Here is a 129,955-nt window from a genome sequence, read left to right as displayed (position 1 = left end):
CAACCGGACTCAGTATACCCAGTGGCCAAAGGCGGGAACAGCTACCTTCAGCCGGGCCGCTGTACACTGCTACCAAGGCGAAGCTGACCCGACATTGGGGTCTGCGACTAACCAAGGGGTGGAAGATATGGAGGAAGTGCTGCATGAAGTGGACCCCATGCAGGCAGCCCAGGCAGATAATCGACAACAACATCGACAGGTCCTGTGGGTTAATGGGAAACGTATGCAGGGACTAAGAGATTCAGGGGCAACTTTGACCCTTGTGAAGCCTCATCTCGTCCGGGACCAAGAGAAGATGGACCGGACAGTGGCAGTCCGTGTAGCAGGGGGAGCCTGTTAAATATTAATTATTTATTGAATTATTCTGAATCTCAATTCAGTACAGAGCACATTGCTTCTTGTTGATGTTACAAAAGCTATTTATGTATATAGGAGCTCAGAGCATAAGTCAATGCCTTATAAAGGGGAACACGTGGTCTGTAGAAACATATATAAACGTCTCTTAGGAGGGTGGTGTGTTGTGGATTCTGTTTGTGGGCTCCCTCTGGTGGTTACTGCTGGTACTGGGTGACTTTGGTGGGTTGCGGCCTTTGGTTTCCACCTGTCCATCAGAGGCTGGGTGTTTCCTATTTTACCTGGCCTTTCTGTCATTTCCCTTGCCGGCTATCAATGTGTTCAGATGTGCTCTGTTTGGTTCCTGCCTACCTGCTCCCAGATCTTTCAGGATAAGCTAAGTGCTGATTTTCAGTTGTTTGGTTTTTGGTCCAGCTTGCTTAGAATGTCTCTATGCTAGCTGGTTGCTCTAGTGGACTGAGGTTCTCCCCATGTGCCATGAGTTGGCACATGGGTTCTTGTAATCTCAGGATGGTTTTTTTTTATTAGGGTTTTTTGCTGACCGCTCAGTCCCCTTTTGTATCATTCTGCTTTCTAGTTTTCAGCGGGCCTCTATTTGCTAAAGCTATATACATCATCTCTATGTGTGTGCCTTCCTCTCATTTCACCGTCAATACATGTGGGGGGCAACTATACCTTTTGGGGTTAATTCCTCTGGAGGCAAGTGAGGTCTTTGTTTTCTCTGCAGTACTAGTTAGCTCTTAGGCTGGTGCGTGGCGTCTAGAACCAACGTAGGCACGCTCCCTGGCTATCTCTAGTTGCGTTTGTCAGGCGTAGGGCAGCGGTCAGCCCAGGTTCCATCACCCTAGAGCTCGTCCGATATTTGTTAGACTTTGCTTGTCCTGTGCTATCCCTAGCCATTGGGGATTCATGACAGTATAGCCGGCCCACAAAGTGTTAATTGTTTGGGCTGAAGCAGGAGGAAAAGAAGTGTTCAAGGAAAAATTTTTTTTTTTTTTTTTTTTGTCCTTCAGAGTTTTGCTGCCTAGCCCTTAATTGCTGTCTAGCTGCTTCTTACCTCCTCTTAACCCTTGAATGGCTCTGATCTTAGCTGTTTATCATGGATGTCCAGAGTTTGGCTTCCAGCCTGAGTAATCTCGCGGCAAAGGTTCAAAACATACAGGATTTCGTTGTTCACACTCCCATGTCTGAACCTAGAATTCCTATTCCAGAGTTTTTTTCTGGAGATAGATCTACCTTCCTGAATTTCAGGAACAATTGTAAATTGTTTCTCTCTTTGAAATCTCGCTCCTCTGGAGACCCTGCTCAACAGGTCAAGATTGTTATATCGTTCCTACGGGGCGACCCTCAGAATTGGGCATTTGCATTGGCACCAGGGGATCCTGCATTGCTCAGTGTGGATGCGTTTTTTCTGGCATTGGGATTGCTCTATGAGGAACCTAACCTAGAGATTCAGGCTGAAAAGGCTTTATTAGCCCTCTCTCAGGGGCATGATGAAGTGGAAATATATTGTCAGAAATTTCGGAAATGGTCGGTGCTTACTCAGTGGAATGAGTGCGCCCTGGCTGCAAACTTCAGAAATGGTCTTTCTGAGGCCATTAAGGATATTATGGTGGGGTTCCCTGCGCCTACAGGTCTGAATGAGTCTATGGCTATGGCCATTCAGATTGATCGGCGTTTACGGGAGCGCAAACCCGTGCACCAGTTGGCGGTGTCTTCTGAACAGGCACCTGAGACTATGCAATGTGATAGAATTCAGTCCAGAAGTGAACGGCAAAATTATAGGCGGAAAAATGGTTTGTGTTTTTATTGTGGTGATTCAGCTCATGTTATATCAGCATGCTCTAAACGCACAAAAAGGGTTGATAAATCTTTTGCCATTGATACTCTGCAGTCTAAGTTCATTTTGTCTGTGACTCTGATTTTTTCACTGTCTTCCATTTCCGTCGATGCCTATGTGGATTCAGGCGCTGCCCTGAGTCTTATGGATTGGTCATTTGCTAAACGCTGCGGTTTTAGTCTAGAGCCTCTGGAAGTTCCTATTCCTCTGAAGGGAATTGATTCTACACCATTGGCTATGAATAAACCGCAGTATTGGACACAAGTGACCATGCGCATGACTCCCGTTCATCAGGAGGTGATTCGCTTCCTTGTACTGTATAATTTACATGATGTACTTGTGCTTGGTCTGCCATGGTTACAAACTCATAATCCTGTCCTGGACTGGAAAACAATGTCTGTGCTAAGCTGGGGATGTCAGGGGGTTCATGATGATGCACCTCCGATTTCTATCGCTTCATCGACTCCTTCGGAGATCCCTGCGTTTTTGTCGGATTATAGGGATGTTTTTGAGGAGCCTAAGCTCAATTCGCTCCCTCCTCATAGAGAGTGTGACTGTGCTATAGAATTGATTTCTGGCAGTAAGTTCCCTAAGGGTCGTTTATTTAATCTGTCACTGCCAGAGCATACTGCTATGCGGAATTATATTAAGGAGTCCTTGGAAAAGGGACATATTCGTCCATCTTCGTCCCCTCTGGGAGCAGGTTTTTTTTTCGTGGCAAAAAAAGATGGTTCCCCGAGGCCTTGTATAGATTATCGCCTTCTGAATAAGATTACAGTCAAATACCAGTATCCATTGCCATTATTTACTGATTTGTTTGCTCGCATTAAGGGGGCTAGGTGGTTCACTAAAATAGATCTTCGTGGTGCGTATAATCTGGTGCGGATAAAACAGGGTGATGAGTGGAAAACCGCATTTAATACGCCTGAGGGCCATTTTGAGTATTTGGTAATGCCTTTTGGACTCTCCAATGCTCCGTCAGTCTTTCAGTCCTTTATGCACAATATTTTCCGTGAATATCTGGATAAGTTTATGATTGTGTATTTGGATGATATTTTGGTGTTTTCTGATGACTGGGAGTCTCATGTTCTACAGGTCAGGAAGGTGTTTCAGGTTTTGCGGGCCAATTCTCTGTTTGTGAAGGGCTCAAAGTGTCTCTTCGGAGTCCAGAAGATTTCTTTTTTGGGGTACATTTTTTCTCCTTCTACTATTGAGATGGATCCCGTTAAGGTTCAGGCTATTTGTGACTGGACACAACCTACATCTGTTAAGAGCCTTCCATAGAGCTCACCCTGATCGCCCTGGGGGTTCTCGTGAGGGTTCGGTGACCCCTCCTCAAGGGGGGGGTACTGTTGTGGATTCTGTTTGTGGGCTCCCTCTGGTGGTTACTGCTGGTACTGGGTGACTTTGGTGGGTTGCGGCCTTTGGTTTCCACCTGTCCATCAGAGGCTGGGTGTTTCCTATTTTACCTGGCCTTTCTGTCATTTCCCTTGCCGGCTATCAATGTGTTCAGATGTGCTCTGTTTGGTTCCTGCCTACCTGCTCCCAGATCTTTCAGGATAAGCTAAGTGCTGATTTTCAGTTGTTTGGTTTTTGGTCCAGCTTGCTTAGAATGTCTCTATGCTAGCTGGTTGCTCTAGTGGACTGAGGTTCTCCCCATGTGCCATGAGTTGGCACATGGGTTCTTGTAATCTCAGGATGGTTTTTTTTGATTAGGGTTTTTTGCTGACCGCTCAGTCCCCTTTTGTATCATTCTGCTTTCTAGTTTTCAGCGGGCCTCTATTTGCTAAAGCTATATACATCATCTCTATGTGTGTGCCTTCCTCTCATTTCACCGTCAATACATGTGGGGGGCAACTATACCTTTTGGGGTTAATTCCTCTGGAGGCAAGTGAGGTCTTTGTTTTCTCTGCAGTACTAGTTAGCTCTTAGGCTGGTGCGTGGCGTCTAGAACCAACGTAGGCACGCTCCCTGGCTATCTCTAGTTGCGTTTGTCAGGCGTAGGGCAGCGGTCAGCCCAGGTTCCATCACCCTAGAGCTCGTCCGATATTTGTTAGACTTTGCTTGTCCTGTGCTATCCCTAGCCATTGGGGATTCATGACAGTGGTGGTTGGTGTTTTTGTCACGTGGGACTGTCACCTCCTGCCTCTACCATCATGGACGACAGACGAAGAAGGAACAACTGGTAGCAGCCATGATGACCTTCAAACTTCAGACACACAGACAGCTGGCTTCCATTCAGAACTTGGGAAAGAGGGGTAACTAATGCTGATCTCTACACATGGACAATCCGTTCGTAACTATTTTCATCTGTTTTATGTTTTTGCTGCAAAGTGATTTTTCTATGGACAATCAACAAACCACTATACTTTTTATGTGAATATGACGACATTTTTCTTTTAAGAATAACGCACCTAATTAAGTCCTGATTTAAATAAATGTGCAAAATAAGCATATTTAACATTGGCCAAGCCAACCAGTTTTGATTTTTGTGCTATTTTTTCGTGAATTTCCTTCATTTTTGCACACGGGGGGAAGACAGAAGAGTTTGCAAGATTTTGTGCAACTATTCAGAAATTTCACTTCAAAACTTCAAGTCACAAAGATTTCAGAAGAACCTATGACTTTGTAAATGTAACAGAGACTAACAGGTGTTAGTTGAATTGACAAGTAGTAGGAGTACTACAAGTGCCGGACGTGTTGAAAATAGACGTGCTGAAAATAGCCGTGGTGAAGTCCGGAGCCCAGCAAAAGATCTGATGTGTAGAGGAGTTATACAATGTATTATTTATTAATATGTAATTATTTTATACAATATATTTCTGCAGTTATATATATTAATATAGAATACAGTAAGTACTGTAGCATATTTGTATAAGTAGAGATTATATTAACTGTATTTTTATATGTATAGAGAAATAATTAAAATTTATTCCAGTAATAATACTTAGAATTACATTAATTACATATATTAAATATATACATACTGTATGTATAACATATTTCATTTATTTTGTTTTTAAATAAATATGAGATTAACCTTTATCTTTTATTTTTCCTTAGAGCTTTCATTTCAAAACAGGAATTGAACAAAAAAAACTTCTTACATGAATTTATGTTTTATTCACACAGGAAGTTATAATAACTGCATGATTGTATTTATTTAACACTTAATAAAAAATAATATATAACTAACAATGTAAAATTTGTGTATTGTAACTTTTGTTCTCTAACATAATCTAAAATGCGTTTTTCCTTTGCATGGGGATAATAATGTAGTTTTTCCTTCACTGCATGGCGCGACAGGTCACACTCTTGTTTCAATTTAAAGCTGTAAGAAGAAGTTTTAGAAGTTCCAGGCCCTGTACCAGAAATAGCTGTGGAACAGATACCCTTGTTTTAGTGTAAGGAGAATTTAGAAGCTCCTCAGCCTTTACATTCAAACGGATTCAGTTGCAGGCCTGTACCAAATATAACTGTACAACAAATGCACAAGTTTTTATGGATGAACATTTTCCTATAGGATAGAACATAGTGCTACTGTAGATAATATTTGGGGAATATTCAAATAAATATTAGAATACTAAATTTATTAGTATACAATGCGCATTGATTAATAATTAGGACACAATATTTTGGGTTAATATACATGTTTTTGTATGTGAAGTATATATTGTGAACTTCTATGTGAATCACAGTTTGAGTGACAGATGACAGATGAGCAGCTGCTAAGAATGAAGTGTAATGTAAGGAGCGTGGAATGTGGAATGTGCAGTATGTAAGAGGCCTCATGACTTATGGTATGTTGAGAGAAAGAAAGAAAAAACCTTGTGTGTATGAGAAAACAGAAAATAAGATTTAGTTAAATTGCAATAGTAAGATATATATTTAAATATTATTTACTCAACATATATTTACATATATTTCTTTAATTATTATTTCTTGATTTAGTAAATAGTGAATAAGTGCAATTACACATCAATATGGTTAAATTATAATTTTTTGATATCTAGTGTATTTTTTATTGATTACATAAATGGATACACATTTTCAAACAAATATGTGGCACAAGCTGATATGACAGTTCTAAAATTAATTATTTTTAATTTTGGTTTTTACAAATTTATTTTTTTCATAAAATAATATTTTTTGACATTAAAGGGGGAAATGTGTTTTTGATCCAGATTACATCATCACATTTCATCAATACCTCTTTTTCACACATTTTAATAAAAAAGAAATATTTATAAGGTATTATTGAATACAATAAGTATTATAAAAGTCATTTTTTTCCTCTAATGAAGGATATTATATGCAAAGCTGCATAATTTCAATATTTTGGTAATCCAAGGTTATGACAACATCTAGATTATGGAAATATTAAAGGGAATGTGTTATTGAGACATAACCTCTGCATTTATCATCAACATATAAAGGCCTTATTTTTATTTTTATTTTATTCTCATTTTCATTTTTCACTTTTCATTTTTCCTTCAATTTTTATTCTTAAATTTCATTTTTATTTTTCATTTTACACTTTTTCTTCAATTTTTATTCTCAATTTTCATTTTTTATCTCAAAAAGAAAAATCAATATTTAATAAAGTAATGTCTAATACAAGTATATTGCTTTATCAAATATAATGATCATATGGTTTCATTATATAAGAAATGTTTCAATTCTGAGTTAAATACAACAATTCTTTCACTTATTTATTTATTCATATATATATATATTCTTATTTTGGTTCATGGCTACACATTCTTACATATTATTGGTTATAGTTTATTAATAAAGTTTTAGTAATATCAACACTTGTTACATAAAAGACACACTGACATCTATGGGTTCAAAAAGAAATTACACCCATGACATAAAAATGTCCTATCACATGAAGAATATGGTTAATAATATATTATCATTATTATTATTATTTTATTTTTCCAAATATAAATTCCATATTAATATTCTGATAATAATTATATGGATATTATTGATTGCTATGGTAAGCTATGATATTATAGGTTAGGAAAATTACCAGATTTGGTATAGAATAGGGAAAGAAGACTTCAATCAAGACACCAAAAGTTATGTTAATAAAGACTTTTCATATTTCTGAATTCAATTCATTCTTAAAAGTTTCAAGAAGAAAAAGACGTTATCCAGAAGTTCCACAAGGTAACAATGCTATGATTTCTGAATAATAATAGACTGTGTCAAATACAATTCATGTCACCACACACAACTACAGCATCCATTGCTGACAAGTATGAGTACAGTATCCTACCTGCCAACCACGGAGAGGATGATAATCCTATGACGCTAAGATGAACTGTGTTATTACGTTCCAGTGGTTTCCTATCACCTATAAGACTTCCATGAAAGCTGGTGAACAATCAGGTAATTGTCAGGACGCTACAACCCTGACATGTGTCCTGTGTACTAAAGACTGGCTATGGTGCTATGTTTAGCAGGGAAGAGACAATGTATCCCTTGCTGTGCCGACCACAGATGTCACACCTGTTCCAAGACCACTGCGGATGATACAGAAGGATTCCAGAAATATCCAAGGCGAGCCAATGTAAGTCCAGGTTTTTAAAGGTGACACTACACAGATATTAAAGCTACATCACATCTATGAACTTTGTTTTCTTATCAACATTTGAATTTATGGACTTTGATTGACACACGACACACAGTCTCTACAATATCTATATGCTATCATCTATTTAAAAAAGAATTATAATAAAGATTGTTTAAAAAGAACCAAGGAGAAGACATCAAGATGAAGACCAGATGACATCAGATGACATCAGACCTGAGATGCTTCAAGTAGATATAGGGAAGTATAATCACATATATTTTATATAAAAATTAGTCACGGCTTACCATAACATGAATTTACATATCATTATATTATTGAGTACGTATAACAATATTATTATTATTATTATTATTATTATTGATATTATAAACACTAAATTATTTTGCCAAAGAAGAAGAAAAAGAAGAAAGAAGATTTTATTAATAGATTTTATTTGTTTATTTATTTCAATCAATGTCTTTCACCCTCAAAAGGGGGAATTGTTAAATATTAATTATTTATTGAATTATTCTGAATCTCAATTCAGTACAGAGCACATTGCTTCTTGTTGACATTACAAAAGATATTTATGTATATAGGAGCTCAGAGCATAAGTCAACGCCTTATAAAGGGGAACACGTGGTCTGTAGAAACATATATAAACGTCTCTTAGGAGGGTGGTGGTTGGTCTTTTTGTCACGTGGGACTGTCACCTCCTGCCTCTACCATCATGGACGACAGATGAAGAAGGAACAACTGGTAGCAGCCATGATGACCTTCAAACTTCAGACACACAGACAGATGGCTTCCATTCAGAACTTGGGAAAGAGGGGTAACTAATGCTGATCTCTACACATGGACAATCCGTTCGTAACTATTTTCATCTGTTTTATGTTTATGGTGCAAAGTGATTTTTCTATGGACAATCAATAAACCACTATACTTTTTATGTGAATATGACGACATTTTTCTTTTAAGAATAACGCACCTGGTTAAGACCTGATTTAAATAAATGTGCAAAATAAGCATATTTAACAGAGCCATACATCGACTGCCCACTGCCAGGATTCACCTGAACTGGGGAGTCGGGGATGGCCTTGTTGAGGTCGGCTTGATGGAGGATTTGCCCGCAGACGTCTTGCTGGGAAATGACTTGGGGCCCATGTTGTCTGCCTTCTCGGTTGCCCCTCTGGCTGAGCCATATCCTGTGACCACCCGGAGACAAGCTCGAGCTGCGGAGGCGGAATCACACTCAGGGGAGGCTATTGTGAATTCCGTTCTCGGACTCCCTCCTGTGGTCATGAATGGTACTTTGGTTAGTTCTGCTCTTGGACTCCCTCTGGTGGCTTCGAGCGGAACTGCTGGTCACTGAGGTTGGCTTTATCAGCTGCTCTCGTTTATTGCTATGCTGGCTTCCCTATTTAACTCCACTCAGATCGTTACTTCATGCCAGCTGTCAATGTTTCAGTATTGGTTCAGATCTCTCTTGGACTTCTCTGAGGACCTGTCTACTCCAGCAGAAGCTAAGTCTTTGCTAGTTCATTTGTTGTTACTGCTTCCTGAATATATTTCTTAGTACTGCTAATTTCTAGTCCAGCTTGCTATCATGATATTCCCTTGCTAGCTGGTAGCTCTGGGGGTGCAGAGTGGCACCTCCACACCGTGAGTCGGTGTGGGGAGTCTTTTTGCTTACTCTGCGTGGTTTTTTGTAGTCTTTTGTGCTGACCGCATAGTTCCCTTTTCTATCCTCTGACTATTTAGTGAAATCTGGCCTCCTTTGCTAAAACCTGTTTCATTCCTGTGTTTGTGACTTTCCTCTTAACTCACAGTCAATATATGTGGGGGTCTGCCTTTACCTTTGGGGAATTTCTCTGAGGCAAGGTAAGGCTTCTATTTCTATCTTTAGGTGTAGTTAGCTCTTAGGCTGTGAAGAGGCGTCTAGGGAGAGTTAGGTACGCTCCACGGCTATTTCTAGTGTGTGTGATAGGAGTAGGGTTTGCGGTCAGCAGAGTTCCCACTTCCCCAGAGCTAGTCCCGATTTTGAGTTTACTCATCAGGTCATTCCGGGTGCTCCTAACCACTAGGTCCATAACAGGAGGCCTAGGTAAGACATCCCAGCCCTACACATATTCCCATAGCCAGACACATTTCTTGGGCCACCCCAGATGAATTTAAGAGGGAGTTACTTGAGGATCCTTCATTGGAGGGATATCGTGGGAAGGCACAAGAGGGGAGAGGGGTACTGGAAGGGGAACAGTTTATATGGAAGCAGGGACTCCTCTACCGGTTCACAGAGCAGCACCACACAGGGACAAGCCCCACTATAAAATGACAGCTGGGATTTCCCCGGGAGATTATCTTGGACCAGGGTACCCAGTTTACAGCACAGGTGACCAACCAACTGTGGAAGCTGTGCGGCGTAAAGTCCATTAGAAGCGCCCCACACCACCCCCAAACCAATGGGTTGTGTGAACGCTTTAACGGGACGTTAAAACAACTCATTGGGACTTTTACCAGGACCTACAGAGACTGGGAGAAATTCTTGCCTCACCTCCTGTTTGCCTATCGGGAGGTGCCCCAAGAATTCACGGGGTTCTCCCCGTTTGAACTGGTATACGGGAGACGGGTAAGGGGACCCCTAGACTTAGTGCTAGAACACTGGGAAGGGGAAGGCCTCATAGAAGGGGTACCTATTGTACCCTATGTGCTGGAATTCTGGGACCGCCTACAGGAGCTGACCCAGGCTGTACGTGGGAACATGCAGGTGGCCCAGCGGCGCCAGCGCGTATGGTACGATCGGAGGGCCAGAGAGCGCACCTTGGAAATAGGACAGAAGGTCCTTGTGTTAGAGCCCACCAGGCAGAACAAGTTCCAAGCTGCATGGCAGGGGCCCTACCAGGTAGTGGGGAAAATAGCCAGAACAACCATTAATGTCGCCAATTGTGACGACCCCAGGGTTATCCGCATGTTCCACGTGAATATGCTGAAGCCCTAGCGGGAGCGCCCTGAGGAGGTAGTGGCCATCTATGCACCTAAAGCAGAGGATTTAGCCGGACTTCCCTTGCCTGATGTTTTAGGGGAAAAGACTCAGTCTAAAACATGGGACCAGGTACACTGGGGTGAAGACCTAGGCCCCCGGGAGAGACAGCAGGTGGAGGAGTTGTTGAGGTAGCGACAGAGGATGTTTTCGGGGAAACCAGGGTACACTCGCCTGGCACAACACAAGGTTGAGACCCAGGATCAGACCCCCCTGCGACAACCCCCCTTCTGCATCCCTGAGTCTGTACGAGAAGGGATGCGACAAGAGATACAAGAGATGTTGCGTTTAGCGGTCATTGAAGAGTCAGATAGTCCCTGGGCATTCCCCGTAGTGTTAGTGCCCAAGAAGGATGGGACTACACGGTTTTGTGTAGACTATCGTAAGCTCAATGAGAAAACAGTGACGGATGCGTATCCAATGCCGCGTGTGGATGAGTTGTTAGACCGGCTGGCGGGGGCAAAGTATTTGACCACCATCGATCTATGCAAAGGCTATTGGCAGATTCCCCTTAGTCCTGACGCTATTCCCAAGTCGGCATTTGTCAACTCGTTTGGCTTATTTCAGTTTCGAGTTATGCCATTCGGGATGAAGACTGCCCCGACGACCTTCCAGAGGCTGGCTGACCGGCTTCTGGTTGGTCTCCAGGACTATGCTTGTGCCTACCTGGACGACATCGCCATTTACAGCGCGATATGGGAAGAGCATCTAAATCACCTAGAGACAGTATTGGACAGGATCCACAAGGCCGGAATCACCCTGAACCCAAACAAGTGTCACGTGGGCAAAGCAGGGGTTCAGTTTTTAGGGCATTGGGGAGAAGTGGGAAACAGAGACCAGAACCAGCCAAGATTGAGGCCAAAGCCAAATGGCCCACCCCATGCACTAAACCCCAGGTCATGGCGTTTCTAGGGACAGCGGGTTATTACAGGAAATTAGTTCCCAATTACAGCAGCGTAGCCAAGCCCCTCACTGATCTGACCCATTAGAACCAACCCAACCAGGTAACCTGGACCCCAGAGTGTGAGGAAGCCTTCCGCCAGCTAAGGGACGCCCTCACCAATACCCCTGTATTGGCCGCACCCGATCCAACTAAACATTTCCTTGTTTCTATGTTTGGATTGGGGGCAGTACTGAGCCAAGTCGGGCTGGACGGCCAAGAACACCCGGTAGCTTACCTGAGTCGGAAACTACTGCCCCGTGAAGTAAGCTATGCGGCCATCGAGAAGGAGTGCCTGGCGGTAGTATGGGCGCTCAAAAAGTTGCAACCATATTTGTATGGACGACAGTTTTCCCTCCTAACGGACCATAATCCCCTAGTCTGGCTTAATTGGGTCTCCGGAGACAACGCCAGATTACTGCGGTGGAGTTTAGCCCTACAACCTCTGGACTTCACCATCCACTACAGACCGGCAAACAAAACGGTAACGCCGATGGACTAAGTAGACAAACAGAACTTGTACCAACCCCATAAACTTCGGTCATCTCCAAACCGATCCGTTAAGGATCAGACTGTGTATGCCGATCGCGTCGCTGAATAGGGGAGACGTGTTACATGTTACGGAACCACTCAGCACCCAGAATATGTGTGCAGTTATATGTATGTATAATAGGTTCCATGTGAGATGCATCAGCCCACAGGCTGCGCCCCTGGGCAGAGGGGACAAGATACCCCCTTCTGTCTTCCCCCCACCTTTGTAATTCCCACAGTAAATATCGGCAGGCTCCGGCCCCCTGCGGCTATTGTAATGTATGTCTGGCCTGCTGCTTTTCTATTGGCCTGCTCTCTGTATCTGTGTGATATATTCTGTGTCCTGTGAATAAAGTGTTGTCAGACTGGAAATACGTGGAGAAGCAGTGAGATTTTATATGCACCCATGTAATCAAGGAATTCCAGCCAGCATCCTTCATTCAGACTCCAGCCAAAGCAGAGTGGACCTCCGGAAACACGGGGTGGTACTGAAAGAGGTACCCCAGCTTGGTAGACCCCGTTACAGGCGCGTTCACGTCAGCGTATTATAAAACACAGCTGGCCTCCAACGAAGGAGTAGAACCATTCGAGGATCACAAGGAAATGGACAGCATGTGACTTAAATATGAGTGTCTGAGCAGCGCACCGATACAATTACCTTCTGCGGCAGAGCAGGGAGAATCAATCTCCCAGCTCTGCTGCCCGCTATGGGGCCCTTGAGCAGGCCGGGGGGTTAGGTGCCAGTAATGGACCCCCCGCCCGTCACCGCACTGATGAGGGAAGGAGCGCTGCGCTGGGGGCGGCCTTATACTTCAGGATCTGCCTATAAAGGTGCTGCCTTGAACTTCAGGATCTGCCTATAGTGGGGCTGCCTTATACTTCAGAATCTGCCTATAGTGGGGCCGCCTTATACTTTAGGATCTGCAGGTGCAGTAAGAAGGACACATATGGCAGCAACGGCTCAGTATTGGGATATCGGGGCAGTAATAGGGACACATACGGCAGCAGCGGCTCAGTATTGGGGTATCAGGGGCAGTAATACGGACACATACAGCAGCAGCTCAGCAGCGGCTCAGTATTGGGGTATCAGCAGGATGAGGAGTTTGTGCAGGTTGGGAATAGATGGTGATGGGGATGGAATATGAGAAGTGAAATGTGTCTTTGTTGTATTCTCTGCACCCGAGTCTGGGCTGGAAGAAGTTGTCATGTCATGGTACCTACCAACACGCAACCTCCGATCCTCTCAAGACCTCCTTCTCTACTCCCCTCTCATCTCTTCTTCCCACGGCAGCAGCGGCTCAGTTTTGGGGTATCAGGGGCAGTAATAGGGACACATACAGCAGCAGCTCAGTATTGGGGTATCAGGTGCAGTAATAGGGACACATACGGCAGCAGCGGCTCAGTATTGGGGTATCAGGGGCAGTAATAGGGACACATACGGCAGCAGCGGCTCAGTATTGGGGTATCAGGGGCAGTAATACGGACACATACGGCAGCAGCGGCTCAGTTTTGGGGTATCAGGGGCAGTAATAGGGACACATACAGCAGCAGCTCAGTATTGGGGTATCAGGGGCAGTAATAGGGACACATACGGCAGCAGCGGCTCAGTATTGGGGTATCAGGGGCAGTAATAGGGACACATACGGCAGCAGCGGCTCAGTATTGGGGTATCAGGGGCAGTAATAGGGACACATACGGCAGCAGCGGCTCAGTTTTGGGGTATCAGGGGCAGTAATAGGGACACATACAGCAGCAGCTCAGTATTGGGGTATCAGGTGCAGTAATAGGGACACATACGGCAGCAGCGGCTCAGTATTGGGGTATCAGGGGCAGTAATAGGGACACATACGGCAGCAGCGGCTCAGTATTGGGGTATCAGGGGCAGTAATAGGGACACATACGGCAGCAGCGGCTCAGTATTGGGGTATCAGCAGGATGAGGAGTTTGTGCAGGTTGGGAATAGATGGTGATGGGGATGGAATATGAGAAGTGAAATGTGTCTTTGTTGTATTCTCTGCACCCGAGTCTGGGCTGGAAGAAGTTGTCATGTCATGGTACCTACCAACACGCAACCTCCGATCCTCTCAAGACCTCCTTCTCTACTCCCCTCTCATCTCTTCTTCCCACAACCGCATCCAAGACTTCTCCCGTGCTTCCCCCATACTCTGGAACTCTCTACCCCAGCACATCAGACTCTCGCCTACCATAGAAACTTTCAAAAAGAACCTGAAGACTCACCTCTTCCGACAAGCCTACAGCCTGCAGTGATCCTGAACCTACTGAACCGCCGCACAACCAGCTCTGCCCTCTCCTAGTGTATCATCACCCATGCCCTGCAGATTGTGAGCCCTCGCGGGCAGGGTCCTCCCTCCTTATGTACCCGTGTGCCTTGTTTTTTGCTCATGTTTAATGTATTTGTCTATATTTGACCCGTATTTCACATGTAAAGCGCCATGGAATAAATGGCGCTATAAAAATGAATAATAATAATAATAATGTCGGTCTGGGCCAGATGGAAAAGAAGGGAAAAGTGAACGATTCCATCAGAATGAACGTCAGCGGTAAGTCACCATCTGTAACTGTGCTGTGATCTGTTATATGTTCTGTAGGGCTGGTATCTACCACTGACCATATGGCGGTAATATCAATATTGGTTGTTATATAGAGATTATCTTCCGTAACAGCGCGGTCATCTGCTGAGGTTCTCCAGTATCAGGGCGCGTCACCCAGCTGTAATTAATGTTACTTGGTTAGGGACCCACTCAGAAGTTTCGCCCCGCAGCCCCCCGAACCAAAACCCTAGCTACGCCTCTGTGTAGACGTCCAGTAACTGGTGATAATTCCCTCATGTGTGAGGTCTATTTGTCTCCAGAGAAATCACACGTTACATTCCACACATAACACTGTGTAGAGAAGGCGGCGCGGGGTAATTGTGCCAGTAGGGAGGGGGAATAATGGCGGGAATGTCACTGACTGAGGAGAAGTCTCCATGTAGCGTCTGCACTACAGATATCATTCCCTGAGGCCCCTGATCATGTGACCCCTGACTCCTCCCCTCCTGTGACCTCATCACAGGTCCTGTGCACACAGAGCAGCCATATATCTGGTGTGTAGCTCTGCAGGTGAAGGTAGGTGCTGGAGATTCCCCATTACTGAGGGACATTAACCCCTTCAGCACTGAGATTCCTTTGGGGTTTCTGTGTGGTGTGAACAGTGACGTAACTGCAGGGCCGCACTGGGACCGGATATCTTCCCTGGTGCACAAACCAAAGCAGTTTCTGTACAGTTTCTGGGTGAGAACACTAAGGCTATGTGCACACGTTCAGGATTTCTTGCAGAAATTTCCTGAGCAAAATCGGACATTTTCTGCAAGAAATCCGCATGTGTTTTTTTGCGCTTTTTTTTAGTTTTTTTCCGGAGATTTCCCAATGCAGCAATATAGTGGGAAATCCGCAAAATTAATTAGCATGCTGCATTTTTTTTACCGCAATGCGTTTTTTTCGCGAAAAAAAACCGCATCATTTGCACAAAAATTGCGGAATGCATTCTGAATGATGGGATGCATAATGTATGCGTTTTTATAGTGAAAAACGTGGAAAAAAAATGCAACGTGTGTACACAGCCTATAAATGACAATAGACGTCCCTCTCCTTGGGTGTAAAATTTGTGAGATCCGCCCCTCTGTGACTGCGTCTGTGTCCCGTGACCCAGCTGACAATTTTTGGATTTGGAAGGGGAACCAGAATTGGCATAGCTCCCAACTGTGCCTCATTCTGTGGGACTGTCCCGTTTTTTACACTGTGCCCCGCAGTCCCGCACACACACAGCAGGAGAAGCAGATAACACGCCTCCTTGTATTAGGCCACGCCCTTTCCTTTATGTTCTTCTTTCAGTGCGGTACAGCTCAGAGAGGACATTGTTAGGTCGGTGTCACGTGTGTGTACAGGTGCTGGAATCTTTGTCCGCAGTGTAAGCAGAGCTGCTGGGACACATCTACAGCCGGGAGCCCGCTCCATACACACACACAAGGCTCCGCTCCATATACCTCATACACACATGGCTCTGCTCCGTACACCTCGTACACACATGGCTCCGCTCTGTACACCTCGTACACACATGGCTCCGCTCTGTACACCTCGTACACACACTGCTCTGCTCCGTACACCTCGTACACACACGGCTCTGCTCTGTGCACCTCGTACACACACGGCTCCGCTCCGTACACCTCGTACACACGGCTCCACTCCCTACACCTTAGGGCTGTCCCACACGTCCAGATAATTCCGGTACCGGAAAAAATCGGTACAGGAGTTATCCGTGTCCGTGTGCCCGTGAGCTCACGTAGGCCATACGTGCGGCACACGTGTGCCGCCCGTGTGCCGAGTGGGTACCACACGGAGCGTGTGGTACCCACGCGTGTAGTACACTGCATGGTGCTGAAGCCGCGATTCATATCTTCTGTGCAGCAGTGTTTGCTGCATAGAAGATATGAATAATAGTGTTTAAAAGAAAGATCTATCTGTCCACCACCCTCCCACCCCTTGTGCGCCCCCCCCCCCCCCGCTGTTCTGAAAATACTCACCCGCTTCCCTCGTTGGCAGTCGATGCTTCCTGGTCTGACCGCGCCTTCTACTGTATGCGGTCACGTGGGGCCACTCATTTACAGTCATGAATAGGCGGCTCTACCCCTATGGGAGGTGGAGCCACCTATTCATGACTCTAATCGGCGGCCCCACGTGACCGCATACAGTAGAAGGGGCGGCCAGGACAGAACACTGCGAGGGAGGCGGGTGAGTATTTTCAGAACAGCGGGGGGGCGCACAGGGGGTGGGAGGGCGGCGGACACATAGATCTTTCTTTTAAACACTATTATTCATATCTTCTATGCAGCAAACGCTGCTGCAGAGAAGATATGAATGGCGGCTTCAGCACCGGCCTTATACACACATGTGACTCTACTCATTACACACACACGGCTCCGCTCCGTACACCTCGTACACACACGGCTCCTCCTCGTACACACGTGGCTCCACTCCATACACCTCGTACACACACAGCTCCGCTCCGTACACCTCGTACACACACGGCCCTGCTCCGTACACCTCGTACACACACGCGGCTCCACTCCGTACACACACGGCTCTGCTCCGTACACCTCGTACACACGCTGGATCTGGGACGGTTGGGAGGCATGGTACAGGGTTTATGTAGCAGAGCCGTGTGTGTACGAAGTGTATGTAGCGCCAGAGCCTTGTGTGTGTATGAGGTGCATCGAGCGGAGCTGCGTGTGTACGAGTTACACCGGATCTCTGTTCTTTCTTTCTTTCTTTCTTTCTTTCTTTCTTTCTCTCTGTTCTTTCTTTCTTTCTCTCTGTTCTTTCTTTCCCCTCTTTCTTGCTCTCACTGTTCTTTCTTTCCCCTCTTTCTTTCTTTGTTCTTTCTTTCTCTCTCTGTTCTTCCTTTCCCCTCTTTCTCTCTATGTTCTCTTTCCCTTCTTTCTCTTTCTTTCTTTCTTTCTTTCTTTCTTTCTTTCTTTCTTTCTTTCTTTCTCTTCTTCCTTTCTCTCGCTCTCTTCTTTCTTTCTTTCTCTGTCTCTTCTTCCTTTCCCCTCTTTCTTTCTCTCTGTTCTTTCTTTCTCTCTCTGTGTTCTTTCTTTCTTTGTTCTTTCTGTCTTTCTTCCTCAGTACCTGTCAGTGTGTCCATAGTACCAGCCACTGTGCCCTCAGTACCAGTCAGTGTGATCAGCAGTGCTAAATGGGTGCGATTGGGGCGTGGATATGGGTGTGACTAGTTGTGAATTTAGTGTTGTCATGGGGCGTGGCCTAAAATTTGCCTCGGCACGCTAAGTGCACCACAGACTTTGTCCCTCTTTCTCTTCTTCAAAAGTTGGGAGTTATGGAATTAGGACTTCTGTGTGTCCTGAGCTGCAGGAGGAGCTAAGGTCAGTGCGTGTTATAAAAATAATCATTTATACACTCAGCCCATCCTCCCACATTGTTACAGTGCACATTGTTAGTCAGCAGGGTAACAGGGTGGCCCAAATGGAAAGTGGTCAAGAGGTCCGTAAAGAAGTCGGGCGGTGTTGCATCCCCATACTGGGGTACCACAAAAAAAAACGAATCTAAGATGAGCGGTAGAGACACTACTGGGGTGGAGTCCGAGGTCCCAAGTGGTGGCTGAGGGGTTGCCAAAGGTCTCTGGTAAAGACCTGGTATACTGGACATGCCATGGTCCTGAATACATAGCCACCTGTTGTCGTATGTCCTACTAGCAGATGGACTGCAACCTTGGTAGGTGCTGTCCATATTATGCCTATCCCACCTTAAGTTTGGACTATCAGCCCGATGAGGGGCCAAAGTCATGTCCCATCACAGTAAATGGAGTACTGGTGTGGGACTCTTGGACTCGGTGAGTTTGGTGACCCTGATAAGGGCCACAATCCCTCTCCAGTTGGTCCCTGGAAAAACTGCGGGCATCCATTGTATTCACAGGGATGCCAAATCTACCCTGTTGCCAGAATGACTATAAAAATGAACTGTGGGGCTGAGTCACATGAGGTCAGGGTAGATTAGGACCTGCTGCATCCAGTGATAATAGGGTTGGACTTTAGCCTGTTCTGGGTCTTATGGCAGAAGGCAGAGATAACCTAAGTGACTCAGACAGAATCCAGTTCTACTATGATGAATCCCCATCGCATTTGGAGATGGATGAGTCCCTCTGTGTACCGTTGCTGGTGGCGAGAAGATGATCACTGAGGCCGAGATTGTGGAGTTGGGAGTTTCTGGAGGAATCTTGGGGCTGCCCAAATACAGTATCTTACTTTAAACATGCATTGGACAATGTGACTGTGATAAATGGGGTTGCTCAAGAGCCGAGGACTGACACCAGGTTTTCATATTTCACTTTAAATGAAGTGCTGCTTTATCAGGTCACTAAACTGAGAGGGAAAGTGATAGAGCATTTGTTGGTACCTGGTCCCTATGGGCATAGGGTATTAGATCTGGCCCCTTCTCATGTCTTTGGTGGGCATCTGTGAGTAGACAAAACTCAAGAGCTGGTCCTTCAGAGGTTTTATTCGCCTGCGTGTCACCAAGACATTAATTTCTGCCTATCTCACCCTACCTGTCAGCTGACCACTCCCATATCTCACTTCCGCAGTACCCTAGTGCCTTGCCCATAGTAGAACTCCCATTTGACAGGATTGCCATGGACCTTGTTGGGCACCTAAGTTAAGTCCGCCAGGGGTCACCACTACATCCTGGTGATAATAGACTATGCAACACAATACCCAGAAGCAATACTACTGAGAAACTCCTCCGCCCGGAGTATAGCTCGAGAGCTAGTCCATATTTTCTCCTGGACAGGCCTGCCAAAGGAGATCCTGATGGACCAAGGGACTCTTTTTATAAATAAAGTGGTGAAGGAGTTGTGTAAGGCTCTCCATATTACCCAACTCTGGACGTCGGTGTACATAACGATGATGGACTTCTTGTTGGAGAGGTTCAACAAGACTTTGAAATCTATGCTCAGGAAGGTCGTCGAGAAGGATGGCCAAGACTGGGATTGCCTACTATCGTACCTACTGTTAGAGAAGTCCCATAGACCTCTACAAGGTTCTCACCATTTGAGCTGGTATATGGATGGCACCCTCGGGGACTTCTGGACACTGCAAAATGAGACCTAGGAAGTGGAATTAACACCCTACCAAAGCGTCAGCGTACATGTGGCCAAGATGCAGGACCGGATTGCTAGACTGAGGCCAATTGTGAGGGAATGCCTGGCCCCTTCAAGCACAAGATACCCAGTCAATGGACTACAACTGGTCGGCAAGACTGAGACAGTTTAGCCCTGTAGACTGGATGTTGGTGTAGATGAAAAATAAATTCCTGATCAAGTGGCAAGTGCCATACAAGGTGGTAGAAAGTTGGGTGATGTCAACTACAAGATCCACCAACCAGGGAGAAGAAAACCGTACCAGTTGTACCACATGATCCTGCTCAAACCATGGCGAGACGGAACCGATGGAAGCTACGTGCCTAGGGGCCAATCCTGAAGCCAGGGTCGAGGATGTCACAGTGGCTGAGATAGTGTCACTGGTTCAGAAGCAGCAGTATTGAGAGCTGCTTCAGCGAAATCGGGACCTGTTTTTGGAGTTACCAGTTTGTATGCAGGTTGGGGAGCATGAAATCCTGACGGAACTGCATGTGAGGGTGAACCAAAAGCAATATCGGATTACCAAAACCTACTGCAAGGTTATCTCCAAGAGGCTGATGAGAATGTTGAGCTTGGGCATCATCAAGGAGTCAATTAGTGACTGGTCCAGCCCTATTGTCCTTGTGCCGATGCCGGATGGATAATGGCATTTCTGTAATGACTACAGGAAGCTGAATGAGGTTTCCAAATTTGACGCATATCCGATGCCACAGGTAGATGAGCTCATTGAGTGGCTAGCGTCAGCCAGATATGTCACCACCCTGAACCTAACGAAATGGTACTAGCAAGTTCTCCCAAATGCCAAGAAGAAGACGGCTTTCTCTACACCCGATGGATGTTTTCAGTATACCAGAATATTTGGTCTGCAGGGATCCCCAGCTACCTTCCATTGAGGCATGGACTGTACCCTAGCCTCTCACAAAAAGTATACCTCAGCGTATCTGCACGACATTGTGATCTTCAGCACGGATTGGGGAAGTCAGCAGCAAAAGGTCCAGACAGTACTGGATGCAATGAGGAAGTCAGGGTTTACCATTAACCCAAAGAAATGCAGCATGGGGAAAGAACAGGCAAAATACTTGGTCTACATTGTTGGAAGTGGCGACATAAAGCAATAAGTAGATAAGGTGGAGGTAATCCAAAATTGGATGCAACTGGTCACCAAGAAGCAAGTTGAGGCGTTTCTGGGAATTGTACAATACTATTGGCGATTTATCCCAGATTTTGCCATGATAGCCACCCCGTGACTGATGTTCTTAAGAGAAAGATTTTGATGGCCAAATGGTCCTCTGAAGCAGAGATGGTATTCCAGGAGTTGAAGCTCGCCCTATGCAAACAGCAGGTCTTGGTCACACCTGACTTTACTAAGGAGTTTGTAGTCTAGATGGACACCTCCAAGGTCAGTATGGGAGCTGTATTCCAGTCCTATACCTGAGTAGGAAACTCTTCCTGTGAAATGAACTATGCCATCTTGGAGAAAGATTGCTTGGTCATCAAATGGGCAATTGACATACTCAGGTTTTACCTGTTAAGTTGGAAGTTCAGGTTAGTGTCAGACCCTGAGATGGATGAGGGGAAGGAAAGGGAAGAATGCCCTGGTGACTAGGTGGTTTCTGGCGTTTCAGGGCTTCAGCTTCCAAGTGGAGCATAGGCCAAGGAAGCTACATGGTAACACAGAGGCTCTGTGCAGACTTCCCTGCTTAGTGAGTAATGGTGCCAAACCCCCGGCTTAGGGAAAAAGGGTGGGATATGTGGCATTGTCACTGGCAAAATGCTGGAGGGGAGATATGTTTCATTGAGGCTATTAGCTTCAGTGATTTAAAACCCAGAAGTTAGCTCCAGCACAATATGTGTTGAGAGTGGTTTAACAACTGAGTCTTTGTGGACAACCATAGAGCAGGTTGGAGGTTTCCACCTTATCTCCACCCCAAGGTGTGGTCTGGGGTTTAAATAGTCGGTCTCCTGAGGCATTCAGTGTTTCTGGAGAGGCTACCTCTAGAGATGTGTTCGTACGTGTGCTAACCTGAGCCATGTGTTTTTACTAAACCCTGAGTAGGTGGATCTCGCTACCGCAAGGACTGTCCTTTGTGTTAGCACTTTGATGTTTTCCTGTTTTTTGTTCAAAAGGGCCTAGTTTATTTTTACTTCACTATGGTTTATGCTGCATATATAATAAACCAGGGAAGATGTTATAGAGACAGTGTTCCCAGTCTACCTCCATGTACAGCTGAGTGAGCAGATCTACCACAGAGCATAGGTGGATTCATCGCTTGCTGTCATGCAACCCTTTGGGTATCAATAAATCTCTGTCTTTTACATGATTTATTGATGAATAATAAAACATATAACTTATCTGTTTATTGATTTGATTTATTTGTTTTTTATGGTCGTTTCCCAAGCTTTTAGTTAAATGTTTCTATTCCTGCTCCGTGAGCTATTAGGATCCTAGTATGTATAATATGAACCTGTTTTTCATAAATACCATCTGGTATGCTTCTGTAGAGAACCCACTTCCTTGATGTTTAAAAAATTTTTTTCCCCTGAGGTAAAATTTCAACAATCCCCAGCTTGCTTTATCATTGATACACTGACATTGTGGCTTTATGAGGAGAAATACTCTTATGTAAGGCATTGGACCTTGAGCATATGCAAGAAAGCTTCGGATTGGCCTTGGATACTCCTATGAAGTGAGCAGTCTCTATTGGCTGGCAGCGACAAGCCTTCTCCGGCGGCTAAAGGTAGTGGGGACATACAACTATGGAGAGCATTATACTATTATATATGACCATGTGGGTGTATTATACTAGTATGTATAATTATGGGGGTACATTATACTTTATGATGATGGGAGTACATTATATTACTGTAGATGACTATGGTGTGCATTATACCATTATGGATGACTATGGGGTAGTATGGAGAGACATGGGGGCAATATGGAGAGACATGGCTGTAGTATGGAGAGGCAAAATGGGAGGACATGCGCATGTGGGGTCCAGAATGGGAGGACACGAGGGGTCCAGGTTAGGAGGATCCACCCGCCGCTATTAACTAGTTTAATACCGCTGACAGCGGCTTTTAACAAGCGCTTCCGGCCATCCGGCTGGAAATGTGCGCACCGCTGACCCCCGTCACTTGATCAGAGGTCAGCAGTGCATTGGCATAACAACCATAGGTCTCCTGAAGACCTCTATGGTTGTTCATGCCAGATTGCTGTGAGCACCACAATGTGGTCGGCGCTCATAGCAATGCAGCAATTCTACACTACATAGGAGCGATCTGAGCATTGCTCCTATGTAGCAGAGCCTAGTAGGCTATACCAGCTTCTAGCCTCCCATGCAGACTATTGAAGCATGGCAAAAGTAAAAAAAAAATGGTTTAAAAAATATGAAGAAAAAAAATATAAATGTTCAAATCACCCCCCTTTCGCCCCATTCAAAATAAAATAATGAAAAAATCAAACCTACACATATTTGGCATCGCTGCGTTCAGAATCGCCTGATCTATCAATAACAAGATAGAATTAACCTGATTGCTAAATGGCGTAGCGAGAAAAAAATTCATAACGCCAAAATTATGTTTTTTGTGACCAGTCACCGTGACATTGCATTAAAATGCAATAACGGGCTATCAAAAGAACGTATCTGCACCATTAAAAACTTCAGCTCGGCATGCAAAAAATAAGCCCTCACCCGACCTGAGATCCCGAAAAATGGAGATGCTACGGGTCTCAGAAAATTGCGCAATTTTTTTTTTTAAGCAAATTTTGGATTTTTTTTTTCACCACTTAGATAAAAAAGAACCTAGAAATGTTTGGTGTCTTTGAACTCGTAATGACCTGGAGAATTATAATGGCAGGTCAGTTTTAGCATTTAGTGAACCTAGCAAAAAGCCAAACAAAAGACAAGTGTGGAATTGCACTTTTTTTGCAATTTTACCGTACTTGGAATTTTTTTCCCGTTTTCTAGCACACGACATGGTATAACCAATGGTGTTGTTCAAAAGTGAAACTCGTCCCGCGAAAAACAATCCCTCATATGGCCATATTGACAGAAAAATTAAAAAGTTATGGCTCTGGAAAGGAGGGGAAAGAAAATGCAAAACTGAAAAAAGCTCCGGGGTTAAGGGGTTAAATTGGCTTCATTGGACAGTGCAGAACACCTGTTGAATTTACACATCAACTATGATTGGACATTTGTAGCGGTGAAATCGATTGGTGATCTAATTACTCTCTGGGGGAAAGAGGTTGGATGTTCTAGCCTTTACAAGGATGCTGGTTTGGTCGCCGAATGCGGCCAGCAATCTTGCCAATATTATGATGCATCACGGTCTATCATGATTATCGTAAAATACTGCTGGTCCCTTTTGAATCAAGGCAGTAGACTCATGTTTGATGAAGCACGTAGGGCCATCTCTGCAGTCGTAGGGCCATCTCTGCAGTCGTAGGGCCATCTCTGCAGTCAAATTGTGGCTACCTATTAAACAACCATAGTAACATAGTTAGCAAGGCCGAAAAAAGACACTCATCCATCCAGTTCAGCCTATATTCCGTCAGAATAAATCCCCAGATCTACGTCCTTCTAAAGAACCTAATAACTGTAAGATACAAAATTGTTATGCTTCAGGAAGACATCCAGGCCTCTCTTGAACCCCTCGACTGAGTTCGCCATCACCACCTCCTCAGGCAAGGAATTCTAGATTCTCACTGCCCTAACAGTAAAGAATCCTATTCTATGTTGGTGGAAAAACGCAGAAAATGCCCCCTTGTGACCCCACCATGTGGACATCTCTGCTACTTGTCTAGAGCAATACTTAATATTGCTAGTAAGGAATAAAGATAACAGTTTCTGAATGATAACTGTTAATTAGAACCTAGGACAGTTAGTCCAAGATTCAAGGAAAGATAAGGAGTTCATCAGTGTTATTTGTGGGTCATATTGTATGACGGCACAATTGAAGTCATAATATCAATGTGATATCTATTCATTCAATACAGCAACACTAGTTCTCATAGCCTTTACACTGGGAGAATATTCTGTGTCAATGTTATGCTGTTTTTTTTTTTTTTAACCCTTTAAGGACCAGGGGTATTTCTGTTTTTTTGTGTTTCCATTTTTTGCTCTCTTTCTTCCCACTGCCATAACTTTATTTTTCCATCAACATGGCCATGGGAGGGCTTGTTTTTTGTGGGACGAGTTGTACTTTTGAATGACACCATTGGTTTTACCATGTCGTGTACGAGAAAACAGGAAAAGAATTCCAAGTGTGGTGAAATTGCAAAAAAATGTGCAAACCCACACTTGTTTGGCTTCTTTACTAGATTCACTAAATGCTAAAACTGACCTGCCATTTATGATTCTCCAGATCATTACGAGTTCATAGACATCAATCATGTCTAGGTTCTTTTTTATTTAAGTGGTGAAAAAAAATTCAAAAGTTTGTAAAAAAAAAAAAAAATTGCCATTTTCCGAGACCCTTAGCGTCTCCATTTTTCGTGACCTGGGACTGGGTGAGGGATTATTTTTTGCGCACCGGTCTGAGTTTTTTTACTGATATTAGTTTGGTTTAAATATGATCTTTCGATGGCCTGTTATTGCATTTTATTGGAAATAGAAAAAAATCCAGCTCGACGAGGTGGTGAAAAAGCAAAGTCTTGGTACTTTATTCACTTCATATCCAAAAATAGAGGATAAAACAACAGCACAATATAATTAAAAACACTATCTACGCGTTTCTGGTGACATAGCACCCTTAGTCATGATAACTTTAGTGCAGCCTGTTCTATGCTTTTATGCTAGCAACCAGTAGGCACACCGGTGCTATAACTAATTACAAAAGGTAATCTAGTCAAAATGAAAAACACATGATAGTGTGTGCAAGCTGCAATTAGTTGCACAAGACAGATGGAAAAAAAGCACAGAAAAAAAAAAAACACAACAAACAGACTACATGTATACTTTGGCTATATAAAAGGAAATACAGAATACATATATGTCATTCCATAATAATTCATTGTTTACAAATGAAGCATGTGGAGTTATGTGACATATAATAATAAATATCCAAAAAGTTTTTGATATATCAAATTCCCTATGAAGTAGCTGGAAGAAAATGATTGGAGCAATGTCATAATGAAAGACCTGTTGGGTGTTTCATTTATATGTTCCAAGATAATCATTCGAAGAGAATTTTTATTCAAAGAAGATTTTTACAGGATCTTGAGCGATCTCTAAATCGGAGACCTATAAAGATATATAAATAAATAAAGAATTCTAATTATTGGCATGATGATGGTTATAAGGATACAAAAAATGATTGAGGAGGCGGATATTAATTTACTGGATAAGAAACCTATGGACTGCATTGGAGACATTCAGGGGCAAAAGTAAATGTGAAACAGTGGAGCAGCGGTCAGCTACACAGAGAGGAGGAGAACATCGCAAATCTGCAGATCTGACTTTTTGGATATTTATTATTATATGTCACATAACTCCACATGCTTCATTTGTAAACAACGAATTATTATGGAATGACATATATGTATTCTGTATTTCCTTTTATATAGCCAAAGTATACATGTAGTCTGTTTGTTGTGTTTTTTTTTTTCTGTGCTTTTTTTCCATCTGTCTTGTGCAACTAATTGCAGCTTGCACACACTATCATGTGTTTTTCATTTTGACTAGATTACCTTTTGTAATTAGTTATAGCACCGGTGTGCCTACTGGTTGCTAGCATAAAAGCATAGAACAGGCTGCACTAAAGTTATCATGACTAAGGGTGCTATGTCACCAGAAACGCGTAGATAGTGTTTTTAATTATATTGTGCTGTTGTTTTATCCTCTATTTTTGGATATGAAGTGAATAAAGTACCAAGACTTTGCTTTTTCACCACCTCGTCGAGCTGGATTTTTTTCTATTTCCTGCATTCCTCACGCCTTGACACAGTGTTTCCGTGCTCCGAGCCTCCAGGGACTACAACTATGGTGAGCTGGATTTTTTCTTTTGTCTTCACATTTACCAGTGTCTCCGTGCTCACATAGTTTCCCTTCTATCATTACTATTTATGTCAAGAGGATTTAACATTATATTTACAACTAGCACAATAGACTTTGGCTTATCATTATGAATGTGTCTGGAAGACAAAACAAAGCTGAAAAACTGTTTGCACAAACGGCAACAGAGGATACTTCAATGTCTGGTAATAAAGATGCATTGCTGGACAATTTATTATCATTAATGCTAAAAGAAAATCGTGTATGGTGGGATCTCAGCTCACTTAAAAACTATAAAGATAAAAATGTGATTCCAAGAGGGCTGAGAATAAAGAAAATCCCCAGCACTGTTTACTCAGATACGTTTGTCAAAGAATGGAATACAATTTTATCTGATTGTTCCTTGAAACTTATTGCACTGATTATTCAACATGAGGAAGAGATGTTAATAGATTTGCAAAAGGACATTGAAACTGCAACCAAGGACGCTAAAGACAGGATGACATCTGCTCAATTTGATGAGTTCATGAATACCAGCAACTCCAAAATTGTTAAAATAGAAGAAAACATTATGGATATGAAAAAACGCAAATTGGACCGCGATTTATATGACTATGCACATGAACAAGTTTATGAATGGGGAAGGTGGGATAAAATTACTCAATCCCAAAAGTCAATCCTTAAACCCCAGAAACGCCGCATTTCTAAAAATCGCATGCAAAGACAGGTTACTTTTAGTTCATCAGAATTGGACACGTCCACTGGAGTTACTGAAGACTCAGACTCAGAACCCTTACAGGCATCAAAAAACTCCTACTTCAAGAAAAGCAAGCCTCCATTCAACAACAAAAAAAGGTTTACCGTAGAAAGGGAAGGAAACACCAATGCCAACAGAAATCCTCCCAGATATCATCTCAGACATCAACGTTAGGGCATTTTGATGTAATTAATTTTTCCTCCTCTCTCCTTACTAATGATCAAAAAGAACTTCTATCTCATGGCCTTAATTTTGTACCCAGTTGTAACTTCGATCTTTTTTCTACTATATGTGATGTAAACAGGTTTATCAGAAATATTGCGCTAAAATTGCACTTTAAGGACGATCTGACTGAGGTTGAAGGTAACATACATGAGCATAATAATGTCTTTAAATCGTTTAATTTTGCTGACCAACTGTCACTCATATGCTTATTGGAATTGCAGGAAGAGGGATCTAGTTCAGATATGAATTCAAATTCTTCCATGAGCCACATTAAGGTACCTAATCCTCAATTTTACCCTGTACAAGCACGTAAACCTGTGATGGATAGGTTTCAAAATGTCATGGAAACGCAGCTAAGACTCCTTTCTGAAGGTGTCCATGATGCACGCCTGTATAACAATAATCTCAAACCCAAATTACAACAGGCACTACGAGAACTACGAGATAATGATGACCTTGTCATTAAAAATTCTGACAAAGGTGGCTCTGTCGTAGTGATGAGTAGAAATGATTATATTGCCTGGGTTGATAAAATGCTATCAGACTCTGCTGTGTACAAACGTTTACCCACTAATCCCACCTCAGTGATAAAAGATCAGATTTTTGGGCTCATTGAAGAGGGTCTTAGCTTGGGCTTCTTTAACAAAAAAGAAAGCGACCATCTCAAAGTCTTGAATCCTGTCACCCCTGTGATGTATGCCTTGCCTAAAACTCATAAAAATCTATATCCACCACCTATGAGACCAATTGTCTCAGGCATTGGGTCCCTGGGTGAGAGACTGGGGGAGTGGTTAGATCTGCTCCTCCAGCCTCTCGTCCAGAGGACACCTGGTTATCTTAGGGACAGTACAGATGTCCTTAATATCATGAAAGACTTGACATGGCAACCTAACTATTCATGGATCACTTCGGACGTCGTTTCATTGTACACGTCCATACCACACGAGATAGCATTGTATGCATTAAAATTTCATATGGAAAAATATAGTGATTTCCCCCCGGATCTTCAATTTTACATAATAGAGGTTACCCATTTTCTCATGACCACCAATTTTTTCTGCTTTAATCAAATTTATTATATGCAAATCAGCGGTGTCTCAATGGGGGCCAAGTACTCACCATCTCTCGCCAATTTGGTGATGAGCTGGTGGGAGGAGTCATATATTTACAATGTAGAGAATCCATTCAAGGACTGCATATTTTGGTACGGTAGATACATCGATGACATCATTATGGTGTGGAATTCCGATGTATCTACCGTACATAACTTAATTGACTACTTCAATAGTAATCTGTTTAATTTAAGTTTCACCGCTCGCCAGGAACACACAAGCATAGAGTTCCTGGACCTAAAACTCAAAGGTGTAAACAACATTCCTGTAGTGACATCAACTTTTAGAAAAAATACAGCGGGGAATACAATATTGAGGGCAAACAGCCATCATCCTAAGCACACAATCAAAAGCATACCTGTGGGGGAAATGGTTAGGGCAAAACGAAATTGCAGCACACAGGAAGATTATTCTAGAGAGGTTGAGGAAATCAAAGCAAGACTCACACAGAGAGGTTACAGCAAAGGGTATTTACAAAGGGCGGAAAAAATAGTGGAGAAAAAACCACGGTTTAAATCAAAACAGAATAAAAAAACAGGTTCCACTAACCCTATTACCGTTGTCTTTCAATATAGCAACCAATTTGCTTCTATCAGCAAACTGATGAGAAACAACCTAACCATCTTACGGGAAGATCCTGATATTGCGTCCATTCTAAAACACGGATGCAGAATTGTGTCAAGAAAAGCACCATCATTGGGCTTTAGTTTATCACCCAGCTCTTTAAACACATCCCATGCTCAGCCTTCCAACTGGCTTAACATTAAGGGCTTCCACAAATGTGGTGCCTCAATCTGTAAAATCTGTAAATTTACACAGAAATGCTCCGACTTCACGGATGCAAACAACCAAAAAACGTACCAAATTAAAACATTCCTTAATTGTAACACCACCAACGTGGTTTACATTATGGAATGTACAATTTGCCATCTTAAGTATGTGGGGAGCACGATACGTCCACTTAAAACAAGAATCCGTGAGCATATTTATGATGTGGAAAATGGTAACACCCATAGAAATATGTCACAAGTGTCACAACATTTTATTAACCAACATCAATCGAACCTCAACTCATTAAAAGTTTACGCAATTGAGAGGACACATAGACCCTTTAGAGGAGGAGATACTGAGATTACCCTTAGAAACAGGGAGACTTGGTGGATCTTTAAACTGGGGACCAGAATACCTCATGGTCTCAACAAGAGAAAGGACATCATGCTTTTCTATTAGTGTCATTTTCCTTAAAACGTATATAACTTAATTTTAATAATTTTTTTTTTTTTTTTTTTTTTTCCCCCTTTGGGATTTATATCCTATCATAATAACAGTAAAGCAAATATAACAAACATCCATAATGGATTCAGTTCGGGAAAATTGCAACATGTAGTGCCATCTCCATTTTTCTGCTTTCGCCGGACATCGGTTTCCAGACATGGTTTGGGCGTTCGAGCTAATGCTCGTGTTAACATCACTCCCTATTGGTGTGTAATATTATTATTTATGAAATTTTTCTCTTCTGCAGCTTTTGTCGGATACAGGTCTTCATATACAATCGAGGTGTCTCATTAAGTATGTATACTAACAAAATATATATATTTTTTCTTAATGACAGGTATCAGCACCTTTATGGTGCTCGAACTCACCTGTCAGATCTACAGATTTGCGATGTTCTCCTCCTCTCTGTGTAGCTGACCGCTGCTCCACTGTTTCACGTTTACTTTTGCCCCCGAATGTCTCCAATGCAGTCCATAGGTTTCTTATTCAGTAAATTAATACCTGCCTCTTTAATCATTTTTTGTATCCTCATAACCATCACCATGCTAATAATTAGAATTCTTTAGACATAATCGAGGTGTTTCATTTAGTATGTATACTAACAAAAAATATATATAATTTTTTTTTATTTTTTTTTTATTGACAGGCTTCAGCACCTTTATGGTGCTCGAACTCACCTGTCAGATCTGCAGATTTGCGATGTTCTCCTCCTCTCTGTGTAGCTGACCGCTGCTCCACTGTTTCACATTTACTTTTGCCCCTGAATGTCTCCAATGCAGTCCATAGGTTTCTTATCCAGTAAATTAATATCCGCCTCCTCAATCATTTTTTGTATCCTTATAACCATCATCATGCCAATAATTAGAATTCTTTATTTATTTATATATCTTTATAGGTCTCCGATTTAGAGATCGCTCAAGATCCTGTAAAAATCTTCTTTGAATAAAAATTCTCTTCGAATGATTATCTTGGAACATATAAATGAAACACCCAACAGGTCTTTCATTATGACATTGCTCCAATCATTTTCTTCCAGCTACTTCATAGGGAATTTGATATATCAAAAACTTTTTGGATATTTATTATTATATGTCACATAACTCCACATGCTTCATTTGTAAACAACGAATTATTATGGAATGACATATATGTATTCTGTATTTCCTTTTATATAGCCAAAGTATACATGTAGTCTGTTTGTTGTGTTTTTTTTTTTCTGTGCTTTTTTTCCATCTGTCTTGTGCAACTAATTGCAGCTTGCACACACTATCATGTGTTTTTCATTTTGACTAGATTACCTTTTGTAATTAGTTATAGCACCGGTGTGCCTACTGGTTGCTAGCATAAAAGCATAGAACAGGCTGCACTAAAGTTATCATGACTAAGGGTGCTATGTCACCAGAAACGCGTAGATAGTGTTTTTAATTATATTGTGCTGTTGTTTTATCCTCTATTTTTGGATATGAAGTGAATAAAGTACCAAGACTTTGCTTTTTCACCACCTCGTCGAGCTGGATTTTTTTCTATTTCCTGCATTCCTCACGCCTTGACACAGTGTTTCCGTGCTCCGAGCCTCCAGGGACTACAACTATGGTGAGCTGGATTTTTTCTTTTGTCTTCACATTGCATTTTATTGCAATGTTGCAGCGACCAAAAAGCCATAATTCTGGCGTTTTGATTTTTTTTCTCGCTACGCCGTTTACTGATTGGATTAATTCTTTTTACATATTGATAGATCGGGCGATTCTAAACACGGCGATACAAAAAATGTGTATATTTGATTTTTTTTTTGTTTGTTTTATTTTGAATGGGACGAAATCATTATTTATTCGGACTCCCATGCCAGCACCACGAGAGAGGGGATCCGCCCTTCAGGAACAGGAAACCTTCAGATACAAAAGGGGGGCACCTCTCCCACGCATCAGTTGGTTTCCTGTTCCTGATAGAACTGATCCCTACAGACTATAGGATTTCGGATCCCAGGCCCGGCAGGTCGACTCAGGCAGCGGGGAGGTCTCCTGCTTCGACCAGGTACGGGGGTCCTGGAACCGCCACGGTGCTCCTCGATGGTGGCATGGCGGTGAGCGAGCGGCAGGGGGCAGGGTCAGGAGGATCGCTGTCTCCGGAAGTGGCCGGCGCTGAGGTAAGTATTTCTTGGCTCACTGAAGCTCCTGCAGTGCGGGGTCTCTTGTGTCCCGGGTGGTGGTGGATTCCGGGGACACATGCGGCTCTTTTCCGGCATTCCGGAGGGGCTCCTGGCATGCGGGTCGCCAGTGACGCCGGGGGGGCAGGGCTGGCGTGTATTTCTGGGTCACTGGCGCCGGCTCCCTTCTGCGCATGTGCGGAGGGCTTCTGGTGCCGGGAACATGGCGGCCGCCATGCAGAAGGACCGAAGACCAGACCCAGTTCCAGTAGGAACTGATTAGCACGTGTTGGGGCGGGGGACGTCGGGGGAAGGCACAGATTCACCTGCCGAGCCGGAATAGAGGAGAGTATATAGGGCCCTCAGATGGAGGGATCCCTGCTTCTGGCCCATTTTCCTCACAATGGAGAATGAGCAGCTGCACGCCATGCAGCCAGTGGAAGCTGCAGACTTCAGTCAAGCCTCAGGCCCCACGGAAAAGTCGGGATGGAAATAGCCAGCTAAGTGACTGATCCAGCCGCAGGACTTCTTCCAGGTGAACGACATCGGCTGAAAAACTCCCTCCTTGTATTCCGGTACCTATCTCTGCAGACACTGGTGAGTGATCTTCGTGAATGTTCTCTCAGTGATGCAGCCTCCCCCTTATGTTTTTATTCCCAGGGGAAGAAATGCGTTGATAAGGCAAGGCACAGGGAATGCGCCCTCTGTGGATGCCCCCTACCGGACTCTTGACCAAAGAGATTATGCCCCCCATGTATCCAACAGATGGTGAGTCTTAGGAAGTGGGAGGGGGAGACATCGTTACTCCTAGATGGCCCTTATTTCCCGTTAATGTTCTCCTCAGGTGGCGGAAGAGACTGCTAATTTCTCTTCAAGTCTGAAAGAAATTATACGGACAAAAGTAAGGGAGTCTATAAAATCCCTGTCCCATGGAGAATGTACTAGGCAGAAGGATCTCCCAGAATCAGACTCATCAGTAGACTGGAGGAGGGATGAAGTTTCACCTGAGTCATCTACAGTTAGGTCCATATATATTTGGACAGAGACAACATTTTTCTAATTTTAGTTATAGACATTACCACAATGAATTTTAAACAAAACAGTTCAGATGCAGTTGAAGTTTAGACTTTCAGCTTTCATTTGAGGGTATCCACATTAAAATTGGATGAAGGGTTTAGGAGTTTCAGCTCCTTAACATGTGCCACCCTGTTTTTAAAGGGACCAAAAGTAATTGGACAATTGACTCCAAGGCTATTTCATGGATAGGTGTGGGCAATCCCTTCGTTATGTCATTCTCAATTAAGCAGATAAAAGGCCTGGAGCTGATTTGAGGTGTGGTGCTTGCATTTGGAAGGTTTTGCTGTGAAGTAAACATGCGGTCAAAGGAGCTCTCCATGTAGGTGAAACAAGCCATCCTTAAGCTGTGAAAACAGAAAAAACCCATCCGAGAAATTGCTACAATATTAGGAGTGGCAAAATCTACAGTTTGGTAAATCCTGAGAAAGAAAGAAAGCACTGGTGAACTCATTAATGCAAAAAGACCTGGGCGCCCACGGAAGACAACAGTGGTGGATGATCGCAGAATAATCTCCATGGTGAAGAGAAACTCCTTCATAACAGCCAACCAAGTAAACAACACTCTCCAGGAGGTCGGCGTATCAATATCCAAATCTACCAGAAAGAGAAGACTGCATGAAAGTAAATACAGAGGGTTCACTGCACGGTGCAAGCCAATCATAAGCATCAAGAATAAAAAGGCTAGACTGGACTTTGCTAAAAAACATCTAAAAAACCCAGCACAGCTCTGGAAGAACATTCTTTGGACAGATGAAACCAAGATCAACCTCTACCAGAATGATGGAAAGAGAAAAGTATGGCGAAGGCGTGGTACAGCTCATGAACCAAAGCATACCACATCATCTGTAAAACATGGCGGAGGCAGTGTGATGGCTTGGGCATGCATGGCTGCCAGTGGCACTGGGTCACTAGTGTTTATTGATGATATGACACAGGACAGAAGCAGCCGAATGAATTCTGAGGTATTCAGAGCCATACTGTGTGCTCAGATCCAGCCAAATGCAGCCAAACTGATTGGTCGTCGTTTCATACTACAGATGGACAATGACCCAAAACATAAAGCCAAAGCAACCCAGGAGTTTATTAAAGCAAAGAAGTGGAATATTCTTGAATGGCCAAGTCAGTCACCTGATCTCAGCCCAATTGAGCATGCATTTCACTTGTTAAAGGCTAAACTTCAGACAGAATGGCCCACAAACAAACAGCAACTGAAAACCACCGCTGTGAAGGCCTGGCAGAGCATCAAAAAGGATGAAGCACAGCGTCTGGTGATGTCCATGAGTTCAAGACTTCAGGAAGTCATTGCCAACAAAGGGTTTTCAACCAAGTACTAAAAATGAACATTTTATTTAAAATTATTGAATCTGTCCAATTACTTTTGGTCCCTTTAAAAACAGGGTGGCACATGTTAAGGAGCTGAAACTCCTAAACCCTTCATCCAATTTTAATGTGGATACCCTCAAATGAAAGCTGAAAGTCTGAACTTCAACTGCATCTGAATTGTTTTGTTTAAAATTCATTGTGGTAATGTCTGTAACCAAAATTAGAAAAATGTTGTCTCTGTCCAAATACATATGGACCTAACTGTATATCGGCCTCTTCATCTGAAAAGGATTCGGGCCGCTTCTGTCTGCCCCTTGACCACGTGGATAAACTTGTAAAAGTGGTCAGGGGAACAATGGGGGGTAGCAGAACCCAGACCTGAGATGTCCATACAGGATGTCATGTTTAAAGGTCTAGATCAAAAGAAACGTAGATCTTTTCCCCTGAATGAAAAAAATCAGGGTCTGATCCTCCGCAAGTGGAAAAGGACAGAAAAGTGGGGCTCCTTACCCCCGGCCCTCAAGCGGAGATACCCCTTTGATGGCCTGGCTGTTAATCTCTGGGATAAAGCCCTTAAATTAGACGCAGCAATTTCAAAGGCATCTAAAAAATCTTCCCTATCCTTTGAGGATATGGGCTCCCTTAGATAGGCGGACATTTTCCTTAAAGGAACCTGGGAGATGGCAGCCGGATCCCTGAGACCAGCAGTGGCGTCCACTTGCACAGCCAGATCTATGATGGTCTGGCTGGACCAACTTGAGTCTCAGCTCAAAGAAGGAACGCCTCGAGAAATGATTCTGGGAGCCCTTCCAACAATTCAGGAAACCGTGGCTTTCTTGTTGGATGCCTCAATTGATTCAGTTAGGATGGCGGCAAGGGCAGCGGGTCTCTCCAACGCAGCCCGCAGAGGGCTGTGGCTAACATGCTGGCCAGGCGATATCCAAGCATGGTCTAAGCTCTGTGCCATCCTGTGTGAAGGGGAATACCTCTTTGATTCAGTCCTGGATGAATTGCTGGATAAAGCTGGGGATGAGAAAGAGATTTCCTAATCCATCATCCTCTCCCTTCCGACGTCCTTTTAGCAGGAGAAGATTTAGTCAAAAAGGACCATCAAGGGACCGTCCTAAATGGGATAACAAGAAGAAAAGAGGTACCGGCTTCATGTTCTGGTGTTCATCGCAGGAACGGAAAAAAACATCCCAATGACTAGTGGCTCCTGTGGGAGGGAGATTATTGGCCTTTTATCCATCCTGGTCTCTTATCACCAACAGAGTAGTTGGGTGCAGGGTGTGATATCCACAGGACTTAAACTTGAGTTCTTTTTGACTCCAGGGGATAATTTCAAAATGACTCCGGTCTGTTCCTCCATGATAGAACAGTCTGCCTTAGAGTCTGAGGTCATTAAACTGTGCCAAAAAAAGGGTCCTGTGGAGGTTCCGGCCTCTGAGGAGGGTAAAGGTTTTTACTCTCCCCTGTTCTTGGTCCAGAAGCTGGACAAATCTTATAGGACCATCATTAATCTTCGTTTCCCTTAATAGACTTCTGGTTGCGTGAACCTTTAAAATGGAAACAGTTGGCTCAACAATAAAAATGTTGTTTCAAAACTGTTTTATGGTGGGTTTAGATTTAAAAGACGCTTACTACCATGTACCTATTCACTCAGATTTCCAACGTTTCTTAAGAGTAGCCATCTCTATAGATGGCATAGTCAGGCACTTCCAGTATAGAGCTCTCCCCCTTGTCCTTTCAGCAGCACCACGGGTCTTTACAAAACTAATTAATTTTATGCAATTCAGCAGATCATTGTCTCCAGATAGAAAAGTCTAAGTCCTCCCTAGAACATCTTGGTTGGTTAATAAACTCGGAAAAATCCCGGTTACATCCCTCGAGATTCCAGCAATTTCTTGGACTCATTTTAGATTCAGAGAATCAAGAGTGTCTTCTGCCAAATGACAAAATAAACCACATCCATCATCAGGTTCGGCGGGCAGTTAATAGACCCTCCATGACCCTCAGGCAGGCCATGTCCCTTCTAGGTTCCCTAACATCTTATATTCCAGCCGTCAAATGGTCTCAGGTTCACACAAGAGGCCGTCTGAAGGATGTTTTATTTTTTGACAGGACGCTGTGGGGGTCCCTACAGGGAAAAATAACTCTACAACCATCTGCGATATGCTTAAAATGGTGGCTTATCAGGGAAAATTTGTCTTCAGGGGTTCCCTGGGAGAATAACACATCTCGTATAGTAACTACTGACGCCAGTCCTTCGGGATAGGGGATATGGTAGTTCAGGGTCAATGGGATTCCCAGGTAGAAGATTCTTCCAACCTGAAGGAACTATTGGCAGTAGAACTATCAGTTAAAAAAATCCTTATATACCTGCAGGGTCACCATGTCAGAATCCTTTCGAACAATCAAGTCACAGTGGCCTATATCAACCACCAAGGTGGGACCCGATCCGAGGCTCTAATGGAAATAACGAAACGCCTTTTTCAGACAGCAGAAAGACATTTTCTATCTTTGACAGCTCTCCACATCAAAGGAAAAGACCACACCACAGCATATTTTCTAAGCCGCAACACGTTGAAGCAGGGATAGTGGTGTCTGAATGGAGCCCTCTTTAGCCAGATTGTCCTTCTATGGGGTCAACCAGACATAGACCTTTTTGCCACCAGAAGGAACAGAAAAGTAAAACCATTCTTTTCTATCAATCCGAGGGAAAATTCCCTTGTGGTGGACGCTTTCCTTCAGAAGTGGGATTTCAATCTGGCCTACGCCTTTCCCCCGTTGTCTCTGTTGCCTCTAGTAGTAAGGAAAATCCGAGAAGACAAGGCGAGGATTATATTAATTGCCCCATTTTGGCCCAGGAGGGCTTGGTTTTTGTGGTTGAGGACAATGTCAGTCTGCGACCCCTGAATACTTTCTGATCTTCTTGTCCAGGGTCCAGTCAATCACCCACGAGTAGCAGGGCTCCACCTGACAGCGTGTAGCTTGAAAGGGCATTATTAATGGATAAAGGATTCTCCCCCAATCTGATAGATACACTTCTAAAATGTAGAAAATCAGTTACAACCAAGATCTACGCTAAAACTTAGAGACGATTTCTAATTATGACCTTAAAGCCAATAAAGGGATACCTATAGGGCAGATTCTTGAATACTTGCAGAAAGGCCTTGAATTAGGTCTGGCTACTAGTACCCTGAAAGTACAAGTTGCGGCCGTTGGGGCATTATTTAATCATGACATCGCAAGAAATTATTGGATATCCCGATTTATTAAAGCGGTCCATCTAGGCCCATACACATGTGTTCCATGGAACTTAAACTTAGTTCTTATGGCGATGACGGAGCCTGCATTTGAACCTATGATATCTGCCTCAATTAACATCTTATCCTTCAAAGTAGCTTTTTTTAGTGGCTATCACATCGGCTCGTAGAATAAGCGATGTTAAGGCGCTCTCTAGAATTCCCCCTACACACACGTTTTGGACGACAGGATAGTACTTAGGCCAGATCCGGCCTACTTGCCCAAGGTTGCCTCAAATTTCCATAGAACACAGGAGATAGTTCTCCCTTCCTCCCTTATCCCACTAACCCAAAAGAGCAAAATCTACATACCTTAGATGTTAGAAGATGTCTCTTAGAATACCTTTCTGTCACTAACCCTCGGAAAAAAGATAACGCTTTATTCATATCTTTCCACGGTACTAGGAAGGGTTTTAGGGTTTCAAAATGTATACTAGCAAGATGGATTAGGGAGGCTATCTCTCTCGCTTACACAGCAGGTGGCGGTTCGGCTCCACAGAACGCATTCTACCCGGGCCATGGCAACCTCTTGGGCAGAGAGATCTGGAGTATCCATCGAGCAGATATGTAAGGCGGCTACATGGTCATCCCCTTGCACCTTTTTTATCCATTATAGGCTAGACATGGGTGCTTCCTCTGAGCTCACCTTAGGGTTAAGAGTGCTGCAAGCTGTAGTCCCTCCCTAAGCTAGATTACATCTCTGCAATTCTCTTGTGGTGATGTCATGGGAGTTGGAATAAAGCATTAAGTTACTTACCGGTAACGGTATTTTTTGGGGGCCCATGACAGCACCCGTAGTTCCCTCCCTTTAAAGTATGGGTGCACACTTCTTTCGCTTATAAGTTTCACATAGGGTGTATTGTTAAAGTTGTGTATATATCTATATATATATATATATATATATATATATATATATATATATATATATTTTTTTTTATTTTTATTATTTTTTTTATGGTAATCCAACTGATGCGTGGGAGAGGCGCCGCCCTTTTGTATCTGTAGGTTTCCTGTTCCTGAAGGGCGGATCCCCTCTATCGTGGTGCTTTCATGGGCCTTCGAAAAATGCCGTTACCGGTAAGTAACTTAAAGGGAACCTGTCACCCACAAAATCGAATCCTGAAAGATGAGAAAAAGAGGTTAGAATATACTCACCCAGGGGCGGTCCCGGGTCTGTGGTCCCATGGGCATCTCAGTCCGGTCCGGGGCCTCCCATCTTCTTATGATGACGTCCTCTTCTTGTCTTCAGGCTGCGGCTCCGGCGCAGGCATACTTTGTCTGCCCTGTTGAGGACATAGCAAAGTACTGCAGTGCGCAGGCGCCGGGAAAGGTCAGAGAGGCCTGGCGCCCGCGCTCAAAACATAGGCCCTCACCCAGCCCCAGATTATGAAAAATGGAGACACTATGGGACTTGGAAAATGGCGATTTTTTTTTTATATATATATATATATATATATATATATATATATATATATATATATATATATATATATATATTTATTATTATTATTATTATTATTTTATTTTTTTTTTACTTTTTATTTTTTTGAGAAACTTTGATTTTATTTTTTAACACTTAATGACCTGGAGAATCATAATTTGTGGTCAGTTTTAGCATTTAACCCCTCTGTGACCTTTGACGTACTATCCCGTCGAGGTGACCTGGGCCTATCTGACCCTTGACGGGATAGTACGTCATAGCCGATCGGCCGCGCTCACGGGGGGAGCGCGGCCGATCGCGGCCGGGTGTCAGCTGACTATCGCAGCTGACATCCGGCACTATGTGCCAGGAGCGGTCACGGACCGCCCCCGGCACATTAACCCCCGGCACACCGTGATCAAACATGATCGCGATGTGCCGGCGATGCAGGGAAGCATCGCGCAGGGAGAGGGCTCCCTGCGGGCTTCCCTGAGCCCCCCGCAGCAACGCGATGTGATCGCGTTGCTGCGAGGGTCTTACCTCCCTCCCTGCCTGCTCCAGACCCGGATCCAAGATGGCCGCGGATCCGGGTCCTGCAGGGAGGGAGGTGGCTTCACAGACGCCTGCTCAGAGCAGGCACTGTGAAGCAGCCTGCACTTCAATCAGATCGGTGATCTGTCAGAGTGCTATGCAAACTGGCAGATCACCGATCTGTATTGTCCCCCCCTGGGGCAAAGTAAAAAAGTAAAAAAATAATTTTCCAAGTGTGTAAAAAAAAATAAAAAAAAATATTCCAAAATAATGAAAAAAAAAAAAATATATTATTCCCATAAATACATTTCTTTACCTAAATAAAAAAAAACAAACAATAAAAGTACACATATTTAGTATCGCCGCGTCCGTAATGACCCGACCTATAAAACTCGCCCACTAGTTAACCCCTTCAGTAAACACCGTAAGAAAAAAAAAAAAAAAACGAGGCAAAAAACAACGCTTTATTATCATACCACCGAACAAAAAGTGGAATAACACGCGATCAAAAAGACAGATATAAATAACCATGGTACCGCTGAAAGCGTCATCTTGTCCCGCAAATAACGAGCCACCATACAGCATCATCAGCAGAAAAATAAAAAAGTTATAGTCCTGAGAATAAAGCGATGCAAAAATAATTATTTTTTCCATAAAATAGTTTTTATCGTATAAAAGCGCCAAAACATAAAAAAAATAATATAAATGAGATATCGCTGTAATCGTACTGACCCGAAGAATAAAACTGCTTTATCAATTTTACCAAACGCGGAACGGTATAAACGCCTCCCCCAAAAGAAGTTCATGAATAGCTGGTTTTTGGTCATTCTGCCTCACAAAAATCGGAATAAACAGCGATCAAAAAATGTGACGTGCCCAAAAATGTTACCAATAAAAACGTCAACTCGTCCCGCAAAAAACAAGACCTCACATGACTCTGTGGACCAAAATATGGAAAATTTATAGCTCTCAAAATGTGGTAACGCAAAAAATATTTTTTGCAATAAAAAGCGTCTTTCAGTGTGTGACGGCTGCCAATCATAAAAATCCGCTAAAAAACCCGCTATAAAAGTAAATCAAACCCCCCTTCATCACCCCTTTAGTTAGGGAAAAATAAAAAAAAAGTATTTATTTCCATTTTCCCATTAGGGCTAGGGTTAGGGCTAGGGTTGGGGCTAGGGTTAAGGCTACAGTTAGGGTTGGGGCTAAAGTTACGGTTGGGGCTAAAGTTACGGTTAGGGTTTAGATTACATTTACGGTTGGGAATAGGGTTGGGATTAGGGTTAGGGGTGTGTCTGGGTTAGAGGTGTGGTTAGGGTTACTGTTGGGATTAGGGTTAGGGGTGTGTTTGGATTAGGGTTTCAGTTATAATTGGGGGGTTTCCACTGTTTCGGCACATCAGGGGCTCTCCAAACGCGACATGGCGTCCGATCTCAATTCCAGCCAATTCTGCGTTGAAAAAGTAAAACAGTGCTCCTTCCCTTCCGAGCTCTCCCGTGTGCCCAAACAGGGGTTTACCCCAACATATGGGGTATCAGCGTACTCAGGACAAATAGGACAACAACCTTTGGGGTCCAATTTCTCCTGTTACCCCTAGGAAAATACAAAACTGGGGGCTAAAAAATAATTTTTGTGGGAAAAAAAAGGATTTTTTATTTTCACGGCTCTGCGTTATAAACTGTAGTGAAACACTTGGGGGTTCAAAGTTCTTACAACACATCTAGATAAGTTCCTTGGGGGGTCTCGTTTCCAAAATGGGGTCACTTGTGCGGGGCTTCTACTGTTTAGGTACATTAGGGGCTCTGCAAACGCAATGTGACGCCTGCAGACCATTCCATCTAAGTCTGCATTCCAAATGGCGCTCCTTCCCTTCCGAGCCCTCCCATGCATCCAAACGGTGGTTCCCCCCACATATGGGGTATCAGCGCACTCAGGACAAATTGGACAACAACTTTTGGGGTCCAATTTCTCCTGTTACCCTCGGGAAAATACAAAACTGGGGGCTGAAAAATAATTTTTGTGGGAAAAAATTTTTGTTTTATTTTTACGGCTCTGCATTATAAACTTCTGTGAAGCCCTTGGTGGGTCAAAGCGCTCACCACACATCTAGATAAGTTCCTTAGGGGGTCTACTTTCCAACATGGTGTCACTTGTGGGGGGTTTCTACTGTTTAGGTACATTAGGGGCTCTGCAAACGCAATGTGACGCCTGCAGACCATTCCATCTAAGTCTGCATTCCAAATGGCGCTCCTTCCCTTCCGAGCCCTCCCATGCATCCAAACGGTGGTTCCCCCCACATATGGGGTATCAGCGCACTCAGGACAAATTGGACAACAACTTTTGGGGTCCAATTTCTCCTGTTACCCTCAGGAAAATACAAAACTGGGGGCTGAAAAATAATTTTTGTGGGAAAAAATTTTTGTTTTATTTTTACGGCTCTGCATTATAAACTTCTGTGAAGCCCTTGGTGGGTCAAAGCGCTCACCACACATCTAGATAAGTTTCTTAGGGGGTCTACTTTCCAACATGGTGTCACTTGTGGGGGGTTTCTACTGTTTAGGTACATCAGTGGCTCTCCAAACGCAACATGGCGTCCCATCTCAATTCCTGTCAATTTTGCATTGAAAAGTCAAACGGTGCTACTTCCCTTCCGAGCTCTCCCATGCGCCCAAACAGTGGTTTATCGCCACATATGGGGTATCAGCGTACTCAGGACAAATTGTACAACAACTGTTGGGGTCCAATTTCTTCTCTTACCCTTGGGAAAATAAAAAATTGGGGGCGAAAAATAATTTTTGTGAAAAAATATGATTTTTTATTTTTACGGTTCTGCATTATAAACTTCTGTGAAGTACTTGGTGGGTCAAAGTGCTCACCACACCTCTAGATAAGTTCCTTAGGGGGTCTACTTTCCAAAATGGTGTCACTTGTGGGGGGTTTCAATGTTTAGGCACATCAGGGGCTCCCCAAACGCAACATGGCGTCCCATCTCAATTCCAGTCAATTTTGCATTGAAAAGTCAAACGGTGCTACTTCCCTTCCGAGCTCTCCCATGCGCCCAAACAGTGGTTTATCGCCACATATGGGGTATCAGCGTACTCAGGACAAATTGTACAACAACTTTTGGGGTCCATTTTCTCCTGTTACCCTTGATAAAATAAAACAAATTGGAGCTGAAGTAAATTTTTTGTGAAAAAAAGTTAAATGTTCATTTTTATTTAAACATTCCAAAAATTCCTGTGAAGCACCAGAAGGGTTAATAAACTTCTTGAATATGGTTTTGAGCACCTTGAGGGGTGCAGTTTTTAGAATGGTGTCACACATGGGTATTTTCTATCATATAGACCCCTCAAAATGACTTCAAATGAGATGTGGTCCCTAAATAAAAATGGTGTTGTAAAAATGAGAAATTGCTGGTCAACTTTTAACCCTTATAACTCCCTAACAAAAAAAAATTTTGGTTCCAAAATTGTGCTGATGTAAAGTAGACATGTGGGAAATGTTACCTATTAAGTATTTTGCATGACATATCTCTGTGATTTAAGGGCATAAAAATTCAAAGTTGGAAAATTGCAAAATTTTCAAAATTTTCGCCAAATTTCCATTTTTTCTGCAAATAAACACAGGTAATATCAAAGAAATTTTACCACTATCATGAAGTACAATATGTCACGAGAAAACAATGTCAGAATCGCCAAGATCTGTTGAAGCGTTCCAGAGTTATAACCTCATAAAGGGACAGTGGTCAGAATTGTAAAAATTGGCCCGGTCATTAACGTGCAAACCACCCTTGGGGGTGAAGGGGTTAATGAACAAAAAACAAAGCAAAAAACTATTGTGAAATAGCACTTTTTTGCAATTTCACCGTACTTTGATTTTATTTTTTTACCGTTTTCCAGTACGATATATGGTAAAACCAATGGTGTCATTCAAAACTACAACTTGTCATATTGATGGAAAAATAAAAAGTTATGGCTCTGGGAAGAAGAGCAAAAAACGGAAACTCAAAAACTGAAAAACCCAAGGTAGTGAAGGGGTTAAACCCTTTTTAAACCCCTCTGATGAGTGCGATCATACAACATACAAGCCTCTGATGGCTCCAGTGATGCACTGTACTACTGTAGTGCCATGTATCATTACTGCCTGTCAGTGTAATACTAACGACTCCATACACATGAGATAAGTGTTGGCTGAACGGTCATTTGGCAGACGGCCATCTCTCCTGACTCCCCCATACACACAAATATTCCAGCTTTCCTGTGGTCTGTATGAGAGAGTCGCCTCCAGACTCCTCTAGAGGAGGATTATCTACAGGAAGAACAAAAGGATTAGCCTCTGAAATTCAGGATGCCAGATCCTTCTCTGCCCTGACATCATCTGTCGGGAGGCCCCCAAATACATTATATAGTTACCCAAACCCCCCGAAATCAGTGCTTTCATGCAACTTTACTCTAATGTGTATGGGGCAATAATAGGTAACTCATTGGATTCTGCCTCTGGCCCGGCCTAATAGACCTTCATACATTACAGGCCTAGACACCGTTATTAGGCATGTAAGTATCATAGTAACTAGGCCGCCCCATACTATCGAGTACTTGGCAGAGGGGCATTCAGACGGACTCACCTTCCTAGATAGTATGTTTGCTTTTGACAGCAGCAAGTGGTGAAACTTGGTTTTGTTGCAACCGCACCTGTGCCATTCCTGCGGTGTATGTTCTGAGGCCCAAAAGAGTTCATTTAAAAAAAAAAAAGTTTAACGTGTTAAAAAATAGTAGACTGTGTCTTCTGCGTTTTTACTTTTTTTTTCTTCTTACAAGAGTTGTTGGTGTCTATTTTCTTTTATAAACATTTAAATATCTGCTTTTTTTTCTGGTGTTTTTCTTATAATGTAGGAAAGCCTAAGGCCAGAAATAAACCACATAAAACACTGTATATGGAAACTTTGGTGTCAAGTACCATATTTTTTGGACAAAAAGACGCACTTTTTTTCTCAAAAATTTTAGAGAAAAGGGTGTGTCTTATAGCCCAGATGTACCTTATAGTGGCAATAGGCCGGTGGAAGTGGCAGAGACGGAGGAGCAGGTTACAGGAGGCAGGAGCTAGCAGCTGCAGCTAACACGTGTGCCCACTGTTATAGAACATGAATATTCACTGCGCCCCACGCCCTTAGTCCCTCTCACCCATAGTCCCTCTCACTGGGCTTGTTGAGCAGTGAATATTCATTCTCTTTAATAGCGGGCACACATGATCGCCCAACCACTATTAAAGAAAATGAATATTCACTGCTCTCCACTCCCATATTCCTGGGCATGGGAAGCAGTGAATATTCTCGCAGCTGACCTCGGCGTGTGGAGGCTATTTACACATTGTGCGCTGCTTACACTCTGAAATCAGCTGATGGCATGAAACATGGCGCTGTGCAGAGGGAAGGTGAGTAAGGTTGTTTATTTTTTATGTGAGCAGCGTGATGGAGCCATGTTTACCAGGATTGGGTGGCATCTATACTATGATAATGATGGGAGCGATGTATACGAACATGGGGATGGTGGCCATGTATATCAGGTTGGGGATAGGGACCATGTATAATATGATGGAAATGGAGGCCATGTATACCAGGTTGGGGGCAGCCATATATACCAGGATGGTTAACCATGTAAACCAGGATGGGATGGGGGCCGTATATACCAGGATAAGGGGTCATGTATACTCAATGGGGGGCACATATACCTGGATTGGTGGCCATATATAACTGGATGAGGACATACATACCATGATAGAGATCATATATACCTGAATGGAGCCTCTTATATCAGGGTTGGAACATATACAGCGCTGGCAAAAATTAAGAGACCACTGCACAGTTTTCTAAAAATCAGCTTATCTACATGTCTGACAGCCATTCCATTCCAGTGCCAGTTCACTTCCAACCAAAGTACATCTCATTCTCCTTAATGTGCTTCTGATTAGACCATCACTTTAACCAAATCTTATTTAACAAGGGAAAGTATAAAAAACAATACTGTGGTCTTCACAATCCTCTTGCAATAGGACATGCTGCTAGGAATAGTCCAAAATTAATATGAAAGAAAAAATAACTTTTAACCATGTCAAAGGAGTTGAAAAGAAAAGTCTTGAGTGAGGAAAAGAAGGGCTTAATTCTGGCTTTACCAGCAGAGGGATACAGTGAATGTCATGTTGCCTCCATCCTTCAACTTTCGAAGACTGCAGTCCATTACAACAAGGTCAAGCAGCAAACATTGGGGACAACAAAGCTACAGACCGGCAGAACGCGAAAGCGACTCTCCACTGACCATGATGACCGTCATCTTATTCGAATGTCACTCGGCAACCCCAGGATGACATCAAGTGACCAACAAAAGGACTGGCAAATGGCAGCTGGGGTGAAGTGCACGGCAAGAACAGTTCATAACAGGCTACTAGAGGCATGGCTCAAGTCATGTAAAGCTAGAAAAAAGTCTTTCATCAATGAGAAGCAAAGGAGAGCCAGGCAGAAGTTTGCCAAAGACCATAAGGATTGGACCATAGAGGACCGGAGTAAAGTAATCTTCTCTGATGAGTCTAATTTTCAGCTTTGCCCAACACCTGGTCATCTATTGGTTAGAAGGTAACCTGGAGAGGCATACAAGCCACAGTGTCTTGCAGCCACTGTGAAATTTGGTGCAGGATCGGTGATGATCTGGGGATGCTTCAGCAAGGCTGGAATTGGGCAGGTTAATTTTTGCGAAGGAAGTATGAATCAAGCTGCATACAAGGTTATCCTTGAAAAACACTTGCTTCCTTCTGCTCAGGCAATGTTCCCTTACTCTGAGGACTGTGTTTTCCAGCAGGACAATGCCCCATGCCACACAGCTAGGTCAATCAATGTGTGGATGAAGGAGCTCCACATCAAGACCCTGTCATGGTCAGCCCAATCTCCAGACCTGAACCCCATTGAAAACCTCTGGAATTTAATCAAGAGGAAGATGGATAGTCACAAGACATCAAGCAAAGAAGAACTGCTTACATTTTTGTGCCAGGAGTGGCATAAGGTCACCCAAAAGCAGGTTGAAAGACTGGTGGAAAGCATGCCAAGACGCATGAAAGCTGTGATTAAAAATCATAGTTATTCCACCAAATATTGATTTCTGAACTCTTCCTGAGTTAAAACATGAGTATTGTTGTTTCTACATGAATAAGAACTTGTTTTCTTTGCATTATTTTAGGTCTGAAAGCACTGTTTTGTTTTTATTATTTTGTCAATTCCTCATTTACTGCAAATAAATTCAAATTTTTGTAGCTTTAAATTTTGGAGACATGTTGTCAGTACTTTATAAAATAAAACAACAACGTACATTTTACTCAAAAAATATACCTATAAATAGAAAAATTAGAGAAACTGAAAATTTTGCAGTGGTTTCTTAATTTTTGCCAGAGCTGTATATATAAAATATAAAACCTAGGTGCGGCATATGGTCCGGTGTGTCTTATAGTCCAAAAAATATGGTAATTTCTGTCCGTGGTGTTTTTGAAAACTAAAAAGCTTCTATAACAGCCTCAAACTTCTGTGTGTGAATCCGACATGATAGAAGATTACAGTGTAGGGAAGATGGGAAACATTCATATTGACAGCCGGTGGTGATGGAGTCAGTGACGGACTCTGGTCAAATATTTTTCTAGAGTCATAGTAGAAGATGAAGATGTCGTCCTCATCATGAAGTACCGTATTTTTCGGACCATAAGACGCACCCCAAATTTGGGGTGAAAATTAGAGAAAAAAAAGATATTTTTATAAGATGGGGTCCGTCTTATTGTCCGAATTTAAGATCTCTTACCTGAGGGCAGGCAGTGGCAGAGCAGGGTCACAGGAGGCATGGTGTCAGCAGAGGTGCGGTGATGCTGAGGCGCGGTGGGCGATACGGCGTGCACCTGAGCAGGGTCCCTTCCTGCTTAGGTGAGCGACGCCATGACCTGGTGTCCATGGGGAGGTTGCGGCAGTGCTGTGGCGGCGGCAGATGTGCGGTCACTTCCTCAGGTGGTGGCGGCCAGGGTCCCTTCCACATTTGAGGTATTGAAGGAGAGCAGCAGAGCTGGGTGAGTCACGATTTTCCCGCTGGCGGTGGCCATCTTCCTGAGGCCGCGCGTGCGCAGATTCAGTATTCTGCTTCCCAGGGCTTCAGGAAAATGGCCACGGGAGGCCGTGCGTTCGTGGATGGAGATCGCGGCTTCCATTTTCCTGAAGCAAAGATCTCAATCTGTGAACTCGGCTTCAGGAAAATGGCCACCGCGATCTAAATCTGTGCACCCGCGGCCATTTTCCTGAAGCCCCAGGAAGCAGAATACTCAATCTGCGCACGCGCGGCCTCAGGAAGATGGCCACCGCCACCGGGAAAGCCGTGACTCACCCAGCTCTGCTGCTCTCCTTCGATACCGGGCCGCGGCGTCACCTCAAATGTGGAAGGGACCCTGCTCACGCCATACCGCTCACCACGCCACATCATCCCCGCACCTCTGCCGCCGCCACACTGCCGGTAAGACTGTAATATAACCATAAGACGCACCCCCCATTTTCCTCACAATTTTTTTGGGGAAAAAGTGCGTGTTATAGTCGGAAAAATACGGTAGTTATTTCTCATGTCACGTGTAATGAATATCTTCTGCAGTTTTGTTAATGCCGACTCCAATGTCGGTAAATGAGACGAGAATTAGCATTATGGAAGATGAGTCTATGAGAAACGTATTCAGCTGCCGACTCCGAGGAAGAAACTGCTTGTTGTCTGTGGCGTAAAATATATAAGTTTTATTAGTAGATGTCAAAGAAGAAAACAGCGTTGTAAAATAATAAAAATATACCATATTTTTCGGACCATAAGACGCACCCCAAATTTTCAGAAGGAAAATAGGGAAAAAAAATGAATGTGGCAAATGGGGGTCCGTCTTACAGTCCGAATTCAGCTTACCAGTAGCGCTGGTGGAGCATGGTCACAGGGGGTGTTCGGTGGTCCAGCAATGATATGACTCCCATCCCAGACTGGTATGGCAGGTTCTGCGGTTCTCAGGAATGCGGGGGCCCCATTGACATTTTGTGAAAGCCCTGGAGCCCCGCACACCCCCACTGCTGCGAGGTGGTGGCCTCCGGTAAAATGGCCTCTGGAAAAATGCCGCCGGATCAGCACATGCGCAAATTGAGATCTCGGCGCCAAGATCTCGTCTCCCAGGATCTCAATATGTGCATGCGCTGACCCGGCGGCCATTTTCCCAGAGGCCATTTTACCAGGGGCCACAGCATGGCAGCAGTGTGGATGTGCGGTGCTCCGGGCTTTCAGAAAATGTTGGCGGAGCCCCGCACAACTGCACACCGCCGAGTGTGATCTCCCTGCAGTGTCGGACCACCCTAGAATCGCACGACTCCTGCTGCCGCCACACTAATTGTAAGTATATTCTGACTAGAAGATGCACCCCCATTTTCTTCAAAAAATTTTTGTGAAAAAGTGCATCTTATAGTCCGAAAAATACAGTTATTGCTGCTTGGGTCCCCACCAGACTCTATTTTCCGGTCTGTCCCAACGAACTTGTGATTCCTACAGCAAATTAATTGCCGAAGCAGTGAGTAACATCGCCAGTGATTGGTTGTATGGAGGAGATGTCTTACTCAGCAATTCAGCTTATGTTCTAGTCCATATAAGACTAGAGAATACAACATCTACACTTTCTACCTTCTGAAATGTTTCCCTTATTATTTCCAGTACTTTTATTATTACACAGAATTCTTTATAATGATTCATCGTCTCATCGTCTTCCTATTCAGGTCTCTACAATATCCGATCCTTTCAGTAGACATCTATATTAAGAGAATTTTTCTTAACTACCCATCAAGAATGGATATGGAGAGGTACAAGATGGCAGAGAGGATATTACACCTCACCCTAGAGATCCTCTTCCGGCTTACTGGAGAGGTGAGAGATTTTGATGGCGTCACATTACATAATTTTTATTTATGGCAATAAAGCTTTTGGGCAGGACTCAAGAGGAAATGTCTGTAGTGACATTTATTAATGTGTCTCTCCTTAACCAGGATTACACAGTAGTGAAAAAAAATTCTAGTGACCGCTGTCAGGCCCCTGTGTCTGAGGGATGGGAAAGACCTCTGAGCCCAATCACGGGACCTCCACCTCATTCACTGATACATGAGGACATCAATGACCAGAAGATCCTAGAACTCACCTACAAGATGATTGAGCTGCTGACTAGAGAGGTGACACTGCTGGGAATGCTGGGACATTATACAGTAACGCTATGAAGGGATCGGGGGGATGACGGTATCATTGTATGTGTCAGGTTCCTATAAGGTGTCAGGATGTCGTTGTCTATTTCTCCATGGAGGAGTGGGAGTATTTGGAAGGACACAAAGATCTGTACAAGGATGTCGTGGTGGAGGGTCCCCAGCCCCTCACATCACCGGGTAATAGGATTAAATACACACAGCCTATAATTATCTGTATGTAAGGAATTATTTCAGTCACTGTGTGTGTTTCCTGCAGATCTATCCAGTAAGAGGACAATACCAGAGAGATGTCCCTGTCCTCTTCTTCCACCGGACTGTAAACAAGAGGATCCCGTTGCCTCTCAGTATCATCAGGTAGATAGAGAGAAGATGTCATGAGATCTCCCCTATGATGTGTAGACGGCTGTGAAGGTCTTGTGCTCAGTCTTGTTTTATCCACCAGTATTACATGTTTTATACTGGTGTCATGAGAACGGTGGAGATGGCAGGATTAGAGCTGATCTGATCATAGATGTGACTTCTCCATCTGTCTGTGACTTTTGCAATATTTGTTTCAGGGGGAAGATCTGACCTATATTTATGCTACGGAGACATATGAGAGGGGTGATGAGTGGTGTAAAGAGGAGATTCCTACATATGGCTACCCAGGTGAGTAGTAACCATTACATACAGAGAAGGCACAGATTCTTCTCAGTCTCCAGCTGTGGCTGCTTTATCAATGGTGTAGTCCGGATGTGTCACAATCGTATGATCCCCATTTTGCCAGTAGAGCATAACATTCTCCTCCATCTGAAAATGTTTAAATGGCTTTGTGAAATTGTGAAAACTCTTTTGTATAGAGCTTACAACCTACAGGTGTAAGGCGGCCAGGGTGGTAGTCGTGGCAATGAGCTGTAGTGTTTCCACACCCTGGTGCCCAGCAGATGAAATACAGAGTCCTCTTTATTGTGTGTGTGATGTGTGCAGCAGAGTACTCACTTCAGTTGCTGGAGTTCCCTCGGTCTCTTTCACTCCAACTTCAGGATTCCAGGTTCCATAAAACACTGCAGAGTCAAAGTCCTTTTCAAACAGTTCAGCTTTACTGATAACATGGGCACTCATCACAACAGAGCTTCATATCTTGCATTTTTCGTGCCTTCTAGGCAGACTCCATTTCCCCTATAACCTCTCCTTCTCTTCCGGCAATCCCTGCCATCTCTGTGGACAATCCGTGTCCCTTCCGTACTTCCTGCGTCACCAGCTCCCTGTCAGCCCCTTGTCCGATTCCATCTTCCAAAGGTGCCAGGAGTTCCATCTTACTGACTTCCGCCCCAGTTGTAGACCCCGTAACCTCCCTGAGGATGATCCTATTGAGCTGAAGCCTGACTGTACTATTCTCCAGCCTGGGGCCCTTTACTGCTGTCTGCAGCTTTATTCCCACGGCCTGTAGCTGTTTCATACACTGCATACACCCTGCCCTGGGCAAGGCTGCCCGGGTGTCTGTCTCCAATCAGGAAGTATCTTGATTATACTTCCCTGCTCCTTGCTGTACCTCCCCTTTAGTTAACCCCTGTGCTGCCTACCTCCTGCTCTATTCTATGTTATCACCTATCACTACTGTGCCCCCCTCTATTCTATCCCCACTACAGTTCTATACTATCCTATATCCTATTCTAGCCTTAATCCTATAAATAGTACACATTGAGTACATTTACATTACGTTATATAAACATTACATCACATTACAATATATGAACAGTAATACACATGTGAACTTGCGAACAGCGTCCAGGAGAGAGAAGGCACATGAGGGTCCCCGCCACCTCCTTACACAGGATCCACCTACTCCCTGGGATTAGAACACGCTGACAGTTACCTGCCCAGGTCTGTAAACTTCAAAGCCAAATAACCACATACGTAGAATGTGCTGACAAGATACTATGATGGGTCTGTAAGAGAATGCGGAGGGTTATGATGCTGTTGGCTTCCTAGATCCCTGATATCTTATTGGATGAATCTACCTTCTCTCCCTTCTGTGCTGCTGAATGTGGTCATATGGTCTCTACAAGACCAGGTCCAGTCTTTCTGGCCAAACGTCGCTTTTATGATCGACAACATTAACCCCTTTCTGCCATCTGACCTACTATCCCATCCATGTGACCTGGGACTTAATTCCTATGAACGGGATAGTACGTCATACGCGTTCAGCCGAGCTCACAGGGGGAGCACGGCCGATCGAGGCCGGGTGTCAGCTGATTATCACAGCTGACACCCGGGACTAAGTGCCAGGAGCGGTCACAGATCGCTCCTGGCACTTTAACCCCCGGAACACTGCAATCAAGCAAGATCGCAGCATTCCGGCGGCATAGAGAAGCATCAAGTAGGAAGGGGGCTCCCTGTTTGCTTCCCCGAGACCCTCAGAACAAAGCGGTCCTTCCGGGTCCCGCAGGGAGGTGGTTTGTCAGTGCCTGCTCAGAGCAGGACCTGAGAAGCCTCCTTCACTGCCTGTCAGATCGCTGATCTGACACAGTGCTGTGCAAAGTGTCAGATCAGCGATCTGACTTCATACAGTGATGTGCCACCCTGGGACAATGTAAAAAAGTAGAAAAAAATATTATACTGTGTAAAAATATTCTTAAAAAAATTCTAAAATAAAGAAAAAAAAAATATTGTTCCAATAAATACATTTCTTTATGTAAATAAAAAAAACAAACAATAAAAGTACAGATATTTAGTATCGCTGCATCCATAACAACCCGACCTATAAAACTGCACCACTAGTTAACCCCTTAAGTAAATACCATAAAAAAACAAATAAAAAACAAGGCAAAAAACAACGCTTTATCATCATACCGCCGAACAAAAAATGCGATAACACGCGATCAAAAAGACGGATATAAATAAACATGCTACCGCTGAAAACGTCATCTTGTCCCACAAAAAAATGAGCTGCCATACAGCGTCATCAGCGATAAAATAAAAGTTATAGCCCTCAGAATAATGCGATGCAAAAATAATTATTTTTATATAAAATAGTTTTTATTGTATAAAAGCGTCAAAATCTTAAAAATAGATATAAATGAGGTATCGCTGTAATCGTACTGACCCGAAGAATAAAACTGCTTTATCAATTTTACCACACGTGGAACGGTATAAACGCCCCACCGAAAAGAAATTCATAAATTGCTGGTTTTTGTTCATTCTGGCTCCCAAAAATCATAATAAAAAGCGATCAAAAATGTCATGTGGCTGAAAATGGTACCACTATAAATGTCAACTCGTCCCGCAAAAAACAAGACCTCACATCACTCTGTGGGCCAAAATATGGAAATATGATAGCCCTCAAAATGTGGTGATGCAAACACTATTTTTTGCAATAAAAAGCGTCTTTTAGTGTGTGACAGCTGCCAAACATAAAAAGTAAATCAAACTCCCCTTATCTTACTCCCCTAGCACCCCGTTAGTTGGGGAAAGAATTGTCAAGAAAAGCAATTGATTGTAGTACAACTATCAAAAATGATAATCAGATTCCACCAAAAATACTTGTAACACAGCAAAAAAGTGGAAATTAAAACATAACTTTTAATGTATAATCGTATAAAATGTCAACAGACAAGATGGTGTCACCCAAGGTAAAAAAAAAGGGGTCACGTTCACTGTGAACACAAACACAACAAGAAACACAAATCCCCTTTAGGATAGAAAAAGATAACTCTTGCAGTGGCTAAAAGAGAAATAGAATGCATTCTAGCATAGATAGGTGCCAGTACCTGTCCTCTATGCAGCACTTAGGCACCTTATCTCCTCCAACAAGCTAGTCCCCAGTTGATTTGGCTTGGAAGAAACGCGTTGGGACAATCAATGAGGGAGAGTGCATGGCGTATTTTGATACAGGGGTAGATGTGGACTGCCCTTGTAAGGGCGGGAGTCTGGGGGTCAGATTATTATTAGCCCCATAGGGACTGACAGGGTATTGTCGTCCCCACTCAGGATTCCATGGAGTATCCCTAATCTTGGAGCGTCCTTTTCTCTTGTGCCCTTCGCCTGGAATTGGTGAGACCGTTCCTTGTGTTGTTGTGTTTTTATGATTTCATTTTTTGTTTCATGATAACAACGGTGACATTTTTGTGACAATTGTCTTTAACTATGCAACCAAGGGTCTAAGCATTTGTTTTTGCCTGCTGTGTTGTATGTGCATTGACCTAAAACATTTTTTCCCTGGTTAATGTAGATTTCTCTATTAGCCACTGCAAGAGTTATCTTTTTTCTATCCTAAAGGGGGTTTGTGTTTCTTGTTGTGTTTGTATTCACAGTGAACCTGACCCCCTTTTTTATCTTGGGTTTTATACAATTATACATTAAAAGTTATGTTTTAATTTCCACTTTTTTGCTGTGTTACAATTAGGGAAAGAATTATAAAATAAAAAAAATGTATTTATTTCCATTTTCCCATTAGGTTTAGGGTTGGGGCTAAAGTTAGGGTTGGGGCTAAGGTTAGGGTTGGAGCTAGAGTTGGGGTTAGGGTTTGGATTACGTATCCGGTTGGGATTAGGGTTGGGATTAGGGTTAGGGGTGTGATGGGGTTAAGGGTGTGGTTATGGTAAGGGTTGGGATTAGGGTTAGGGGTGTGGTTAGGGTTGGGATTAGAGTTAGGGGCGTGTTCGGGTTAGGGGTGTAGTTACAGTTGGGATTAGGGTTAGGGGTGTGTTCCGGTTAGGGTTGGAGTTAGAATTGGGGGGGTTTCCACTGTTTAGGCACATCAGGTGCTCTCCAAACGCAACATCGCGTCCGATCTTAATTCCAGCCAATTCGGCGTTGAAAAAGTAAAATGGTTCTCCTTCCCTTCCGATCTCTGCCGTGCGCCCAAACAGTGGTTTACCCAAACATATGGGGTATCAGCGTACTCAGCACAAATTGGACAACAACTTCTGCAGTCCAACATCTCCTGTTACCTTTGGGAAAATAAAAATTTGGGGGCTAAAAACATTTTTGTGGGAAAAAATGATTTTATATTTTTACGGCTCTGCGTTATAAACTTTAGTGAAACACTTGGGGGTTCAAAGTTTTCACAACACATCTAGATAAGTTCCTTAGGCGGTCTTCTTTCCAAAATGGTGTCAAATGTGGGGGGTTTCCACTGTTTAGGCATATCAGGGGCCCTCCAAACGTGACATGGTGTCCGATCTCAATTCCAGCCAATTTTGCACTGAAAAGTCAAATGGCGCTCCTTCCCTTCCGAGCTCTGCCATGCACCCAAACAGTGGTTTACCCCCACATATGGAGTATCATCGTACTCAGGACAAATTGCACAACAACTTTTGCAGTCCAACTTCTGTTACCCTTGCAAAATGAAACAAATTGGATCTGAAGTAATTTTTTGTGAAAAAAGTTAAATGTTCATTTTTATTTTTTTTAAAACATTCCAAAAATTCCTGTGAATCACCTGAAGGGTTAATAAACTTCTTGAATGTGGTTTTCAGTACCTTGAGGGGTGCAGTTTATAGAATGGTATACATTTTGGGTATTTTCTATCATATAGACCCCTCAAAGTGACTTCAAATGTGATGTGGTCCCTAAAAAAAAATGGTGCTGTAAAAATGAAAAATTGCTGGTCAACTTTTAACCCTTATAACTTCCTAACAAAAAAAAATGTGGGTTCCAAAATTGTGCTGATGTAAAGTAGACATGTGGGAAATGTTACTTATTAAGTATTTTGTGTGACATATCTCTGAATTTTCAGGCCCTTTAAATCACAATTTTGGAAAATTGAGAAATTTTCTAAATTTCCCACAAATTTCCATTTTTTCCACAAATAAAAGCAAGTCATATCAAAGAAATTTTACCACTAACGTGAAGTAAAATATGTCACGAGAAAACAATATCAGAATCCCTGGGATCCGTTGAAGCGTTCCAGAGTTATTACCTCATAAAAGGACAGTGGTCAGAATTGTAAAAATTGGCCTGGTCATTAACATGCAAATCACCCTTGGGGGTTAAGGGGTTAAATATGCAGTGAGGCCAAGTGTGAATTTCTGTACAATAAGAACAGAGTTTCCCTTTATCCTGACTTTTCAGTTTCTTTTAAAACCGACTAAAGTCAAACAGGATTGTGATAAATTACATAAAAAACATTACATCTGTGCCATGATATATCTCTAAGCTGTGCGTGGCTGATGGCTGTGATATACACTTATTCCCGCCTGCAGGAGGTGTGTTGGCATGGCTCGAGCCCTGGTTTAATGTAATCGCTCCACGTCATAAATTACATTATGTTTACAATCATAAGGAATTCAGATTACTGCACAATCCCTCCTGAAATGGGGGCACTAACACTTTCTCTACTCTTCTGGTCAGGACTCATAATAGCTGCAATGGTCCACCATAAATGAGTGCAACTCCAGTGTAGTGTTGGAATTCTCCCCTCATACATACGTTTTTTGGGGGGATGTAACATACAACAAAAAAAAGTTGTTTTTTTACATTGGTTGATAGTTTGATTGTGGTAGGATCAGCCTGCCTCAGTTATGTGAGTTTGTAAGTTTGTAACTCCCTGGTATTTTATTTATTTTATTAAAGTCTCCATTACCTCTTAAAAAATGTGCGAGATCTAAATTGAAGACGCCCCAGCTCTGCAGTTGTATAAAAATTTATCTTTTAAATGTCTAATATTTTTTCTTGAAACTCATCTGACGGAAAATATTGGTCTTTACGATAGTTTAGATTGCCAAGAGCCACAGAGCCCCATACTGTAACTCTACTCCAGAGAGTTGATACCACTACTCATATTTTGATGATGAAGACTGTTGAGTTTGATCATGTCGATAGATGTGTTATTGTCTTTAGTCACAGTTTTTGACTACAGTATTTACTGCCCAAAATACTCCCATTTTTCACATCTGACATGTCGCTTTTTGTGGTGATAACTTTGGAATTGTTCACAAAGGATAATAGGAAACAAATGGACCTCACAAATTATTTTCCAACTTCTCTTGAATCCAACAATACCCTGTATACGGTTATACACTACTGTCTGGGCACATGTCAGGTTAAGAAGGGAAGGAGCACCGTTTAGCTATTTGAATGCATATCTTGTTGGAATAGTTTGCAGACACAATGTATTGGGTACCTGGCAGCTCAAAATATGGCTACCACAATCAGGCTTGGCACTCAGCTTTGCAGATCCCAAGGATTGCTTTGCTCAACATTCTTTACTGTTCTTACACAGAGATCCCTATGCTTGGGCCATGGTCTTATTTACTGTTCTGTGGAGTGAGGTCGGATGACAAATAGTCAGGTAGCTGGGTCAGAACCAGGAGGGCAGAAAAAATACAAAATCAGAAGAAGCAAGATTAGTCACTAAGGGGTCACATCAGCTGAGCACAGAAAGGACTGAACCAGAGGAGAAAAGGGCTGTATCTGGCATCTTCCTGCAATTTGCTTTGAGCTTTAGTAGGGTGTGGTGCTTTCCAATTGGTGAAAGCAGGAAGCAGATTACTCCAGATGGACAGCATACACACCCATAATGCCTGACTGGATGGTACTACAGGTCACAGCAACTCAAATCTAAGTGGCTGAACAGAGCCTGCTCCACCCAGAGCTTCTGGTTCCAATATCTCCTCCATCCCCAGCGCTGCCTGCAGAATAAATTAGGCCGTGCCTGCTGACAGAAGTAGAGGTGGCAGGTGCAGATCCCAGACGAGATGGTACACACCATTTTCACAAGCCCTTATTATGACAAAATGCAGAAAACCAGAGCAGTAGAAAACCTCATAAAGTCACTCCATTTTGGAAATGAGAACCCTCAGTGAATTAATCTATAGTAGTGACTATTTTGACTCCACAGTCATTTTCCGAAAATTAGGGCGCAGTGGATGTTGGAGAGTGAAAATTGGGAATATACCATTCGGAGACACACACCATAAATTAAGTGGGTTCTTCTCACTATAATAATGACAAATACATGGATGCTAATTTTGGTTTAGGCACACTGAAAGGCTCAGGAGCGAGGGGAAGATTTGACTTTGTGAAAGTGGATATTGATGGATTTGTTTATAAAAGGCATATTGCCATTTGAAGACTTACATTGAAGAAGAACTCGCCACCTCTCCTGGCAGCCTGTTCCACTCGTTAATCACCCTCACTGTCAAAAGGTCTTTTCTAATATCCAATCTGTGTCTCCTCCAATTCAGTTTCATTCCATTGCTTCTAGTCTTTCCTTGTGCAAATGAGAATAAATCAATAAAGCTATTTTTACATACCGTATATACTTCCGTATAAGCTGACCCGAGTATAAGCGGAGGCACCTAATTTTCCCCCAAAAAAACTGGGAAACCTTATTTACTCGGGTATGCATTGTCCCCTCATCCCCATACTTGTATGCATGGCTCCTCATCCCTATGCTTGTATGCATTGCCCCATAACTATTTTTGTATTCACGGCTCCATCCCTATCCTTGTTTGCATGGCCCCATCACTATTTTTGTATGCACGGCTCTATCCCTATCCTTGTTTGCATGGCCCCGTCCCTATCCTAGTATGCATGGCTACATACCTATCCTTGTATGCATGACTCCATCCCTATCCATGTATGCATGACCCCAATATTATCCTTGTATGATTGGCCCCCATCAAAAAACATAAAAAAAATAAACCATTACACTTCCTGCGCTCCCTCGCAGCGTCTTGTCCCGATGCCAGCAGCTGGTTTATGCTTGTAGGCAGCGCATGGCAGGGACACCATTAACTGCTCACAAGCAGAGCACAACTTCCGGAATACTCACCCCACTCCCGACGCTGGAACTATGTGTGGTGGGCAGGCAGTATTAAGTAGCGCGCACAGTGTCAGCCACCATGCGGTCATTCATAATGAATATCCACCTCTGTTAAATAGCGGCACCTGTGACTGCCCGGCAGCTGCAGGAGCCGGCCGCTGCGGCTGACACTGTGAGCACTATTACAAAGAAATGAATATTTATTGTCAGTGCAGTGAATATTTATTTATCTTTAGCAGCGGGCACCGGAGTTAGCTGCAGCAGCCGGCTCTTACCTCTGTGAGCCGCTGCTCCTCCATGTTCTGGACACCTCACTCAAGTATAAGCCAAGGGGGGCGTTTTCAGCGCAAAAAAATGTTGCTGAAAAACTCTACTTATACTCGAGTATATACGGCAACTTACCATTTTTACAGACAGTTTAAGGAGAAATGTTCAAAAATATAAAGTAGTTCAAGGATATTTTATTTAAAAAAAATTGGTTTTATTCTTGGCAGATAACTGTACCAGGAGATCAGAAAGACAGCTGACACCTTCAAATTTAAAGTTAGATGATTTTGAGATCCCACAGGATACAATTGAAATGAATGCCATTACTCCAGATATACCATCATCTCTTCACAGCAAAGGTCTGTCATCTGATTCACTACCGACTACTAAGGAAAATCAAAGACCCAAAAGAGGCATTAAAAAACGAACTGCTCCTAAAGCAAGGAAGTCTTTCTCGTGTTCAGAATGTGGGAAATGTTTTAATCAGAAGTGGAATCTTGATGAACACCAAAGAACCCACACAGGGGAGAAGCCTTTTTCATGTTCAGAATGTGGGAAATGTTTTAACCGGAAACAGCATCTTGATAAACACCAAAGAACCCACACAGGAGAAAAGCCTTTTTCCTGTTCAGAATGTGGGAAATGTTTTATCCAGAAAGTGAATCTTGATAGCCACCAGAGAACCCACACAGGGGAGAAACCTTTTTCATGTTCAGAATGTGGGAAATGTTTTAAGAAGAAAGGGCATCTTGATAGCCACTATAGAACTCACACAGGGGAGAAGCCTTTTTCATGTTTAGAATGTGAGAAATGTTTTGTAGAGAAATCACATCTTATCGAGCATCAGAGACTCCACACAGGGGAGAAGCCTTTTTTCTGTTCAGAGTGTGGAAAATGTTTTGTGAAGAAATCACAACTTGTTAGACACCATAGCACTCACACAGGGGAGAAGCCTTTTTCATGTTCTCATTGTGGGAAATGTTTTAACCGGAAATCGAATCTTGATAAACACCAGAAACTCCACATAGGAGAAAAGCCTTTTTCATGTTCAGAATGTGGAAAATATTTTGTAGAGAAATCTCTCCTTGTTAGACACCATAGAACCCACACAGGGGAGAAGCCTTTTTCATGTTCAGAATGTGGAAAATATTTTGTAGATAAATCTCTCCTTGTAAGACACCATAGAACCCACACAGGGGAGAAGCTTTTTTCATGTTCAGAATGTGGGAGATTTTTTGACTGGAAATCGAATCTTGATAGCCACCAAATAACTCACACAGGGGAGAAGCCTTTCTCATGTTCAGAATGTGGGAAATGTTTTACCCGGAAATCAAATCTTGATTGCCACCAAATTACTCACACAGGGGAAAAGCCTTTCTCATGTTCAGAATGTGGGAAACGTTTTACCCGGAAATCAAATCTTGATGAACACCAAAGAACCCACACAGGAGAGAAGCCTTTTTCATGTTCAGAATGTGGAAAATGTTTTAACCGAAAAGCGTATCTTGATAGCCACCAGAGAACCCACACAGGGGAGAAGCCTTTTTCCTGTCCAGAATGTGGAAAATGTTTTGTGAAGAAATCACAACTTGTTAAACATCATACAATCCACACAGGGGAGAAGCCTCTGGGATGGTGCCAGTATGGGAGGTGACTATAAATATTTTTATTTTAACCCCTTAACTCTGTCTATCATTGCATGCCTCCCCCTGTTTGGTGCGGGGTCCGGCGATGAGCCCTCACCTTTTCCAGCACATGACAGCTGATCTGATCAGCTGACATGTTCCTGGAACAGCCGCGGTGAATTGCGATTGGAATTGGAAGCATGTCATTACCTCCTCCCATCGGTGCCCGTGTCACATGACCACGGGTCGCCAATGGGTATGACAACCCGGGGTCGGCAGGAGACCCCTGTGGTTGTCATAGCCGTATAGCTATGAGCACCGCCCATTGGACGGCGCTCATGGCAAGTGAGCATATCTGCTACATAGAGCAGGGCTGCAGCCCTGCTCTTTTTAGCAGAAGCAATCGGACAAGTGCAGCTACTAGTCTCACATGGGGACTATTGAAGCAAGTAAAAAGTATAAAAAAAAGTGTTTCAAAACATTAAAAAATATATAAAAGTTCAAATCACCCCACTTTCGCCCCATTCAAAATAACACAATAAAAAAAAAAATCAAATATACACATATTTGATATCGCCGCTTTCAGAATTGTCCGATCTATCAATATTTAAAAATAATTTATCCAATCAGTAAATGGCGTAGCAAGAAAAAAAATCAAAACTCCAGAATTACATTTTTTTGGTCGTTGCAACATTACAATAAATTGTAATAACGGGCAATCAAAAGGTCATATCTACACCAAAATGGTATCAATAAAAACGTCAGACCAGCACGCAAAATATAAGCTCTCACCCAGCCCCAGGTCCCGAAAAATGGAGACGCTACGGGTCTGAAAAAGGCAGCATTTTTTTTTTGTTTTACAAATTTGGAATTTTTTTTCACCACTTAAATAAAAAATAACCTAGACATGTTTGGTGTCTGTGAACTCGTAATGACCTGGAAAATTAAAACAATTGTGGAATTGCACTAATCTTGCAATTTCACCGCATTTGGATTTTTTTTCCCATTTTCCAGTACATGAAATGGTAAAATCAATGGTGCCTTTCAAAAGTACAACTTGTCCCGCAAAAAACAAGCCATATTGACGGAAAAATAAAAAAGCTATGGCTGCGGGAAGAAGAGGGGCAAAAAATGGAAACAGAAAAAAGGGAAAAAACTCTGGTCCTTAAGTGGTTAAATAGACCAATCATGAGGAAAAAGAAGGGGTTGTCCAAGCAGTGGACAACCCTTTTAAACATCAAAAATCCCACACAGATAGCAGTCATTATTAGCGATGAGCGAGCACTAAAATACACGAGTGCTCGATATTTGAGTCAACAGGTCGCATGCTTGGCCAGACTTTTCCAGGAGGATTGAGGGGGCAGGAAAATTGCTGAAATGGATGCAAACAGCGCTAAATTGGAATGAGAACAGCATGGCTGGATGCATCTCTGACTCTCAGGTCGCTTTTGGGGTCAGTGCTGTCAGAGTATTACGCCACTTTTACGGAGTGACAACAAAACATCCAAAACCGAAAATAAAATGTATTTTACAAGTAAAAACATTCGTTCTTGTATATAAGGCAATTTAAAAAAGAGAAAAAAGAAAATTCCTTCACCCCTTAGTCTATGTTTACACATAGCCTCTTTTCTGCATTTTTGCATTCTCCCATTGCTTTCAATGGTGAAAAAAAACATTCACCGTAAATGTAATTTTAACATTTTGCTACCTTATCTGGACAGGTGGTGTGTGACATAGTGAGACACATTCTGTTTTATTTATGAAGGGACTCTGAAAATCACAAATCCTATGCAGACAATGCAAGAACTTCCAAAAATTAGAAGGAAGAGGGACTCTGATACACCCTGTATTAGACATAAAGGAGGGTCTCATTCACATTGTTTAAAAATTGAAGTGGGACTTCTAGACTCAAAGTCTATGCACTAAGTGTAATCCACTGTAATTGTTCTTCAGTTGGTCATGAACCATACACTGTTGTCATGAGTCTTAAACGTTGATTTTTGATCATTTTAAATGGCTGTATGCCTCTTACATCAGCTCCTACAACTTATCATCTGCTTTCTTTGCAAGACACTGATGCAGCGTCATTGAACAATGGATATTTGCTTAATTTGTTAAATGACCAATGTGTGGGTCTTGTGGCTTGTTGACTTAAAAACAGGGCTGTGGCGTCGGTAAGCCAAACTTCTGACTCCAACTCCGACTACTCAATTCCCATGACACCGACTCCGACTCCTTCATACATGGCTCATCTTTACCTTAAGTGTTAAATTTACTGTAGTAAAATGGTAGCATCAGGCTTTTAATCTTTATTATGATACAATAATCAAGCCATTTAGATAGAACATAAAATATATTTATTGAAATACCACTTTAGAACAATTTTTTTGCATATTTGCAATTTATTTTTCACTCTGCAGTAAGTGGGAAAAAAACAGTTTTCAACAAAATCGTACTGAATAGCATTTGTGCAGTCTATAAATTTGTTCTGAGAAATAGTATCGCCTCCATCGGACCTTCCTTTATAGATGACATCAAATCTGACCTAACCTTTAAGGCTAGAGAACAACCTCTATACACTAACTTGGGTTGGTGGCAAAGCAGTAACCACATGGGCAACATCTCTAACAATTTAAGGGTATAAAGGAATTGGTTATAGGATGTTTCGCCCCCCGCAGTTCGCCCCCGCACATTTCGTCCCCAGCATTTGCAATGCTGGATACGAAATGTGAGGGGCGAAATGTACCCGGGAGCGAACTGCTGGGGGCGAAACATCCAAATCCCAAAGGAATTGCCTTGTGCACAGTCAATTTTGATGAAAGATAAAACTCTACTTCTTTGAGAGCAAGTTAAAAATTTTGCTGAAATATGGTCAATCTGTTTTCTATGGGAGTAGAATATTTTTCCCTGCAGCATCGCTTTGCCTGCTTCATGTCGTCCAAATACTTATTGAAATCAAACTCCTCATCTGAAGAGGATGAAGGAACAGCAGCATCAGCACTGTCAGGATCTGAGTCCTCTTGCTCTTTGCCATCCTTTAGCCCACTCATCCTACCTGCTACCTCATTCAAAGCTTCTTTTCCTTTAGTAAGCTGTTGATCGTCCAGCAATATACGATGACTCGAGTCCACATAAACAGCTGCCAGAAGAATTTTATTTTCTAATAGAAGTGTCTCTCTTTATAAAAATGCCAGGAGTTAAATCCTCAGCTTGTAACTTTTTAGTCACTGTAAATGGGTGATGAAGCAATTCCTTCAATTCAGCCACCTGTGTCCATTGACATTCATGAGGGTTGGCCATATCTACAAGGGAGGGTTTCAGCTCAAGCAATCGCTCAATCATTAAATAGATGCTGCCCCACGGAATGGCTTGATCCACAATTGCCCCTTTTCCAGCACATATCTTCAAGATGGAATCAATTTTAGGGGTTCTGGCAGCAATAGCCAATTTCCTTACTTTGCTAATCAGGGTACCAGCATGTCCCTCTTGCAGGCTATCTCTTATTGTTAGCTGCAGCATGTGCCCAACACAGCGCATGTGATGAATAGGAAAGAGGTGTGAAGCAGCTTCAAAAAGATCATCTAATTGTAAAGAATCATTTTGCTGTTCTTCTGTAATAATATCTGTTTGTTCCTCCATTATGGGAACAGGACTGTGGCCTTTCATCTCCAACATACTGAATGTGAAATGTTCTTCTAGCTGCTGTTCACCGTCATTATTCTCATTCATCAGTTTAATTGTACTTATCATGTTTGAAGCATTATCAGTTACAATACCAAGAACCTGTTTTTTTTTAGTTTATAATCTTGCAGAACTTTTTCCACTAAGGTCTGGAGAAACTGGCTGCTGTGATGAGCTTTAGTATCTTTTACTTCCAGTGTCTTAGTGACAATGTTTTTGTTGTCACAAACATATCAAATGTTGATAGCAAAATAGTTTACTCTGAGATGTGTGCAGGCATCGATTTTAACAAATACAAAGCATCTCTTGAGAGTCTTTTAAAGATCTTCCTTTTGGTTAAGGGCTTCTTCAATCACTAATTTTCTAATATTTTCTCTTTCCAGAGAAACACCAAGTTTGCGAGCTATTTCTCCATTAAGAGCTGTAAAAGCTGGTCGTGCAAATAATGATAATGGTACAGTCCTTCACAACAAGCTCGATGAGCTGTCTTTTATACACATCTGTCATTGTTACAGTAACTTTGTCACTTACAAAATATCTTGTAACTGAGATTTGAGATGCTCTTTCCTCCTCCTTTTCCTGGCGGGAAGTGCTGGTCTCTGGTTTCTTGGTGCTGCTGTGATCTTTTTCAGTCACAGCTTTGTAAACTTCTGGGTGGCAGTGTTGTAAATGTCTTTTTAGATTGGAAGCTTTTGAAGGAGCATTTTTACCACCAATCATACACTGTATAATTTGGGATAGAAATAAAACAATCTTTTCATAAATGATCATAATTTGATCAGCTTCTATGAAGAGGTAAGTTCCGGACTGGACCAAGGGAACCCAGTAGATGTAGTGTATATGGACTTTTCAAAAGCTTTTGATACGGTGCCATACAGAAGGTTGATACATAAAATGAGAATAATGGGGATAGGGGAAAATATGTGTAAGTGGGTTGAGAGCTGGCTCAGGGATAGGAAACAAAGGGTGATTATTAATGGAGCACACTCGGACTGGGTCGCGGTTAGCAGTGGGGTACCACAGGTGTCAGTATTGGGCCCTCTTCTTTTTAACATATTTATTAATGACCTTGTAGGGGGCATTCAGAGTAGAATTTCAATATTTGCAGAGGACACTAAACTCTGCAGGGTAATCAATACAGGGGAGGACAATTTTATATTACAGGATGATTTATGTAAACTAGAAGCTTGGGCTGATAAATGGCAAATGAGCTTTAATGGGGATAAATGTAAGGTCATTCACTTGGGTAGAAGTAATAAGATGTATAACTATGTGCTTAATTCTAAAACTCTGGGCAAAACCGTCAATGGAAAAGACCTGGGTGTATGGGTGGATGACAAACTCATATTCAGTGGCCAGTGTCAGACAGCTGCTACAAAGACAAATAAAATAATGGGATGTATTAAAAGAGGCATACATGCTCATGAGGAGAACATAATTTTACCTCTATACAAGTCACTAGTTCGACCACACTTAGAATACTGTGCACAGTTCTGGTCTCCGGTGTATAAGAAAGACATAGCTGAACTAGAGCGGGTGCAGAGAAGAGCGACCAAGGTTATTAGAGGACTGGGGGTCTGCAATACCAAGATAGGTTATTACACTTGGGGCTATTTAGTTTGGAAAAACGAAGACTTAAGGGGTGATCTTATTTTAATGTATAAATATATAAGGGGACAGTACAAAGACCTTTCTGATGATCTTTTTAATCATAGACCGGAGACAGGGACAAGGGGGCATCCTCTACGTCTGGAGGAAAGAAGGTTTAAGCATAATAACAGATGCAGGTTCTTTACTGTAAGAGGAGTCAGACTATGGAACTCTCTGCCGTATGATGTTGTAATGAGTGATTCATTACTTAAATTTAAGAGGGGACTGGATACCTTTCTGGAAAAGTATAATGTTACAGGGTATATACACTAGATTCCTTGATAGGGCGTTAATCCAGGGAACTAGTCTGATTGCCGTATGTGGAGTCGGGAAGGAATTTTTTTCCCCAATGTGGAGCTTACTCTTTGCCACGTTTTTTTTTTGCCTTCCTCTGGATCAACATGTTAGGGCATGTTAGGTTAGGCTATGGGTTGAACTAGATGGGCTTAAAGTCTTCCTTCAACCTTAATAACTATGTAACTATGAACAGGACAGATGATAAGTATAAAGTTTGTAAAATGTGCTGTTAAAAAGATTTACTCTGAACTTTCAATGTCAAGGCTTGTCTCAGCAGGGTACAGCTCACTAAATGCTTCACATCATATTTCTTCACAGTCTATGAAGAGGGGAGGAGGGAGGGAGCATGTGTGTGCTGAATCACATTCCAAAACACACACACACAAATATATATATATTCATCGATCCTGTTACTGTATTTCCGAATTTGAGATGTTAGAAAACATTTTTCCCCTTATATAGTATGTATAGTGTATATAAGTCATCAGGGCAGCTAATTTCTCCAAACATGAGCTAAGAGGAAAAACAAACTAAAACATCAAGCATACAGAGACAACATAAACTGGACTATTGATTTCTGCCCAGTTTATTGAAAGTTTAGATATGCTTTAGGAAATACTTACCTTCTTTAATCCTGCTTTCCTGTTCGCTCCAGAAATTCTGAGATGAATGTAGGCTTTCCTTCCGTGTGTGTTTATCTTTATCTGTAGAGGAAGAGTTCCAGTACTTATCATGAACATAAACTTCAACACAGATTCATCTGAGATAAAAGTCTAGACCTTAGATCAGGAATAGGACAGGCATTTATAGGACACTTAATAACTTTCCCATATTCTTATGATAAAAATATTCCCCACAAACTGCAATGAACTACTGTACCCACTTTATTATATATTTTAGGAGTTGGAGTTGGTCCATTTTATTCCAACTCCACCAAAATGGGCTTTGACTCCGACGCCACAGCGCTGCTTACAAAACAAAGGAATAAGAACTATGCAAATTAATTAAATAGTCATACAATACAAGTTAACCTCATCACGTCTTCCTCTTGACCTCTGGATGCTGGCTTGAAGGACAACAATTGTGAGCTATATAAGTGGGATATGCCTCTAACAATATACATCCAGACAGCTAAGAGATCCAAAGAACCAGAGACTCTTTACATAACCACAGCCAAGAAAACTTTACAGGATAGCTGCCAGATCGTGGCTCTGTCATGAGTGACACAGATCTGACATTCTACAGAATGCCAGCCAGGCCCCGGCAGAAAGAATATAGATCTGCTTCATTGACCATTACTGAACCCATGAATACTTTTGGGGTAGTCAGGATTTGGACCCACCGGTCACTGGAGGCTCATGGATACATTTGTGAAAGCCAGGAATGGGACTCATCGGTCACCTGGCTCCATGGAGATGTTCAGAGAAGCCAGGTTGTGACCTTCCCGGCACCTGGCCTTGTACCTCAATGGACTGTCAGCTTCCTTAGCTTGTCAATACCTCCTCTCTGTCCGAGGGAGAGGTGGAGGTAGTTGGACCTGGGAGCTTTGAAGTCACAGCTGCTCTTATCCCAGCGAGTCAGTGTGGTGAAACTGTAATTTGCACCATCTTGGGTATTTTGCTGGTACTGTTCTATGTGTTATTTGCCTGTTTTGTGGTTCAATAAAGAATCGCCACACTGTTTTATCCTCATCCTGTGTTGTCTGAGTAGTATTATGCACACGGTAAAATGAAAGCGGGCTTTCGGTGGGATGAGCTCTGGTCCATGTGGTTTTGGCTAGCGGACTAGAGCACCTGCTGACCCCCATGTCTCCACAGAAGGACTACAATAAACTATGGAAGACAGGATGACGACAGGATAACGTTTTTGACAATTTTATAAAGATTGTGATGAGGCCCTCTCCCATAACTACCTTCTTGGACCACGTTGCATTTTGCCTTCTTGTGAAAGTCTGTCTACAGATGACCACAAATAGCCTAAATTTGACCGAGAATTAATGGAAAGAAGCTATCAAAACTGTGGAGGAGATTTATGTGCCAGAGGGAACAGTCATTTCCATTAGATAATACTGACATGAGACAATGAGAAATAGAACAAGATGGGAAAAAGCAAGAACTTAACTTGAATGAAAAAGAGAATTTTCAAAACAGTGGGATTCCTAAACTGTTCCTATGAACTATGTACCAGGGCTGCCAAAAATTAGAGGGAGGGACTGAAATACACCCTGGAAAAGATGTAACAGAGGGCCTTAGAATAATTTTTTTGACAATTTTAAAAAGAGTGACTCCAAGGCCCTCTCCCGCAGCAAGTAGTTTATCCTGGCCTGCAAGCTCAGCCTACAGCCATTTCCCCTTCACTTACCTCACGCCTAATGCATTTACATTAGCTAGATAATAAAAGCATGAAAACTTTACAATATTATTTGGTAAAATGAAATATGTAGCCTTGAAAAGGACTTTTGTTTTAACCCCTTAGTGATGGAGCCAATTTGCAGCTTAATGACCAGGCCAATTTTTACAATTCTGACTACTGTCACTTTATGAGGTTAAAACTCTGGAATGCTTTAACCCCTTCCCGACATGCGCCATACTAGTACTGCTCTGCGGGAACTGCGATCCCGCAAATCACAGTACTAGTACAGAGGCACAATCGCGCGGTCTCACGGTGAGTGGGCATTTAACCCCTCTGATGCCGTAAGAACAATAAAGAACAATAAAGAACAATCGCGCAGGATGGGGGTTCCCTGCGCTCTCCCACCGGAATAACGTGATGCGATCACGTTGTTCCAGTGGTCTCCATGGAGACCCTGGATCCAGAATGGGGGTTCTTCCGGATCCTTCAGTGAGGTGGCTTGTTAGGCAAGCCTTCTGCAATGCCTGTCAGATCGCTGATCTGACACGGTGCTATTTATAAAAAATAAATATTTTTCCAATAAATCCATTTATGTAAATAAAGAAAAACAATAAAAGTGCACATATTTGGTATCGCCGCATCCGTAACTACCCGCTCTATAAAACTATCCCACTAGTTAACCCCTTCAGTGAACCCCGTAAAAAAATAAATAAAAAAATGAGGCAAAAAATAATGCTTTATCATCATACCACCAAAAGAAAAGTGAAATAAAATGCGATAAAAAAGATGGATATAAATAAAAATGATACCGCTGAAAACGTCATCTTGACCCGCCAAAAACAAAACTGCCATACAGCGTCATCAGCGAAAAAATAAAATTTTTAGCTCTCAGAATAAAGTGATGCAAAAACAATTTTTTATATAAAGTAGTTTTTATTGTGTAAAAGTGGTAAAGCATAAAAAAGTTTTTATTGTATAAAAGCGTCAAAACCTAAAAATAGATATAAATGAGGTATCGCTGTCATCGTACTGACCTGAAAAATAAACCTGCCTTATCAATTTTACCACATGCGGAATGGTATAAATGCCCCTTCCCCCCAAAAGAAATGCAGGAATTGCTGGTTTTTGTTCATTCTGCCTCCCAAAAATCAGGATAAAAAGCGATCAGAAAATGTCATGTGCCCAAAAATGGTAGCAATAAAAACGTCAACTCGGTCCACAAAAAACAAGACCTCACATGACTCTGGGGGACAAAATATGGATTAATTATAGCTCTCAAAATGTGGTGATGCAAAAACTATTTTTTGCAATAAAAAGCGTCTTTGTCTGTGACAGCTGCGGATAAATATCCGCTGTAAAAACGGCTATAAATAGTAAATGAAACCCCCTTTTATCACCCTCTTAGCTAGGGAAAAATAATAAAATTTAAAAAAGTATTTATTTCCATTTTCCCATTATAGTTAGGGTTGGGGCTAAACTTAGGTTTGGGGCTAAAGTTGTGGTTAGGGTTTGGATTACGTTTATGGAGGGGGTTAGGGTTGGGATTAGGGTTAGGGGTGTGGTTATGGTTAGGGTTGGGATTAGGGTTAGGGGTGTGTTGGGGTGTGTTGCAGTTAGGGGTGTGGCTAGGGTTATGGGTGTGTTTAGGGTTGGGATTAGGGTTAGGAGTGTGTTGGGGTTAGGGTTGGAGTTATAATTGGGGTGTTCCACTGTTTAGGCACATCAGGGGCTCTCCAAACGCGACATGGCGTACGATCTCAGTTCCAGCCAATTTTGCATTGAAAAAGTAAAACGGTGCTCCTTCCCTTCCGAGCTCTACCATGCACCCAAACAGTGGTTTACCCCCACATATGGGGTATCAGCATGCTCAGAACTAATTGGATAACAATATTTTGCAGTCCAATTTCTCCTGTTACCCTTGTGAAAATAAAAATTTGTGGGCTAAAAAACATTTTTGTGGAAATTGTTTTTTTATTTTCACAGCTCTGCATTATAAATTTTAGTGAAACACTTGGGAGTTCAAAGTTCTAACAACACATATAGATAAGTTCCTTGGGGGTCTAGTTTCCAATATGTGGTCACTTGTGGGGTGTTTCCACTGCTTAGGTACATCAGGAGCTCTGCAAACGCAACGTGACGCCCGCAGACCATTCCATCAAAGTCTGCATTCCAAAACAGCGCTCCTTCCCTTCCGAGCACAGCCATGCGCCCAAACGGTGGTTTCGCTCCACATATGGGGTATCAGTGCACTCAGGACAAATTGCACAACAACTTTTGGGGTATTATTTCTCTGGATACTCTTGGCAAAATAAAAAATTCCAGGCTGAAAGATAATTTTTCTGGGTTAAAAAATTATTTTTTTAATTTTCACGGCTCTACATTATAAACTTTAATGAAACAATTGGGGGTTCAAAGTGCTCACCACACATCTACGTAACTTCCTTGGGTGGTCTAGTTTCCAAAATGCTGTCACTTGTGGGAGGTTTCCACTGTTTAGGCACATCAGCGGCTCTCCAAACACGACATGGTGTCTGATCTCAATTCCAACCAATTCTGCGTTGAAAAAGCAAAATTGTGATCCTTCCCTTCCGAGCTCTGCCATGAGCCCAAACAGTGGTGTGCCCCCACATATGGGGTATCAGCATATTCAGGACAAATTGCTCAACAACTTTTGGGGTCCAATTTCTCCTGTTACCCTTGGGAAAATTAAAAAATTTGGGGCGAAAAGATCATTTTTCTGAAAAAAATGATTTTTTATTTTTCAGCTCTACATTATAAACTTCAGTGAAGCGCTTGGGGGTTCAAAGTCCTCCCCACATCCAGATAAGTTCCTTAGGGGGTCTAATTTCCAAAATAATGTCACTTGCGGGGGAGTTTCCACTGTTTAGGCATATCAGGGGCTCTCCAAACGACATGCTGTCCGATCTCAATTCCAGCTAATTTTCTTTTGAAAAGTCAAACGGCGCTCCTTTCCTTCCGAGCTCTGCCATGCGCCCAAACAGTGGTTTACCTCCAAATATGGAGTGTACTCAGGACAACTTGGACAACAACTTTTGGGGTCCAATTTCTCCTGTTACTCTTGGTAAAATTAAACAAATTGGATCTGAATTAAATTTTTTGTGAAAAAAAAGTTAAATGTTCATTTCAACATTCCAAAATTTCCTGTGAAGCACCTGAAGGGTGAATAAACTTGTTTAATGTGTTTTTGATCACCTTGTGGGGTGCAGTTTTTAGAATGGTGTCACTTTGGTAATTTTCTGTCATATAGGCCCCTCAAAGTAATTTCAAAGGTGAGGTGGTCCCTAAAAATAGGTTTTGCAAATTTTGTTGTAAAAATTAGAAATTGCTGGTCACATTTTAACCCTTACAACTTCCTAACAAAAAAAATTGTTTCCAAAATTGTGCTGATGTAAAGCAGATATGTGGGAAATTTTACTTAATAACTATTTTGTGTGATATGACTCTCTAAGGGCATAAAAACTAAGTTTGAAAATTGCAAAATTTTCAAAATTTTTGGCAAATTTCTTTTTTTTTTTTTCTTACAAATAAACGCAAGTCATATAGAATAAATTTTACCAATATCATAAAGATCAGTATGTCATGAGAAAACAGTCTCAGAATCACCAGGATCCGTTGAAGCACTTCAGAGTTATGACCTCATAAAGTGACAGTGGTCAGAATTGAAAAAAATGGCCTGGTCAGGAAGTTGAAAACAGTCTTCGGGGTGAAGGGATTTACAGATCCCACTCATTCTGAGACTGTTTTTTCTTGACATGTTGTACTTCATGTTAGTGGTAAAATTTCCTCGATATTATTACCTGCGTTTATTTGTGAAAAAACATATTGCGAAAATTTTAAAAATGTTGCAATTTTCAAACTTTGAATTTTTAGGCCCTTAACCCCTTTCTGCCATTGGACGTACTATTCCTTCCATGTGGGGTGGCCCTAATTCCCAAGGACGGAATAGTACTTCAAGCACGATCTGCCGCGCTCACGGGGGGAGCGCGCCCGGGTGTCAGCTGCCTATCGCAGCTGACATCCGGCACTATGTGCCAGGAGTGGTCACGGACCGCCCCCGGCACATTAACCCCCGGCACACCGCGATCAAACATGATCGCGGTGTGCCGGCGGTACAGGGAAGCATCGCGCAGGGAGGGGGCTCCGTGCGTGCTTCCCTGAGACCCCGGAGCAACGCGATGTGATCGTTTTGCTGCGAGGGTCTCCTACCTCCTATCCCTGCAGGCCCCGGATCCAAAATGGCCGCGGGGCTGCATCCGGGTCCTGCAGGGATTACTTCCGGGTGCCGTGCAGGCGCTGGTAAGCCTGCATGTCAGATCGGTGATCTGACAGAGTGCTGTGCAAACTGTCAGATCATCGATCTGTGATGTCCCCCCCTGGGACAAAGTAAAAAAAAAAATTCCCACATGTGTAAAAAAAAAAGAAAAAAAAAATCCTAAATAAAGAAAAAAATATATATATTATTCCCATAAATACATTTCTAAATCTAAATAAAAAAAAAATCAAACAATAAAAGTACACATATTTAGCATCACCGTGTCCGTAACGACCCCACCTATAAAACTATATCACTAGTTAACCCCTTCAGTGAACACCGTAAAAAAAAACAAAAAAAAAATGTTTTCCTTCCACATTCCTTCAGTTCCTGTGAAGCACGTAAAGGGTTAATAAACTTGTTGATTGTGGTTTTGAGCATCTTCAGGTGTGCAGTTTTTAGAATGGTGTCACCTTTGGGTATTTCCTGCCATATATACCCCTCAAAGTGACTTTAAATGTGAGATGGTCCCTAAAAAAAATGGTTCTGTGAATTTAGTTGTAAAAATGAAAAATCGCTGGTCAACTTTTAACCCTTATAACGTCCTAACAAAAAAAAATGTTGTTTCCAAAATTGTGCTGATGTAAAGAAGACAAGTGGGAAATGTTATTTATTAAGTTAAGTACCTCAATGGACTGTCAGCTTCCTTAGCTTGTCAATACCTTCTCTCTGTCCGAGGGAGAGGTGGAGGTAGTTGGACCTGGGAGCTTTGAAGTCACAGCTGCTCTTATCCCAGCGAGTCAGTGTGGTGAAACTGTAATTTGCACCATCTTGGGTATTTTGCTGGTACTGTTCTATGTGTTATTTGCCTGTTTTGTGGTTCAATAAAGAATCGCCACACTGTTTTATCCTCATCCTGTGTTGTCTGAGTAGTATTATGCACACGGTAAAATGAAAGCGGGCTTTCGGTGGGATGAGCTCTGGTCCATGTGGTTTTTTCCCATTATTAACACCTTCAAGACCTTGCCCTTTTCCGTTTTTGCATTCTCGTTTTTCGCTCCCCTCCTTCCCAGAGCCATAACTTTATTTTTCCGTCTATATGGCCATGTGAGGGCTTATTTTTTGCGGGACAAGTTGCTTTTTTGAGCGACATCATTGGTTTCAGCATGTCGTGTACTAGAAAACGGGCAAACAATTCCAAGTGTGGTGAAATTGCAAAAAAAAGTGCAATTTTAGTTTGGCTTTTTTGCTAGGTTTACTAAATGCTAAAACTGACCAGCCATTATGATTCTCCAGGTCATTACGAGTTCATAGACACCAAACATGTCTAGGTTCCATTTTATCTAAGTGGTAAAAAAAAATTCCAAACTTTGCTGAAGAAAAAAAAAAAAAAAGCGCAATTTTCCAATACCCGTAGCGTTTCCATTTTTTTGTGATCTGGGGTCAGGTGAGGGCTTATTTTTTGCGTGCCGAGCTGACATTTTTAATGATACCATTTTGGTACAGATACTTTCTTTTGATCGACCGTTATTGCATTTTAATGCAATGTCACGGCGACCAAAAAAATGTAATTCTGGCGTTTCAAATTTTTTTCTCACTACACTGTTTAGCTATCAGGTTAATGCTTTTTTTTATTGATAGATCGGGCGATTCTGAAAGCGGCGATACCAAAGATGTGTTGGTTTGATTTTTTTTTTAATTGTTTTATTTTGAATGGGGCGAATGGGGGGTGATGTAAACTTTTATTTATTTATTTTTTTTAACTTTTGCCATGCTTCAATAGCATCCATGGGAGGCTAGAAGCTGGCACAACTGGATCAGCTCTGCTACATAGCGGCGATCATGTGACGGGGGTCGGCGATGTGAGCATTTCCTGCAGTGCCGCCGGAAGCACCAGTTAAATGCCACTGTCAGCATTTGACAGTGGCATTTAACTAGTTAATAGCGGCAGGTGAATTGCGATTTCAGCTGACATGTCCTGGCTTTGATGCGGGCTTACCGCTGGAGCCCACATCAAAGCAGGGGACCCGACCTCCGCTGTAATAGTACGGCGGAGGTCGGTAAGGGGTTAATACACTGAATGCAAGGGGTGAAAAAAGGGTGTGTATACATCTATACAGCTCTGGCAAAAATTAAGACACCACTGCACAGTTTTCTAAAATTCACCATCTCTACATGTCTGACAGCCATTCCATTCCAGTGTCAGTTGAATTCCAACCAGAGTACACCTCATTCTACTTAATGAGCTTCGGATTAGGTGATGACCTGAACCAAATCTTATGTAATGAGGGAAAGTATAAAAAACACTGCTGTGGTCTTTACAATCCTCTTGCAATAGGACAAGCTGGATGGCCAAACAAGTTCTAGGAATAGCCCAAAATTAATTTAAATGAAAAAATAACCTTTAACCATGTCAAAGGAGTTGAAAAGAAAAGTCTTGAGTGAGGAAAAGAAGGGCTCAAGTCTGGCTTTACTAGTAGAGATGAGTGAACATCCGAGTATCACTATGCTCGGTGTATTCGGCGAGCAGCGAGCATTTCCGGGATTATTTGGCGGTAACTGGTGTCTCCACCCAGCGTTTTTGGCGGACTTTAGAGACCCAATCATGGTGTAGGGATTGTCTGCCAGGCCATGAAATGCCGCAGCCATCTTTTTTGTGGTCGTGCAGTTATTGGTTTGGCCGCACAGCATCATCCCGAGTATAAGAGACCTGGCGCCGCCCTGCTCGCCGCATTCTGTCCCTGATTCAGCAAGAGTAGAGAGCTGCTGCCGAGATAGGGTCAGAATCGTGGTTTTAGAGTTAGTGTAGGTCTGCAACTGGGACATCCACAACTCCTGAGAAAACAACAGTCCTTTTTAGGGCTAATTCGTGAGGTCCCGATATTGCAGCGCTAGGTAGGCAGGGCATAGCATATTCATTTCAGTGCAAGGCCTGCAGGCACTGTATGTGCGTCCATTGCTCCCACTGCATCCATCCCAAAGTCCCATAACTGTCTGCTGCTGCAGCTTCTTTACTATATACCTAGTTGAATTTTTTTAATTTTTCTCCAAAAATTCACCCCAAAGGAACAAAAATATACAGTCTGTTCTGTCAGACTGAGGCCTGTTGAAAAATCATAGTATGTATGTCAGGCATACGTAGCATAGTTGTGTGTGCTAGCCTTGTGCCACTTTTTTTTTGTGTGTGTTTTAAATTCACCGAAAAAGGCTTTGTATATCTGCGTGCTCCAACTTTGGGCATTGTAGGCCGGTGGACCCTTTTTTTGCTGTCTGAGGCTCTAATTCCATACAGCACTAGTTAGCTTCCAAAATTACATAAAAGGCCACATATTTGCCAGTGTGGTATTTCTGTGACAACCCTCATATATCTGCCTGCTTTAAGTTTGGTCATTGTAGGCCAGAGGACCACTTTTTTGCTGTCTGTTACTGAAATTATATACAGCACTATTTAGCATAAAAAATATAAAAAGGGCACATATTTGCCAGTGTGGTATTTCCGTGAGAGTCCTCATATATCTGCGTGCTCCAAGTTTAGTCATTGTAGGCCGGTGTACCCCTTTTTTTGCTGTCTGTTACTCTACTTATATACAGCACTATTTTGCATAAATTAAATTCACAAAAAAGCCCCCAAAAATTGAATACAGTCTGTTATGTCAGGCTAAGGCCTGCCTGGTGTTTGGGTTTGTAAAATTCATAGATTTGCAGTTATACTGAACAGATATTATTTCGCTACTAATAAATATATTTGTGTTGAGCATTTGACATAGAGCAGTAGTGCATTTAAAATTGGCAAGGAAAGGGACGGGGAAGTGGACGTGATGATGATGGTGCATGCAGAGGACGAGCCCGTGGCCAAGGTGAAATTGGGCCACAACAAAGAACCACATCTTCTCGCTCGACCTTCCTGTCCCAGTTTCTAGGGGACCGCCGCACACCACTATTGAAGCCAGAGCAGTGTGAAACGGTTGTTGATTGGATGGCGGATAATGCTTCCAGTCACTTAGCCACCACCACCATGTCTTCCACACTGTCAAGTCTGATTAGCCGTGAGTGTGGCCCTGATATTTCTCACCCTTATCCTCCTTCCTCCCACCATGCTGAGAGCCCTGAGACAACGGAACGCTTGGACACTCTGAAGAGCCTTTCAGTTTTCCATTTCAAGATTCTGAACTCTCGGCCTGTCAACTTGAAGTGGTGACAGCTGAGATCACTTGTAGAGATGCTCAAAGCTTTGACCAGCCCCGGTCACACGAAGGCGATGGTGGGAAAGTGTCAGAAGAGGTGGACGTTGATGAGACACAAGAAAGTCAGGAGGAGGAGCAGGGTGCAAATGTGGAAGACGAGGTGGTGGATGACTATGTGACTGACCCAACCCGGCAGGAGGACAGGACGTGCAGAGCGAGGGCAGCAGCACACATGGGGAAGGAGGCATATCACCCCAACAGGCAGGAAGAAGCAGTGTGGTGGCTACAGACAGAAGGCGTGCATCTGTTCCTCGTAACACCAACATGAGTGAAGTTGCCAATCCAACTTTTAGTTCTTCCCGAGTCTTTTTATTTTTTAATGACTCTGCCGATAACCCCAAACAGGCCATTTGCAGCACCTGCCATGCCCGCATCAGCAGGGATTTTCAAAACAACCAGCCTGACCACCACCAGCATGATCAGGCACATGGCAGTAAAGCACCCGACTGTGGGACGAACCCCAGGCTCCAGGACCACTGCCTGCTGGTCACACCAGTGCTTCTTCCACTGTTTTGCATAGAAGCCAATCCCCAGTACACCGTGCATGTGAAGATGCCTCTAGCCCTGCACCTGTTCTGGCCCAGTCAAGCAGCACCATCAGCAAGCCCGTTCACATCCTTGTCCCAGCACAGTCTTCAGTTGTCTTTAACCCAGTCTTTGGAACGCAAACGGAAATACCCAGCCAACGCCCCACAGGCCACAGTCCTCAATTATAATATTTCTCTTCTGCTTGTGCTAAAAATGCTGCCTTTTAGGCTTGTTGAGATGGCGGTGACTTGGTCCCCGGTCGCCACTATTTCTCCCGGTGTGGGGTACCAGCATTACACCAGCATGTGTCCCACAACATTACCCGTGCATTCAACAATGCTGTTACAGGAAAAGTCCACCTAACCACGGACATGTGGACAAGTGCTTGTGGGCAGGGATGGTACATCTCACTGACGGCACACTGGGTTAATATAGTGGAAACCAGGACCCAGTCGGACCTTGGGATGGAACATATCCTCCCCACGCAGAGGATTGCTGGCTCTATGTCAATCAGGGTTGCCCCCACAGTCTACAGCTCCTGCACCTCCTCCTCCTCTTCAACCTCCATCACTGAAATCACCACATCAGTCAGAAGCTGGAAGCACTGCAGCACTACCTCAGCCAAGCGGCAACAGGCTGTGCTGAAGCTAATCTGCATAGGTGACAAACCGCACAATGCATAAGAATTGTGGACAGCGCTGAAAGAGCAGTCAGATGTTTGGATGACACCACTGAACCTTGGCGGCTGAGGCAAGGTGAGCTCACACACGTACCTTGCTTGGCCTATGTGCTTAACCTCGTGGTTCAACATTTTCTGAAAAGCTACCCGGAGCTGCCGGATCTGCTAGTGAAAGTACGCCGTCTGTCTGCCCATTTTAGAAAGTCAGCTACAGCTTCAGCCGCCCTTGCCGTGCTTCAGCAGCGTTTGCAACTTCCAGCTCACCGGCTGGTGTGTGATGTCCCCACGCGCTGGAACTCTACGCTGCTTATGTTGGAAAGCCTACTTCTTCATTCTGTCTCCTGCAAAGTGTCCTTTAACTGCCCCTAGATCACCAGGGTGAACGTGCTCAGTACTGTTATAGGCCGGTGAATTTTGGGCAAAGGGCCTGCGATATCACTAGTCTATTTTTAAAAAAGGTACCCCCATTGGGGAATTGTTTGGCAGCTCATGCACTCCCTTTTAAGTCTCAGTGACCCACACCACTACATTGGGCTTACTTTTTAACTCTGTCTCCTGCAATGTCTCTTCTTTAACTGCCACTAGATCACCAGGGTGAACGTGCACTGTACGGTGAATTTTGGGCACGGGGGCTGTGATGGCACTATTTTATTTAGTAAAAATAGGACCCCACATTGGGGAATTGGGCATTACATTACATTGGGCCTACTTCTTAAGTTTGTCTCCTGCAATGTGTCCTTTACCTGCAACTAGATCACCAGGGTGAACGTGCTCTGTACTGTTATAGGCTGGTGAATAGTGTTGAGCGATACCGTCCGATACTTGAAAGTATCGGTATCGGAAAGTATCGGCCGATACCGGCAAAGTATCGGATCTAATCCGATACCGATACCCGATACAAATACAAGTCAATGGGACTCAAGTATCGGAAGGTATCCCTGATGGTTCCCAGGGTCTGAAGGAGAGGAAACTGCTGCAGAGAGCTTTCCCTGCACTGACTGTGTGAGTGCCGGTCGTAAAGCAGAGCACAGCAGTGACGTCACCGCTGTTACTGCCGGCGCCGCTGACACATTCAGTGCAGGGAAAGCTCTCTGCAGCAGTGCGTGGACGCCGGGGGACGTGACAGACATCAGAAGGTGAGTATGTACTGTTTTTTTTAACTTTTACAATGGTAACCAGGGTAAATATCGGGTTACTAAGCGCGGCCCTGCGCTTAGTAACCCGATATTTACCCTGGTTACCCGGGTGCTGCAGGGGACTTCGGCATCGTTGAAGACAGTTTCAACGATGCCGAAGTCGTTCCCCTGATCGTTGGTTGCTGGAGAGAGCTGTCTGTGTGACAGCTCCCCAGCGACCACACAACGACTTACCAGCGATCACGATCGCTGGTCGTGATCGTTGATAAGTCGCTTAGTGTAACAGTAACTTAAGACAGATGCCAATACTGGGGTACCTGTACATGTACAGTATGCTGATACCTGCATAATTGGGGACGCCCATGCAGTGTAGGTAATCTCCCAGGGGTTCACTGTCTTGGTGTTGCTTCTCTGATATTCCAGGCGGATGATGTTTAAAAGCCTCTTGGTGATGATCTAAGTATACTGCATGTATATGTATGGTCCGCAGCAGTTTCCATTGCATTTACATTTACATGTAAACCCTATGGAAACCGCAATCCGCTGTGCACATGCTGCGGGAAAAACCAGGCAGAAACGCAGCGGTTTACATTCCGCAGCATGTCACTTCTTTGTGCAGAATCGCTGCGATTCTGCACACATAGGAGTGGATTGATCCGCTAACTTCCCGCATGGGGCTGTGCCCACGATGCGGGAAGTAAGCGGATCATGTGCAGATGGTACCCGGGGTGGGGGAGAGGAGACTCTCCTCCAGGCCCTGGGAACCATATTTGTGTAAAAAAAAAAAAAGAATTAAAATAAAAAATAATGATATACTCACCTCTCAGCGCTGCACGCGGCCGTCCGGTCGCAGGGTTGCTGTGCGAGCAGGACCTGCGGTGACGTCGCGGTCACATGACCGTGATGTCGCGGTCACATGACCGTGACATCACGAAGGTCCTTCTCGCACAGCATCTTTGGAACCAGACCACCGCGTGCAGCGCCGAGGAGATCGGGACATCAGAGGGTGAGTATAAACCATTTTTTAATTATTTTTAACATTACTATTGATGCTGTATATTGCTGCATATGCAGCATCAATAGTATAGGAGTAAACCCGCAGCGGAAACCGCAAAACAAACCGCGATAAATATGCAGGGATAACCGCAGCAGTTTTCCCCTGCAGATTTATCAAATCCGCTGCGGGAGAACCCGCAGAGGACCCCGCAAAGTGTGCACATAGCCTTACACAAAAACTATTTTATATAAAAAATAATTATTTTGCATCGCTTTATTCTGAGAGCTATAACTTTTTTATTTTTCCGCTGATAGAGCTGTATGGGGGATTGTTTTTTGAGACAAGATGATGTTTTCAGCGGTAGCATGTTTTTTTACATCTGTCTTTTTGATCACGTGTTATTCCACTTTTTGTTCCATGGTATGATGATAAAAAAAAAATGTTGCCTTGTTTTTTTTTTTTTATGGTGTTCACTAAATGGGTTAACTAGTGGGACAGTTTTATAGGCCGGGTTTGTTATGACCCCAGTGGACAGGGTCTCAGAGGAACGTGTAAGTCTGCGAGATACAAAAATCCAGCTCATAGGGCTGTGGTAACAGGGTTGACCAAATAGCTACTCCTAACGCCAACACTAGAAGTAGCCGGGGATCATGCCTACGGTGATCGCTAGATGACTCGCGCCAGCCGGAGAATCTAACTACCCCTAGGAGAAGAAAACAAAGACCTCTCTTGCCTCCAGAGAAAGGGACCCCAAAGCAAGATACAAGCCCCCCACAAATAATAACGGTGAGGTAAGAGGAAATGACAAACACAGAAATGAACCAGGTTCAGCAAAGAGAGGCCAGCTTACTAATAGCAGAATAAAGCAAGATAACTTATCTGGTCAACAAAAACCCTATAAAAATCCACGCTGGAGATTCAAGAACCCCCGAACCGTCTAACGGTCCGGGGGGAGAACACCAGCCCCCTAGAGCTTCCAGCAAAGGTCAGGATGCAGATTGGAACAAGCTGGACAAAAATACAAAACAAAACAAAAGCAAAAAGCAAGGAAGCAGACTTAGCTTGAAAAACAGGAACCAGGATCAGAGGACAAGAGCACAACAGATTAGCTCTGATTTCAACGATGCCAGGCATTGAACTGAAGGTCCAAGGCGCTTATATAGCAACGCCCCTGAACTAACGGCCCAGGTGAGGATAAAGAAAAAGACAGACGCTCCAGAGTCAATTCACTAATGACCACTAGAGGGAGCAAAAAGCAAAATCACAACAGTACCCCCCCCTTAGTGAGGGGTCACCGAACCCTCACCACGACCACCAGGGCGATCAGGATGAGCGGCGTGAAAGGCACGAACTAAATCGGCCGCATGAACATCAGAGGCGACCACCCAGGAATTATCTTCCTGACCATAGCCCTTCCACTTGACCAGGTACTGAAGCCTCCGCCTGGAGAGACGAGAATCCAAGATCTTCTCCACCACGTACTCCAACTCGCCCTCAACCAACACCGGAGCAGGAGGCTCAGCAGAGGGAACCACAGGCACAACGTACCGCCGCAACAAGGACCTATGAAATACGTTGTGGATAGCAAACGACACAGGAAGATCCAGGCGAAAGGATACAGGATTAAGAATTTCCAATATCTTGTAAGGACCAATAAAACGAGGTTTAAATTTGGGAGAGGAAACCTTCATAGGAACAAAGCGGGAAGAAAGCCACACCAAATCCCCAACACGTAGTCGGGGACCCACACCGCGGCGGCGGTTGGCAAAGCGCTGAGCCCTCTCCTGTGACAACTTCAAGTTGTCCACCACAAGATTCCAGATCCGCTGCAACCTATCCACCACAGAATCCACCCCAGGGCAGTCAGAAGGTTCCACATGACCCGAAGAAAAACGAGGGTGGAAACCAGAGTTGCAGAAAAACGGCGAAACCAAGGTGGCGGAACTAGCCCGATTATTAAGGGCAAACTCAGCTAACGGCAAGAAGGTCACCCAATCGTCCTGATCAGCAGAGACAAAACACCTCAGATAAGCCTCCAAAGTCTGATTAGTTCGCTCCGTCTGTCCATTAGTCTGAGGATGGAAAGCAGACGAAAACGACAAGTCAATGCCCATCCTACTACAAAAGGATCGCCAGAATCTGGAAACGAACTGGGATCCTCTGTCTGACACAATATTCTCAGGGATGCCGTGCAAACGAACCACGTTCTGGAAAAACACAGGAACCAGATCGGAGGAGGAAGGCAGCTTAGGCAAAGGAACCAAATGGACCATCTTGGAGAAGCGATCACATATAACCCAGATAACAGACATGCCTTGAGACACCGGAAGATCAGAAATGAAATCCATGGAGATATGTGTCCAAGGTCTCTTAGGGACAGGCAAGGGCAAGAGCAACCCGCTGGCACGAGAACAGCAAGGCTTATCTCGAGCACAAGTCCCACAGGACTGTACAAATGACCGCACATCCCTAGACAAGGAAGGCCACCAAAAGGATCTGGCCACCAGATCTCTGGTGCCAAAAATTCCTGGGTGACCTGCCAACACCGAGGAATGAACCTCGGAAATGACTCTGCTGGTCCACTTATCAGGCACAAACAGTCTGTCAGGTGGACAAGAATCAGGCCTATCAGTCTGAAATCTCTGCAACACACGTCGCAGATCTGGAGAAATAGCTGACAAGATAATACCATCCTTAAGAATACCAACAGGTTCAGTGACTCCAGGAGCATCAGGCACAAAGCTCCTGGAAAGAGCATCGGCCTTCACATTCTTTGAACCTGGTAAATACGAGACAACAAAGTCAAAACGGGAGAAAAACAATGACCAGCGGGCCTGTCTAGGATTCAGGCGTTTAGCAGACTCGAGATACATCAGATTTTTGTGATCAGTCAAGACCACCACACGATGCTTAGCACCCTCGAGCCAATGGCGCCACTCCTCAAATGCCCATTTCATGGCCAACAACTCCCGATTGCCCACATCATAATTTCGCTCCGCAGGTGAAAACTTCCTAGAGAAAAAGGCGCAAGGTCTCATAACAGAGCAACCAGGGCCTCTCTGCGACAAAACGGCCCCTGCTCCAATCTCTGAAGCATCCACCTCAACTTGAAAGGGAAGCGAGACATCAGGCTGGCACAAAACAGGCGCCGAAGTAAACCGACGTTTCAACTCCTGGAAAGCCTCCACGGCAGCAGGAGCCCAATTAACCACATCGGAGCCCTTCTTGGTCATATCCGTCAAAGGTTTCACAATGCTAGAAAAGTTAGCGATAAAACGACGGTAGAAGTTAGCGAAACCCAAGAACTTCTGAAGACTCTTAACAGACGAGGGCTGAGTCCAATCAAGAATAGCTCGGACCTTGACTGGGTCCATCTCCACAGCAGAAGGGGAAAAAATGAACCCCAAAAAGGGAACCTTCTGTACACCAAAAAGACACTTTGAGCCCTTGACAAACAAAGAATTTTCACGCAAAATTTTAAAGACCATCCTGACCTGCTCCACATGCGAGTCCCAATTATCAGAAAAAAACAGAATATCATCCAGATAAACGATCAAAAATTTATCCAGATAGTTCCGGAAAATGTCATGCATAAAGGACTGAAAAACTGAAGGGGCATTAGAGAGCCCAAAAGGCATCACCAAGTACTCAAAATGACCTTCGGGCGTATTGAATGCGGTTTTCCATTCATCCCCTTGCTTAATGCGCACAAGGTTGTACGCACCACGAAGGTCTATCTTGGTAAACCACTTGGCACCCTTAATCCGGGCAAACAAGTCAGACAACAGCGGCAAAGGATACTGAAATTTGACAGTGATCTTATTTAAAAGCCGATAGTCAATACAAGGCCTCAAAGATCCGTCCTTTTTAGCCACAAAAAAGAATCCCGCACCAAGAGAGGAAGAAGACGGACGGATGTGTCCTTTCTCCAGAGACTCCTTGATATATGAACGCATAGCGGTATGTTCAGGTATCGACAGATTAAACAGTCTTCCCTTAGGAAATTTACTGCCTGGAATCAAATCTATTGCACAGTCACATTCCCTATGAGGAGGCAATGCACTGGACCTGGACTCGCTAAAGACATCCTGATAATCAGACAAATACTCCGGAACTTCCGAAGGCGTAGAAGAGGCAATAGACACAGGCAGGGAATCCTCATGAATACCAAGACAGCCCCAACTAGACACTGACATAGCCTTCCAGTCAAGGACTGGATTATGGGTCTGTAACCATGGCAGCCCCAAAACAACCAAATCATGCATTTTATGTAGAACGAGAAAACGTATCACCTCGCGGTGTTCAGGAGTCATGCACATGGTAACCTGTGTCCAATACTGCGGCTTATTTTCTGCCAATGGCGTAGCATCAATACCCCTAAGAGGGATAGGATTTTCTAATGGTTCAAGAATAAAACCACAGCGCTTAGCAAATGAGAGATCCATAAGACTCAGGGCAGCACCTGAATCTACAAACGCCATGACAGGATAAGATGACAATGAGCAAATCAAAGTTACAGACAGAATAAACTTAGGATGCAAATTACCAACGGTGACAGGACTAACAACCTTAGATATACGTTTAGAGCATGCTGAGATAACATGTGTAGAATCACCACAGTAGTAGCACAAGCCATTCCGGCGTCTATGAATTTTCCTCCCATTTCTAGTCAGGATTCTATCACATTGCATCAAATCAGGTGTCCGTTCAGACAACACCATGAGGGAATTTGCGGTTTTTCTATCACATTGCATCACATCAGGTGTCTGTTCAGACAACAACATGAGGGAATTTGCGGTTTTGCGCTCCCGCAACCGCCGGTCAATTTGAATAGCCAGGGACATGGTATCATTCAGACCTGTGGGAATGGGAAAACCCACCATAACATTCTTAATGGCCTCAGAAAGACCATTTCTAAAATTAGCGGCCAGTGCACACTCGTTCCAATGTGTCAGCACGGACCATTTCCGAAATTTTTGGCAATACACCTCAGCCTCGTCCTGGCCCTGAGACATAGCCAGCAAGGCTTTCTCTGCCTGAATCTCAAGATTGGGTTCCTCATAAAGTAAACCGAGCGCCAGAAAAAACGCATCAATATCAGCCAATGCCGGATCTCCTGTCGCCAACGAAAAAGCCCAATCTTGAGGGTCACCCCGTAAGAATGAAATAACAATTTTTACTTGTTGAGCAGAGTCTCCAGACGAACAAGGTTTCAGGGACAAAAACAATTTACAATTATTCCTGAAATTCCTAAACTTAAATCGGTCTCCTGAAAACAGTTCAGGAATCGGAATCTTGGGTTCAGACCTAGGATTTCTGGTAACATAATCTTGTATACCCTGCACACGAGCGGCAAGCTGGTCCACACTTGTAATCAAGGTCTGGACATTCATGTCTGCAGCAAGCTTAAGCCACTCTGAGGTAAAGGGGAAAAGAAAAAAAAAAAAAAAAAAATGAGAGAGGAAAAAAAAAAAACTCAAAATTTTCTTTCTTATAATCCCACTTCTGCAATGCATTAAACATTTAATACTGGCCTGGCATACTGTTATGACCCCAGTGGACAGGGTCTCAGAGGAACGTGTAAGTCTGCGAGATACAAAAATCCAGCTCATAGGGCTGTGGTAACTGGGTTGACCAAATAGCTACTCCTAACGCCAACACTAGAAGTAGCCGGGGATCATGCCTACGGTGATCGCTAGATGACTCGCGCCAGCCGGAGAATCTAACTACCCCTAGGAGAAGAAAACAAAGACCTCTCTTGCCTCCAGAGAAAGGGACCCCAAAGCAAGATACAAGCCCCCCACAAATAATAACGGTGAGGTAAGAGGAAATGACAAACACAGAAATGAACCAGGTTCAGCAAAGAGAGGCCAGCTTACTAATAGCAGAATAAAGCAAGATAACTTATCTGGTCAACAAAAACCCTATAAAAATCCACGCTGGAGATTCAAGAACCCCCGAACCGTCTAACGGTCCGGGGGGAGAACACCAGCCCCCTAGAGCTTCCAGCAAAGGTCAGGATGCAGATTGGAACAAGCTGGACAAAAATACAAAACAAAACAAAAGCAAAAAGCAAGGAAGCAGACTTAGCTTGAAAAACAGGAACCAGGATCAGAGGACAAGAGCACAACAGATTAGCTCTGATTTCAACGATGCCAGGCATTGAACTGAAGGTCCAAGGCGCTTATATAGCAACGCCCCTGAACTAACGGCCCAGGTGAGGATAAAGAAAAAGACAGACGCTCCAGAGTCAATTCACTAATGACCACTAGAGGGAGCAAAAAGCAAAATCACAACACGGGTTATTATGGATGCGGGGATACCAAATATGTGTACTTTTATTGTTTAGATTTTTTTTCATTCAAATATTTATTTATTGTGTAAGACAACCCTTACTGAATGAATTGGGGGACACTCATTTGGCTGCAAGATTTAGGACACACAGCAACACTTTCTACTTAAACAGTCTATGCGGTTTATTATGGCATCATAAACCGTACCACTAACAGTCTATTGTACTTCATGGAACACAATAGGCACCAAACGACAGCATTAAGTCTCTAAACATGCTAGGCCTTACTCCATCCAGTTACCATGGATGACCGCACAGTTCATTAACTGACCCTCGTCAGTGCACACAGTTCCCTAACTCTGGGTTACCTTTCTGGAGCTCCTGCTCCACACGCTGACTGCTCGTAAGTCCTCACTCCCAATGAAACTGCCTAACTGGGATCACCGTCCTTGTGACCAGGGCACCTTATGACAGTCCACACCTGCAGAAGAAACGGTAGCTTCCCCAATGCAGTGCCGTCACATATGGCCTCTCTCCATGTGCTATTCAGGAAGTCCTACCCCCAGAATCTTCCAACACAAGCCACGGCCTCTCCGTGTGCTATTCAGGATGTCCTTCCCCACTTGGGCACTTGGGACCATCCAACACACAGGCCACCACGTCCAAAACCTCACCATGTGCTCTTCAGGAATTTAGCACCTCCAACACCTAGGCCTTCCAGGACCTTACACATGGACCAATCAGATCCATCCACTCTCTCCCCATGTGATCACACCATGGTCACATTATATAACTGTAACCCCTCCCTTGGGTGGGAGGTGTGTGTGGTTATTCAGACCTGCCCAGCTCTCCAATTAACCCTGTAAGCCTCCCTTTACAACTACACCACTTGTGGGACTACAGGTCCCAGAACAACATCATCACTGGCTTACAGCGCAGAACATCTCCTTTGTGACACATACTGGCCATTTACAATAATGCCAGTCACGATCTCTTTATCACAATTCTAGTTATGCCTCCATGCGTATCCTGAGGAGCACATACAGTGCCCCCAAGTTGCAGCATGGATCACTGCATCACAATTGCTAGAATATTTATTTATATTTAATTATTTAATTTTTTTTAATTATTATTTTTTAAAATATTTTTACAATTATTTTAGTTTTATACTTTGTCCCTCTATGGGACAATAATTTTGTGCAGGCTGATCGCTTCTATAGCATGCAGATGAAGCAACATCTGCATGCTATAGAAGCTGTCAGCGCTGCATGTATTTTACACTGACCTGAGAGACTTCCTGATTATCAATGCTCATGACAAGAAGTCTCTCAGCTCTGGAGACCCGGATGTTGTCATGTCGACATCGGGTCTCCATGGCAGCGATTGAGACCCATGCCACGGGTTCTCTGATTCTTCTGTAGAACCTGAGGTGTGTTATGATACTCTGCAGCAGCTGAGGTGTATTATAGGGTTCTGCAGCAGCTGATGTGTATTATGGGGTTCTGCAGCAGCTGAGGTGTATTATAGGGTTCGGCAGAAGCTGATGTGTATTATGGGGTTCTGCAGCAGCTGAGGTGTATTATAGGGTTCTGCAGAAGCTGATGTGTATTATGGGATTCTGCAGCAGCTGAGGTGTATTATGAGTTTCTGCGGCAGCTGAGGTGTATTGTAGGGTTCTGCAGCAACTGAGGTGTATTATGATGTTCTGCAACAGCTGAGGTGTATTATGATGTTCTGCAACAGCTGAGGTGTATTATGAGATTTTGCAGGAGCTGAAGTGTATTATGAGATTCTGTAGCAGCTGAGGTGTATTATTGGGTTCTGCAACAGCTGAGGTGTACTATGGGGTTCTACAGCAGTTGAGGTGTGCAGTGAGATTCTGCAGCAGCTGAGGTGTATTATTAGGGTCTGCAGCAGCTGAGGTGTATTATGAGATTCTGCAGCAGCTGAGGTGTATTGTGAGGTTCTGCAGCAGCTGATGTGTATTATGGAGTTCTGCAGCTACTCAGGAGTAGCATGAGATTCTGCAGCAGCTGAGGTGTATTATGAGGTTCTGCAGCAGCTGAGGTGTATTATGAGGTTCTGCAGCAGCTAAGGTGTATGATGATGTTCTGCAGCAGCTGAGGTGTATTATGAGGTTCTGCAGCTGTGAGACATAGTGCTCCATCCTGTTGAAAAATAATTTTGTTCTGTTCCTTCCCAAGGTCATGAATTGATGGGATGAACTTTGGTTCAAGGACATCATGAATATATTTTGAAGCATTTACAGTTCCCTTAAGGGCCCGTATTCTCCCAATTCCATGCCATGACATACAGCCCCATATCACAAGACTCTCAGGATATTTCATTAGAGTTGTCGTACACTCTGGAAGACAGTCTTCCTTTGGCCTTCTTCGAACATAACGCACTCCGTCACTACCAAAAATTGATATTCTCCTTTCATCGCTCCACATTACGTTCTTCCAATCTTCAGTTGTCCAGCTAAGGCTACTTTCACACTTCCGTCTTCCAAATCTGCACAGGATCCGTCAAGACATTGAAATGACGGATCCTGTGCAGATTGTGGAAAACGTGTGCACTGGGCCCATCTTTCTGACGGACCAGTCGAGGCTATGTGCACCTGTTGTGTATGTGTTTTCGCAACGGTTTTCCGCTGTGAAAACACATACACAACACAAACCAGGTTAAAAAAATGTGCAGTATTCTCACCTACCGGCGTTCCCGCGCAGCGATGCTCTGGGCAGCTAGCGTTCCTAGTACTACATTGTGAAATCTCGTGAGAAGTCGCGGTCTCGTGAGACCGAGACTTCTCTCGAGATTTTGCAATGTATTACTAAGAACGCTAGCTGCCGGGAGCATCGCTGCGTGGGACTCCGGTAGGTGAGGATATTGCGATCTTTTATTTTTTTATTATTTTTCACATTACAGTATATCGTGTTACTATTGATGCTGCATAGGCAGCATCAATAGTAAAAAGAGAAAGAGTGAGCGAGAGAGAATTTCCCTGACGGGAAATTCTTCCATGCATGCTCTCTTTGAAAAGACGGGACCCGTCGCTGGATTCCTGCTTTTCACAGGCAGCGACGCATCCTGCGCCCATAGACTTCCATTGTAGCCAGTGACGGGCAGCGCAGGATGCGTCGCTGACCGATTTTCTGACGTACAGAAAAAACGTTCCGCTGAACGTTTTCTCTGCCCGACAGACCATTTTTTTTATGCAGGATCCAATGAAAGATGGATGAAACGGACGGCCATCCGTCACAATCCGTCACTAATACAAGTCTATAGGAAAATGCAGATACCTGCAATTTTTTTTGCAGGGTCCTGCATTCTCAAAAATCTACGGATTGTGACAGGAGCTGAAAGACAGAAGTGTGAAAGATGTGATCACACCATGCCAGGATGTTCTTTTGCCCAGAAAATTCTCTTACTTCTCTGTTTAAGATTTAGTAATGGATTTTTCTTTTTCAAACGTTTTATTGGGATTTTAACAATTTTTAACTGGGTAGGGTAAACCAGGAGGGGGAGGAGGGGAAGGGGAGGGATATGAGATCAGGAAAAGAAACCCCTATGAAAATAGGGGAAAAGAGGCAGGTTTACATACATAGAGGTGTCATATTTTAACGATAGATCCTGAAACATAATTCCTACATGTGTACATTAGCTTATGATGTAGATTAATATATTATTGAAAAAGCTTAAACAATGTAACTGAAATATAAGATTATGTGTTGTAGCTAAGTAAAACCTGAAAACTAGCCTAAAATAGAGTTCTTGTATGTATACATGAGCTTGTGATGTAGATAAATGTATTATTGAATTCAACAACGCTTCCCTCGTCAAGATAATTACTCAAGTTGAAATACAAGACTAAATTCTGTAGCACTCAGTAAAACATGAAAACCTGCCCGGTCCGGGGTCACCTTGTGTGACCCAGAAACCACTTGGAGGGCAATGTCCAGTTCAGTATCAGTAAGACAATCAAGTGGAAAATATACTTTTTTCAAGTAGGGTATGGTTCCGGTGTGGCCAGAGGGACGGCATCAGGTGGAGTTGAAGAAAACGATAGTCTCACTCTTTTTATGAGGGTCATTCCCTCCTCTGGACTTGAGAGGGTGTACGCCTTTGAAGCAAGTTTCACATATAAATTGGAAGACTTTGTCCACTGGTAGCGGATTCCAGCGTGTGTGAGTACCCGGGTGGTTTGGAAAAAAGATTTACGTCTTTGTAGCGTTATTTTTGACAGGTCCTTAAAAAAAGATAGGTTACTGTATGGTGCTGGGAGAACTTTTGAGTATCTTGTCAACCCAAGAAGGTCGTTTTTAACCCCTGTGGGGAAGGACACAATGACGTCGCAGGCAACATGTGAAGGGAGAGATGGAGGCCTTTGGATTCTGAAGACTTTCTTAATTAAATTTTCCCCTTCTCTTTTGGGTAACAGGTGGGAAATCATTTTAGAAATATACTCTTTTAGCTGTGTAGGTTGAATCGATTCAGGTATGCCTGTTATTTTAATGTTGTCTTTTCTTCTGAAGTCCTCATATTTGACCAGATATTCTCTGAAGAAGGTGATGTCTTTTTGGATCCCCTCCAGAGAGTCCAAGAATACGTGCGGATTGCCAGTCTGGGCAGGAAGCAAATTACGATAATTTTGGACCAGAGGTTCCATTCTCCCTTGGTCTTGAAGCAGAGTACTGCAGTCCCTGTTAGGGCAAAATTTAGAGTCACCACCAATAAAATGAGCTAAATCTTTAAAGAGCTGTTTAAAAAATGATTCAGAGGCTCTTTCCGTGTTTGGTTGTTGAGAAACGGAAATTTTTGGTTCATAACCAGTATGATTGTTGCCCCTCTTCAAGATATTTGTTGATGTTAAAAGAGCTCTGGAAATGTCTATCATGAAGCTTTCGGATGGGTGGTCGTCGGAAGCTGGAATGTTATCTATTAAAGTAATCAGAGAATGGATCTCGGGTCTCTCATCCTGGTTCTTTTGACTTTGTTTTGTAGGCACATGGGTCTCAAACTCCATAGGGCTCCCTGGAAGGGAATTCTGGGTGTAGGTTACGTTAAAATCTGTGGAATTATGAAAGTCACTGCTCTCGCTATCAGAGTTCTCTGTCGTTTTAATATATTCTTCTGAGAGGGTATTTTCTGACCCCTCTGAGTCAGAGGAGTTATCTGAGTTATAGTTTATAGCCTCCTGTTCCTTTTGGACTCCAGTGAGAAGGGGGGTTAATTCTGTCACAAAATCTCTGACGTCTCTTTTAATTAGCAGGTTGAATTTTTCCATCATTATGTTTTGTTGTAACTTCAGGTGTACGAGCAAATCGCCCTCTGGAGTGACAGAGGACTGGTCACCATCGTTCCAGGGTTCTGGCGATAACCTTTTAGTAGATGGATGTCTGCTTATTTGACCGTTGTTAGGGATTTCATGGTTCTTCCCTGTGAAATTTGGGGTACTGTGGGGTGAGATTAGAGAGGCACAGTTCCTCCAGTTTAAGGAGAGTGTATGGGGCTATGTGGCAGTGGCGATACTGTTGGCGCTATTCCAGCGTTCCTTATTGGCCAGCCTACCTCCTCTCTGTCCTTCCACTCCTCAGGCTCCCCACTCTCATTTCTGCCCGATTGTCCCTTATTTTTCCTCTCCCCAATATGCTCCTCAGTAATGGCAGTGAAGTCGCATTGGTGGTCAGGGGTGGCACAGTCATTAATATAGGGTGAAGGGTTTGTGGTGTTATATAAGAGTTGTGACGTTCTACTCACCGCTTCACCCTTTTCTATTCCCAGCCCCCTCAGCACCCGTCAGTGGCTGGTGTCTTCATGGCTGCTTGGTAGTTGCGGTGAATCCCGCCTGTCATTCATTTACTCTCCGGTCCTGCTGTAAGGGTGCCGCTCGACTTCCGGCTTTGCTATCGCCGCTTGCTGGGCTTTGACGATCGGTGCTTGCTCCAGGACGGCGTGCAGCTCCTCAGGACCATCCTGTTGCAGCGGCGCGTCCTCTCTCTCCGGCGCCGCTGAATCCTGTAGTTTCGCTTCGGTCGCCGGCCGCAGCTTCGGCACAAACTCAGGAGCGCTGTGCCTTAGCTGTGATGTGATGGGCACCATCTTGCTTCTCGGGCTGCTCCCGACACGCTGGGACACTGCTTCATCCCGGCCTCTGTCCTTCGCGCTGCGGGGCTGATCCGGAGCTTTGGCAGCTGTGGGAGTCCTGCCAGTCAGGGGCTTTTTGTGCAGCGGTACTTCTTGCTTCTCTGGCTGATGCTGGGTGTGAGGAGGGCATGGCTCAGTCTTTGCATACCCAGACAAAGTCCTTCCATGGGTCCCCAGGCTTCTGTTCCTCTTTGCTCCCCTCTGGCTCAAAACCGGGACGTTCTTGGTAGGAATTGGTCCCTTCCTAGCTTGGCTGGCTCCTGTCATGTTATAAATGCTCTAGGAGTCTAAAAGTCCACTTTTAAGTATGCTTTTTGAAGCTTTTTAAGGGGAATTAGCAGGAGCTCCTGTGGAACATGTCTGCTTCCTTCCCCTGGCAAACCATGCCCCCCTTAGTAATGGATTTTTCTTTGGTGTTAGTGCTTTCAGACCGGCATCAAGTAATCGGCCACGTACTGTTCTATTCAACACCAAAACTCCTCCATCGTGCAAGAACTGGTTGAGTTCCTTGGCTGATGCTCTTCTGTTTTGCATGGCTAACCTAACAATTCTTCTGTCTGTTTTTGGGGTTGTTGCCTTTTTTTTTCCTCTTCCACTCTTAGTTTTGATGTTGCAACTATCAGCAGAATGTGAAGACAGCTTTTGCACTCCAGAAGCAGTGACTCCACCACCCATCTTCCTAGCAATTTCTCTGAAAATGTATCCCTCCCTCATCAAAACAATAGCCGTAGCTCTCTTTTTGGAGACCAATCATGCCTCTTTGTGGCCAGCATGATTAAAATCTAAAAAAAAAAATAATTCAGGAGTCTGTGAGCTCAAAATTGTCATTTATAATTATTCAGTTAAAAAATTAAATTTAAGTATTAATAAAATACAAGAAATAAAAATTCTCAATAGGTTGTAAAGAAATTAAAGCCTGTAGGACCTATACTGAAAGGATCAAGTGACAACTGTAGCTTTAAAACACCATTTTTAATTTAATGTGGACATAATAAAAAATTAACATATAACTAAAAATTTATGAATTTTACTCACAGAGAACGAAGACCAGAATTTTTTGGTCAAAATTATAAAAACTACTGACAAAAACAAGTCTCCCGATATCTATAGTAACAGACTCCGTGCCTGGGCTATAAATTTAATTATGTAATCAAGTAAGATCACCAAAAGTTCCAGAAGCCTCGAAAATTATTAAAAACTTCAAGTGTATCCACAATTTTGGCCACTAGTGTATAGTAAGCTTGCTTCTCTTCTCGTATTAATGTAGTAAGCTCCATTCTTTTCTTGTATTTATGTAATAAGATCGGTTCTGTTCACTTACTTATGTGGTAAGCTCAGTTCTCTTCTCATATTTATGTAGTAAGCTCAGTTCTGTTCTCAGGCTATGTGCCCACGTTGCGGATTCGTGTGCGGATTTTTCCGCACCGTTTTTGAAAAATCCGCAGGTGAAGCGCAGTTTATTCGGTTTTCCTGGGGTTTTTGTGCGGATTTCACCTGCGGACTCCTATTGAGGAGCAGGTGTAAAACGCTGCGGAATCCGTACAAAGAATTGACATGCTGCGGAAAATACAATGCAGCGTTCCTGCGCGGTATTTTCTGCACCATGGGCACAGCGGATTTGATTTTCCATAGTTTTACATGGTACTGTAAGCCTGATGGAAAACTGCTGCGAATCTGCAGCGGCCAATCCGCTGCAAATCAGCACCGTGTGCACATAGCCTCATAGTTATGTGGTAAGCTCAGTTCTCTTCTCGTACTTATGTAGTAAACTCGATTCTCTTTTGTTTATGTAGTAAGCTCAGTAGTCTTTCTGTATTTATGTAGTAAGCTCGGTTAATATTTCGTATTTATGTAGTAAGCTCTGTTCTTTTCTCATATTTATGTATTAAGCTCAGTTCTCTTCTCGTACTTATGTAGTAAGCTCGATTCTCTTTTCGTATTTATGTAGTAAGCTCGGTTCTCTTTTCGCATTTATGTAGTAAGCTCGGTTCTCTTTTCGCATTTATGTAGTAAGCTCGAATCTCTTTGCATTTATGTAGTAAGCTCGGTTCTCTTCGTATTTATGTAGTAAGCTCGGTTCGCTTTTCATATTTATGTAGTAAGCTCGGTTCTCTTTTGGTATTCATGTAGTAAGCTCGGTTCTCTTTTCGTATTCATGTAGTAAGCTCGGTTCTCTTTTCGTATTCATGTAGTAAGCTCGGTTCTCTTTTCGTATTCATGTAGTAAGCTCGGTTCTCTTCATATTTATATAGTTAGCTCGGTTCTCTTTTCGTATTTATGTAGCAAGCTCGGTTCTCTTATCGCATTTATGTAGTAAGCTCGGTTCTCTTTTCGTATTTATGTAGCAAGCTCGGTTCTCTTATCGCATTTATGTAGTAAGCTCGGTTCTCTTTTCGTATTTATGTAGCAAGCTCGGTTCTCTTATCGCATTTATGTAGTAAGCTCGGTTCTCTTTTCGTATTTATGTAGCAAGCTCGGTTCTCTTATCGCATTTATGTAGTAAGCTCGGTTCTCTTTTCGTATTTATGTAGCAAGCTCGGTTCTCTTTTCGCATTTATGTAGTAAGCTCGATTCTCTTCTCGTATTTATGTAGTAAGCTTGATTCTCTTGATGTATTTATGTGGTAAGCTTGGTTCTGTTTAGATATTTATGCGGCAAGCTCGTTTCTGTTCCCATATTTATGCAGTAAACTAGGTTTGGCTCCCGTATCTTTGTAGTAAACTTGGTTGTGTTCCCATATACATGTCCTAAGCTTAGTTCTGTACCCATATATATGTATTAAGCTCTGTTTTTCTCGCATAACTATATAGAAGGCTTGGTTTTGCTCCCGTAGCTATTTAGTAAGTTTGGTTGCTGTTTTATGCAGCAGCCTGAGGCAAGTAGGTTAAAAATAAACCACTCTTGTGGGCTTGCCCCTAGGCTCCCAGGCTAAAATTTGCCAACCAGCCCCTGCCCTGCACCAAAAATGTATTGCCACAGGTAGATCCATTCTTTTTTCTCTTATTGTATGGCGGTGAGAGTTCATCCTAATTCTCAGTTTCTGCCTTGTCTCCCCTACATACAGACCCTCAGCTAAAGATCCCCAATTCACATCAGGACTACAAGATACCAGGTACTTTCAGCTGCGCCACTTCTAATGTGGTGTACTTAATTATTTGTACTAAATGTCCAACTGAGGGTCTGTATGTAGGGGATACTGGGCAGAAACTGAAAACGAGGATGAACTCTCATCGCCATACAATAAGAGAAAAAAGAATGGATCTACCTGTGGCAATACATTTTTGTCTCCCCGATCATAGCATTATGGACATTAAATTACTTGTATTAAAGGGTAACTTCAAATCTCAGAGAGACAGAAGAGTCTTGGAATATAAGCTGATGATGACCTTTGACACTCTCAGTGCAGAAATGAATGTGTTGCATGGATTTGTCTTTTTACATCAATTAAGGAATTTGCTCCTCCGACCCTGTGAGGGCATCATAACATAAAACCAGACCACAATCAGAGGACAATAAAACATTCACACTCCTTATCTATGAACTGTCACAATATTTATGGACATAACTATCACTCACATAATGGTAATTCTGCTTCACATCACCTGTCTTATCTATGGCATTTTTCTGTGCTGTGTTGTGCATAAATATGTGATTCTTTAGAATTTCTATTAATCTATGCCTGATGAAGAGACCGGAGTAGTCTCGAAAGCTTGCAATTTGTTACCATCTTTTCAGTTAGCCATTAAAAGGTATCAACCACTGAGGACTCTCAATTCTAAACAAATATAGTGTAACACTCAGGGACCTCTTGGCTTGAGACAATGAGTAAACGGAACAGAAGTACGGTAACAAGTCTGAATTTACACAAATAAACGCAGGTGCATCAAGTGAGCAAATACCGCAAACAGGGGGACATAGTGAAGGAGTTCAAAAGCAGTGCTGCTGCAGGTTAAGTCTCTTGGGTAAGGCACACACTAGGGAAAGCCGTTCAGAAGTCAGTTTACAACTGGGCTGGCAGGCCAAACATTTCTGTATGTCTGATCATAGCACAATGGACCTGAAATTACTTGAACTGAAAGGTAACTTCAAATCTCAGAGAGACAGGAGAATCTCGGAGTATAAATTTGTGACAACCTTTGACACACTTAGTGCAGGAATGAATGTGTCACATGGATTTATGTTTTTTTATATCAATTAAGAAATTTGTACTCAGAACTTATGGGGCATAACACAGTACCAGACCCCAATCAGAGGACAACAAATCATTCACTCCTTATCTAGGAACTTTCCAATATTTATGAACACAACTGTTTATCACTCTCCCATAATGACAGTTCTGTACTGTGTTGTGAATAAATATGTGATTCTTCAGATGTTGTATAAGTCTATGTCTGATGAAGAGACCTGAGTAGTCTCAAAAGCTTGCAATTTGTTACCATCTTTTCAGTTATCCATTAAAAGGTATCAACCACAGAGGACTCTCAATTCTAAATATAGTGTCCTAAGTAGGCATGTGGAGACAGATGCAGATGTGGAGGAACTCATACACAGCTTGCTACTGAGAACTGGAGAGCTTTGCTGGAAGAGCTGAACCGGTTCTATTGGAGAGGAAAGTCTCTTGAAGTACAGAGCCAGGGATTCTAGCAGAATACACAAGCATGGACTGGAATGCAAACCAGGGTTATAAAGACAGAGACAGGGAAGACGGATCACATGAGCAGAGTCAAGACAGCAGACGCCATCTTGAAAAAGGGCAATAAAGCACCACAGATGAACAGAGAATCCAGAGTCCTGACAAGTAATACATTTGATAACTCAGGTTGGGACAATTCGGTCTTGACCACGTACTTCGCAGTTCTCAGTCAGATTCCTAAGCTTACCGCTACCTCCTCTCTGTGGGTGCTCGATAAAAGCGGGGTGCTGCGTGTTAGGATAGTTGTCCCTGGATGACATGAGGCAGCGAAAAGATCAGACTGTCACTTTCACTATCTTGTGTCCTTGTTGGGAATATAATATATGCTGTTAAGTGTTGGTGACCTAATATAGTCTTACTGCAGTGTAGTACTCTCACCCTGTGTTGTTTGAGTAGTGTTCTGCTCACAGGGAAGTAATATGAGTGTTTAGTGGGATGCGCCCCCATCCATGTGATCTTTCTAAAAACAGGCCAGCGGATGGGAGCACCCACTGACCTTTGTGTCTCCACAGTGTGAATATTGTGAATTTTAATGAACTAGTGCATAATAGCGAAATAATAAATCTTTTGTTAGTGTTTCTCTGCACCATGCATTTTACTTACATATCGTTTCACAGCATAAACATTAATGAACACTCTAAATGAACACTAAAGTGCTCATATATATACATATACACACAACACTGCAGCATGGACAGTGCAGCAAAATCAGCTCTTCTAGATACGCATATTTATATACACACAGCTCTGCTTACATAAGCATATCTTCGTAAACACAGCTCTACTACATATGTGGGGCACCCGCTAGGACCGGGGATACTTGGGCAGCGTCCGGTGGTGCTTAAAGGGGTGGTAATGGTAGCGGGACCGGTCCGTGGCCCTGAGCGTCCAACAAAAATGAAGAGGGGAAGTGAAAAAGGGGGAATAAATAGAAATGTTTGTGACGTCACCTGTTGTACTCGGCCAGGGGTGGCCGACGCTGCTTAAAGGGATCACTGGGGCTGATGGTGTCACAGCAGAGTTGGTATAGCTCCCCACAGGTAGAGCTTAGCTCCAGGACTAACCGTGCAATTGGTAAGGGTTGATGGACGGTGGGCTGCAGGATGGAAGGTACAGTAAATAATTGTAGGACACAGGGATTGCTGTTTCCTTTACCTTTTACTGATGATTTGCATGTGCAGTCCGGGGTACAGGGTACAGGTGTTGATGGGGTCCGGGCAACCTGTAAGTAACTTGGGATCCACCAGGTGGGTTCGGAGACCTTCCGTTTATGCTGTACTCTCTGTCCCTTGCTTCCTGAGGCTTCACACAAGGTCCTCTCAGTGTCTGTTACTCCTAACCCGTATGGTTGACAGCATGAGCCTTTCTTGGGCACTGTCTTCTCACTTGCAGCCCCAGGCTCCTGACTTGCTGTGGTGCCTCCAGATGTTAGATAGGCCAGGAGACTTGCAATCTCCTGCCCTCCGGTTCTAGTTGCTGGGCCTTTAGTACCCGTGCAACCACGGACTCTGGTGTCTGGTTTCTCTTGCGCTTAATACTGGTAAGAGCTCAATCGCAGCTCCAATCCCAGTCTCTCTCCTCACATGCTTCCTCACCCTTTGCAGTCTCACACTGAACTGAACTAACCCCGCCTCCAGACAAGAACTTGTAAGGAAGCTCCCCTGAATCTGGGTTTAGAGCTCCCCCTTCTGGTCTGGAGTCAGAAAAGGTGTTGTATGTTTGTGTTACCTGCCAAGGGGATCCCTCTTTACCTCCAGGCATGACATCACCCCCCCCGTGAGGAAGGCATTACCATTGTGACATCCAGACTCCTGGGGTGCCACATATGCACGTATGCATACACATACTGCATATACATTACTCCATTTTGCAGTTCCTTCCAAGTCATATGATTGAGTACATGATCTGAAAGGTCCTTAACCTAGTTGGGTGGAAGGTTCTTTGCTGCTCACTCAGGATTCACAGTCTCTGTGTCGGTCCCAGTACCTTCCTCTCCTGTTCTGCACCAATCCGTTAGATAAGTTTGGGGCTTGAGGAGAGAGCAGTTCTTTCAGTGATCGGGAAGGACACTTTCTCAGTATTCTCCTCTCTCACAGGAAGCTGCCTCCTGTCTGTAAGATGCACTCACTTACTTGCAATATTTTTTCTTCATAAAAATGTGTCTTATAGTCCAAAAATTACAGTAAATGCTAAATTAATTCCCCCTTCTCATTTAATTATACACCTGTCTGCTATGTTTTTTGACTATTTGTCAATAAAATATACAGTTTCTTCCCATCAGAGTTATTTTTGATGGTCAACAAAATACGATTTTCCAGTAATTCATTTTTCACATTCTAAATATGATAACTTCTCTGTGTCCACTAGGGATTGTCCACTACTTGGCCAGACCCTTCTCATTCCACATGTTTCGTACTGTTAAAATAAAAACACTGATATGACTGGTCCATGCTGATGCCGTTCAAGCGGTATCAGCACTTGCGTTCCTGGGGCTCATGTGAGGTTGTTAGTATTGATGAGAGAGTGTGCTCGCATAAGACATTATCCAACTATGCTTGTGTGCTAGCCGAGTGTTTTTGGCCTGTTTGGAAAATAGGTTTCAGTCGCTGTGTATGCATGTCTTGCAGCAGTTTGGACAGCTGCAACACATACATAGAGCGTCTGTTTCTTAGTCAATCCATACAAGTGTTGCGGCCTTTAAGCCTATTTTTTGAGCATTATCGCCTTATCCGAGCACCCTTGCTCATCACTAGTTGCCTAATCAGCTCTGGCGTCACTGTCTCCACCTTCGGACAAATTGAACAATAAGAAGAAGTCATAGAGCAGTCGCAGCGCCCTGGCTTCCTGGTCATGTTAAATACATCTGAAAGCTGGAAGAGTGAAGCTAGCGCTAATTGGGCTCAGGGCTCGTGTTATGTAACAACCTCACATGAGCCCGGGAACGTCAGTGCAGACACCGCTAGAACATTGCTGGTATAGCAGGAGAGGATGAGTGTTTTTATTTTAGCGATGCCAAACATGAGGAATGACAAGGGGTTGCCCTAGTAATGGACAAACCCTTTAAGAAAATACAATTTTCGGTTAAAACATTCCAACATTTTAAATATGAAAAAGGCTTCTCCCCTGTGTGAGTGCTATGATGTTTATTAAGAGTTGATTTCTGTGTAAAACATTTCCCACATTAATAACATGAAAAAGGCTTCTCTCCTTTGTGGTTTCTCTGATGGCTATTAAGCTGCGATTTCTGGTTAAAACATTTCCCACATTTTGAACAAGAAAAAGGCTTCTCCCCAGTGTGAGTTCTCTGGTGACTAAGAAGATATGATTTTTTCACAAAACATTTCTCACATTCTGAACATGAAAAAGGCTTCTCCCCTGTGTGAGTTCTCTGATGAATAACAAAATCTGATTTATGTTTAAAACATTTCCCACATTCTGAACATGAAAAAGGCTTCTCCCCTGTGTGGGTTCTCTGGTGGACATAAAGATGCTCTTTCCGGATAAAACATTTCCCACATTCTGAACATGAAACAGGCTTCTCCCCTGTGTGAGTTCTTTGGTGTATAACAAGATTCCATTTCTGGGTAAAACATTTCCCACATTCCGAACAGGAAAAAGGCTTCTCCCCTGTGTGAGTTCTTTGATGCTTAACAAAATGTGATTTCCGTGTAAAATATTTACCACATTCTGAACATGAAAATGGTTTCTCTCCTGTGTGACTACTTTGATGACTAAGAAAAGATGATTTCTGATTGAAACATTTCCCACACTTGGAACAAGAAAATCTATTCACATCTGTGGGAATTTTTTGCTGTTTAAGAAAAGACTTTTCGAGGGGAAAACTATTTCCATATTCTGAAAGTGAAAATGGCTTCTTTGCTTCAGGAACAGTTAGTTTTTTAATGCTTATTTTGTGACTTTGATTTTCCTTAGTAGTTGGTAATGAATCAGAAGAAACAAGGTGTTTCAAAAGATCAAATGATAAGTCTTTGCTGTAAAGGGATGATGGTATATCAGGAGTTATGGCATTCATTTCAATTGCATCCCGTGGGATCTCAAGATCATCTGATTTAAAAATTGAAGATCTCAGCTGTCCCTCTGATCTCCTGATACAGTCTTCTGCTAAGGGAAAAAAATATGTTTGAATAAAATATCTTTCAATTTTATTTTTTTTAACATTTCTACTTAAATTGTCTGTAAAAATGTTATGTAAAAATATTGAATTATTCACCAAGACAATGACAGTTCAAAGTCTAATAGAAAACCTCATAGCATGAACCAGTAGTGTAGTGTTGAACCGTTCAACATCTGCCTCGCAAATATGGAATAAAAAGCTGCCAAACAATGTTATGTAGGTGAAAATGATACCAATAAAAACATCTCAAATCTACTCATCACAAAAAATTCAGTCCCCACTCAGGTCCATCATTTGCCAATGGAAAAACAGGTTTCCACATTATTAGTGTCTCAAAGGCTCTTGAAAATCAAAATGGTATCCATAAACCAATCCAGCAATATCCACCTTCCCAAAGTCAAGTCTACCCTCAATTCTGAGCCTTGCAATGTGCCCAAACTACACGTGGCATCCATGTATTTGGCATTAGTATAGTGAGAAGAACCCACTTAATTTATGGTGTGTGTGCTTCCTGGTGGTCACTCTATAAACTATGTATTGGGCAATAAAATGGCAAATGTGCAATTTTCACTCTCCAACATTCATTGTGTGCAAATGTCCGGAAAGCACCATTGTAGTAAAAATATTCACTACTCTAATAGATTAATTCACAGAGCATGAGTCACTTTATGGGGAATTCTACTGCTCTGGTTTCCTGCCATTTTGTCATGTTAAACCATTAATGACAGCCGATTCCCCCACAGTACCTCCTAGTGTCCCTGGACCCTCCTGCATCCCCCCAACGTCTTCTGGGAAGAAAAAAATGGTGGGCGCATGTGCAGTGCACCCGCCGAGATCAGCCAGCCATCTCCGGCAACAATAGGAAATTGTTAGTTCATTTTGATCACTGTGATAGGGCCTATCACAGTGATCAAAATTAAAAAAATAAATCAAACCCCCCTTTATCAGCACCTTAGTTAGGTAAAAATAATAAAAAATAATGTATTTATTTCCATTTTTCCATTAGGGTTATGGTTGAGCTTACAGTTGGGGTTGGGGCTAGGGTTAGGGTTGTGGCCAGGGTTAGGATTGGGGCCAGGGTTAGGGTTGGGACTAGGGTTAGGGTTATGGTTGGGGCTGGGGTTAGAGTTGGAGCTAGAGTTAGGGTTGGGGCTAGAGTTAGGGTTGGGGCTAGAGTTAGGGTTGGAGTAAGGGTTGGGGCTGGAGTTAGGGTTGGGGCTGGAGTTAGGGTTGGAATTATGGTTGGGATTACAGTTAAAGTTGGGATTAGGGTTAAGAGTGTGTTATTGTTAGGTTTGTTTAGGTTTGTGATTAGAGTTAACGGTGTGTTGGGGTTAGGGTCAAGGTTAGAGTTGGGATTAGGGTTAGGAGTGTGTTGTGTTTAGGGTTGGACTTAGAGTTGGGGGGTTTCCACTGTTTAGGTACATCAGGGGGTCTCCAAACGCGACATGGTGCTACCATTGATTCTAGCCAAATTTGCGTTCACAAAGTCAAACGGTGCTCCCTTCCTTGTCAGCTCAAACAGTGCATTTCACCCACATAGGGGGTATTGGCGTACTCAGGCGAAATTTCACAACAAATTTTGTGGTCCATTTTCTCCTGATAAAAAATTGGTTCCAAAGTATTTGTTTTGTGAAAAAAGTAAAGTGTCCATTTTTCCTTCCACATTGCTTTAGTTCTCATGAAGCACCTGAAGGGTTAATAAACTTCTTGAATGTGGTTTTGTGCACCTTGAGGGGTGCAGTTACTAAAACAGTGTCACTTTTGGGTATTTTCTGTTAAATTGACCCCCAAACTCACTTCAAATGTGAGGTGGTCCCTAAAAAATGGTTTTGCAAGTTTTGTTGGAAAAATTAGAAATCGCTAGTCACTTTTAACACTGATAACATCCTAACAAAAAAATATGTTTCAAAAATTGTGCTGCTGTAAGGTTGACATGTGGGAAATGTTATTTATTAACTATTTTGTGTGACACCACTCTCTGATTTAAGGGTACAAAAATTAAAAGTTTGAAAATTGCAAAATTTTCAAAATTTTTTCCAAATTTCCTTTTTTCATAATTAAATGCAAGTCAAATCAAAGAAATTTTACCACTAACATGAAGTCACAAAAAAACAGTCTCAGAATCAGTGGGATACGTTGAAGCGTTCCAGAGCTTTAACCTCATAAAGTGACTGGGGTCAGAATTGTAAAAATTGGCTTGATCATTAAGTACCAAAGTGGCTCTGTCTCTAAGGGGTTAGGGCTTCTGCAAATGGTGTGTCCCATCTCCTCTGGAACTTGCTCCTACAACATCTGCTTCTCTCACTGGCTTATTCATTCTGCAGGCGGCACTGGTAATGGCGGAGATGTCGGAACCAGAAGCTCTGGGCAGCACAGGCTCTGTCCAGCCACTAAGAGTAGGGTACTTGGGACCAGTAGTACGATCCAGTGTGGCAGTGTGGTTGGATGTGCTGTCCAGCTACACCCTACTAAAGCTTGAAGCATATTGCCGGAAGCTGTCAGATACAGTGATGTTCTCCTCTGGTTCAGTCCTCTGTGTATTTGTTTCCTGTTGTAACCCTGGCCCATTTACTGACTACTCATGTGTTTTCTAATTTTGTATTTTCTCTGCCCTCCTGGTTCTGACCCAGCTACCTGACTATTCTTCTTGCATCTCACTCCACAGAATAGCAGGTAACACCATGGCCTAAGTATAGGGATCTTCATGTAAGTCCAGATCCATGTTGTTGGGTTAAATAACTGTTATTATAGATAATAACACATCTACTGAAATGATCAAGCTGAACAGTCTTCTTAAGTAAGAAAAAAAAGTGAGGTGAATAAAAAGTGGTGAAACCTCTCTGGAGTAAACAGTTTGCCAAGAGCCACAAACTCTAAATTATCGTAAAGGCCAATATTTACATCAGATGCACTTCAAAAAGAAATATGAGACATATAAAGATAACTTTTTACAATAGTGCATGTGTCTTAAGTTTAGATCTCAGGCATTTGGAAGAGGCAATAGAGACCTTTTTTTTTTTTTTTAAAGTGAGGCAGGCCGATCCCACAACAAATCAAACAAAATTAAAAACTGTAAACCAGTAGACATAAAATTAAAAAAAGTGTTGCATCCCCAACAAGAACGTATGTATGAGAGGAGACTGCAAACATTAAACTAGACGTGCACTCATTTATGATGGACCACTGGAGCTACTATGAGTCCTGACCAGAAGAGTAGAGAAAGTATTAGCACCCCCATTTGAGGAGAGATTGTGCAGTGATCTGAATTAATTAGGTTTCAAAACATAAAGGAATTGATGACTCGGAGTGAATCCATGAAACCAGGGCTCGAGCCATGCCAACACATCTCCTGCAGGCGTGAATAATGTATATTACAGCCATCAGCCACGCACAGCTTAGAGATACATCATGGCACCGGTGTAATGTTTTTTATGTAGTTTATAACAATCATACTTGGAAGTTAGTTGGTTTTAAAAGAAATTGAAAATTCAGGATAAAGGGAAACTCTTGTTATTGTACAAAAATTCACTGCACATTTAATGTTGTCGATCATAAAAGCGAAGTGTGGCCAGAAAGACTGGACCTGGTCTTGTAGGGACCATATGAGAACATTCAGCAGCACAGAAGGGAGAGAAGGTAGATTCATCCAATAAGATAACAGGTTTCTAGAAAGCCAACAGCATCATTACCCTCCACTTTCTCTTACAGGCCCATCATATCAGCGATTTTAAAACTTATCAGCACATTCTATGTATGCTGTCATTTGGTTTTGTAGTTGGCAGATCTGGGCAGGTAATGGTTATCTCCAAACCCAGTTGGTAGGTGGATTCTCCAGGTTGTAAGTTCTATAGAAAAGGGCTTTCAATGCCTAAAGTCATTTGAACAGTTTTTGGTGGAGGAGAATATTGTGGTCTAGAGGCAAAATGGTGATCACACGATTGTGATACCGCTGGACTACACCACCGACAAAGCAGCCACAGCTGAGACTGCAAAGAATCTGTGACTTTAGTGGTTAATAATAGAGTTGAGCGAATATTTCAATGTTCGGTTCGGATTACGATCGCCAAATTTGTAATATTCGCCGAACATAACCTGATCGCCATTCATATCAATGGGAGGCAAAAACAAACCCATGCACAACACCTTATAACTGCCTCAAATGCTGCTAAAACACATCAAATAAGGGGCAGACACCAGCAAAGTGGCCTTAATTCACCCACAGTACAAATTGTAGCATGGTACTGCAGCAATCAGCCAGGCATAAGGTATCTGGGTCTGGGACAGCAATTACAGCTTTCTATTGAACGTCACAGTAAGATGAGGTCTGTGAGGAATTGTGTAGGCCTCCAGTGTTGGGAGCCCTGATACCACATGCAACAACTCAACCTGCTTTTATGCTCAGCCACACTCAGGTGGCACAAATATCATATAAATTTTGTAGACTACCATTGTCAGAAGAATCTAAGGATTGTAACAAGGGTAGTTGACCCAAGGAAGTGGAGGCCTGACGGTCTTGGAGGCCTACTGATAAAGGCAATACGCATGAAGGAGATCCAACCAGGAGTCTACACATATACAAAAAATAGTGGCAGACACCAACAAAGTGGCATCCATTGCAATAGAGTAGAAATAGTATAGAGGGCAATAGAGTAGAAATAGTATAGAGGGGACCGACACTTCTTCCACTACAGTCACCACAGCAGATGGAGACTGTAACGGGCAAGATGGTGGAACCACTGTGCCGCATCTCTCTGAAAGTCTGGAGGGGCGTAACTAGGTGGCCTACCAAATCCCAACTCAAAAAAGTGGCAGCAGGTGAAAACTGCCACCCAAGGAGGGACAAAGAGGTGGCACCGGATGATACTCCATGGCTGACCTACAGAAGGTGGCAGCTGACCCCCTACAGTTGGTAAGCTGCTACGGCCCGAAGGAGGGATGAAGAATGCAGGCAGGTACTGTAGGTACTCTGGAACCACGGGTGCAGATGGGACCAGCTGAAGAACAGAAAATCACCACGACAAAATGACAACGTGGGATACGGCAGACTGTATCACATTCAGCAACAGAAAAAAATATATTTTTTTTTATGTGCATTAGTTCTGCAGACAGCTTCATATGACTGTCACAAAATGACAATATGGGCTACGGTGGTCTGTATCACATTTATCAACAGAAAAAAAATTATATTTTTTTTAATATGCATGAGCTATGCACACTGTTGAATTTCACCACAACTAGATAACAAGGTGAGATATGACATTGTGAATCATGCTAGCAACTGCCCCCAAAAAATATTTCTTCATACACAACAGCTCAAATCACAGAACAATGTCACACATCACTAAAAGAGAAAGTGGTATATAGCCTGCTGCTTCACATTTAGCTAGTAAAAAAATAAAATTTAGAACGCTATCCTCGTGTTTCCGATCACGAATCCGAATGTGCCATATTTGTGCTGAATTTTTGCTTGACGATCGTTTTCCGAATAAATTCGCTCATCACTAGTTACTACTCACCTGGGTAGCCATATGTAGGAATCTCCTCTTTACACCGCTCATCACCCCTCACATATGTCTCTGTAGTATTAATGTGGGTAAGATCTTCACCCTGAAACAAATATTGTAAAAGTCACAGAAGGAGAAGTCAAATCTATGATCTAAAACGTTCTCATTACACAAGTATAAAACATATAATACTGGTGGATAAAACAAGACTGAACACAAGACCTTCACAGGAGTCTACTAGCGATGAGCGAGTATACTCCTTGCTCGAGATTTCCCAAGCATGCTCGGGGGGCCTCCGAGTATTTGTAAGTGCTCGGAGATTTAGTTTTTGTTGACGCAACTGCATGATTTTCATCTGCTAGCCAGCATAAGTACATGTGGGGGTTGCCTGGTTGCTAGGGAATCCCCACATGTAATCAAGCTGGCTAACAGATGTAAATCATTCAGCTGCGGTGATGAAAACGAAATCTTCGAGCACTAAAAAATACTCGGAGGACACCCGAGTGTGCTCAGGAAATCTCGAGTGACCTCAGGAAATCTCGCGTGACGAGTATACTCCCTCATCACTAGAGTCTACACATCATAGGAGAAATCTCATGACACCTTCTCTCCATCTACCTGATGATCTTGAAGAACATTGGGATCTTCTTCTTTACAGTCCTGTGGAAAAAGAGGATGGGTACATCTCTCTTGTTTTTTCCTACTACTGGATAGACCTGGAGGAAACACATACAGGGACTGAATTCATTCTTTACATACAGATAACTATAGCCCATCTGTATTTAGTCCTGTCTATTACCTGGTGATGTGAGGGGCTGGGGAACCTCCATCATGACATCTTTGTATACATCTTTGTGTCCTTGTAAGTACTCCCACTCATCCATAGAGAAATAGACTGAGACATCCTGACACCTTATAGGAACCTGACACATACAATGATACAATTATCCCCCGATCCCTTCATAGCATTACTGTATAATGTCCCAGCAGTGTCACCTCTCCAGTCAGCAGCTCAGTCATCTTGTAGGTGAGTTCTAGAATCTTCTGGTCATTGATGTCCTCATGTATCAAGGGGTGAGGTGGAGGCCCTGTGATTGGGCTCAGGGGTCTTCCCCATCCTTCAGACACAGGGTCCTGATAGCGTCCACTAGAGGTCTTCTTCACTACTGTGTAATCCTGCTTACGGAGAAACACATTAATAAATCTCACTACAGACCTTTCCAGAGTTCACGAATCTCCAGTTCTGTCCATCTGTTATGATAGATAAGAATAATGTAACATGTCGTTATCAGAGTCTTTCACCTCTCCAGTAAGCCGGAAGAGGATCTCTAAGGTGAGGTGTAATATCCTCTCCGCCATCTTGTCTCTGTCCATATCTATTCTTGAAGGGCAGTTAGATGTCCACTGAGAGGATCTGATATTGTAGAGACCTGAATGAGAAGAGGATGAGTAGATGGATCATTATAAAGAATTCGGTGTAATAATACAATTACTAGAGATAATAAGGGGAAACATATCAAGAGTTAGAAGGTGTAGATGTTGTATTCTCTAGTCTTCTATAGACTGGAACAAAAATTGAATTGTTGACTGTTTTGTAACAGATTGAAAGGATTGTGATGAATTAAGAAATGCGCACACAAGAATTGAGTAAACAAAACTGAATTTGCTTAATAAATTATAAGAAATAAACAGTCACTTAAAGCAATAAAGTAAAATAAATACAGGTGCATTAAAACGAGCATTTTACATACATTACAATGTAGCAGTACATGAGCCTCTGTCTCTGTATGTCACATCTCCCCTCCCTCCGAACCTCTGTGTGCCTGTGTCCCTCTCTTATATGTTAAATCTGTCTATTGAAACTAATCTAAAGGCTTTGATCTATAGTGCCTTGTGAAAGTATTCGGCTCCCTGGAACTTTTCAGCCAGCCTTTTCCCATATATCATGCTTCAAATCAAAACTTACCAATTGTAAATTTTTGGTGAAGAATCAACAAGTGGAATATCGAGAGACTGAAATTCTTGCCCATTCTTCCTTGGCAAACAGCTGGAGCTCAGTGAAGTTTGATGGAGACCATTTGTGAACAGCAGTTTTCAGCTCTTTCCCCAGATTCTCGATTGGATTGAGGTCTGGACTTTCACTTGGCCATTCTAACACCTGGAAACGTTTATTTGTGAACCATTCCATTGTAGATTTTGCTTTATATTTGGGATCACTGTCTTGTTCGAAGACAAATCTCTGTCCCAGTCTCAGGTCTTTTGCAGACTCCAACAGGTTTTCTTCAAGAATTTTCCTGTATTTGGCTCCATCCATCTTCCCATCAATTTTAACCATCTTCCCTGTCCCTGCTGAAGAAAAGCAAGCCCTAACCATGATGCTGCCACTGCCATGTGTGACAGTGGGGATGGTGTCTTCAGGGTGATTAGCTGTGTTGCCTTTACACCAAACATATCATTTGACACAGAGTAGTGTGCTGTACAACACGTAAAAGATGTGGCACTCACCCCAAGATTGCTGAAAAACAATGTCCTTTAATTCGCTTTATGCGGCATTAGACATCTGTGCAGCAGGTAAAGGTGAGGGGTGCGGGGACAGAAGAGCGGACCACGGCCGTTTCGCACAAATGTGCTTCCACGGGTCCACCTCTCCACAGATGTCTAATGCCGCATAAAGCGAATTAAAGGACATTGTTTTTCAGCAATCTTGGGGTGAGTGCCACATCTTTTACGTGTTGTACAGCACACTACTCTATTTGACTGCTACATGTAGAGCACCTCCCATAGATGCATCAATTGTGGTGTTTTCAAGTCTGATGAAAACCCGGTCTGATTGTCCGATAGCCTGTGAAGATCACTAATCACCTGGTGCCGCTCAGTTCTGAATCTTGTTTGTTTGGCATATCATTTGACATTGTGGCCAAAAAGTTCGATTTTGGTTTCATCTGACCAGAGCACCTTCTTCCACATGTTTGGTGTGTCTCCCAGGTGGCTTGTTGCAAACTTTAAACAACACTTTTTATGGATATCTTTGAGAAATGGCTTTCTTCTTGCCACTCCATAAAGGCCAGATTTGTGCAGTGTATGACTGATTGTTGCCCTATGGACAGACTCTCCCACCTCAGCTGTAGATCTCTGCAGTTCATCCAGAGTGATCATGGGCCTCTTGGCTGCATCTCTGATCAGTTTTCTCCTTGTTTGAGATGAAAGTTTAGAGGCCATCATATTTTACACAAATCCAGCTAAACCAACAGTCCTTCTAAGGACTAATTATGGAGTATACAGATTGCAGTGCTAGGTAGGCAGGGGAGTGTATGTGGCTCTATACATATCAGTGCTAGTCATGCAGGCACTGTATGTGGGTATATAGATATCATTGCAAACATCAAGGGGGTCCATTCCATTACTGTCTGCTGCTGCAGCCTATTACATATATACCTAGCCCCAGGTATCAGTGGCTACAAATAATATTTTTTGCATCTTAATCCTGATTATTTAATTCCAAAGCAATCCAGAGCCCCCTTTTTTTCTCCATTTGATTGTTGACACTGCAGACTACAGCCAGATCTTTTACACACTACAGCATGGAAATCTAGCTATTTTAACCTATTTCTGACCTCGGACGGGATAGTACGTCCGAGGTCAGATACTGCACTTTGATGCAGGGCTCCGGCGGTGAGCCGGCATCAAAGCCGGGACATGTCAGCTGTCTTGAACAGCTGACATGTGCCCGCAATAGTGGCGGGTGAAATTGCGATTCACCCGCCGCTATTAACTAGTTAAATGCCGCTGTCAAACGCTGACAGCAGCATTTAACCGGCGCTTCTGGCCGGGTGGCCGGAAATGAGCGCAGCGTCGACCCCCGTCACATGATCGGGGGTCAGCGATGCTTCTGCATTGTAGCCATAGAGATCCTTGAGACCTCTATGGTTACTGATGCCGGCCTGCTGTGAGCGCCCCCCTGTGGTCGGCGCTCATAGCACACCTGCATTTCTGCTGCATAGTAGCGATCTGATGATCGCGTTATGCCAGCTTCTATGGAGGCTAGTGAAGCATGGCAAAAGTAAAAAAAAAAAAAAAAAGTAAAAAAAAATGTGAAAAAAAATAAAAAAAAAATATAAAAGTTTAAATCACCCCCTTTCACCCCATTCAAAATAAATCAATAAAAAAATCAAACCTACACATTTGGTATCGCCGCGTTCAGAATCGCCCGATCAATAAAAAAAAGCATTAACCTGATCGCTAAATGGCGTAGCGAGAAAAAAAATTTTGAAACGCCAGAATTAAGTTTTTTTGGTCGCCGCAACATTGAATTAAAATGCAATAACTGGCGATTAAAAGAACGTATCTGCACCAAAATGCTATCATTAAAAACGCCAGCTCAGCACGCAAAAAAAATAAGCCCTCACACGACCACAGATCATGAAAAATGGAGACGCTACGGGTATTGGAAAATGGCGCAATTTTTTTAATTTTTTTTTTTTTTTTTAGCAAAGTTTGGAATTTTTTTTCACCACTTAGCTAAAAAATCACCTAGTCATCTTAGGTGTCTATGAACTCGTAATAACCTGGAGAATCATAGTGGCAGGTCAGTTTTAGCAATTAGTGAACGTAGTAAAAAAGCCAATCAGAAAACAAGTGTGGGATTGCACTTGTTTTTACAATTTCACCGCACTTGGAATTTTTTTCCCGTTTTCTAGTACACGACATGCTAAAACTAATGATGTCGTTCAACAGTACAACTCGTTTTGCAAAAAATAAGCCCTCACATGGCCAAATTGACGGAAAAATAAAAAAGTTATGGCTCTGGGAAGGAGGGGAGCGAAAAACGAACACGGAAAAACGGAAAATCCCAAGGTCATGAAGGGGTTAAATGGGTTTGCCTGTCCCAGCTATCACATCTGAGTGCGCAGAAAATACAGGCATTTTTTGTGGTACTGTAGTATTTTTTGGAGTGTCTTTTGTGACACCATTTTTCTCCCCAAAAATATTTAGCTGGGCCATTCCATGGTAGCTTTCGTTACAACACAATATAGTAACTTACGTTACAAAGATGATGGTAACTTACCTGACAATAAACCATTTGATGGTTACTTACTGTAACTATATTGTGTTGTAACGTAAGTTATCCATATTTCTTGTAATAAAAACTGTTGCTTTTAACTTGAGAGGTTAAAATAAATTGCTTAAAGTTGCTGGGACTATGGTGTTTTATGGTACAATAAAAATAGCGCTTCTCCCCTGTTTACCAGAACAGAAAATTTGGCAGACTCATGAAGGACAATTGCCTTTCCGTTTTTTGTAATTTAAGTTACCAAGTAATAACACTGAATTTTGTCTTTAATTTTATTGTTGAAAAATCAAACTGTGTTGAAATCTATTGAGAATTGTTTAATGTACAATACACAATCACTCCTTTTTGTGCCTTCAAAGAACAGCATGTAGCCAGTTTTTGGCTTGTGAATATAAAGTAGGTTACCATGGAATGACCCAGCTGCCAAAAAATAATTTAGCTACAATTCAGATATTTACCGCTGTGTTTTGTCCGCCACACAGATCGCAGATCATTGCGCTAAAATTGTACCAGTTCAGGCCTCCATAGAATTTTTTTTGTAGTTTCATAGCCTACTTATTGACATAATTTTGGTGGCAAAAAAAAAACAACCAGGCCACATATTGAACATTGTGGTATCTCCGTCACACGCCTCTTCTATCTGTTGGCTAAAAATTGTGGCATTTGAGGGCTCCATTCAAATGTTTTTTTGCTGTGTCTTACCCTAATTCTATACAGTATTTTTCTGTAAAAGAAACCAAAAATACAGGCCACATATTGAACAGTGTGGTACCTCTGTCAGACGCCTGATCTATCTGTGAGCTGCACATTTGGGCATTTCAGGCCCACATTCACCTTTTTTGGCAGTGTGTTAGCCTTGATCTATACATTATTTTTCTGTTAACCCCTTTCTGCCAGCTGACAGAATAGTACGTCAGCTGGCAGATCCCCTGCTTTAAGGTGTGCTCCGGCGGTGAGCCCACCTTAAAGCCGTGACATGTCAGCTGTTCTGTACAGCTGACATGTGCGCGCAATGAGCGCGAGCGGAATCGCGATCCGCCCGCGCCCATTAACTAGTTAAATGCCGCCATCAAGCGCTGACAGCGGCATTTAACCCCCTTCACCCCCGGAGCTTTTTCCGTTTTTTAGTTTTTCGCTCCCCTCCTTCCAAGAACCATAACTTTTTTATTTTTCCGTCAATATGGCCATGTGAGGGCTTATTTTTTGCGGGACGAGATGTACTTTTGAACAATACCATTGGTTTTACCATGCCGTGTAACAGAAAACAGGAAAAAAAATTTCAAGTGTGACGAAATTGCAAAAAAAGTGAAATCTCACACTTGTTTTTTGTTTGGCTTTTTTGCTAGGTTCACCAAATGCTAAAACTAACCTGCCATTATGATTCTCCAGGTCATTATGAGTTCATAGACACCAAACATGTCTAGGTTATTTTTTATCTAAGTGGTGGAAAAAAATTCCAAAGTTTGCAAAAAAAAAATAAAAAATTGTGCGATTTTCCGATACCCATAGTGTCTCCAATTTTCGTGATCTGGGGTCAGGTGAGGGCTTAGTTTTTGCATGCCAAGCTGGCGTTTTTAATGATAGCATTTTGGTGCAGATACGTTCTTTTGATCGCCCGTTATTGCATTTTAATGCAATGTCGCGTCGACCAAAAAACCTTAATTTTGGCGGTTTGATTTTTTTTGCTACGCCATGTAGCGGTCAGGTTAATCCTTTGTTTTTATTGATAGATCGGGCGATTCTGAACGCAGTGATACCAAATATGTGTATATGTGTAAATGGCGTAGCGAGAAAAAAAATCAAACCGCCAAAATTACGTTTTATTGGTCGCCGCGACATTGCATTAAAATGCAATAGCGGGCGATCAAAAGAATGTATCTACACCAAAATGGTATCATTAAAAACGCCAGCTTGGCACGCAAAAAATAAGCCCTTACCTGACCGCAGATCACGAAAACTGGAGACACTACGGGTATCGGAAAATCGCACTATTTTTTTTTTTATTTTTTAGCAAACTTCGGAATTTTTTTTCACCACTTAGATAAAAAATAACCTAGACATGTTAGGTGCCTATGAACTCGTAATGACCTGGAGAATCATAATGGCAGGTTAGTTTTAGCATTTGGTGAACCTAGCAGAAAAGCCAAACAAAAAACAAGTGTGAGATTGCACTTTTTTTGCAATTTCATCACACTTGGAATTTTTTTCCCGTTTTCTGTTACACGGCATGGTAAAACCAATAATATCGTTCAAAAGTACATCTCGTCCCGCAAAAAATAAGCCCTCACATGGCCATATTGACGGAAAAATAAAAAAAAGTTATGGCTCTGGGAAGCAGGGGAGCGAAAAACGAAAACGAAAACAAGGAAAAAGCTCCGGGGGTGAAGGGGTTAAAAAAAAATACAGGCCACATATTGAACAGTGTGGTATCTCTGTCACACGTCTTCTTTATCTGTGGGCTAAAAATTGTGGCATTTGGGGGCTCCATTCAACTATTTTGCTGTGTCTTACCCTAGTTATTAACAACAGTTTGGCAAAAAAAAGAATTGTTACCCACAGTCCAGATATTTTAAACTGTGGTTTTCATGCACACTGATCACATATTCGGTAAGTTTGCTCCAAATTCAGCCATTTGTACTGAACGTGGAAAATATTGTAGTCCATTTAAAATGGGCTAGGAGCGTGGCAAGGGACGGGGAAGTGGACGTGATGCTGATGATCCATGCAGAGGACGAGGCCGTGTGCAAGCTGAAATTGGGCCACAACAAACACCCACATCTTCTCGCTCGATCTTCCTGTCCCAATTACTAGGGGACCGCAGCACACCACTAATGAACCCAGAGCAGTGTCAAGAGGTTGTTGGTTGGATAGCGGATAATGCTTCCAGTCACTTTGCCACCACCACCACCACATCTTCCACATGGTCAAGTCTGAGTAGCCATGAGTCTGGACCGCATATTACTCACCCTGATCCTTCCTCTCACCATGCCGAGTGCCCGGAGACAAATGATCCCACACTTAGACACTACAAAGAGCTGTTCACTTTTCCATTTGTAGATTCAGGCCTATCGCGCAGCACACTTGAAGCGGGGCAAGATGAGATCGCATGTACAGATGCCCAAATATCTGAGCAGCCACGGTCACACGAAGGCGATGGTGGGAAAGTGTCACAAGAGGTGGACAATGATGAGACACAATTGCCAGAAAGTCAGGAGGAGAACCAAGGTGCGGATGTGGAAGACGAGGTGGTGGATGATATAGTAACTGACCCAACCTGGCAGGAGGATATGAAGAGCAAGGACAGCAGCACACATGGGGAAGGAGGCGTAGCACTCCAACAGACAGGAAGAAGCTGTGTGTTGGCTGCAGACAGAAGGTGGGCAACCGTTCCTCCTAACACTAACATGACGGAAGTTGCCAGTCCAACTGTTAGGTCTTCCTGAGTCTGGTTGTTTTTTAAAGACTTTGCTAATAACCCCAAACAGGCCATTTACACCATCTTCCATGCCCGCATCAGCAGGGGTAGCAAAACTACCAGCCTGACTATCACCAGCATGACCGGGCACATGTGTTATGACCCCAATGGCGAGGGTCTCAGAGGAACGTGGAAGTCTGCAGAATACAAAAATCCAGCTCATAGGGCAGTGGTAACTGGGTTGACCATATATCTACTCCTAACGCCAACACTAGAAGTAGCCGGGGATCATTCCTACGTTGATTCTAGATGACACGCGCCAGCCGGAGAATCTAGCTACCCCTAGTAGAGGAAAACAAAGACCTTTCTTGCCTCCAGAGAAGGGGACCCCAAAGCTGGATAGAAGCCCCCCACAAATAATGACGGTGAGGTAAGAGGAAATGACAAACACAGAAATGAACCAGGTTTAGCACAGAGAGGCCCGCTTACTGATAGCAGAATAAAGAAAGGTAACTTATATGGTCAACAAAAACCCTATCAAAATCCACACTGGAAATTCAAGAACCCCCGAACCGTCTAACGGTCCGGGGGGAGAACACCAGCCCCCTAGAGCTTCCAGCAAAGGTCAGGATATAGATTTGGAACAAGCTGGACAAAAATACAAAACCAAAACAAATAGCAAAAAGCAAAAGGCAGACTTAGCTGATATAACTGGAACCAGGATCAGTAGACAAGAGCACAGCAGACTAGCTCTGATAACTACGTTGCCAGGCATAGAACTGAAGGTCCAGGGAGCTTATATAGCAACACCCCTAACTAACGACCCAGGTGCGGATAAAAGGAATGACAGAAAAACTAGAGTCAAAAAACTAGTAACCACTAGAGGGAGCAAAAAGCAAATTCACAACAGTACCCCCCCCTTAGTGAGGGGTCACCGAACCCTCACCACGACCACCAGGGCGATCAGGATGAGCGGCATGAAAGGCACGAACTAAATCGGCCGCATGAACATCAGAGGCGACCACCCAGGAATTATCCTCCTGACCATAGCCCTTCCACTTGACCAGGTACTGAAGCCTCCGCCTGGAGAGGCGAGAATCCAAGATCTTCTCCACCACGTACTCCAACTCGCCCTCAACCAACACCGGAGCAGGAGGCTCAGCAGAAGGAACTACAGGCACAATGTACCGCCGCAACAAGGACCTATGAAATACATTGTGAATAGCAAACGACACAGGAAGATCCAGACGAAAAGATACAGGATTAAGGATTTCCAATATCTTGTAAGGCCCAATAAAACGAGGTTTAAATTTGGGAGAGGAGACCTTCATAGGAACAAAGCGGGAAGAAAGCCATACCAAATCCCCAACGCGTAGTCGGGGACCCACACCGCGGCGGCGGTTGGCAAAGCGCTGAGCCTTCTCCTGTGACAACTTCAAGTTGTCCACCACATGATTCCAGATCTGCTGCAACCTATCCACCACAGAATCCACCCCAGGACAGTCAGAAGGCTCCACATGACCCGAAGAAAAGCGAGGATGGAAACCAGAGTTGCAGAAAAAAGGCGAAACCAAGGTGGCGGAACTAGCCCGATTATTAAGGGCAAACTCAGCCAACGGCAAGAATGTCACCCAATCGTCCTGATCAGCAGAGACAAAACACCTCAAATAAGCCTCCAAAGTCTGATTGGTTCGCTCCGTCTGTCCATTAGTCTGAGGATGGAAAGCAGACGAAAACGACAAATCAATGCCCATCCTACTACAAAAGGATCGCCAGAACCTGGAAACGAACTGGGATCCTCTGTCTGACACAATATTCTCAGGGATGCCGTGCAAACGAACCACGTTCTGGAAAAACACAGGAACCAGATCGGAAGAGGAAGGCAGCTTAGGCAAAGGAACCAAATGGACCATCTTTAAGAATACCAACAGGATCAGCGACTCCAGGAGCATCAGGCACAAAGCTCCTAGAAAGAGCATCGGCCTTCACATTCTTTGAACCTGGTAAATACGAGACAACAAAATCAAAGCGGGAGAAAAACAATGACCAGCGGGCCTGTCTCGGATTAAGGCGTTTAGCAGACTCGAGATACATCAGATTTTTGTGATCAGTCAAGACCACCACACGATGCTTAGCACCCTCGAGCCAATGACGCCACTCCTCAAATGCCCATTTCATGGCCAACAACTCCCGATTGCCCACATCATAATTTCGCTCGGCAGGCGAAAACTTCCTAGAGAAAAAGGCACAAGGTTTCATAACAGAGCAACCAGGGCCTCTCTGCGACAAAACGGCCCCTGCCCCAATCTCCGAAGCATCCACCTCAACCTGAAAGGGAAGTGAGACGTCAGGCTGGCACAAAACAGGCGCCGAAGTAAACCGGCGTTTCAACTCCTGGAAAGCCTCCACGGCAGCAGGAGCCCAGTTAGCTACATCGGAGCCCTTCTTGGTCATATCCGTCAAAGGTTTCACAATGCTAGAAAAATTAGCGATAAAACGACGGTAGAAGTTAGCGAAGCCCAAGAACTTCTGAAGACTCTTAACTGACGAGGGCTGAGTCCAATCAAGAATAGCTCGGACCTTGACTGGGTCCATCTCCACAGCAGAAGGGGAAAAAATGAACCCCAAAAAGGGAACCTTCTGTACACCAAAGAGACACTTTGAGCCCTTGACAAACAAAGAATTTTCACGCAAAATTTTAAAGACCAACCTGACCTGCTCCACATGCGAATCCCAATTATCAGAAAAAAACAAAATATCATCCAGATAAACAATCAAAAATTTATCCAGATACTTCCGGAAAATGTCATGCATAAAGGACTGAAAAACTGAAGGCGCATTGGAGAGCCCAAAAGGCATCACCAAGTACTCAAAATGACCTTCGGGCGTATTGAATGCGGTTTTCCATTCATCACCTTGCTTAATGCGCACAAGGTTGTACGCACCACGAAGGTCTATCTTGGTGAACCACTTGGCACCCTTAATCCGGGCAAACAAGTCAGACAACAGCGGTAAAGGATACTGAAATTTGACAGTGATCTTATTTAAAAGCCGATAATCAATACAAGGTCTCAAAGATCCGTCCTTTTTTGCCACAAAAAAGAATCCCGCACCAAGAGGGGAAGAAGACGGACGAATATGTCCTTTCTCCAGAGACTCCTTGATATATGAACGCATAGCGGTATGTTCAGGTACCGACAGATTAAACAGTCTTCCCTTAGGAAATTTACTGCCTGGGATCAAATCTATAGCACAGTCACAGTCCCTATGAGGAGGCAGTGCACTGGACTCAGACTCACTGAAGACATCCTGATAATCAGACAAATACTCCGGAACTTCCGAAGGCGTAGAAGAAGCAATAGACACAGGCAGGGAATCCCCATGAATACCACGACAGCCCCAACTTGAGACTGACATAGCCTTCCAGTCCAGGACTGGATTATGGGTCTGTAACCATGGCAGCCCTAAAACAACCAAATCATGCATTTTATGTAAAACCAGGAAACGTATCACCTCGCGGTGTTCAGGAGTCATGCACATGGTAACCTGTGTCCAATACTGCGGTTTATTTGCTGCCAATGGTGTAGCATCAATACCCCTAAGAGGGATAGGATTTTCTAATGGTTCAAGAGTAAAACCACAGCGCTTAGCAAATGAGAGATCCATGAGACTCAGGGCAGCACCTGAATCTACAAACGCCATGACAGGATAAGATGACAGTGAGCAAATCAAAGTTACAGACAGAATAAATTTAGGTTGCAAATTACCAACGGTGACAGGACTAACAACCTTAGCTATACGTTTAGAGCATGCTGAGATAACATGTGTAGAATCACCACAGTAGTAGCACAAGCCATTCCGGCGTCTATGAATTTTCCGCTCATTTCTAGTCAGGATTCTATCACATTGCATTAAATCAGGTGTCTGTTCAGACAACACCATGAGGGAATTTGCGGTTTTTCTATCACATTGCACCGAATTAGGTGTCTGTTCAGACAACACCATGAGGGAATTTGCGGTTTTGCGCTCCCGCAACCGCCGGTCAATTTGAATAGCCAGTGCCATAGTATCATTCAGACCTGTGGGAATGGGAAAACCCACCATAACATTCTTAATGGCTTCAGAAAGGCCATTTCTAAAATTAGCGGCCAGTGCACACTCGTTCCAATGTGTCAGCACGGACCATTTCCGAAATTTTTGGCAATACACTTCAGCCTCGTCCTGCCCCTGAGACATAGCCAGCAAGGCCTTTTCTGCCTGAATCTCAAGATTGGGTTCCTCATAAAGTAAACCGAGCGCCAGAAAAAACGCATCAAGATCAGCCAATGCCGGATCTCCTGGCGCCAGCGAAAAAGCCCAATCCTGAGGGTCGCCCCGTAAGAACGAAATAACAATTTTTACTTGCTGAGCAGAATCTCCAGATGAACAGGGTCTCAGGGACAAAAACAATTTACAATTATTCACGAAATTCCTAAACTTAAACCTGTCTCCGGAAAACAGTTCAGGAATCGGTATTTTAGGTTCTGACCTAGGATTTCTGATAACATAGTCTTGTATGCCCTGCACACGAGTAGCCAGCTGGTCCACACTTGTAATCAAGGTCTGGACATTCATGTCTGCAGCAAGCATAGCCACTCTGAGGTAAAGGGGAAGAAGAAAAAAAAAACTCAGAATCTTCTTTCTTATAATCCCTCTTCTGCAATGCATTAAACATTTAATACTGGCCTGGCAAACTGTTATGACCCCAATGGCGAGGGTCTCAGAGGAACGTGGAAGTCTGCAGAATACAAAAATCCAGCTCATAGGGCAGTGGTAACTGGGTTGACCATATATCTACTCCTAACGCCAACACTAGAAGTAGCCGGGGATCATTCCTACGTTGATTCTAGATGACACGCGCCAGCCGGAGAATCTAGCTACCCCTAGTAGAGGAAAACAAAGACCTTTCTTGCCTCCAGAGAAGGGGACCCCAAAGCTGGATAGAAGCCCCCCACAAATAATGACGGTGAGGTAAGAGGAAATGACAAACACAGAAATGAACCAGGTTTAGCACAGAGAGGCCCGCTTACTGATAGCAGAATAAAGAAAGGTAACTTATATGGTCAACAAAAACCCTATCAAAATCCACACTGGAAATTCAAGAACCCCCGAACCGTCTAACGGTCCGGGGGGAGAACACCAGCCCCCTAGAGCTTCCAGCAAAGGTCAGGATATAGATTTGGAACAAGCTGGACAAAAATACAAAACCAAAACAAATAGCAAAAAGCAAAAGGCAGACTTAGCTGATATAACTGGAACCAGGATCAGTAGACAAGAGCACAGCAGACTAGCTCTGATAACTACGTTGCCAGGCATAGAACTGAAGGTCCAGGGAGCTTATATAGCAACACCCCTAACTAACGACCCAGGTGCGGATAAAAGGAATGACAGAAAAACTAGAGTCAAAAAACTAGTAACCACTAGAGGGAGCAAAAAGCAAATTCACAACACACATGGCAGCAAAGCACCCAACTTTGTGGGCCGAACCCAAGGCTCCAGGAACAGCGTCTGCGGGTGACCCCACTGCTTCTTCCACTGTTGTGTGTGCAAGCCAATCCCCTGTCCACGGTGAATGTGAAGATGCCTTCTGCCCTGCACCTGTCATTGCCCACAATCAACTAGCACCATCATCAGGCATGTCCACGTCCTTGTCCCAGCACAGCCTTCAGTTGCCCATACCGCAATCATTGGAATGCAAGCGGAAATACGCAGCCAATACCCAACAGGCCATAGTACTAAATTCACACATTTCTCATTTGCTTGCGCTCGAAAGGTTACCTTTTAGGCTCATGGAGATGGAAGCTTTCCGCAACCTGATGGAGGCGGCCATCCAAAGGTACTCAGTTCCCAGCTGCCACTATATCACCCGGTGAGCCATCCCGGCATTACACAAGCACGTGTCCCACAACATTACCCGTGCCCTCAACAATGCTGTTACTAGGAAAGTCCACCTAACCACGGACACATGGACAAGTGCTTGTGGGCAGGGTGGTACATCTCACTGACGGCACACTGGGTTATGGTAGAAGCCAGAACCCAGTCAGACCTTAGGATGGAACACGACCTCCCGACTCCGAGGATTGTGGGCCCTATGTTAATCAAGGTTGCCCCCACTGTCTACAGCTATTGCACCACCTTCTCCTCATCCTCTTCAGCCTCCATCTCCGAAATGGGATAATTGATATAAGTTGTGCACCCCTGCACAACAAAATGGAGATGGGGTGCAAAACCTGGTCAGTAAATGGAATACTATGAACACAAAAGAAAAAAGACTCGACCAATAATGGTATGCCCTTGGGTGTGCATACCATTATTGGTCGAGTCTTTTTTCTTCCATCTCCGAAATGAGCACATCAGTCCAAGATGGAAGAACTGCAGCACTGCCTCAGCCAAGCAGCAACAGGCTGTGCTGAAGCTAATATGCTAGGTGACAAACCACACAAGGCTGAAGAGTTGTGCTGATACTGTTGAACCTTCAGTGAGGCATGGTCGTGTGTAACAATGGCCGGGAACCTGGTGGCGGCTCGGAGGTGAGGTGAGCTCACTCACATACCATGCCTGGTCCATGTGCTTAACATATACTTTCAATGGAGTCCACAGAAGGTTACATGTTAATTGTCCAGAATGTAAATGACCCAGTAATTTACACATATCTTCAAAGATGAGAACCAAGGGAATATCGGAATATCATGTAAATGCTACTTAGACAGATACTTGTTAAGCCCTGAGGGATGCCAGGTGGTGTTCTTATCTATTTGGCCTTAAGGCTTCAGTACACATACCATGATATAGAACAAAGCCTTCAGATAACCAAATGGACAGTTTTTTAACAAACAAATGAGGTATGCCTGACACAGAGAGGAGGAGACACAGATGGAAGAGAGAGGACACAGAGAGATGGCTGATTGACTCCTACCATTTCAATGTAATGTATGACTATTGATTTTGTACTATTTTTAGTGATTGTTTATATTTATCTTTTATTAAGTAAATTCATTTTAGTTTATTCAATTTTCGTGTGAGCATTTATTTATTCATCACAATTCTTTGAATCATAACAAAACAGGTGAGAGTGGTCATCCCCCCCCCATCAGCTGACCTAGCAACTCTGCAGTTACAGCAAATTGCCAGCAAGGGAAAACGGAGATAAACCCCCGCTAGTCCTGAAAGGAAAAAAAGCTACATTTATCGGACCAGAACAGAACCGGGACCGCCCCTGGGTGAGTATAATCTAACCTCTTTTTCTCATCTTTCAGGATACATCGGGGGCTTATCTACAGCATTACAGAATGCTGTAGATAAGCCCCTGATGCTGGTGGGTTAGCTCACCTTCGATTTTGGGGGTGACAGGTTCCCTTTAAGTAGCTATGCAATTACAAGAACACTAAACTCCTGTACGCCCCAGTCACAGATTGGACAGCGGAGCTGTCAATCAAGGCACCGACAACCCAGAAAGCCCATCACATTATCGGACAACCAAGCTGTCAATCAAGACACAGACAGCTCATCAAGACAGTTTCCATAGAACAGTATAGCAAGCATTCACTGAGTGGAGGAATAGTGACACAGAGTGTATCACTGACTACATGAAAACATTTGTCGTTGACTACATATTTTTTTACTATTTTCCTTTAGGCTTCCATATATTACATAACCCCCCCCCCAAAAAAAAAAAAAACACCAGGTGTTCAAATGTTGCAAAATAAAATTAGGGATCGCTGTACTATGGTAATATTATACTGTTTGTGCGGGGATGGTGGGACTTTGAGAATATTCCAGTATATCGTGTGTGAGAATCAAGAAGGGGCGCTGTACTACATCAAGAATGGGGATAAATGAGGATTTGTTATCTAGCCGTTAGAAAAGTGATTAGATTATTAAATTTAGTAGGAAATTCATCTTCGATTTCGGGTCAACCTTTAATTCTGCATAATATTAATTTCAGCACTTTATAAAAAGCAGTTGCTTATGTGATAAGTTTACATGAGCGTTTAAAAAAAAAGTCATGATTTTCATCCAGAAAACGATGATTTTCCATCTGTATTGTCACCCGTATAGCATTCATTTTTATACATCAAAAGTGAATAAAATTTACAAAATACAGTGTCCATTGTTAGTAATGGAAATGTATTGGGAAAAATCGGATACAATACGGATGATTCATATATTTTTTTTTTTTTGCACACCCATAGACTTCAACAAGCGAGTCTCATTCGAAATACAGAAGAAACTGGTGCGTGTCGTAACATTTGTCACACAAGCATTGTCACACTGTAACCTGGATAGCCCAATTCCGTAACATTGCTCCTAGTGCTCTGTCTGAGGTCGGGTTTATTTTCTATCACGGACAGCACTTGGACAAATATTCCAGTAGTGTGAGCATAGCCTGACAATACTTGGTGCAAAAAAGATTATTATGACACATGATGCTGCCTCCCAGGTGGTATCTGGGCTCCTCTTAGAAGCTACTTGCCCATTATCTGCAGTCGGATGGTGTTGTAGTCTTGCTTCCCTCCTCCTGTCCTGACCGCTCTGCCTCCTGCACAGGTTTCAGCAGCTCTAGTCTGCAAGCCAGGAACTGAGCAGCCCCCCCGCATCCATTAATGAGAAGACGGGAGCGGGGCCACAATCATAATGAGGATTCTGAGAAAGATCAGAATCATAGATGAGTTCTTCTCCAGCTGTCTGGCTGTGTCAGGGGGCCGGATGTGGCCTGCGGGCAGCAGTTTGCCCAGGCCTGCTATGTAGAATATCAGTACTGGAAGGACATTATACAGTGTAGAGGTCAATTAAGGGGCCCCGTACTATGAGAGTAATACATGTTTCCTTGGTTCCCATCTTTCATAGTTGGGTCGTTTGTATCTATCAGTGAAAAAGGAACAAAACCATTGTGATTCTTATAGTAATAATAATAATCATTATTTTTATATAGCGCTGACATATTCCACAGCGCTTTACAGTTTTGCACACATTATCATTGCTGTCCCCGATGGGGCTCACAATCTAGAATCCCTATCAGTATGTTTTTGGAATGTGGGAGGAAACCCACGCAAATATGGGGAGAACATACAGTACAAACGCCTTACAGATGTTTTCCTTGGTGGAATTTGAACCCAGGACTCCAGCGCTGCAGTGCTAACCACTGAGCCACCGTGCTGCCCATATATAACACAAAACCCCCTAAATATAACATTTTATAACAACCCCACAATCTGTGACTCTTCAGGGTAAATCGCTCTCTCACCATTGGATTAGAGCTGATACTATGAAGCTAAAGGGACTAAACAGACTTTCTGTCACCTCCATAAAGGGGCACTTTTCCATGTTTGTCAGAACTGTCTGAGGATTATTAGAGGTGATAGTTTCCCCCCAATTAGAAGGGACACCTGTGGGTATTGGGGTCTTTACCTGCTACAGTTCTGGTGGGATTTACTCGGTAAAGTGCTGGAATCACTTTCTCCCTAAGGGTTAAATGTCCTCTGTAACTTCAATGTCTTTCTATGAAGCTTCTTCTCTGAACTTTCTTCCTGTTTTCTGCCGTATTTCTATTACTCTCCGGAATCAAGAATGTATTAAGTCCTATAGAAACTGCGGAGAAAGAATCATTTCTAGTTCTGTGTTTCCAGGATTCTTCTTGTGGGAATTGGCTGCGATATCCCCTGTGCAATATATTTCTAGTATTAATGCGCCAGTAATGGGGAATCTCCACATGTGTGATTGGACCCATCTGAATATTCCATGTTTTGTTCTCCAATATTTCCTCTCTATTATTCCCATCTGTGTATTATCGTCTTGTGTCTCTTCCCTTCTCCCTAATATTATACTTTGCTCCGCACAGGGCGTCTTGCTAAAGACCATGGACTACAAAGCCCAGGAACGGTCTTGGCTCAGACATGTAAATCCGTTTTTTAAAAACGAAGCACTAACAACTGGCGGCTCTGGAGCCCAGAGTAGGAAGGATTTTAATGTTTTGATAAAAAAATTAACTTTTTAAACGAACCAAAACCTGGAGGAACAAAGCTTTCCTGGAAATGATCTTCCCAAACAATGAACAATGAGAGGATGGCGGACACGTGTGAGACCTTCTCTTATTGAGGACCAGGCGTTCATCAATAACTGGGAAATATTTCCAATAACAGCTCAAAGAAATTAATGGAACTTTCATTAAGTTTTATAGCAAGACCCTATTAAATATTGAACACAAACTGGATGAAGCATTTACAGTGGCGTGTAAAAGTTTGGGCACCCCTGGTCAAAATTACTGTTATTGTGAACAGTTAAGCAAATCGAAGATGAAAAGATCTCTAAAAGACCAAACGTTAAAGATGACAGATTTCTATTGTATTTTAGGCAGATATATATATTATTTTTTACATTTTAAAAATTACAAAAAGGAAAATGGGGTGATGCTAAATTTTGTTCTAAGCAGCTGTCGAGCACACTGAAAATGAAAATGGTGAAGGCCCACAAAGCAGGAGAAGGCTGTAAGAAGACAGCAAAGCATTTTCTTCAAGTTGCCATTTCCTCAGTTCGAAATGTAATTATGAAATGGCAGATAACAGGAACAATGGAGGTCAAGATAAGGTCTGGAAGACCAAGCAATATATTTCTAATATTAATGCGCCAGTAATAGAGAATTTCCAGCACTTACCTCCACCCGCAGAGCCGCACTCCACATATATGGCTGTTCTGTGCGCACAGGACCTGTGATGAGGTCACAGGAGGGGAGGAGTCAGGGGGTCACATGATCAGGGGCCTCAGTGTATGCAGGACTCTGCTGTGCTGGTTGTCATGGTGCTGGATGAGAGGAAGTTTATGTGTGGGGTCAGGAGGGGTTTACAGTGTGAGCGGAGCACTGTGTGTACGAGGTGTACAGAGCGGAGCCATGTGTGTACGAGGTGTACGGAGCGGAGTCATGTGTAGGAGGTGTACGGAGCGGAGCCATGTGTATGGAGTGGAGTCATCTGTGTATGAGGTGTACGGAGCAGAACCGTGTGTACGAGGTGTATGGGGTGGAGCAATGTGTGTACAAGATGTATGGAGCAGAGCTGTGTGTACGGAGTGGAGTCGTCTATGCTCAAGGTGTTCGGAGCAGAGCAGTGTTTGTACTGAGTGGAGTCGTGTGTGTTTGAGATGTACGGAGCAGAGCCACATGTGCTCGAAGTGTACGGAGCGGAGCCATGTGTATACGAGGTGTACAGAGCGGAGCCACGTGAGTACGAGATGTACAGACCAGAGCCACATGTTTGCAAGGTGTACGGAGCAGAACCGCATGTGTACAATGTGTGAGGAGCGGAGCTGTGCATGTACAAAGTGAAGCCGTGTGTGTATGATGTGTATGGAGCAGAGCCTTGTTTGTAAGAGGTGTACGGAGCGGAGCCATATGTGTACGAGGTGTACGGAGTGGAGACGCATGTGCTCGAGGTGTTCAGAGCAGAGCCACGTGAGTACGAGATGTACGGACCACAGCTAGAAGTTTGCAAGGTGTAGAGAGCAGAGCCACATGTGTATGAGTTGTACGGAGAGGAGCCGTGTGTGTACGTGGTGTGCAGAGCAGATTCATGTGTGTATGAGGTGTGGAGCCATGTGTGTACGACATGTATGGAGCTCAGGTAATGCAGCTCATCGAGGATGGCACATCAATGCGAGCTGTGGCAAGAAGGTTTGCTGTGTCAGTCAGCGTAGTGTCTAGAGCCTGGAGGCGCTACCAGGAGACAGGCTGGTATACCAGGAGACATGGGGGGGCCGTAGGGCAACAACCCAGCAGCAGGACCGCAACCTCAGCCTTTGTACAAGGAGGAACAGGAGGAGCACTGCCAGAGCCCTGCAAAATGACCTCCAGCAGGCCACAAATGTGCATGTGTCTGCACAAACGGTTAGAAACCGACTCCATGAGGATGATCTGAGTGCCCGAAGTCCACAGATGGGGGTTGTGCTCAAAGCCCAACACTGTGCAGGAGGCTTGGCATTTGCCCCAGAACACCAGGATTGGCAAATTCGCCACTGGCGCCCTGTGCTCTTCACAGATGAAAGCAGGTTCACATGTGACAGATGCGACAGAGTCTGGTGACGCAGTGGAGAGCAATCTGCTGCCTGCAACATCCTTCAGCATGAGCGGTTTGGCAGTTAGGTACCGAGATGAGATCCTCAGACCCCTTGTGAGACCATATGCTGGTGCAATTAGCACTGGGTTCCTCCTAATGCAGGACAATGCCAGACCTCATGTAGCTGGAGTGTGTCAGCAATTCCTGCAAGATGAAGGCATTGAAGCTATGGACTGGCCCACCAATTCCGCAGACCGGAATCCGATTGAACACATCTAGGACATCATGTTTCACACCATCCACCAACGTCACGTTGCACCACAAACTGTCCAGGAGTTGGCAGATGCTTTAGTCCAGGTATGAGAGGGGATCTCTCAGGAGACCATCGGCCACCTCATCAGGAGCATGCCCAGGCATTGTAGGGAGGTCATACAGGCACGTGGAGGCCATACACTACTGTGCATCATTTCCATGTCTTGAGGCATTTCTACTGAAGTTGGATCAGACTGTAACTTCATTTTCCACTTTGAGTTTGAACATCATTCCAACTCCAGACCTCAGTGGGATATTAGTTGTCATTTACGTTGATCATTTTTAGGTTTTATTGTTCTCAACACATTCCACTATGTAATGAATAAAGATTTACAACTGGAACATTTCATTCAGCGATATCTAGGATGTGGGATTTTAGTGTTCTCTTTATTTTTGTGAGTAGTGTATATTATCATTGGTGCCATACATGAGGGGAGATATGTGTCACAAAGGTTGCTTTCCTGTGTGATGTGAAAGCCATAAGTGTTTTCTCCAGCATGATATGTGCTGAGAGCAATCCAGTCGCTATATGGGCATGGCTTTTATGGTGGGTAGGTCAAGGATGGGTGGCATGCCTACCCACCATATCTCTACCTCCAGGGTGTGGGTAGAGGGAGTTAAATGTCCAGCTACTTTTTTCTCTGTCAGTGTATATGGAGGAAATGAAGCCTCCTGACTGCTAGCTCCTGCGAGAGCTGCCATAGGTGTCCCAGAGGAACTGGGCAGAACTGTATATGAACTTTTTATTTTCATTTGAGCTGGACAGACTGCTTTTCGGTTACCAGTTTGGGTTTTCAGTTTATTATGCAATAAACCGCTCAGAAACTTTAACCACATGTGTGCCTGTATCTATCTCGAGGAGCAGCTAAGTGTGACGACCTTCCACAAGTGGTGGAGAATTCAGGCAACAATCAAGTAACGTGTAGCAGCAGTGGATAAACCATATGTCCTGGGTGAAGGCGGCTACAGGGATGAAATAGAGGTCGGATAAAATGGAGGAGCTACTCAAGAACCTGATCCTGAGCCAACAGCAGCAGCACCAGGTATAGCAGGAGACTCATAAACTAATACAGCAAATTCAACAACAACAAAGGCAGATGGAACTCCTGCCGGGAGATGTCTGCAGCAGAAAAACCGCCCTTTCCCCACATCAAGGTGATGACTCCTGCGTCCGGAAAGCGGTAAGATGAGTCATGGAAAAGATGACCTCAAGGAATGATATATAGGCATTTTTGACTGTGTTCAAGTGGGTGGTGGAGCATGAGAAGCTACCACCAGAGCAGTAGGCAGAGGAACTGGCCCATATTTGACTGGTGAGCTCTAGAAAGCCTATTATATTTTGACATTACAGGATGCCTGCCCAGGAATATGCGAAGTTGAA

The 129,955-nt window shown here is 43.3% G+C and overlaps 2 protein-coding genes across 2 annotated transcripts; one reads left to right on the top strand and one right to left on the bottom strand.

The window, feature by feature from the left end:
- Positions 1-15,378: 15,378 nt before the first annotated feature.
- LOC143767596 (uncharacterized) lies at positions 15,379-69,185 on the top strand. Its single transcript, XM_077256015.1, has 7 exons — positions 15,379-15,414; positions 49,965-50,112; positions 50,232-50,411; positions 50,495-50,618; positions 50,698-50,795; positions 50,999-51,089; positions 59,685-69,185. The coding sequence occupies exons 2-7, from the start codon at positions 50,035-50,037 to the stop codon at positions 61,109-61,111; spliced, it is 1,998 nt and encodes a 665-aa protein (XP_077112130.1). The 5' UTR covers positions 15,379-15,414; positions 49,965-50,034; the 3' UTR covers positions 61,112-69,185.
- Positions 69,186-99,835: 30,650 nt separating this feature from the next.
- LOC143767613 (uncharacterized) lies at positions 99,836-126,918 on the bottom strand. Its single transcript, XM_077256050.1, has 7 exons — positions 126,870-126,918; positions 108,996-109,123; positions 108,690-108,869; positions 108,493-108,616; positions 108,312-108,409; positions 107,706-107,796; positions 99,836-102,173 (listed from the first exon to the last, which is right to left on the bottom strand). The coding sequence occupies exons 2-7, from the start codon at positions 109,065-109,067 to the stop codon at positions 101,233-101,235; spliced, it is 1,506 nt and encodes a 501-aa protein (XP_077112165.1). The 5' UTR covers positions 109,068-109,123; positions 126,870-126,918; the 3' UTR covers positions 99,836-101,232.
- Between the last annotated feature and the right edge of the window lie 3,037 nt (positions 126,919-129,955).

The sequence above is a fragment of the Ranitomeya variabilis genome, chromosome 4 (genome assembly GCF_051348905.1).
Source record: "Ranitomeya variabilis isolate aRanVar5 chromosome 4, aRanVar5.hap1, whole genome shotgun sequence".
NCBI classification, from domain to species: Eukaryota; Metazoa; Chordata; class Amphibia; order Anura; family Dendrobatidae; genus Ranitomeya; species Ranitomeya variabilis.
Note: the sequence above shows the minus strand (reverse complement) of the source record. Positions and strands in the feature narration are given on the sequence as shown.

Excerpts from the sequence above, each read along its gene's own strand:
- LOC143767613 (XM_077256050.1), bottom strand. The coding sequence starts at position 109,067 with ATGGACAGAGACAAGATGGCGGAGAGGATATTACACCTCACCTTAGAG. Across the intron at positions 108,617-108,689 it reads CTGAGCTGCTGACTGGAGAG|GTTCCTATAAGGTGTCAGGA; the intron begins GTGACACTGCTG and ends TGTATGTGTCAG. Across the intron at positions 107,797-108,311 it reads ATGTTCTTCAAGATCATCAG|GGTGAAGATCTTACCCACAT; the intron begins GTAGATGGAGAG and ends TATTTGTTTCAG.
- LOC143767596 (XM_077256015.1), top strand. The coding sequence starts at position 50,035 with ATGGATATGGAGAGGTACAAGATGGCAGAGAGGATATTACACCTCACC. Across the intron at positions 50,619-50,697 it reads CCAGCCCCTCACATCACCGG|ATCTATCCAGTAAGAGGACA; the intron begins GTAATAGGATTA and ends TGTTTCCTGCAG. Across the intron at positions 50,796-50,998 it reads TTGCCTCTCAGTATCATCAG|GGGGAAGATCTGACCTATAT; the intron begins GTAGATAGAGAG and ends TATTTGTTTCAG.